The sequence below is a fragment of the Haliotis rufescens genome, unplaced genomic scaffold, assembly GCF_023055435.1.
Source record: "Haliotis rufescens isolate VD_foot unplaced genomic scaffold, xgHalRufe1.0.p SCAF_5, whole genome shotgun sequence".
NCBI lineage: Eukaryota > Metazoa > Mollusca > Gastropoda > Lepetellida > Haliotidae > Haliotis > Haliotis rufescens.
Genome location: NW_025964223.1, coordinates 20894204 through 21010696, shown reverse-complemented (window position 1 = coordinate 21010696; position 116493 = coordinate 20894204). Strand labels below are relative to the sequence as shown.

General features: G+C 38.9%; 5 protein-coding genes across 6 annotated transcripts; 1 reads left to right on the top strand and 4 right to left on the bottom strand.

Moving 5' to 3' along the window:
- Positions 1 to 2410: 2410 nt before the first annotated feature.
- On the top strand, positions 2411 to 3130 carry LOC124123001 (gibberellin-regulated protein 14-like). Its single transcript, XM_046486237.2, has one exon. It carries the CDS (start codon positions 2411 to 2413, stop codon positions 3128 to 3130), a length of 720 nt encoding a protein of 239 aa, XP_046342193.2.
- Positions 3131 to 9926: 6796 nt separating this feature from the next.
- LOC124122990 (carbohydrate sulfotransferase 15-like) lies at positions 9927 to 60304 on the bottom strand. Of its 2 annotated transcripts, XM_046486215.2 has the most exons (9): positions 60257 to 60304; positions 20803 to 20845; positions 15825 to 16052; positions 14855 to 15074; positions 11899 to 12024; positions 11417 to 11573; positions 10618 to 10768; positions 10381 to 10528; positions 9927 to 10198 (listed from the first exon to the last, which is right to left on the bottom strand). In XM_046486215.2, exons 1-9 carry the CDS (start codon positions 60268 to 60270, stop codon positions 10017 to 10019), a joined length of 1269 nt encoding a protein of 422 aa, XP_046342171.2. In that variant the 5' UTR covers positions 60271 to 60304; the 3' UTR covers positions 9927 to 10016. The 2 variants fall into 2 exon arrangements, with proteins under 2 accessions (XP_046342171.2, XP_046342170.2); XM_046486214.2 differs by lacking the exons at positions 20803 to 20845; positions 60257 to 60304 and adding an exon at positions 17660 to 18242.
- On the bottom strand, positions 30526 to 36555 carry LOC124122991. Its single transcript, XM_046486216.2, has 3 exons — positions 36298 to 36555; positions 32926 to 33142; positions 30526 to 31055 (listed from the first exon to the last, which is right to left on the bottom strand). Exons 1-3 carry the CDS (start codon positions 36499 to 36501, stop codon positions 30658 to 30660), a joined length of 819 nt encoding a protein of 272 aa, XP_046342172.2. The 5' UTR covers positions 36502 to 36555; the 3' UTR covers positions 30526 to 30657.
- A 7460-nt stretch (positions 60305 to 67764) lies between the features above and the next one.
- On the bottom strand, positions 67765 to 74228 carry LOC124122992. The gene is made up of 3 exons (XM_046486217.2): positions 73972 to 74228; positions 70445 to 70661; positions 67765 to 69005 (listed from the first exon to the last, which is right to left on the bottom strand). Exons 1-3 carry the CDS (start codon positions 74173 to 74175, stop codon positions 68608 to 68610), a joined length of 819 nt encoding a protein of 272 aa, XP_046342173.2. The 5' UTR covers positions 74176 to 74228; the 3' UTR covers positions 67765 to 68607.
- Positions 74229 to 76521: 2293 nt separating this feature from the next.
- LOC124122989 (multidrug resistance-associated protein 1-like) lies at positions 76522 to 114146 on the bottom strand. The gene is made up of 26 exons (XM_046486213.2): positions 113927 to 114146; positions 109575 to 109639; positions 108926 to 109054; positions 107779 to 107988; positions 107301 to 107478; positions 105781 to 106101; positions 104760 to 104897; positions 101199 to 101345; positions 100215 to 100299; positions 99635 to 99701; positions 99327 to 99453; positions 98625 to 98801; positions 97410 to 97577; positions 95239 to 95401; positions 94828 to 94873; positions 93647 to 93728; positions 92787 to 93018; positions 90289 to 90599; positions 88830 to 89029; positions 87427 to 87553; positions 84760 to 84861; positions 82890 to 83036; positions 81988 to 82146; positions 80657 to 80823; positions 79507 to 79701; positions 76522 to 79048 (listed from the first exon to the last, which is right to left on the bottom strand). Exons 1-26 carry the CDS (start codon positions 113942 to 113944, stop codon positions 78937 to 78939), a joined length of 3873 nt encoding a protein of 1290 aa, XP_046342169.2. The 5' UTR covers positions 113945 to 114146; the 3' UTR covers positions 76522 to 78936.
- Positions 114147 to 116493: the final 2347 nt, after the last annotated feature.

Here is a 116493-nt window from a genome sequence, read left to right as displayed (position 1 = left end):
TCCACATGTAGACTTGTAGTGTAGACTACAATTTGCCCCTGAAGCAGATCAATTAATTACTCAAAACTAAATTCTACAGACATACATACACCACATACATATATACATATATACACATGCATACACATACATACATATATACACAAACATACATGCACATATACACACGAAAACATCGCACACATATATTAAAACACGCATATATTGAAACACGCATATGTTTTTTAGAAGGAATTGATAATAAGATGTCAATAATCACCGGCTTGAGCAGTCATCATGACATGCTGATAACACTAACATGGGTTAGTAGAATTTAAGAGTAAGGAAACTGAAGTCAGACTATAATACTGCCTTGAACCTAATGTCAACACATATAATTCCATATGTTTTATACTTCAGGAGAAGGATCGAAGAACTTTATGGTTGTTTTATTGGTAACTTTTTAAATACTAGTCATTTGGCCCGTCTATACATTTGAAGATCAGGTTTATCAGAATGTAACAGTAAACTTGTTACAGTTAGATAGTTTTGCCAAGGTCATGCGAGAAAAAAATGATTTGTACAGGACAACTATTTCAGACCACTAACAAGTAAAGTCAGCAGCCCATCACGGAAACTTGTTTTTGTCAATGAGGCTTTAAGTTCAGATCCATAGTACTGAAACAGTGTAATAACAGAGGAAAAGATTAACCACATTATAAGAAGAGTGACTCAGATTCTTCCTTGCTGCTGTCAAGATCAACAGTAGATGTTTGACTGTTTTGAGTGAGTTTTAGTGTTATCTTGATCTTTAGGGATTCGACGACCTCGTCCATTTGTGATTGTCTTGTGATCGTTAGTGTCTTGCCATCACCTAAGATATAACTTATTCCATCAAGCGTCTTTAATTAATCCATTGTTCGTGGCTATGATTCCTACTGACCAACTCGCCTTTTTAATGCAATGCGATGAATTATCGACAAGCCTTGCCGCTTTAGTGAACCGGATGTTTCAGCGTAGAAAGCATTTTACAAAAAACTAGTAATATGCCATAGGTCCGGGCGCACGTCGTCTGTCTCGCATTGCTATGACTGTTGCACATGTAGTTGTATCCATCTATTTTATTTACCTATATCTATCCAATCATATACTTAATGCGGGATACATGTCGCGCACCCGTGCCTCTTACGTTTTACATTGTTTATTTTAAATGTAATTTTTTTAATTTTTAATTTTTTATTTTATTTTTTAACATCTGTGTTTTTAGCACACTATGTGCTTTTATTTGTACTCATGATCATGAGATATTTGGTGTCCCATAGGCCATATCGGCCGGATGATATACAATAATTGTGTTTCACTGTCTGACCCTATGTATGTATATCATGCGACACCTTAATAAATTATTTTCTTCTTCTTTCTTCTTCTTCATCATTAGTTTTAAGGAAGATTATCCCATCACTGGTCCAAGTGTTAAGTATGCGCTTTTCATTAACAAGCTTGCGTGCTTGTCCGGCGATTCGTGAGCGAACTTTAGTTAGGTCGTCGTTGATATAGACTCTATCTCTCAGCTTCCTTAAGTTAGATCGCTGTTTGAGGACTTCCCGTTTGTTTCGGTATGACAGAAATTTCACAAGTATAGGTCGCGGTTTACTCACTGAGTAAAACGTCGGATCACCGGATCCATGGCTCCTTTCTATATCTGATAAGTGTAGAGTTACACCGAATGTTATTACGACGACTGTACTGACGTATCTCGTCCAGTTCGATGTCTTTCGAACACAATCTTCGCTGGAGATCAGAGATTGCCTCATCATGGGATTGGAGATCAGACTTGCAGCTTTCAACTAATTTAAACACCTGGTCAAATTTGTCGTTGAGTTTGTGAATGATTGTATCAGCCAAAATGTCTTTAACTTCGGGAGACTTAAGAGCCTCAATAAGTTGACCCAACACGAGCCAAACACTTCTGATAGAGACTATGTTGAGAATCTAGAGTGAAAAGGGCTTCACTTTGAGCACTGTGTTTTCTTTAACTACCGCAATATGAGACAATAAAGTGGTATATAATTAAATATAATACTAGTCTTAGTATAGGATATAAAGAATGTTAGGAACGTTAGAAGTGCTAGGACAGTTTTTAACACGTGTCGTGTCAGCCCTATGACATTCGCGAATATCCACTTCCAGAAAACATCCTGTGTTGGTTTAACATGAATTAGTAAAGGTAAATTAGGGATGCCCAACACGTTAATTAATGAAAGAAGAGTAATCAAAACAGTGTCATTTCCTGCCCTGGACATCACACCCCTACACGCTAAGGTCGGTGAGAAACTTTCTCATAAAGTGAGAGTTACCCGCCCTTGGCCCTCGGCTTGGATACTCGCCCTGCGAGCACGTCCTCCTGAGCTCTCAAAACTACAATCCGACTATGAGAGACCTCTCAAAGTCACTACCGAGGGAGCTTGTCTCCATCCTGGAGCCCCTGCTGGCTTACCGGGTTGGGGACTACTCCCTCAGGACTTCCTATAAGTCCAAAACTTCCACGCTCTCCATCTCCTTTGACTTATGTCATAAGAAGAGGCCTCTGGTCAAAGCCCCGGCCAAGACCAAGCCCAAGGAGAAACCCACCCCGGCCCCTACCCCTGCTGCACTAAGCCCGGTACAGAGGAAAAGGCCGCCCAAGGTAAAGAAGACCCCTCCAGTCTCCATCATGGAGATTGAGGAAAGTCTTCCCACTACCCCTCCACCCCCAACAGCAGCACCGGAGCTCGCTCCCCTCGAATCCAGTGGGGAGGAGCCCTTTCGCTCGCCTGAGGGGACAGGACACGGGAGAAAGAAGAGGAAGAGGAGAAGCATATTCTCCCCAGACGCTTCACCCCTCCCAGCTCCTACAATCACCAAGTCCATAGAGTGTCAGACCGCCGACCCACCAGGCCCTGAACTCAATGACAGCCACACCCAGACCGCCACTCCACCAGTCCCTCCTCTCCGCGACAGCCACACCCAGACCAACCCGGTCAAGGTGCCAAAGGAGAAGCCAGAGGACGCGCGGCTCATGCTTACCCGGGAAGCGGCTAAAGTCATGGACCTCTTCAAGCACCTGCCTCCACCCGCCTCCGGGAAACCAACCAACAGGATCAAACTCTAGCAGCCGCCCCCAACCAGCCATGGTTATGGTCCAGACCATAGAGGGCGAACGCTTCGAACACGAGATCCACAGTTTCCAGGACCTCAAGGACTTCCTTGAAAATAGCGATGTTGTCTACTCCAACAACTTCGTCGCCGCCATGGCCGCCCGCCTCGTCGACGGACTCTTCCCAGGCATCTGCCTGGAAGAATGCAAGATCGCTTCCACTGTCCTCACCGGCGTTCTCAAGTAAACGCCTCTGGTCGCCACACAAGCTCGCCCGCCGACGCCGTGCCTTCCCACGCTTGACCCCCTCCCCTCCAACCCACGCCCAACTTTTTCCATATTATTGAGTACTTTTTAACCACCCACTCCCACCCAAAACTATACGTTTGTGGACATTTGCGGTCTGCCTAGATTTGCACGTTTCGTTTTATTATCCTGCATTCCATTTTTAGTTTTACCCGCTGGCCCGGCCCGGCTCGACTTTTCTTGGCCCGACTTTTAGGCAATCCCATTGCAGAACGGAAAGGACGGGATAAAATTTTGAGCAGACTCAAACTTCTAGAGCACCTTCCCCATCCGAGCCCGTCCATGAAGTTCGTAAAAAGACTGTCAATAGTTGCTACAACGTCCGCTACGTTCATACACAGTTGGAGCCCGTTCGACAAATTATTTACGAACGTATTGAGAACTAGTTTGGTGTGATGGGGGTATAATATGTCCAGAACGCTTCTGCTGTGTATAAGAGGATGTCTATGACCTGAAATGTTATAACGTTAGATCGCCAGGGCGAAACATTAATGTAGATACACGAGAGTTGGGACATGTACACTGACTGTGTAACACCAAGACATGCGGTTTGAAATCAGTCACTGACATTAGAGATGATGTTAATTAAACACACAATTTTGCTTTCATATGAAGCATTATTAGAACTGGGGAGCCAATATGCAAGTATTACACGCATTCACACACGGAAGAAATTTATAGTTGATATTGTATATTTTTCAATCAATCTGAACATATGTATATCAAAATAGCAAATAAACAAGTCCATGGAAAATGCTTTGTTGCACGATTTTTTTTTTTTGCTTTCACTTTGACATTATATATCATAACAGAGTAAGAGAAGGTTTGGGATTCCTCTTGAAAGTACTAAAATAACAACTGTTTACTGAACAGAGAGTTTTTATGATAAAAACATTGACTATTAATTTCTTCTCTCATTTTCCAATGTAGTTCACTTCAAATATCTTCTCTTTTTCTAAACTGTTAAGAAAAAATGTTAACATGATCACAAGGTAATGAGCCTGTTGAATGTTACCCTGTAAGGTCTGTCAAATCTATCACGGACGCTATCTACAGGTTCAGCCATTTCCAATTTCCTCCACTAGTTATTGGAATCGTACAGGAAAATATTTCCTTTCTCCCTTAATCCCATCTTCCATGCATGTAAAACATATACTTAGTGAGAGCTTTATATAATCCATACAATAAACTAATGTTCATTATGATATTGATGGGTGTAGGGAACAGTCCCTTTGAATTTTATGATTTAACACCCACACATTTATGTACAGTTTGACAGATTATAATAATTTAAATATAAAAAAGCATCACAACTTCCCAAGTTCACTACAATATCACCAGTGGGAAGTTGTCACGGATAAACACGAATTCTAACCAAGTCTGATCTTTGTTTACCATGGAATGCATGAACTGGTTGAGTGACTTCTTTCCATCAGAATTACACACAGAGAAAGAAAGGGCTAAAAATCCTAGATATAGATGGTATTAAGAATTCACTACCAATTTCCTTTAATAATAAAGTGTTCCATTTGACATCACTAAGCACCAATACTCAGCAGGATCATTTGGGCAATTGTAAAAATCACCTCTAATGTGAAACCCCCAGTGATTGTTAAGATAACAAATCCTATCTGTAGTCAGACAACATGACAGTCCATATATTCATTTCCAATATCCTCCAGTAAATAGTGGGTAATGCCAGAATAACACCCTCTGAAAAGATACCTCTAGTCCCCCACCAAACCTCCTTATTAACTTTTACAATAAACAAACAAAAAAGGGACTGTGGGCAAATGTCCAGTACTGAATATCAAGAGAACTATTTTTTCATAACCTAATACTAAATACCCTTATGGACCTTCTATTATAAGAAATACATCTTCTTGTAGACCTTTTAATTCCAACTGTCATATGCTACTTACGTTTAAATTATCTAATTTTACAATTAAAAAAGGTGTTGAAATATGTTAATGTGTCAAATGTATTCAATATATCTTTACACGCAACGGTTGTTGCATTAACATTCATTTATTATCATCATCAAGTTTTAGGTTTTACGTCGACTTCACAGTCCTGTATTTCGTCGACGGGGTAGGTGGGGTTGATTAATAAATAATATGGGGGGAGTTTAATGTATTACATTACATTACATTACATTACATTACATTACATTACATTATTGAGAATAGTAAAGATTTATAGGTATATATGTTGACTATAAATTATAAATGATGTGTATATGTAAATACGGGTATATCAAATATAATACTAGAACATATGGATTTTGTTACAGAGGGAGAAAGTTTTAAATATAGATAAAATTAAGCCCTAATTTATTAGTAATGTATAGCTTTGTTAGATATAAAGCATAGCAGGATATAGTAATATAAGCAGTTAGGCTGTTTTTCAGTATGAGGGGCTTGCTAAATAAAGGAAAACTGAAGGGAAGTCCAGCTTCAACATTTATATATATATTCATGTTAACATGTTTTATAGCGCTTGTACAAGAAACATATTCTCCAGCAAAAGTAATTAAGCATTAAGAAACCTGACAGACACTTGTGACGTTCAATCCCGTAATCTGTAGGTTTGTTCATAGGGACAGGACGTCGATCTTTCTGAAGCATTGTTTTCACAAAACAGCCGATAATCCCTAAGCTTACTCTGCTCCATTCGCCTTATTCAAAAAAGAATCCGAGAGTAGTTTCAGCTCTAGTGACAAACTGCGAGAGTAGGCTTCTTTCCCGGGAATACCTCTGCCTTCTGGCTTCAAACGACCGAAGCATTTATTTTGTAATCTAGGCTTACATACATTTATACACACATAAATACACTTACATAATTTACATACATTTAATCATACATACAGCCATACATACCATGCATATACACAGCCATGTAATCATACGTACATACTGAATAGGAAGCGTGTGTATTGATCTGTTGTCTTAATCACTGACCCATCAAGAGTGTCAGTCGGCATGTATAAAATCTTTATAACCGGTGAGATTGTGATAACTGTCGCACCCGACTTATTTGTCTGAATGACACGTCTGAAAACAAGGGGTGAACCGTTACACAGTAACTCGGGGAGACGATTTTCTGTGCTAAGGATTCATAGTACCGTTGTGCTGCATGTGTATGGAGTACATATATATCACGATGATGTGTCATTCCTTAATCAGTACGATGTATGGCATAAGTATATACACTTAAAAGTAGACACATGTTAACGATAATAATGACAGAGAGATACATAAACGCAGGTCGGGTAAGTATTATTACCCTGGTTAATTATAAGTTGCCATTTTTTAAACAGTTTTTCATAAGATGAAAGAAATTATGGTGCAGAAAAAAGACCCTTGTTTAGTCAGCAGCTTTCCTCCTGGCTATGGATGTGGAACAAAGGCTTTAGGTTTACATATGAATCTTGTTATCGTTGTATTTTAATGCGATTTGAATATTATTATTTACAATCGTACTTACTTCATGTTTTAAATGAGACGTTTTATATTTATATGTCACCACAAATTACAATTATTGCTTGTAAGCTCAACACAATTGACAAATACTCTAAAAGTTATGACTAGTAAACCATTAATGTACGTTGAAAAATATATATTGTATATATTGTAAATGCCAGACTGATGTATCTAGGATCAAGTAGAAGATGTATGGACAGCAGCGCTGGGAATTTATTCAACAAGCCCGTGAAAACAACACTGCTTTAGCTCAATGTTTACCACTCCTGGCGGCCATTATGCAACGGCCATCTTACACACAACCCCGCGCTCACGTCTACAGGTCTCTTCCTGTGGTACGGTAATTAGTAGAAACCTCTCCCTCAAGTGTATCCTCCATGATATAACCTACTCTCATTAATTACATGGTGGCCTTTCCCAGCGTCACGGCTACGGAGCTGAGACAAAGAGACCCAGCCATCATAAAGTAATTAGGGTCCAATAAAAACAATGCTCCACCAAACCTTATAAACATGATCACTGAAAGTCGTACTACAGACGTTTAATGTCAAATCACAAAAAAAGCATTTGAGTAGCAATAACATTTAACAGGGTCATATATTCTCTTAACACCATCGCAAAACATCATGTAGAAGCCACAACAGTACTCATATTTTCCAACAAAATCACATCTAAAAATGAGACATATAAAAAGATGTGTATTAACATTTTTCGTCAGGAAATCAAAAGATTATCTCCTTGTTACCACCTCCAGGTTCAGCTAAACATTGGTCCTCCTTTGGTCAAAAGTTTGTTCCCCCTCTAATGAGTGTGAAACGCGTTGCACACGGGTATCGCACACGGGTATCGCACACGGGTATCACACGCGTGTCGGACGGGTTCCACGCGAGTGACCAACGGGGTGCACACGGGTTGCGTAACGCGTTGCCCATGCGTGTAAGGGGAAAGAACTTCTAGGCAGTAGTGTACGGGTGTCTAGCCGGGAGAGCCACATTCCAGAAATTGCTATTGCCGGTAGAGCCACATTTTCAGCTGAGTGCATTTCACCTATTCTAGCGGGTAATTAATTAATCCGATTACCGATACCTTTATATGAGTGTCCCACATTTAAATTACTAAGCGTGGTGTTCTTTAGAGATCAAAGGCGGTCTTAATTGACATTGAGTTCATCCTGTTATTCATAACATATTTAAGTGACGTCGTGTTCACTCCATATCAGAACCATGGCAAACGCACAAGTTCAAATAAAGTTCATTGAAAATGTCAGAGAAGACGTACATTTGTACTATGATGGCTTTAAGTTTCGGTCTAAGAGCAGCTCACAATACCGTGACTGGTGTATTTCCTGGGACATTAGTTAGAGGGTGTTTCTTTCACTTCACCCAATGTATCTGGAGGAGGGTGCAGAAAGAAGGTCTGATGATGGACTATATGGAAGATGAGGAGGTGAAGAAGCTGGAGAGAAGAGCTGCTGCCCTCTAGTACCTCGTGACAAAGTGGATGATGTGTGGCTTGATGCCATTGCTGACTCTCCTGCTGGCCTTAAAGTGACTGTCTTCATTGACTACGTGACAACCAATTAGGTTCAAGGAGGGGCCTTCATGCCAGAGATTTGGAACCATTTCGAAAACCAAGGCCACCGCACCAACAATCACCTGGAAGGGTGGCACAACAAGATAAAGAAACTTGCCAAGAAGTGCCACCCGAACATCTACGAGGTAGTGAAGCTATTTCAGCGAGAGCAGTCACTCAAAGAGGTTGCAGTCCTGAGACTCTCTCACCAGTGGTCAGAACCTTCACGAAGAAAGAAGTACAAGGCAATCGATGCACGTATTGCGTCCCTCAAGATCCAGCTCCTGAACCAACACCTGAGTGAGATGGAATATGCTGACCACGTGGGCGACCTCCTTTTATCTGCAGTAATGACATTAAATCCACTATGATATTCATATGCTATTCATATTCATCAATGTAAAGTTTTGATGAATATGTTATCCTTGTTGAATAAAAAATGAGAAAACAAGACTTGTTTTGTTATATACGGTAACCTGTTAGAATCACAAAGCCTGTTTTGACAGCATAGCCGCGAGAGCCACATTATACAATCACATAACCATTGCCGCGAGAGCCACATCAATTTGGGCTATCTATTTTCGAAATGTGGCTTTGCCGGCCTGTAACCGGTGTACGTATGAAACATTATCATCATATAGTTCCCGGTCACTCGACTATGACACATTCGCTTACTCCCCGTGGGGACCCGGGGAGGGTAAACAAGAATGTGTCCTCAGCACCCCATTGCTAGTCGGAAAAGGCGACCGAAGCGGGCAACCCGTTTGCCGTGGGTTGCGTCCCTGTGTCGGCGGAGGACGTGAGTCTGGTGGTTGAGGGCACTGGTTCAAGGAATTTTGCCCAATACACCACTTCGACCCTTACTTCGCCTAGACGTGTGGTAGGATGGGCCCGGTCCTATCAATCTGCTGGTCATGCCGAGCCCTGTGTGTTATCTTTATCAGCACAGATTTGACCCAATTTAGTTTTCATTTGGCAAATTTTACTTCTGCTTAAATTGTATTCAAACCAAATATGTATGTTTATATGTTGATTTATTTGCAATTTTGCCTAGAGTCGTAAAGCCCAGGGCCAATCTGGTGGTAAATTATTTCTAATGTTTCTGCTTGAGTATACTCTCTTGGTATCCTTGGTGCCGCCTGTTGGAGGCCCAGAGACATTTGGCATCGTCCTTGTTGATGCTCCATGGTGGGTGGGGAGCCAGGAGGGTGAAACACAACTATACTACCATGGTTACTCAAAACCCAAAAAACAAAAACGTTATGAGGAAGATATGATAACCAGACTCTGTTACTGGAAGCGACACCTGGCCTCGATTCATCGATGTACTCTCTCTCTCTCTCTCTCTCTCTCTCTCTCTCTCTCTCTCTCTCTCTCTCTCTCTCAAGCAAGCAAGCAAGCAAGCAAGCAAGCAAGCAAGCAAGCAAGCAATTGGTTATCGTTTGGTAAAATTTTATTTTACGATATATCCAGTTACTTATAATTGCCAACTATTTGCACATTGGTTTTATCCTCCACATTTAATGTCTTTTCAGCAGGTTTTATGTCACCCACAGAAATCTCTTATCCTGGAGTATATTTGACAAATCCTGTTTGTATCTGCTGTAAAAATTGTCCAGCAGAACACGTGTCTTTTCAAGCATAGGACCCTGTCTTATCTTCTTCTGAGATACATGCTGATGAGGCACATTGGCGATGAAACTCAACCAATCTTCAGTATAATCTGAAATACAGTGTAACGTGGTATGATTTATGATGCAGGAGGAATATGTGCACAGGTAATGGTGCTAAGTCTCAAACATAAAACAGGAATGCGTTATACCTCCTTTCCTGGAGCTTACCATCACTCGCTCTGTGTTAATAGTGGGAAAGAATATTTATGGAAACGTAAAGAAAAAGACTCACTCAGTTTCAAATAGTTGTACACTTTTCTTAACTGAGATTTTGGATCTTCATCGTGGTCCTCTGTTCGCAAAATAAGGAATTGGTTTCTGGGAAAAACTTTCAGCCATTCTCGCATGTACACTGAATAGCACCCTAAGAAGATCCGAGTCTGTGAAAGAAGAATAGCCATTGTAATATGCGATAACATTTCGTCAGTTCTGTGAATGTACTTCAGACTTATGTAATAACTTTTTCTACCCGAAGTGTTCGTGCTATCTCCAGGCTGTACAGACAATGTTCCACCGTGTGGTTCTTCATGCATGTCTCCTCGGTCTGGATATCTCTTCTCACAGCTTCGTGAAAAGCCACAGCTGATCTTCCGCCCCGCATTGTGTAATCAGAATATAACCTGCAATCATATCACATGGCATAATTCACTTGGATACGATTTTCAAGCTCTGTGAACACTTTGATATATCGGGGTATTTGAACAGAGATTTTGTAAGATTGCACTTAAATAAGCAACAAAGCATTTTCATAATCATGGCATTGTTCTTTATCATTATCAAACAGAGATGAACCAGGAGGCATGAGTAATACGTTCAGTAATTGTAGACTTAAACGAAAACAAAAGTTTCTACAAACTTCCGTGTTCATAAGTGAAGGACATGTTCAAATATTTCAGTGAAGAAGTATTATTTTTTTATTTTTTTGCCCATTGTCAATATTTTTAAAGAGTAATGTAAACGTAGTGTCGTGATTTCCCTTGACTAAAATATCAAGTTTATTTGGTCATAAGATGTTCATATGCGTATTTTAAAGTGTGACCTTGACCTTCAAAATTATCAACTCAAAGACCAGAAATACCCGGGTTGATATCGATTTGAATGCTCTTATAAGTACTGTGAGCATGTGATAGACACAATTAGATATTCAAATAATTTCACTCACCCTGCCAATGCGACCATTTTCCCCAAACTCATTTATCTCTCTTCTGACTGTTACAAAAGTAACCAAGATTTTGCGCACACACAACATACATACAGTGTGTAGATACCTTTCAGTTGGATTTCTGAAGATGAGAATGAACTTCGGATCTGTATACACGTGTCTCATAAGATGGGGTGTCATAACCACTGGTTTCTCTGAACCTACATTTTGTGGTATTTTTGGCCATCCTCGGAAATCGCTAAAATCTGATGGAGTTGCGTCACCTGGACGAATAAAGATAACAATAAAGGAACATAATGCTATTATTTAACAGCAAGTTTGTCTCATTGCATTTTAATGTATTTAACATTAACAATCAAAATACAATTGTAGTACAAGTCATACGTAAAAGAAAATCGATTGAAGGTGGGAGTAGATTAAGTCAAATAATATAATTTTATTCAAATCGTTATTTCTGTAAAGGACGAGGCAGTGGGATCCTCTGCTTAGGTAAATTATTCTTCTTTTGCGTCCCCTGTGACCTATCGTGAGATGGTTGGGATTTTCAATTTGTCCAATGATTAATGAAAAATAGTCAAGTATACTTACCTGTAATCATATTGTGATAGCCTGTTTCTGTAGTTGTCTGTTCTATCTTTTGCGCAGCGTCAGCAAACATATGTTGAAAGCAGCTGAAGTTGCAGGGTGTCCTCTCTTTCATGGACCATTCATAACCTGTGGAAATGTCAGCGATTTGAAATATCAATGATTTATTCTATTTTTCACATCAAATCAATGTTGTATTTCCCATCGTGTCAACAACTACTACTGATATTCATTGGTTTATTCCTGCTTTCTGCTGTCTATACAAATCAGACTGATAACGTTATTACATTCCGAGTGACGCGATACTTTCTCTCATACCTGAGAATCATGGCCTTCATGAAAACTATTATAGCACATAATTGCGATGGACCAGACTGTTTCATGTATTATACATACGGCCCATACAGAAACTATACGAAAATCAAATTTATTAGAATTTGGATTCAAACACGAAACAATGTTCCCAGATCATGTAATTCGTAGACAAGCAACGGACATATGTGCAACTGAAAAATCTTGCTTTAAGTCACTGAAGTCGGTGTAAAATTACTGTTTACCGAAAACTGTAATGCAGGTCCAGCATTATCACACGGTGCATATGAGTACAAAAACAGCTCACAAAATTCGTCAACGCATAAGACGTCTAAAAATAGACAGCAGCATGTTATGCGGAACAGAGATGAGGGTCATTGGTCACTGGCATGCCAAGTATTATTTGCATATCGCCACCCATACTTTTCACACGTGTTTCTAATCTCCAAGCTCAACTAAGAAGGGAGCGGGCGGACTAAATAAAATGTAAAATTTAAAAAAATGTTTTTTAATGATAATAAAAAAATGTCATAATATAGTGTTAAGTTTAAAACAATTGGCTCTAGTCTATAAATTAATTAATGACTTAGACAGAGTAGCTTTGCTTCGGAAACGATTTTTTTCCACAGAGGCAGGAGAAACTGGGATACGAAAACTTCATATTATTTCACAGAATTGAGATGGGGATCTCGGATAAAACACGGACAGCCTTACATACTTCGAAACGATGTTCAGATAAGAAATTGTTCACACTAATTCTGTCATGCGCGTGAACATTGACTTCAGCAATATTTTCATCACGATTATTCAAGTTGCTCTCTACACGGATCTCTTGCAACTACTTCGGTATGTACACATTTTCTGTTCTTGGAGCTCAAGGCAAAAGTGCATTCTCAATCAATGACGAGCATCTGCCATAATGTCAGTGTCTCGACAATCTTCCTGGTCAATTGACTTCAACAATTTAATACAGAAACGGCGTCATCACAGAGAGTCCTTCTCTGGAATATATACTTTGTCAACCATGCGCAGGCAATCGTGGTTAGGGAATGTTGTCCCTCCGAGATGCAGAAATTCGTTGATTCGAAAACAGTGCCACAAATACTTCTGGACTGAGTTGAATAGACGAAGTGTTTGGAGAGATCCCAGATACTTGGAATTGAAGAAAGGGATATTAAACGTAGCAGCAGATGAAGTGTTGGTGTGGACAAAACAGGACGTGATGCCAGATTGCGTTTTTAAACTTGTGCGCGAAGGTACCCAAATCCACCAAACAAACAATACATGGGACACATGTAGACTTGGGCCCACTTGCACAAAGCGATCTTAGTGCTAAGACTATTGTAAGCCTATGTTAAAGTATGAGAGTTACGATCATCTTAGCGCTAAGATCGGTTTGTGCAAGTGGTCCCTGATGCTCAAACTGAGGTTTGTGGAATATGTTTGTTGGATTTTTCGTTGATCCTAAGCACAATAAATTTAGATAGGCCTAATGAAGGTCAAATCATCTAGTTTTATTTCGTTACTTAATTATCAGTTAGTTATGTGCATCTTGAAGCCAATTGGTTACACACGTTTTATTAACTGTGATCAATTCAGTTCCCATCCATGCAATGTGACTTTACAATGTTGGCCTCATGGGTCCTGGTTCAGGTCGCAAGTGTGTTCGTTAATTGACAAAGGGTAGTCTAACATTTTGTCTCAGAAATAATCTTCAAAAATACATATATACACAAAAGAAAACTATAATCTAAATGGAATCCAGGAAATGTTTAATTTCCTAGAGCTGAGGCAATCTAGGCATGGGTTGGGCGCCTTTGTATTCTCTAGGTTGTGGAGGACAGACTAGAAAAGGAGTTATATGTGCAATAAATGAGGGAGCAATACATTGTGAGAACATGGTCATAAATATTTGTGTATCTCCGACATATTTATGCAGGGTGATTTAAAAATGGCTTAGGGTTTGTTCTTTTGCACTTTCGTTTTGAAATTAAGTTTACACTTCAATTCATACTGAGTGTTGTGGATCACGACATGCAAAATACGAATAAAGTATGCCAGTAAAACCAGTATACCAATATGTAACTCTTCATGTGAATTACTGCTCTATCTTGTGCAACGAACATAATGGAAATATTCTTTACTGATTATTCTTCCTCTGACATTTGTCTTTGGTGTAAAACCATGTTCTCTATGGTACATTATATTTCGAAATACGCTTGGATTAAACATGTACACACATAGTATGTACCTATTATATGTCCCCTTATTGATCATTTAAGGGCACCACTTTCAACTTTGTTTTATTTACTGCTACGAAGTATCACTTCTAACAGAGTATCCACTGTGCTCGTAGACCCGGAATATTTCGGGGTAGTATTGATCTCCAGCAACCCATGCTTGCCGTAAAAGGTGACCAACGGGATCCAACCACTGTGTGCATAATTCTTGTCCCATAACTACCTGGTATAAATACAGTGTGTGCACACGACCATATCAACATTTGAGTTGAGGAGGGAGCAAATAGACTTGGAATACTGTAACTACCCATTTGTAAGTGTGCTTAAAATCTTTTTCAGTCGTTCACTCATCCATACACAATTACAGTGGTATTAACGTAATGACATCATTAGTATAGATTCATTACCATATCTTCTGCGGCACCAGTAAAAACATTCCTTCTTTCCGCGACAATCATTGCATTCGAGCACGTCTTCATGGGCCCTTATGCGGTAGGCGAGGTCGGTGGTCCCCGACTTGCACACACCCAGAAGATGGAAGTAAGGCACACACTTGAGGCGTAACTTCCCGTCTTCTTTTGCGAACCAGCAGGGGTTCTTAAAGTCTGGCAGATATTGGGGTCTTTCCTGTGATATAAGACTCAGTATTAAAAAACAGCACTTCATTTATGTTTTGTAACACAAAAGGCGGTATCCTCTTCGTTGACTCACAGCACATTACACTGTGAACATTGAAAACCCAGTAACATTGCAAATCTGAAACATACACTTCTTCGGCCTATCAACAAGATTTTCTTCTAAATCACCAACTGCTCTTTATTTCGACTATTAAATGTTATCTATCAAAAGGGCTTGGAGTGATAACATAACTTCTAATTTCTAACCACGCTACCAATGATTTGACAACCGCCATTAAATGTCCTTTATATAGCCGGTAGAGAAATACATCTCTTCAATTAACGTTCAATGTGTGTGCCAAAAGTTTCTTGATTTTGAGACATTGTCCGGAAAGAAACATTACTTAGCTCTTAAATAAGAATGCAACTGTTAATTGTGTGAGAAGACAGTATGAACTCAAGGTAATACTCTTAAGAATATTGTATGGTAAAATACATTCGTGTAAAATGTATATATCAAAGATTTTGATAATATAATTTCTATGGGTATTATATTTAACCCTTGATAGTCACGATATGGCTGAAATATTGCCGATGTGACTTAAAACTTAACTCACTCACTCACTCACGCACTAATTTCTATGGTGACATTGCCAATAATGGCGAAAGTGGACAATGTGGTGTACAAAACAACTCATAATTCTTAACATCGACACGTTTCCTCATGTGATTGCAGTAACGAAGCAAACCCTTTACATGCCATACAGAACAGATCTTCTGCCTCAATTGGTCCTGCTCCCACACACTGAATGCCAAGTTTCACTGACGTGTCGTCTACTCTGTTTGATTCTGGTACATATCCATGTGAAAACGGGTGCTTGCTGATTTCATTATATTCGCTTGGAATGCCATGCCGAGTCACAAGCCACAGTGAAACACAAAGAACCATTATGACTAACATCCATAACTTGAACTTCATCGTGACTTGCTGGAAAGAGTGAGTGAGTGAGTGAGTGAGTGAGTGAGTGAGTGAGTTGGGGTTTAACGCCACATTTAACAGTATTCCAGTTATATCACGGCGTGTCAGCTTAATGTGGGAGGAAAGCCCGAAGTGATGCAGGTCTCAGACGTTTGCCACTTCGGTGAAACCCACGAGCACGGGTATGGTGCTGACAAACCTAGAAACATAATCGGGATGAACCGGGATTCGAACCCACAATCATAGGTTTCAGGCGTGCCCAAGGATCGCGTCAATCGCGGCACCTTAGACGACTGGGCCACCCGTGCCCCGCTGGAAAGAGATACATGTACATATCCAACGGAAAACAAATACTTGCTGATTTCATTATATTCGCTGAGAATGCCATTCGAGTCACTTGCCACAGTGAAAGGCAGAGACCCAGCATCAATAACCTCCATCGTTTGAACTTCATAATTACCTGCTTGAAAGAGATACATGTTCGTATGTGATATTTGAGGTAATATGAGTAATACATTGTAATGTTCTTGCATGGAATTGGATGGAGCTGAAGATCAAGTCACTCAATATTAATTAGGCATCTAAACACCTTGTGTGCACGATAATTGTATTTGTGAAAATTGATCTAACTTTCATGAATCATCTCAAGGGCACTGCCTCGATTGCATCAACTTTTGTATAACCTCCTCCTCAAGTCAAGGTTACTATCGGACACATTATGAAACATCGCGGTTTTTCAGGAGGGAATTTTGGGTTAATTCATGAAAGATCACATCATTTCCAAACTGAGGTCAATGTCAGCACGTGTGAAACAGACATACTAAAAAGCCTAGGTGCACAAAATCTTGAGCATTTACAACTTGAATTTGACGATACATGAACCAAAAGGGATGCCATTTAACAGGGAATGCTTTAAAACTTCACTTTAGGATAGTAGATGTAGAGGCATAACATTATGGTGTACTGCATTAGACAATGGCATCTGTCACCTGTCTTGGTATAGTCCAAATTGTTCATGGTTTATGAAAATGATGGTATATGCCTCCATTTTGCTTCTAGGTTTGTCAGCACCATACCCGTGCTCGTGGGTTTCACAAAAGTGCTAAACGTCTGAGATAGGTTTCCTCCCTCATGAAGCTGCCACGTCGTGATATAATTGGAGTACTGTAACCCAGTTCAAAGCGACGTTATAATAGACAACTCACTCACTCGGGATTCTGATAGAGGAGCTTGGAGGCATTCTGAAAAAGATGGGTTGGGACCGCTCCTGTTATATTTCTATAAATGATCTTGCCCTTCCAAGACAAAACATGCATGATTTAAATGTAGGTTTCAGGAACATAACGTGTATACGGTTCAATATATTTTTTTTCATAAATGTTTGCATATTATTCAGGCATTATGGCCTCTTTCTATTCAAGAATTTAAAACTCTTAGTTTTTTGCTTTTCCCGGGAAGACTGAGTTTGTTTGATTTCAAGAGAATGCTCTTAAAACCTTTTGCATTACTGGGAGGATTTGCACAAAAATCAACCTTTGTGCTTTGAGTTAATACATCATCAAAATAAGATTCCTATCACTAACTGGGTAATTTGTACCAATTCACTTCACCCTCACCTTCACCTTCTCCTTCACCTATTGAGATGGCCCCTTACACGAAGATCGAGGTCCAAAATAGCGGCTATGCTATGGATAGCTTCATATGCTGTGCTTGCTTTTCTGTAAAGTGTTTCAGAATCTGGAAACATTGGATACAAGTCGCAACCCATGATGACACCAGTCACTGAGTGATCATGAATCATCGGATCACCACACAAACAACATTTGATCACGGTCTGATATGTTTAAAAAAAATCAAAATGGAATGTCAGGACATGTGATAGGCAAACCAGGTACGAACACCCCAAGAAGAGCTTCTGATGGTAAAGCCAGTAGTGAGGGCTTAGCGGTTTTGAGATCGATTCGATGCCTGGTCGTCTCAGGTTGTCCATACTTTAACGAGCCTATCCTGTCCAGTAAGTTGTGTATTCTGGGGTGGATTGCAGTGCCATAAGTGCAGTGTTTATGAGTATCAAACCTGGTGTTGCTTAAATCCCGTGTGGATGTCAATGTAGGTTATTAGGAGCTACGGTCCAAGGACGCATTCCTTTCAAACTTAGATAACCTATCACTGTCATCTGAGTTGCATACTAGCAATGGCAAAGGTGGCACGGAACGGCAATAGGTAGGTAGCTGCTAAATGGTATATTGGGAACCCCAAAGCCAGTTACAACAAGTTAAATAACATATTTGTACTGATTTTATTAGCTAGATAAGAATTTCCCCAAGTAAAGTATATAAATACAAAATAATGACCCCCTCAATCCCTGAATTTGGAAGTGGTTAAACTTGACCTCTTTCCAAGGAATTTGTCATTAAACAGTCAGTGGCTTCCAAAATAATTGTCACAGTCACCGTGGTTTTTAAAATATTGCAACAAAAAAGAACCAGAACACAATCCAGAACTGCTGCTCAACATTAACATGTTGATTTACTGGTAAGATACCAGCTGGTCGAACATTATTGCCATTGGAACCAGCCTGAAGACGAGTCGTCATAGTATAACATGAAGGATTGTGGCCTGCCAGTTTCATGATTTCATGGCATTCGACGCCAGCATGTGCATGAAATGTGACTGCTTTGGCTCTGACACGGTGGTTCGTGTATCTTTTGCTTTATTGTGCGTGTTCTGAAACCGATTGCATCATTTCGGGCACTATTTTTTTTTATAGGTGCATTGTGCCTTCGAATCTGAGACTATTTACACCGGTGTTGAGGGTGACGAAATGGCGACTGTCGGCACCAGAAGACGTCATTGTCTCGGTCCGGGTGACACTTCAAAAAGTTTCTTTCTAAGTTTAGTTGTGAAAAATAGAAGCTTAAAAGCTTCCAACTTCTTACTTCCGTACACCGTTTCGGAAAGATTGAATGCTCTACGCTCTACATCGCGTCTCACTTCCCACTTCGGTAACATGTTTTAGGAGATAGAAACCTTAAAATCTCGAATGTTCTGCCAATTTTCAACTCTATATTTCATAAATTGCAAAATCTAAAACTACGGAGGCGTTTGTCCTTTAAACTTGGTGCGTGGGTGAGTGAGTATGGTTTTATGCCTCTTTTATCAAAATTCCCGCACTATCACGGCGGGGGATTCCCCGAAATGAGCTTCACACAATGGATCCATGTGGGGAATTGAACCCGGGTCTTGTGTGTGACGAGCGAATGCTTTAACCACTTGACTCCCCCACCGCCCCTCTTTCTAAAATGAGAAACATGGGGGTTTACGGCCTACATTCTTGTTTACGAAGGGCAATTGCTCTCAACTGGTTCTATTGGTAGTACGCGTGGTTAGCTTACCGCTTTTTGCCAACTCATTACACTAATCTGATGATTGACACATTTCATTTATGCGTGCGCAGTGCCTGCCGGGGGTTGATCACGTGCCATTACTTGTTTTAGTGAAGGTGTACTTGAGGCAAGTATCAAATTGTTCATACTTAAAAATGATCAGGAGCGTTTCAGGTATTTTGGAAGAAGGGTGGGTTGGCTTGAGAGGGGGTTGACAAAAAAGGAAGATACGAACCCATGTTCCCAAGTGTATACTGAACATTTAAAAAAATATAATATGCCTTTTCATTAAACTTAAGCAAGATAGGTTGTATCAACAAGTTTAAGCCAAATGTACTGTTTGATCATTTGATCATAATCCATGTCAAGTAGGCTACATATATATATATATATATATATATATATATATATATATATATATATATATATATATATATATATATATATATATATGTGTGTGTGAAACTTAAATACTTTGGAAGTTATGAACCGTGAACTAAATCAGTCTGTTTATCCACTCCATTAACAAATTTAACCTTTTTTTCAAAACAAATGGAGGTAAAAACATATTTCTTGGTGAGAATCTTAATTAAAGACGACATATGTTTCAGGGGTATGCCGTTTTACATACCGTTTTAGATACACCAAATATGAGAATAATAAAAAAATTCAAATTCATAATTCTGCAAAGAAAAACTGCCATAATCCCCAGCAGAAATGTGACCAAGTGCATTTAACCAACACTGTAATCAATGCTTACATGACAGTTCTTTCTTGTTTTATTTGAGTTAATTCCTTTTTGATGCTTTCTGCAAAACCTTATTTGTCAGGACAAAAATATACCGATCAACATACTACACCATATCACTCCCTGGTCACGAAACTATAAGATTTAATCAAACTATATTGATTTTTAAATACCTTATTATCTGTGATAATTCCTTTCAGCCACACATCTGGCTATCGGCGCGTTTGTATATATTGATTGTATCTACAGGAATGAATATATATGATCGTGGGACACCAGCTGAATAACTTTTTCACTTAATCCCTGCCGCTACTTACCTTACTCGAACGATTCCCTGATCTATTGGATAGAGAGCCCGCCTTGAGACCATTAAAAGATGGCACTCGTTTTTTCCTTGCCTGGCACTCAATATTAATTGGAAAGAACAAGAACTGGTCGCCTCGGATTCATTTTCTGTGTCTTAGTGGGGTATCCATGTTAAACTGTGGCATGTGTAATAAACGTGAAATTACGAATAATCTGTATAGCACACTTATGCTAATATCTAACATGTTCATGAAAACATGAACCATGATGCACCGTTTCTTAATGTAGCAAGAACAACCACTAGAACACTATGACATACCTTTTGAGGGAGAGAAAAGCCGGGTTTAACACGGGTAGTGTACCTGAAAACCAGTGTGTATATGATCCTGTAATACAGTTTTCAATTTAACAGTTTTAGTAAAAACCTGTGCTTAATTTAAAGTATGGATTTATATTAAAACTTGCCTGTCCGCACGCATAAAATGTAACAACTGTCCTTTAACTTGATGTGCGTCTGCGTTGCTCCATAAATGTACGTTACTGCATGCTAGCTTGGTGACAGATGGTGAGAGATGGTGACAGATTGGGGCATATTAATCATCCCATAAAATTGTGTACTTGAGTTAGAAATTGGAAGCGGCGTATTGAGTTTTCAAGCTTCCATCTAAAACAAATAATTTCGAAACCGAGAAGTAGGATGCGTTTGAAAGATGAATTGTCAAGTGTTACCCGGACTGTCTCGGTAGCCAGTGTAGGCCTAGTCGCTTCTGTCAAGACAGTGTCGGGCCCTCGTGTAAGTAAATGCATTATAGGTTAAATGTACTTATTTCGAATATACGTAACAAAATGCCATGAATAAAGGGTTATGTTACATTTTTCCAATGTTTCCTTTTCACGTTTATTATCGTGTGTTGCAATGAGAGAGCATATCCGTATGAACGTTACCGCTTGTTTGCGAACACGTACCATTGTTAATAATGTATCGATTTGATCTCAAAATCGTCGTCGTCCCAAACATCCGTAAGCGCTCCGGTGGGAGATCGGCAGCCGTATATGTATGGATCGATATGAACTCTATCGGTGTATTCGTATGCAGAGGTTTTGTAGGAAAAGTCTTGATTTAATAGAGGTATCAATTATAAAATTTATACAACTTTTTTACCTATCAAATTCAATCATTAATCAATGCCGTGGTGGAAAGTCATAATATTAAAACTGCCACGAACATAAATTTCCTTCATGAGAAAGCTATTACTGAATCAGCTGGACAGTCATTTTCTCGGTTAAACATCAAAAGTTTTGATGACTATGGAGAACAATGACTTTATCAAGTGAATGTTCTTCATGGCCCAACTTCATAACATCAGACGAAAATAGACTCCAGTGAATGCGAAGTCAACGACATATACTTATTCGACTTTCAATTTCTACTTTGCGCTTGAGTGCGAAATAACACATCAGTTGGATTCCCACTACGAGAGAGGACTTTGCCATGAACAGTTCATTCACTACCTTGATCTTATTCTATCATGTCGGAATCGGAATAATTCCATGTAGTCACATCACTGTCACTGTTGACCTCTAACACTGATTGTTGCTTGGTAAGTTGGCATCTAAAGCGCCACGTTCCATGATGGGAAAAGTAAAACTATTGAGAATGAAGGGACCTGTGGTTTGGTAAAGGAGGGGCGGGTCAGAGGGAATAAGAGGAGAGTCACCAAAAATCTGACAGTCTTTAGGGGAGGGTCATAAAAACGAATACACATATATGGGGAGGGTTATGAAAAAAATGACATTGTTTAATAAAACATAAAGTGATTTTGCATTATGTCTTTTTCATGGGGGTCATGAACAAAATGTACAAGGACATGTGGAGGGTCATCGAAAAATATTACAAGCATTGGGGAGGATCATTATTTTCAGTACATTAGTGTTTAAAAACCTGTGACTGCAATCCCACCTCTTCCACCTCGTCCCCTTTCTGTAATAAATGGCAGGTGCCTAATTTCTCAAATCGCGTGTAGCAGCTTTGTAGAATTGTTTATATATGCAGTTGCCAGAGTTCGAATCAACATGACTGTGACACTACAAAATTGTAGTGTATTTGGACCCTCCTCATTTAAACCCTCCAGGATCCGCCTCTGCTAAATCACAGAGTACACCCGGGAAGATCCGGCTTAGAATAGATCTTCAGCAAACCGTGCTTGTCGTAAAAGGGGACTAGCGGGATCTTGTGGTGAGGCTCGCTGACTTGGTTGATGTCATCGTATCTCATTTGTGTAGAACGATGCTCATGATGTCAATTCCTGGATTGTCTTGTCCAGACTCGATTATTAACACACCGCCGTCATTTTGCAGAAATATTGCGTTAAACAACAAACAAAAAACAAACAAACAAACATACAATAAATCACATAGTAGTACAAACATTTTTCAGATACTGTTTGAAACATGCCAGTGGGTGTTTACTATTTTGGGGAAAATATTGTATTGTAATTTTATTCAGAAGAACAAAGAGTTTGCCGCTGTGTTTATGCAACTCATCAAAAGTTTTATTGTAAATAATAGTACCAAACTCCTTACAATATCTACTTTTCATGTACTTATAAACAACCTGCAGTCTAGCAGAGCACCATACCCGTTAACAGGGACATGTGTCACAAAGACGAATTAATATACTGATTCAATAATTCAATGTTGCCACATGGGGCTAAATCACACGATCCAAAAGCACTCAACAAATACGTGACAGATACTCTTAGAAAACCTGGACATCGCTATATAAGTGCAATAATCTTAGACGGGACGTTCAACCCAATTTCACCTCACCTCACCTTAGAGAACATAGACAATCTTGGTTTAGAGTTGTGTTCCGTAGCTTGTTAATGGTGGCGTTTTAGTTTATGAAAATTTGTATTTAATTGTTTGAAAGTTAGCACAACTATTGACAATTGTTAATTGTTGATTCCAAAATTGAAACGCGAAGGTTAACCCAGAAATCTGTATGTACAGAATTAGATTGTGAAATCAATAAATAACCACACAAAATCAATAAACAACCGACAAATTATATTGAAAAACACAGGATTAGATTTCCAATCAAAAAGCAATTACTTATACCCAGTAGTTCAGTAACGTCCATCATCCAAGTTCCATCGAAAACCTATACAAGCGACTTGATAGAGTTAAGCAATAATTGTATGAACCCGTTATTAAGGCCTTCAATATCAGCTTGATAACCGTGAACTAAATCAGTCTGTTTTCGTACACTATTCTATTTATCCACCCTTTATAACAAATTGAACTTATTTTTTCAAAAATAGTTTAGGTATATAAATTTCTTGGTGAGAATTGTAATTAAATTAATGTGTCAGGGGTATGCCGTTTTACATTTCACACAGATACTTTATAACAGATACACCAAATAAGAGAATAATAACATATTTCAAATTCATAATCAGATTCTGCAAAGAAGAACTGACATAATCCCCAGCGAAATGTGACCAAGTGCATTTAACAAACACTGTAATCAATGCTAACATGACAGTTCTTTCTTGTTTTTTACTGTAGCCAAGAAACCAAAGCAACACTAAACATCAATCTATAGAACCTCGGTATGACATACGTTTTAGGGAGAGAAAAGCCGGGTTAAATACAGGTAGTGTGCCTGCAAATATGGTCCTGAAATCAAGCAATCAATTTAACAGTTTTAATGAAAACCTGTGCTTTATTTAAAGTATTAAAACTTGCCTATCCTCACACATGAAATGTCCGTGAACAGGATGTGCGTCTGCGTTGCTCCATAAATGTACCTTACTGCATGATCGCTTGGTGAGAATTTTGGAGACGGATGATGTCATGACTTAAGAAACTTTCCGTCTCAATAAAGTTCACTTTAACTAATTGTTTAAATTTAAATTGTTTTGGTACGATTACGTCATCATGAATCTCGCATCATGGAACATGAACAAATAATACTTCAGTCTTTAAATAACAGCTTATTAATTGTATAAACCTAATCTAATGTTCATCTTTTTTGTCTTTTCCGTGACATGTTTTCATTGCCCAGTAGCAATGTGTTTTGGCAAAGTCACACAAAGTTATGCCAAAGCAACTCGATCAGTGAAACTTGGCGGGTCCCAGTGGCCCAGAATCCCTGTTGATTGGCATGCCAAGTGTCATTTGAATATGGCCATCCATATTTTTTGTATGTGTTTCTCCCCTCAAGCCTCAACTAACCAGAGAGCGGGCGGACGAAATAAAATATATTACATTTAAACAAATGTCTTTCAATAATAGTGTAAGTTATTTCATGACATTTAAAACAAAGTTTAAACAATTGGTACTAGAATCTAGCCTATGAATTAGTTTGTGATGTAGATCGATTCGCTTTGCTTCGGAAACGAATTTTTTAATAAAGAACTGAAGAAAGATAAAGTTGGCCTGCTTCTTTAATGACGGTGCAATGGTAGATCTAGTAGCATTTCTTTTATAAGTTCGGTGCGCAATTTTCCACAGCGGCAGCAAAATTGAGACACAAAAACTTTATATCATTTCAAGTCGGAATGGAGATAAAAATATTAAAATACGAACAGCCTCACATACTTCAAAAAGATCTTCAGATAAATATTTGTTCACATTAATTCTGGTATGTGCCTGAAAATGGATTTCAACATTATTTTCATCAAGCTTATTCAGGTCGCTGGTTACACAGATCATCCTCTCTTGTAAACTACTTCGGCATGAACACATGTTTTGTCTCGAAGCTCAAAACAACAATGTTTCTCTCAGATGCATTGTTTTCTCCATCCATGACGAGCAACTGTCATAATGTCAATGCCTCGACAATCTTCCTGGTCAGTTGAATTCAACAATGTAATACACACGGCCTCATTCACGGCGTCATGATAAGATTCCTTCCAAATACCCACCACGTGATCAGGGTTACGACCTTGGGATGAATTAATAAATTAATTTGCATTTTTAGAAAAGAAATGTTATCCTGAATACTATTAATAAAAAACATCCTGCACATGGTACTTTTTGATTGCACTGCGGATTTCTTTTATTACTTTCTAAAACTTTTTGTTTTCCCCCTTTCTGACCACCCGATCTTCTAGCAACCACGTCCCATGAACGCATCCGCTTACAACTGTCAGGAAATTTGCAAGTTAGCTAAACATTTTAATGTAACGCTTAATTTGAAGGAGAGTTGTTCGAGATGATCAGGGAGCCTTTGGTCATTTAGATTATGACATTGGTGACTTTATCGTGGAGGAAGTTTCAATTCAAGATGATGACATCCCGACCGTCAACTCGAATCGACAAGAAGGCGCCTCTCTTCGCACCCTTGCAAGTGCAACAGAAACTTTGACAAATTCAGTGCCGATTCTTGGGATTAGTGAATCAATGTCACAGCGAGATTTCATTGTGGAACAAGATGAAGCCGAATATGTATGTTCACACTTCTTTTGTCAACCATGCGTGACACAGCACAGGCAATTGCAGTTAGGTACTGGTGTGACTACCATGTTACATAAATTCGTCAACTCGAAAACAGTGCTTCCAATTTTTCAGGACTGATGTTTTGGGAGAGATCGTAGATACTCGGACTTGAAGAAACGGATATTAAACGTTGCAGCAGATGAAGGATCGGTGAGGACAAAACAGGAAAGGGATCCCGGATTGTATTTTAAAACTTGTGTGCAAAGTGTGTCCCAATACCCCGAACTTAAAATACATGGGACAAGTGTGGATCTAATGTTCAAACTCAGTTTTGTGTGTGAAAATTCTGTGAAAGGGAAGGAAATCCATAACTGAAGTTGTCTTGGAATATGTGTATTGGAGTTTTCGTTTATCGTAAGTACAATATTATCTGGATAGGCCTAATGTAAGTCAAAACATCAAGGATATTTCGTTACTTATTTATTAGTTGCTTATGTGCATTGTTATGTTGATACACGTAACATATTCATATATAACTGTAGAATCCAAATGACCAAAACTAAACAAATATCTGTAATTTTCGGACTGAACTGAAAGATTCTTGTCGTCAATTTCGTATTTATGTATCGTTACTGTTACATTAACCGAAACTGTTGTTCTGCTGCTGTTCTGCCGTAAAAATATACAAAACAATACACTTTGACCACAGATACATTGAATGTGTCACATGAACACATGCCCATGTGCTTTGCTATTTATAGCGCAACCGTAAATAGGCTCCGCCCACTCCGCCCATTGATGCAGACCTCAAACACGATCGATTCGATTTTTTATGACAAAACTACAGAGAATTTATTAAATTATATGTAGATATGGAGCCATTTGTGGTATCCAGGGTCTGTCATTCAAGTTTATTCGAAGTTTTACGGTCAATGGTGACCTTGATTGGGAAAAAGCTTCTCCCGACGCTCGGTTATGTTCACATTGTCAGTCATTGTTCGAAACTGAAACAGCACCACCTTTCGGGCTATCTATAGTCAGGGTGGGGCTTTTAACACTATATCTCAACTACATATCAAGACTGATGATGATAACAAATACAGTTTTGCATTCACATGTATAATATGCTAATGTTACGATACTCACGTTAGAATTCGAGCAGTTGACAGTTGGTTTGAAAAACCATTACGATACACATACTTGAATGTGTTAATATCTATGCTCATGCATGTCCCACTGTTATTTGATCAAATATTATCTTCATTGTTTTGTGCTATGCTTGAAACTGTTGGACAGAAGCAAGGTCCTGATTAGTTGCATTTAAGGCACTGGCAGTGCTGTGGAGTTTAGCCACAAGTTCATTCACCTCAATGGACGTGGACAGTTTCGTGAGTTGATACTTGACTACGCCCAGCCCTTTTTGTGCTACGTGAATCTCTGTTTCGACGGCAGTCAGCTCATCAGTAATTTTTCTAATGAAACTTCCACTACTTCCACTGGTTTACATTACAGAGGGATTTCAAATTGATAAATCATTTGTATTTTTGGCCCTGAAATTTTGTAAAAGCATCTGAAACAATTGAGATGCATCATTAGTTAATTTATTCGTAATTATTAGTTTTTATATAAGGTTTTATTTATTACCGAAATTTAAGTAATATTTATCATTTTCATCCGCATGTCTTCCATAAAACATTTTGAAAGCTTTTGCTAAAGGGCTTCAATGTTGCAACGCTGATCAACAATTTTGAGCAAGAGTCTCTTTAAAATATATCTTCAGAGAAAGATCATGCTCGATTGTACCTCATAAGTTGTGAAACGTAGACACCAAAGGCTGGATCTGCTTGTACATGGTCCACATAAGGAGAAAGCTGACTTTTGGAAGTCATCCCTTTTGGAGCCTTGTGGAGATTTATTTTGTCACTCTAAACTTTTATGCATTGATCTAAATATGAAACAGATGAGGCAGCTTCACTGGTCTCTTTTACTTTTAGCTCAGGTTGGTGAATCATAAGAAGAAAATTTAATATTGAACGATAGAAGATCATCGCTATATATCTAAAGCACTCGTAAGCTACACTTCATGACGAAGTTCTCTTTTTTTATTTTCCAAAGTTGTATGCATAAAGAAAAAGATCACCAAGGAGGGACGCACAATCTTTGCCCTTGATCGTGAGGGTGCATACTTCATGTCCAAAAGTATTATCTCCAAATCTAACAGATATGTTATCTATGAGAAGGTCTATCTTTATTTTCGAAATTGTTTTCGCAGGAAATTTCAGATGACATCCGCTGTCATTTTTTGTCAATTTGTCCTAAACCTCTGAAGATAGATATGTAACTGTACCTTAAGTCACCACATTTAGTGATAAATTCCGCATGGAAATGTTATGTGTGTGTAAAGAAAGCCCTTCTTTGATCGTATTAAGGATTATGGTTATTCTTTGAGACAGAGTTGAGTTGTATATTTGCTATTCCCAGTAATATCTCTCGCTTTGTGCGGATTTTTATTGATCTTTGTAATCCAGTACTATGATGAATTGTCATGTCCAACTAACGAATTGGACATAAAGGGGCCTACATACTGTTCTATTCCTCGGAATATGACATAAGCTTACGAACAAGGAGGACATTACGTACATAATATGTTTGTGGTTTTAGTGTGGAAGATATGTTTGACGAATATTTTAAATAACTGATTTCGGGTACATAAGCTTGGAAATGTAAGTGATTCCAAGGAACGTTCACCATAGAGGAGAGGTGAGGTGAGGTGAGGTGAGGTGAGGTGAGGTTTAACGTCGTGTTCAAGATTGTGGGACTTCGATTTAGCGACGTGCATGTACGCGCGTGCATGCGTACGTCTGTTTGTGTTTGTGTGTGTGTTTGGTACTCTGGACTAATGCCGATAATATCGTGCTTGAGATCGATGAGAAACCATGCCGCACTTTAACGCGAATACCTCTCAGATACAGTACACTGACTCCGAGCCGACCTGTTCTTGTGTTAGCCCCTTAACGCCAAGCTAACAACAAGTACCATCTCTCATGACAAATATCGCCACAATCCAGAAGTCAACTTCTTGTTAATAAGAATGTATGTGAAGAAAAGTATGAACCAGAATATCAAGCGATGTCGAGCTTCGTTGTCGAGTTTGATTGCACGCCATCAGCACCATCGCTCATGGTAACCACCAGATCTTTAATCAACTCTTGAGACAAGCATAAAAGTCCCTACAAGTTCATCATCATTGTATGTGACATCCGCAGGACAATACAAAAACCTTCATGTTGGTTTAATGTTGTACAGTCTAAAAAAGGTCACTCTCTCCATACATACATATTCTTTGCGGTGACTCATCAGTACTTGTTCTATGTACATTGAAAAAATTAACAATAATTTTTATTGTTTTAATTAATGTCCTTGCACATCACAATTAATAACAAAACACAAAACGGTGTCGAATAGCGAATTTCTGTACAATCATTTCATGTGAAGTATCCAATCCAAATCCAAGATGGCTGCTACTGACGGTTTATAGTTCATGTTAGGTCAGTAACAACCATCTTAGATTATTATTGATGGTATTCGAGCTCATATTGGGTCAGAAGTTCTCTTCTCTGATCGGTCAGTCTCGACTTGAGGCATGATAATATTACATATTGTTCGAGCTTATGTATCATCGATCCTGCTGGAGTTCACACTGAGATTGACTTTCTGGGGCGACATTTGATTTACAGAGCTTTGTTACTTTAGCTTTGAACATAGATAATACGTTCATCACTGAGTGCGGTATTATGTAACTTATCAAATCAACAGTATGGACGTTTACATGTTCGCTGCTAGTTCCATGCCTGTAGAAAGCTGCTTCCGGCGAATTTCAGAACTTTCCCGCATCTGTGTGTGGATTAATCTATTGCTTCACGAGAATATAAGGTGCCCAAATGTATGTCATTGTCGTCAGTATCAGGTATAATACGGAGCCAGATCCATATTAAAATGAATATGCTGAACATTTGTAATCTAAACAATCTCAGAAGCTATAGAGAGATTTATAGGAAATTGGAGATAATGTAGCACTAAAGTTGTATTCCACTTGAGACATGTTAGTGTGTTACACTAAGTATGTGTTGTTGTGTAAGTATCGCTGATTGGCGTGTCTCTTACTGGTAATGGGGGATCGGGTTAGTAATTGCATCACGGTGATATACTTCTCACTTTTCAGTGGGCCCACGTGCCTTCAGACCAGTGGAGATCTGGGGTAAAATAGGTCTTCAGCAACCCATGCTTGCCGAAAAAGTTGAATATGCTTGTCGAAAGAGGCGACTAACAGGATCTTGTGGTCAGGCTTGCTGACTTGTTTGATGCATGTCATTGATCCAAGTCGCGTGGATCGATGCTCATCAGGTCAATCTCTGGATTGTCTGGTCCAGATTCGATTTTTTTACAGACCTCCTTCACATAGCTTGAATATTAATGAGTGCAGCGTTAAACAACAACAAACAAACAAACATTAAGGTACCAATTCGGTAAACAATATTAATTAAACCAAACACGAGAACTGTATAAGTAAGTAGTTGTAACAAGAAATTAGAAAGACTTTTCACTGTATATCGGTTTGTATTTGAAATATCAGTGGACACATTGCAACGTTTTACAGTCTCAAAGAACTTGTTAGGCTTGTGCAGTTAACCATACAGACATTTTCCCCTTAAAAAATGATTAAGAGATTCTAGCTGTGGGCCTGTAGAAGTGCCCCGCCGTAGCTGGAGTAGTCTCCCTCGATCCGTGCCGTTCCCGCGTCTCTAATGTACCATGTCTGGTCCCCCACATCCAGATACACCACCGTCAGGATCAAGGTGTCATCTTCATTCTTCTCTGATGAGGGGTTCTCGCCCCATGCTCGGGCGATCCTTTCCACCCCCTTGTACAGCGAGATGCCCAGATAGTCGGAGAAGTCATATGCTATCATGTTGGCCCACAGTATGTATGTCCCGGCGAGGGGAGCAGTGAAGACGCCTGTCGTCGCGTTGAAGCCACCCCCGTGGTTGTACTGAACATCGTCGAACTTGATGACTGTGTTTAATGCAGGTCTAATGTGGGCAGACAGTCGAACTTCGTATGCAGCGACTGAAGAAAAGAGAGAATGCTTGATTCATATTACTTGTGAGTGACCTTGTTATGGCCACATTTTTGAGGTGACATGAGGTGAATACGAATACAGAAAACTATTTGAACAGGGCAAACAGTCGAAACTATCCTGCATCCCGTCTCGCACAGTTATTCATGGAAAGAGAAAGTAGACACTGTGGCAAAGCGGAGGTCAAACCAATTCCCTTCAGCAAATTAGAGATAACACACAAAACCGAAGCCTTCATAGCCCAAATATGACAAGCCCGATGGTACGCAATGAACACAGGCATGTGGCTATACAAATTTCAACTCAAAATCCATGAACAACCACACTCATGCTTAAGTGAAAGAAAAGTTGAAAAGTCAACTCACACCTCAGACTCTGTCACAAAAGGCATTTTCACAAGGCACAGCCATCATGGAATCACAAGGGCTACATCGCTAACTTGTTCAAATGTGGGTTCACTTAAAAATCTGTCGTAGATGTCCTGAAGCCCAAAAATGCAAAAGCGAATACCTATGTCTGAAAGATGGTCAGCAGCTCGAACTTATCTGAACACAACATCTACAGCAGCTTTAAGAAGTCTCCTCACCATGTAGAACCTCCTCAGAAAGCGCAACCAAGAGCAAGGAAACCTCGAATAAAACAACCAGCAAAATTGGTCAATATATTTATAAATTAGATGGAGTCACATCTTAATGTGGGTTCGTTCCCCTTAATATTTACAGAAACCTCTCAACCAATATTAACTTGCCACGTCACTGTTTCGGGATTGAGTCTCCATTGCTGTGGTGTTCGGCAGTGAGTTCTTACAACCCTTGGTGGATGTTAAGAAAAGTTTATTATCTTTGAAAACACCAGAATACAGACATCCCCTGCAAACCAAATAAGTATTTGGTGGTTTGGTGGTTGGAGGAGTGGGTGCATGAGTGCGCAAGTACGTGAGTGAGTTGATATAGACAATAATGTCAGACCCCTGGAACAGACACTGACAGATTTCAACTAAAAAGCAATACACCACTTTGCTGTTCCAACGGTTACATATATTGTATGTGATAATACATATAGAAGCACATACGAAACACATGTGCAGTTAACTATTCAATGGGCCCTAGAACCTTCATTGATGAAGATTCCGCTCCACTCATTTCGTTAAGTACATGATACGTAGCAATGGAGTATTGCTATTTGATGATTTCACGGTAAACCGCCTACCGACAGATCCGCCCGCATGTAGCTATAGTCCATTTAAAATGACGACCGAAAAAAAGCCACAAAGCGCTTTCTGTAATTATAGGAACCTCTGTTTATAGCAGAGGACATTGTACGATTCCGATTGATTCCATCATAAGAACGTGTTCGCAAATAGGTGAAATTTACTATTTTGTGAATAATAGAAACGAAATATACAAATGTCATCAAACAAAAAACACATGAGAGCCACATTGTTTTGTGTTATTTGATTGTCAGGTAAACGAGTGAAACTAGTAAATCCAATTCCAATATGGATTCCTCATTAGTGCTGGACTGAGGTGAAGCCTGTGTGACGCAAAGCAGACACAATATTTACGTATAGATATACAGAGACCTTTGCTTCCATAGTTGAATGAACACTAAAGTCCATGCCATCCTGACTCTATTTCCCGACACGGTTTCCGATATAAACAATACATCTTAACTAAATATAACCACTTATGATGATAACAAAGACAGTTTCACTTTTGTATGTGTAACAAAATGATGTCATGATACTCAGGTTAGAATTCGTGTTGTTGACAGTTTGTAAGAAAAATCTTTTCCAAACACACACATCAAATAATAATAATATATATGCTAATGCCCCACTAGTATTATATTTAATATTACCTTCATTGTTCTGTGCTATGCTGGAAACTGTTTGTTTGACAGAAGCAAGGTCTTGATTCGTGACATTTAAGGCACTGGCAGTGCTGTGGAGTTTAGTCACAAGGTCATTCAGCTCGATGGACGTAGGCAGTTTACTCAGTTGAAACTTGACTACGCTCAGTTCTGCTTGTGCTGCGTGGAGCTCTGTTTTGACGGCGTTCAGTTCAGCAGTTGCTCCCTGTGACGGAACATACGCACACTACCATTAGAGTGACTGTCTCACTTTACAGAGGGATTTTTCAAGTGGATTATTCATGTATCCTGACAATGGGTAAACATATCGGACAAACTACTGTAGATGTTTTAATAATATATTAATTACCTTTTGATAAAATCAATACAATGTATCATTAATAATTTTATTAATATCAATGGCATCAGACAATGATAATATGTTGGACGAACCCGTCGTCAGATTTATTGACGGCCAGCGAATATGGACCAGACCAACTGGTGTTTGATAGCACGACCACGATCCACGCCTTTTGCTTATGCTATCACACAATTTTCAAGTTTAAACACCAATTTTAGTCTATTGTATATTCCGACTATATCATAAGCAAGTGTTTATGAATCCCTATCAAACAGTGATGATACCAGGCCCATTAAGGTCAGCCCCACCTATGGCACCCGTCATACACATGATAAGGCAAAGTAAATTATTCGCCTGGAAAAAGAACACGGGAATTTTGGAAATATCAACCATAAGTGTGGAGCTGCTGAAATACTACTCGACATAAAAAAGTTGTCTTGTTGAAAAAAATGTTGAAGTCATCTTTCTTGTCATTTAGTCCCATAGATAGTTTTTTGTCATTTTGAATCTTTATGCGTACATCTAAATATGAAACAAATAAGGCTGTGTACCTGGTCTCTTCTTTTTCCAACTCAGGCTGGTGACGTATCAGCAATATCAAATCATTGATGTTTCTGAAGCTTATTGTGCTATTATTTTCTTGCTTTATTCTGTTGTTTTGATTTTGCCAATCCGAGGAGACATTAAGATTCATATGCTAAATGCTCTCAATACTACTGTCGAACCCATTCGACAGGCGCAAAGTCGAAGGACATCCCCAAATGAAACTCGCTCTAATTGTTTTAGGAGTAGGCTTTGCGTATATTTTAAGTTACGTATGGTAGGCATAAATGCTCAGCTTGCAAAGTATCAAAACTTTCAGTAGTTTATTTAGCTCAAAAAGAAAACATCGCGAGTTAAGAAAGTCTCGACCAAATTCATTGACACAAAATTACCAGAAACGGCCATTGTTGACTTTGCAATCAAATATTTTCTTTATCATTTTATCATTTTTCATATTCGATCATAATGTTTTGTTTGCTGACAAAAGGAAAACACTCAAGTTCATTAATTTCTAAAAATTAGCAGCTTTCAATGTAATTAATTATAAACAAAACCAATCTGAATCGTAACATCATCGATTGGATGGAACTTGTACGATCATGACAACGGCGGTAAACAAACAACACCACATGCATAGTGATCCTGTGAGACTATTACAATAATTTTGTTACACTTAACTTAATTTTCTAGAACTATTGACACGGATGTATAAATCTTTGTAAAAAAATATCTCATTTTTATAGAGTGTGCAAATGATTTCGTTTGATAAACTTTCAGACATATTGATTGGCCGACAAACGTCAGTGACACGTTCATGCGTGGCCTAACTCGCGATTTGTTTATTTGAAAAAAAGTCAACAAACACTGCAAATAATGATAAATATATGATGATACGCAAAATCTGAAATGATATATATTCTAGGTAAACCACTCAACAGCAAAATAATGCAGTTTACGAAAGATAGTAAAAATACATGCAATTTTAGCTACCATTTCTGAAGCTAGAAGCACGTACCGCATGACACACATCGAAGCGAAATATGCAAATGTTGGTAAGCTATCATAAAAAACATTCCGAAATAGATACAAATTCAAAAAAATACACGTGGTCTTTGAGTGAAGCCAGTCCACATTGGCACAACTCAAATTTATCGACTGTGTAGGAAAGTAATAAATTCTTGACACTGAACAAGAGGCCAGTAAATTGGTAAACCGTAAGTTAATTGTAGTTTTTTGACAGAAAAGTGATATAAATATTTACTTTTTCATACAAAAGTAATTTGCGTCTTTGAAACTACAAAACTGTTATGCCAAATTATCTTGGGTACAAAAGCACATACCGGTTTGATAAAAACTTTCAAGATATGTTACAAACAAAAAGCACATTTCAAATGGATTTCGTGGAACGATTGGATGAAAAAAATTCTTATCAGTTGAATTCCTTTTCACATTTTAAAACAAGTGTTTGTACACGTAACCAAACTCAGGTAGACGCCTCATATTTTGTCATAAAAGTAGAAAAAAACACTAAAAAGGTATGGACGCTCAGAAATGAGGACTTTTCAAGTTATAATTCTATCTAACTTGTCAAATGGTTTGATGTTGGTCTATCAAAGAAAAATCCTTATGAAATTCTTAAAAAATATTTATGACACTGAAAATTTCAAGCACTAAATCAAAGATTATTCAAGAAAAAGACAAATGTGTGTATTTTTATTGCAAATAGTTTTGTTTTTGGCAATTCTTGTTTCAGGGCAAGGGCACTTTTATACACACCAATTTAGGACCTTGTGACGCACCAGCTGATGAAGTTGGATACTGTGATTGCATACAAGGGAAAAGACAGGTTTGCAGCAGTACTGTATGCGATAATACACCACATAAGGTGCCATAAAGTCGGGGGGGGGGGGGGGGGGGGGGGGGGGGGGGGTGGCACACAGGATAAATTACATCTGACAAGGGTAATCATGTATAAAGGGACATTTCTTTTCACTCCACCCAGAAGGCTGAGACACAATGAGCATGATAAGGACCTATACTGACTGGATATTCAGAAACCCATCAAATGAAGGTTAAGGAAACAGATCAGCAAGGACAAGTACAATTTGTGCCTATCAGGATGCCTACTTCTTGCCTAAATGTCTTATCCCTAATTTCGCACAAAGGTTATCTTTGAGGATCGAATGTCCATTTTGAATCAACAGATAAACCTATATTTTATTCAATAAGGATTTCAACTAAAATGGATTGGAATCAATATAAAAAATGCAGAGGGAAGATTTCAGCAAAACATATTGACAATCAAAACTCTTTGCTGGAAGAGTATTGGTCTAGGCTGCATTTATACACCAGAATTGGGCTTCACATGGACACATTTGGGATATCGAACCCGCGCCCTCGATGTGACGAATGAACGCCTCATAACCAAAATACTCTCCCACTGTTCTTTTAACCCTCAAGACCCTTAATTGTGCTACCTTCAGTTGAGACTGTGTGGCCACCATCTGTGTTGTTGTTGATGCCTGGTCTGCCTGAAGTTTCTGTACCAACTGTTCCAGCAGGGTCACATGGCTCACTAAGTTAGCAATATCTGTCTCCCCACCGGGATTTGTCAGAGGTGCGATGAGACCAAATGCACGAGAGGACAAGAGAACCCCAAGAACAATATGTCTTAACATCATGGCATTCGGTGATAATGTGGCCAACGGTTCTGTACTGAAGACTGTAGACTATCATCAGGACAAAAATAAATGACCTGTTTGTTCCAGATGATAAGATTTAGCAGAGTGAAATCTGCACCAATCCTACATGACAATATTGCGTGAAAAGAAGATACAACAAATTAAATACCTCTTATCAATAACAGGTTATGTAACATATGCTCAAAAGTACCTGGGTTCAGTATAAAAAAAACACATCTCAACTTCGTTGGTGCTGCGATTACCGCCATTATTCAGGCCGAATCCATGTCTTTATCTAGAAGTAGGTGCGGTTAATGTACAGATTAGGCTCTTGTCCAATGAGATAACGTGCAGATGTTACAGAACACGTGTGCCTTCCCTGCAAAATGCCCTATATACATGGCCAGCTGTGTATGCCGACGTCTGTTTCAGTACTCTCTTGTCCTAATAATATACTGTCTATCTTTACAAATGAAATGGCGTAATATATAATGTCATTGTTCGCAGGTAAAATGTTTACGGGGGGGGGGGGGGGGGGGGGCACAAATGTAACAGTGAGAGGGTGAGTGAGTGAATATTGCTTTGCAACCGTCAGTATCATTCCATAGTATCTTGTACAATATGACCTACAAATTTCATGTCCATTAAGATAAAGATCCCAAACGTGTTTTTTTTATGAATCACTATCAAATAGTGATGATACCAGGTGTTCGCGAACCAGTGGTTGACATCAGGCAAACTATGGTGAAAAGCCATGTTTCGTTAGGACACGATGACACACAATCCGCCTGGTGACATTCGACACAGGTATGGGGTACTAGGGTTATTCTGCTCCGGATTCCCCGAGGACAATACTGTTGTTTACACATCATGGTTAAACAAAACCTTTATGAATATAACATCAATGTTTTGTCTGTCAGAATATGCTTTGGTTGTTGTTTGGTCGTGGTGTTAAAACAAAGTCACGCAAGTTTTCTAAACGTCTTAGCAGTGCTATTAGCATATATAATTACGAAGCGCCTCCAAGTCGTCATCAATATCCGTAAATGTCTGTGATATTATTAACCATCAAAAGCCGAATATATTTATTGTGCTTTCTTGACGACAAATGTCATAATTGGGATAACACTTTCTTAGTAAAGTACAGATTCTCGTACTTTTTTGGGTTGACTCCCGTCCGGGATTTGAGCCCACACTGTGAGTGAGGCACCCAATCGCCAGCACACAAGTCAGCGATCTAACCAATTCTCAGTAAACTACATATTCTCGTAATTTTTAGGGTTGAGATAATAGACGTTGATGGACAAATTAAAGCCAAAACTTATCTTATGAATGATTGGTAATGGGCAATGGACAATTGGGCATTTAAACATAACTTTTATAGCTGATGACATTGCTAAATCTGCAGGTATGCAGTACACGTCATAGCAAGCTGCGATCTTTATTCACACTTTAGATATTCGAAATGGAGATCTGTAAGTTTATCGTAATCTTCCGCAACTCTCACCTCCTGACCAGTTGAACTTCTTAGTGCATTCTGATGCCATTGGAAAATTCCAGGCTGCCCTTCTTTCTGTGATGTTTTGACGAATGAAATCTATTGCGTTATGATAATCTCTGTTTGCTGATATTTAATATGTACATATTGTTAAATATTTACAATATTTTAAACGTGTAATTCGATGCATACAATGCAATGTAAAAATAAGTGCGGATGCACGAAGGCGGTTATAGTCATAGTTATAGTGCGATGGATATAGGGGAATGGTAGGAGGGTGAATGTGTGTAAGCACGAATACCGATATATGAGGGCGGATATAGTTATTGTTCGATGGATGTTGGGGAATGGTGGGAGGATGGATTATTTATGAAAGCATGCGCATGGATCCATGATGGCTGACGTAGACATAATGGTGGGGAAAGAAGAATACGATGTGTGTGTGTGCGTGTGAGTGAGTGTGTGTGTGTGTGTGTGTGTGTGTGTGTGTGTGTGTGTGTGTGTGTGTGTGTGTGTGTGTGAGTGTGAGTGTGTGTGTGTGTGTGTGTGTGCGTGCGTGCATGCGTGCGTTGTGATACGAGGGTTGGCGAGCATGTTGTGAGATGATTGTGTAAGTAAGTGGGTGAGGATGTGGCAGGTATGAGTATTGATACATGCAGACTTGAGGTTGGGGGACATGGTGTGCCTGTTCTGATGTCTTTTGTTTCACTCACTTGTAGTGTTTTCTTTAACTAAAAAAAAATGTGTTACGGATTTTAATGACTGAAAATGTAGTGTCTCAAAGGTCATACTGACCGGGGATTCTACATATCTATTCGAACTACGTAGCCATTTTTATGCTGTACAATTCTTCTACTATTTCTTCTTCACACACACAAACAAAAGCACACACACACACACACACACACACACACACACACACACACACACACACACACAAACACACACAAACACACACACACACACACACACACACACACACACACACACACACATTCACATTAATTGTTTCATTAAATGTATCATCGAGTATCAGTAAGAAACTAGAAATAACTGCCTTTGTTCTGTAAATCTCACCAAGTTTCAGCTTTCTCCTCTTCCTTTGAGGAATGAGGTTTCACATTTGTAAAATGATCTCTCTTATCTGTCTGTACCATCAACTGTGCCCTCACCCACTGCAGTTTTCCCGTCCCATATTGCCAAGCAGGTCACCCACAAGGAGGAATACGGCCCTCCCTCATTCTTCCCCGCCCTTAAGGCGGGGAAGTATACGGGAAACGTTAAATTTGTGGCATGTATGTCGACATGTTGGTTTATTTGAAATTTCAAGCCACGCATTTACGGAAACAAAACATACAAATCATGTGCGTCGAATGTTGATGCTATTCTTTTCCAGCAATAAGAGATACTTCAAAATCATGTAGTTAATTGATGCATCTGACCGTTTCTGGTCATTAGGTGACATTATTAAACCATTCATGTGTAATCCGATGTCCTTTTTTCCTCAAGGACTAATTTTCTGATTTTCACGGTGTATACAAAAGAATAACTGTGCTCCGGAGATCGTAAATAACAGCATAATAAAAATTATGTTCTATATATGCTTATTTATGAACAACGACGACATCTCAATTTAAATGTAATATGGCTGAATTCCATATTCTACATACCACACTTTTGATTGTTTGGATGCTCATGTTCACTGGAAATATTTGGAATAGTTATATTCCGTATTTTGAATTAACCCAGTCCCCCGTGTGTGTTTTTTAATCAGTGCACCGCACATAACCACATGTGAAACGTTTGGTAGCAAAGTCATGATCAAAGCAAAATCGGAGTAGTGTGTCAGCGAATTTGCATCAAGGCTGTAGTATTTTTCAACCGTTTAATGGAATTCAATGTACAGCCGTAGCTCTGGTCATTCATATACTTTGTGTCCAATAGCTCAAATCTATTTGCGTCTGTACCGTGTTCCACTGACCTCGATAATCTGTTGGATGAAGGCACAGCTCTCTACAGCCACAAAGTTAACACCGAAGGCTATGAGGAGTATTTAGGTCATAATCAGTCCCCAGCAGCCACTGCCTCAAGCGATATTGTCTACATAACAGATCAGTTTTATAACTCCGTCACAGGTGCTCCAAATGTTGAAGCAGGGAAAACAAATTTCATAGAATCATTTCAAAAAGCAATATTGATATCCCCGTCACTTTTGGTAACTTTTAATGATGTCTCCATTGCAATTTTTACGGATTTCGATTCGTATGCATTATTTGACTGTCATCAGCGGAATGGTCTTGGTCAGATTGATCCGAATGGACAAGCGGTTTTACTTCTGTTTAGTAGTATGGATGAATTGTCATGTTACATCTTAACAGTATATACATATCAGGCTACTATGCTTGTCGTAAGAGGCGTCGATCCAAATTGCGTGGATCGATGCTCATGATATTAGGCACTGGATTGTCTGGTCCAGACTCGATTATTTACAGACCGACGTCATATAGCTGGGATATTGCTGAGTGCGGCGTTAAACGACAAACCAATCAATCATCATCATATGAACTCAAACCAGTCATTGTTACAAGTAAACAACATTCCACAACAGTTACTGACACTGGATAAAAAACAGTATATAGAAAAAAACCAAGTAACTCAACTCATCATGATCACAATTACTGTTCTTTGAAAGAAAGAAATACAAAAAAAAACTGACCAAAAAACGTAAAACAAGAGACGAGGAATCTCCGTTATTGATTAGTCCCGGTATTGAAATGTTCTCCAACTACGTGATAATATTTTGAGTATGTGCATCTGTGGTTGTGACAAAAAGACCTTATCTAGTATGACTTTTTTTGCCATATGGAGCCCTTAGTATTTTCATTTACATTATTATAACCAAATGCTAAGTGTAAAAAGAATGTGATCTATTTTTTGATTATGTGCATCTGCCAATGTTGTTGGCAGTTTTGATACTATTTCCACATGTTTACATTTGTGCCAGAAATTGCTTCCATTTCCTTCGATCTACTTTTTAAATAAAGACCCAGGTAAGAATAGGTCTTCAGCAACCTATGCTTGCCGTAAGAGGCGACGAACAGGATTGGGTAGTCAGGCTCACCGATTTGGTCGATGCAAAACATCATATTCCAATTGCGTAGTTCGATGCTCTTGGTGTCAATCACTGGATGATCTGGTCCAGACTGGATTATTTACAGACCTCCGTCATATGGCTGGAATAATGCTGAGTGCGGCGTTAAACAAGAAACTTGTTTTAAATAGACCTACCCTATGTCAGTAACATCATAATTATGCGTTTGTGAGGCATCACATATGGCGGGGAACTTTGATGCTCTGCATCAATGTTTTCTTGTTCCAGTTGTACCGTGCCTAGCACAATATGTTGTGGTGCCTTGCTGTGGCCAAACATTTTGTAACAATTTGGCAAACTTTGATATGTAAACAGCAAATATAATTCAGTTTTATTTCAACAAAAAACGGAATAAAATCCTACTTATTTTGTGGATACCATAACACTAAATCAAACCAATAGATCGTTTGAGCTAGCATGAATATCAAAAATATTTAGCAAGTCGATAGTCATAATTCCCACTGTTGGTCCAAAGTGTATACTGTAAATTATGAAATTAACGCAATAATAAGTCAGCACATTAATGCGAGTATAGAACCCTGGCTTAAAATGCGTCATGACATTTATGAGAGTAGCTTTCAAAAATCACCGTAGACTCACAATTCAATAATGTAGACGTTCGACCGAATAATATCATTTGCTAACTTCAACTTTTCATCTAATTTCCATTAATGTATGTTACATAGTTAATATGTTCATGGGCTTCATCACTGAATGTATAGTGTGGAGGACTACTTCAGTTGAGGATAAGTTACATAAATAATGATATTATTATGCTATTATCATTATTATTCCTTCAGATTATTAAAAAAAGTTATTATGTTTTCATATTAAACATAGAGAAAGAGGTATGGAGATTGTGGAAGATATTTTTAGCACAGGAATTGTTAACATAATTCTTAAAGATATTATGTTTTGTTTGTTTGTTGTTTAATGCCAAACGCAGCAACTTAAGGATATTACAACATACATACATTTAGGTTCAGTTGTATTTTGTATTTTTTTTTATTTTGCAAATGTTACAGAGACCTGATAAGTGATATAATAATGTATAGTCGCTATTCTTAAATGTATGAATATGTTAGATTTATCAACCAGAAATATTGCACACCAAAGGATAATCATATTTCATGACACTATTCTACGTCGAAGTCAACGATATTTGTGTATGCCATTGCTACATGATTGGTTATGACATGGATACGTCATGATAAAGCAATGAGAAATATAGATGATATAAGATAGCTATGCGATAAATCGCAAAGGACAAAGAATGAAGCGATATTTATTTCACGATAAAACATTGTTCTATCATGACGTCATTTATGGAGATTCGAACATGCACTCGCAACTTGAAAACGTCGAAAATTTGACCTTATTTTTGAGAGGTATGTGTCTAGTGTGTTGTTTCCAATAGATGTAGCCCGGGAAGGTAGATAAAGGCAGTGCCCGAACAATCGCATCCGAAAGTGAGAGCGAAATGGCAATCGGTATTGGGAGAAAAGGTACAGATAAAATCGACAAGAAAATTGTGAGAATATGACCAAAAACCAAAAGAAAGACCAAATTCAAACCCTCCTGTTCATAAAATGGATTCATTTGGCATGGCCGCTGTCGGATTCTATTCCAGGAGTCATCATTATTTAAGTACTGGTAAATATTTTAAAACGTGTACTTTTTCCTAATTTAACACCCTTAAAAGAGGCTGTAAATAATGTGGATATCTCATATAGAAATAAACGAGTCGTGGTCGTTGTTTATCGTACAATAAACAACTCCCACTCATCGTTTGTTTCTTAATTACATGACCATATACACTAACATTATATCTGTTCATGTTTATCAGTAAACAAAAGCGACATAAGCCTTTCCATTATCACAAGAAACCCTTGCCAAAAGTAGCGCCATCTGCACGATTACGACAAGACCAGGAGCATGTTTCATGATTCACCATAAAAATGATGACACTGGGTGCTCGCAAAAACGCGAGCTCATTCCGATCCACTAGTGGCACCCGCAAAGGCAAGCAAATTGTTCACCCGAAAAGGCAGAGAATTGCATCAGACATCATTTTGGTCATTGATAGGTCAAACCTGGAAATGTCGTCTACACGTCCAACACAAAGCCCAAGCAAGGACCCTTATCCTTTAAACCCGCCCAAAGTTCTGTTAATGACATAGTTTTTACATTTTCCCCTAACCTTAAGTAATATATACTAGTTCTGAAGTAAATCGTATTTACCCGTATGAATCGTCTTATGTCATTTATTGCCGATAAACAGAATATGCACACTTTCTGAAAGTAATGTGTAATAAGTCACGCACCAAACCTATACTCTCGTTATTCATGCTGCGCTTACTTAAAAAAACTATTGGGTTAACAAGATACGTATATTAAAGAGCCATGCTTTCCTGATGTGTTATCATTCTAATTTGAATTAATGACATAAATAGTTACCACTCATCTTTCAATATGTTTCAAGGTTGGGTTATCACGAACATATTTGAATATATACAACAGCTGTACTTGCTTATCTTTATACTTAAAAGCATCAGGTTTGTCTGTCATACAGACCCCGAAACAAATATGTCCAATACAGCCCAATATTTGGCAAAATGAAGAAGGTCTCTCGGCTCCTTTTTATTATATTTTATAACTATTGTTTAATAACTGTTTTTTTTCTGTCAAATATGTTCCTTTCAGAGATTAGATGTTATTCTAGCATTAGGTCTGTGGTACGTTCACTACATCAGCGTTGACATTAAAACGATATTTACATATATAAATACTTACAGAGGAAATGCTTAGCATTTACCTTTTAAGGAAGAGTGCAGGACGACTTGTTTTATACATATATATCTGGACATATATGTATGGACATTTGGATGAATATAGATATACCTCCTTATAGATAGTGTTCGTAGATGATTGTAGAACGTGCATGAAGAAAATGGAATAATTATGTGAGTAATCGGGATAATACCACGTTTAACAATATTCAGCCATATTGCGATATTGGTTTCCAACATACAAGACGGACCATGAAATAATGACTTGAATTTGGAACTGGCTTTCTGGTGTGATGTAACACCCCATAATCTCCTGTAGAAAAAGAGTTTAAAGCACGAATAAAGATCACGAGATGATACTGATGTACATACATCTGGACATATATATATATATATTTGCGCAGTATTACTACGTTAATTCATCAGTATATATATATGTATTTTGCGCAAAAGGATATTGTAGGATCGACGCTGACATGCGCATATAACCTATTCACCAGTGCTGTAATATTTAATTCATTTGTATTTTGACACATATCGATAGGAACATGGGGAGTCTGTCTGAAGATATATAGACATGCACGGGATCTTTTGGATAGTTGTACCTCACTGCTAGACTAACGCTTAGTCTCTGAAAATATATTATTTTGATTAAAACGAGAAACTATATTTAAATTTAAAAGGAGCCCAAGTGGGATGGAAATTTCAGCCTGAACCTGTTGAACATCTAGGCTTGTTTCATTTGGGGCTATAGCATTGCAGTGAGGTCTGGGCGGAAGGGAAAACCTGTTTACACCCATCAGATTCCAGTCACTACTTCTCTCTCCAAACGAAAATACAATACGAAAAATGTCGGAAGTGTTTCTTCTTAATCCTTCTAATTTTCTATTTAGATACATGTTTTAACTTTAAAGTAATTAAATGTATCTCATGTTCAAAAAATGTATTATTGGTATCTGTGGTGCTGGTACCGTTTTGTCGCCATTGTGTAGCTTTTGTGGAGTTGCTATGATTATCAATTACATGTTTTGAAACATGGACTTGTAACAGAACCCATCATTGAACCATTTGCAGTCTAACCCATCTAATTGCCGTGAATGGATATATTATCCATCTACTTATACACACTTATTATGGACATATACATAATTTCATTGTACCTTATTATTAAAAAAATACCCGTGAAGATCGGGGTTTGAATATAGGCCTTCAACAACCCAATGTACAAAGGCGACTCACATTATCGGGTGGTCAGGTTCGCTGACTTGGTTGATGCATGTCATCGTATCCGAATTGCGTAGATCGGTGCTCTTGATGATGATAACTGGATTGTCTGGTCCAGACTGGATTATTTACGAATCACTGTCATATAGCTGGTATATTGCTGAGTGCGGCGTTCAACAACAAACACTCAAACAGAAACTATTATTAAACACCTTCCAACAATGAGAAATTAAACTTATATTTTCTATATATTCTGTTATATTTAAAACATAATTTGATTCATAATTTAATTATTGCGTTGCTTTCTTGTCTGTCATTCAATGTACATGTTCAAACCCCTAAACTTTGAATAATTGATTTTTTTCACAAATGGTTACGTTAGTGAGTTGCCTAGATCTCTCGTTACCTTCTCACACGAACCAATTAAAATAATTTGTTTTTACTATCATATTTCAGTTTATTTAATTCATAATACGAAATTAATCATTCATTTATCACAGTATTGATCATATTCGTTTATATCATTATCTGATGTTAAGGTTTTATTGCCGAAATTATAATGAATTCAAAATGTAGAAAGATACACAATTTGCCATTATTTGACTTTTAAACTATACAAAGTATAATATAATGATGAGAATTCCTGTAACGGACAGTATTTAAGAAAGAAATATTAGTCTATTAGTCAGATATGCCCATCAGTAGTATTATTGTATATCTCCAGAGAGAGGTTTACATTGTAGTTCTCATTATTTGTGGATAATTCAACAAGCAACATAGAAAATATATATTCTACCATAACGAAAGAATACAGAGTATACAATAACTCGCAATTGTTCAAAAGAGATTTCAAATCACAATAACATATCTTATATAAACAGAGGTGTTTAATCTCTACATTGTGCCCATGTTCGTGAGCCCTATTCAACAAACAGCCCAAACCCGAAACTCAACAACATATCCGATTACACTGACCCAGTTCTCCAGTTCTCCATGCGATACTGTCGCTCTTGTACGTCTCCCAGTCCATAGAGAATAAATTTAAAAGGAATCCAACTCAAGTCTAGAACTATTTGTCAAGCCTAGATTGCCTCAATTCTATCCATGAAAGTAAGCGTTAATAAAAAAATATTGTTCTTGCCTGCTTCAGATTATATTTTGTAGATGGATATTTTTAACTGCGAAAATTGTACTGACACATGCACTGTCCCTACTGAAGCTATTTATAGCTCAAATAAGACTTTCGAATTGTCGTGCATTGTTCGATGTCAATACATCAATGACAAGTGAGGATGATATAGTAATCGTTGATGCCGCGCTACACTATAATAAAAATATAATCAAGTTGACTAGTATGTATATTACTACAGTGAACATGTACATGATCATGCCCTAATAATCAAATGTCGTAATATTAAATACTAATATATTATTATGTGATGCATTTGACTGGATCAGTGGTAACATGTGATATATTAATATTCCATCAATTTCTTTCCTGGTTGGTCTATCCATGTCTACAAAATGAAAAAAATGCAATTAAAAAGGAGCACAGAACAATTCTTAATTTCAGACTAGAGCTGTTGAAATCTAGACTTTCCCAATCATTATAGACTTGAGTTGGTCTCATTTTTTACATTATTCTCTTGGGTCTACGTCACAGCTCATACCACACAATAACAAGACCAGTTAGTCCCCCGCCGGAGCGCCTGGCTTTTGGTTATATCATCTAACATGGCCAACTCTGCTCCAAAGTAAACAAGAACCTAATCAGCGAGTGGTCCTTTATGATCATGCTGGGTTTTTGTCCTTTGCTTGAACAATAATGTAACTTAACTTCTTTTATTGAGTCGTTTATTTGTAGATAATTTCGTACACAGATATTTCATCTAACATGGTAATTATAATCATAACTATTTTTCAATAATAATGGTATGCACAGTTCTTTATGTTGTTCTGTACACGGATTCCCCAGTGGCTATATTGCATCATATAGAATACTCATGGATGTGTATGCCACTGTACCAAATTAATTATGATCATATTCTTTATTATTATCCCATTCAGACCCGACATTTTAACAAGAACACACATAGATCTAGTTCAGAAACACTAGACTGAAATTAATCCAATATGATTCCAAAATTATTAGTTATATTTATGATTAATTTCATTGTGTAATAAGAAAACAAATGTCAAAAAAATTGATTTTCATGTGAATAAAATCCAGAGGCCAAATATCGGAACCAATGACAGACCCTATCATTAACACGATTGTTAAGGATACTGGGCGTTCAATAATTCCGCTAAACCACCATTTCACAATGGGAAAATACGGGGCATAATCGGCGATATTTACTTGATCAAATTTACAAAATGGAGATCGTATCATGTATACGATTTCGTGATAACAGTGAGCTGACACGAAATATTAACGCACATATCGCTGTTGAAAATGTGGTGTGTGTCATTGTTTACATTTTACCGATGTGACGAACACTTTCGAGTCTCGAAACAGCTTAAATAATGTTTTCCTTCACTAAAAGTAACAACGGACGTTATTCTCGTGACATAGACATTGCAAGAGCATTCATGAAAATGCTAAGAAAAATATTTAACCACCCGTTCTAGCGTTTTTCTATAGTAAATACATGGCGTGTCCGCCATGTTTGTTCGTCTAGTGGAGGCGGCCATTGTGCAGGCATTGCCTGGGTCAGTGTATCGCCAGCGCAGCATACCCGGGGAACCAGGCTGCTTCAATTATCCAGTTGATTTGATTAGAATATACTTGCGTCAGTGTATTTTATTAACGCCCAAAACAGTAATTTAAACACATATAATAACAGATCATATACACGCAGGGTGCCTTCACTTACTACTAGCTTTAATAGGCCATCCCGGAATAAAATAGTTACCCCAAAGCGAGGAACATCCCTTTTAGTCTGTTTATAAGAAATGAATTCCAAACAATATCCTCAGTAGATGAGAAGATCTGTTAAAGAATTGCCTCAGTAAGTCAGTCACAATGAGAGAGCATCGTAATACATTTACATCAAGTTCAATACGTCAAAATGGCCGACACGATAAACGTGACGGGAGATATTTCCGAAGTTGTTAATAAACCTGTGGTTATTTCAAGCCTTTGTCATCACTGATCAATTGGCCGATCATTGAAAGGTGATTGTAAAGATGTGTCAAATAGATACTAAGGTAAACTCATAGATTGCTGTAGATTGTCACTACGATAGTTTGGATGTTTTGGATGTTTTGTTTTTTTTCGTTTTTATTTCTCTAGGATGGGTTGTAGCGAGGGTATCCTTAAACGGGCTTTGCAACCAAACTCTCTGACTTATCCCAGAGTAAGCTAAGACGCTAAGTTCAAAATTAAAGGGTCTAAATGACGAGAAACAACGCTTCTGTATGAATTCGTACATGTACCAGGAAATTCCCAGGGTTTTCCCCAGAAATGTGGAAGTGGTCAGTGTTTATGTCATTTCAAGAATACAGTCACGTGAAAAACGTCATGTGACCGACCTCTCGTCCAATGGAAAAGCCGTATATCTTGTAAACTTCACATAAATAAATAGTTACTGTTATAACCAAATGAAACACAACCCATTATCCGATAGAGGTAACTGTGCATAGCGGAGGGATATGTTATCACAATAAACTTGGTAACATGGTTTGGTTTATGACTTCTTGGCGCGTGTCTGAATTCCTTTAACATGTTACGTGTCCTAAAACTGGCTTATCAGCAAATCTCGCTGCACTACGCGCGACAGATACTAGAGCAAGGCATGCCAGAAATACGAAACCTAATGCTTCCGAAAGGAAGCCTTAGGCATCACGTGCGTCGTGGGACCAGCGCCATCTCATTGGCCGTTAACAGTTGTACAAGGCGGGGCAAAAAGCATCGTTTTTCCGTCCATTTTACGCTTGAAAAACGCGACCCTTTTCCGGACACTTTCTAGACGCTCGCCAATTAATCAATTTTAATGAATTTTTAGTCGTTTTTCCGTCCAATGACCATATACGGAAAAAAACTACGTTTTCGTGTTTGCAGTGATATGCGCTAAATGAATGGCTCTTACCTTACATAAAGTAGTTGCAATGATACCACGAGGATACCAGGAGAGGAATTTTTATGTTGAAGCACATGCACTCGACATTATAAAAATTGAGCAACACTAATGGTCTCTCCATTTTTGTCCAGACAAAAACAGGTTAGGATCATGAATCATTTTTAGGATACTTTGGAAATTGTGTGCTCAGTCTTCACAACAAAAACTTTCCCCAAAAATATTCCCGATACCTGAAGTGTTTTGTTCAGTATATATGAATCGGCTTAAGTTTGTCCATCAATACTCAATGAATATGTTTAATGTATGTATGTGACCAGAGTGTTTAGACATGTAATGTATGTTAAGTTACACATAAACATATGTAATTGAATGTGAACACGTCATTTGCAAGCGAGAAGACAGTAAATGTGTATATTTCTTACTGGTGATCAAATAAAACATGTAAAGTTAAAAGCGTACTGTCATGGCCAGTAAGTGGGCGTTGATTGGCATACAGTACAATACAACACATCTGGACCAGGCGAACTATTGTGTGATAGAATTACCAACGATCCACACTGTAAGGATACGATGTCACTTAAAAAGCCCGTTTATAAATAAAGAAACCTCTGAAAGCGGAGTCAGTGTAAGGTTCCAACTCTGTCATAAGCATGTGTTTATGAATAACTTTCAAATAATGATTATACCTCGTGTTCTCAAAAAGGTGAGCGTATCCTTCAACATCGGTCGTATCAATCACAAACACACGCGAAGACAAGTCAATTGTCCATTTGGTACAAGTCAAACTAGGAATTTGCATCCGACATAATTTTGGTCACTTATCGTCAAAATTGAAACTTTTTGAAGTACTGAACCTTCCCGATACCGTTATGGACACATCTTGACAAAACAACTGGCCATGGAGTATCTACATACTGTTTTAACCGCCTCCGTGGTTAAGTGGTAGAGTGTCCGCCTGGAGATCGGAAGGTTCGGGGTTCGATCCCCGGCCGCGTCATACCAAAAGACGTTAAAAGATGGTACTGTTTGTTACCCTGTCTGGCGCTCGCCATTAAGGGGCTAAAACAAGTATACTGTGTCTGATTGGGGTATTCATGTCAAACTGCGGCATGGTATCTCAGTGAGCTAGCACTGTAAATCGGCATCATGATCAGTCTGGATTAGTACAAGCAGCCAAACACACACTCACGTGCATGCACGTCGCCATATAAGTGCAATAATCTTGCACGCGACGTTAAACCCAGTTTCACCTCACCTCACATACTGTTTTATTTCTTGGAATCTTAAGTTTAAGTGTTTTACAAAAGCAGTGTATGCTTTATGTGTGGAAGAAAGTTATGTAAAGGTGTTTGATACCTGTTTTATGTAATTGCAGTGTTCTTGGTGGCATGAATATACATCGGCTTGAAAGTATTTCCCCAGGAATATTAACGACAAGACAAGTTCACATTTTTATTAAAAATATACATCCTTGATACTGTTTAACACTTCATTTTAGAAGACAAGTCTGTCTGGTTCATTCGACATATTCGTATATGAATCCTTTCATGTCGGAACGGTATTTCCAAGACATGTTTGTACTATCGAATGGGACTATTTCTAACTCTCATGAGTGGTCTGAAGCATCTGATCTATTATGTTGGCCTGTCGTCTCTACTCACACATCTCATCTAAAGATCTCGTTACCAAAATAAATCTAAAATCAGATGACAATTTCTCTATGTAAGGCCTTGTTCTCATCAAGCATTTTCCGTTTAGTCTCAGTAGGTATACAATTTCATTCAAATTCATCAGCAGACAGGGCGGAAAAGCTTAGTCAAGGGCAAATAACTTAAAAGTATAAGTTTGAAATTTCCAGAATAAATATTAAATGAGTTATTTACGAGACTAATCCCGTCATGAATAATGATGAACTAGGCTAAGAGGCAAAAGAAAGTAAAGGTTAATATTTTTCATTTTTTATAACCATTTAATAGTTAATGGACAGTAAACCTTTTAAATAGAATCGTCCAAGTACAGATAAAAAAACCAACAAAACACAATACGTGTTACCGTTCAGCTGGCGTCATGAAAAATGTGTAAACTATGTTTTCCGCTCGTAGCAGGAAATGCACGTGCTGAAATCGGGTTTAAATTGGCTTAAATGGAGCTTTTCACATCTAAGAAAAGCACACACAAAATATGGCCAGATTGACTTCGATGTACAGTGAGAGGGCAATTTGTATGGCACAAATGGCTGCTACGCAAGTCCATATTTTCCAAACGTTTGGATGTACCCCACTGACGGTAGAGAAATTGTTACGACACAGGCTGACAGGAGGGACCCAAGACAGACCGCAAAGTGGTGGACCACGTGTCATAACAGCTCAAGAAAACCGCTATATATTCGCACGATACATCTCCGGAAAAGTGAGTGAGTGAGTATGGATTTACGCCGCTTTTAGCAATATTCCAGCAATATCACGGCAGGGGACACCAGTATTGTAATCTCCGGAACAGATTCGTCACGTCAACGTCAATGGCTAAGATCTACAGGATTCCGAGCATATCGTCCTTTCCGAAGCATGGCTTTGACTCAACAGCGTCGACGTGCCAGACCACGCTGGGCAGGACAAGTCCATCGATGGCAAGTTCAAAACTGTCAAAGTCGGTTTTGTTTATTTCGTGACGGTAGACAGAGAGTTTACAGACGTCGGGGAGAACGTTAACGTTAAGCACGAGCATGCGTTCGAGAAGTGCATCCATACGGTGGTAGAAGCGTCATGGTATGGGGAGACATTTGGCAACGAGAAGACGCGCTAAGTGATAATTCAGGGCAATATGATTGCCAATGAGTGCAGGCATCAAGTTTTGCAACCAGTCGTACTCCCTTTCTTACAGAACCAGCCAAAGGGGATAATTCTTCAGAACGATAACGCCAGACCCCATCCTCCCAGAGCGACACAAGATTTTCAAAATCATGATCAGCACAATGTTAATGTTCTTCCCTGGACTGCATGTTCCCCGGCTTTGAATCCGATAGAACATCTGTGGGATTAACTTCGCAGACGAATTCGTTGTCGTTCTCACGTTCCAAAGAGCAGACAAAAGCTGGAACAAGTATTGAGAAATAATGGCAGCGAAGACCAAATCATGTCATCCCACGTTTGACGTCATCCATGAGACGACGTGTGATTGCGTCGATGCTTCTGCTGGTTGACTGAAGTCACAGGATTTCATCATAAACTCAGGAGCATTTATTAATTATGCTGAGTCAACAAGAAAAAGAAAGGTTTGGACCGAGACATTAAAACTGCTCCCTACTGTTGCAAAACGATCATATTGCTTAAACGGTTTTTTTCATTACTTCTAAACAGCAGAATCTCTGCACTTGTACACAGCAGACGTATTTCAAAATTAACACATCGTTTTTCGTTTTTAAAAATCGGTAACTGCGCTTCCGTGTAACTGATTTTTCTGGTCCATCACTTGGTTTTCTGGTTTGTTTACGGGTCGCCGTCGCATAACAGTACTGATGTGTGGCGTCTGGCAACAAAGAAACACTCACTTTTTATGGAAATTGCTTAAGTGGAGGGTGCTGCCATGACCTGATGGTCCTCTAGATATTTTATAAAAAAACGAAAACCTGTGAATTTGAGTTCCTTTTCTTGCGCACATGTGTCGAAATGTACACTTAGGTAAAGGTACACGAAAGGTATGCAACATAGTTCTGGGTATTCCATTTGCTGCTCTTTACACAAATGAGATTTCTGGCAGAACAATTTAGATGACATCGAACTTAGAAACTACCCTCGTTTCTAAATGTTAGCGAGCTACCCTCCATCATATCTTGACAGGTCCCATAGTTGCCTCTGTTGCACTTTGTAACCCCTGTCCACTCCTTTGGCGCATTTCAATCAAAACGGCAGTTAAAAAAGTGTATTAAATAACAATTGGTAATCGTTTAGTAAAATGTTATTTTACGATTCTGATACATCGATTTATTTATAATTCCTTACTATTTGCTCATTGGTTCTATCACCTGTCTTGTCAGTAGGTGTTATGTCAACCACAGAAATCTCTTATCCTGTAGCATATTTGCCAAATCCTGCTTGTATGTGCTGTAAAAATTGTCCAGCAGAACACGTGTCTTTTCAAGCATGGGACCCTGCTTTACCTTCTCTTGAGATACCCGCTGATGGGGCACATTGGCGATAAAACTCAACCAATCTTCAGTATAATCTGAAATACAGTGTAACGTGGTATGATTTATTATGCAGGAGGAATATGTGCTTAGGAAATGGGGGTGATATGCTTAACTTTCAAGGTGAAAAATCTCAAACATAAAACAGAAATGCGTTATACTTCCGTTCCTGGAGCTTCCCATCCCTCTATCTGGCTTTATAGTGGAAAAAATGTTTACGGAAAGGTAAAGAAAATGATAAAAACTCACTCAGTTTCAAATAGTTGTACACTTTTCTTAACTGAGATTTTGGATCTTCATCGTGGTCCTCTGTTCGCAAGATAAGGAACTGGTGTCTGGGAAAAACTTTCAGCCATTCTCGCATATACACTGAATAGCACCCTAAGAAAATTCGAGTCTGTGAAAGAAGAATAGACATTGTAATATGCGATAACATTTCGTCAGTTGTGAGAATGTGCTTCAGACTTATGTAATAACAAACTTTTCCTACCCGAAGTGTTCGTGCTATGTCCAGGCTGTACAGACATTGTTCCACCGTGTGGTTCTTCATGCAGGTCTCCACGGTCTGGATATCTCTTGTCACAGCTTCGTGGAAATTCTCAGCTGATCTTCCGCCCATCATCGTGTAGTCAGAATATAACCTGCAATCATATCAAAGGTACAGAAGTTCACCTTTTTTCAGTGATGAGTAGTGAGGATGTTATAAACCAGCTAATTTGTATTAAATAAAAGCGACATAATCATAGCACATGCCATAATACACTTGGATATGATTTTCAAGTTCCGTGAACACTTTGATATATCGGTGTATTTGAAAAGACAACAAAGCATTTCTTAATCATGGCATTGTTCTTGATCACGAGCATGTGTTTATGAATCACTGGTGATGTACCAGTAGGAATGGCATACACACACACACACACACACACACACACACACACACACACACACACACACGCGCGTTTATATCGATATGAACGCTCTTACAAGTACTGTGAGCATGTTATAGACAAAATTAGATATTCAAATAATTTCACTCACCCTGCCAATGCGACCATTTCCCCCAAACTCATTTATCTTTCTTCTGACTGTTACAAAAGTAACCAAGATTTTGCGCACACACAACATACATACAGTGTGTAGATACCTTTCAGTTGGATTTCTGAAGATGAGAATGAACTTCGGATCTGTATACACGTGTCTCATAAGATGGGGTGTCATAACCACTGGTTTCTCTGAACCTACATTTTGTGGTATTTTTGGCCATCCTCGGAAATCGCTAAAATCTGATGGAGTGGCGTCACCTGGACGAATAAAGATAACAATAAAGGAACATGATGCTATCATTTAACAGCAATTTTGTCTCATTGCAATTTAATGACTTTAACATTAACAATCAAAATACAATTGTAGCACAAGTTATACGTAAAACAAAATCGATTGAAGGTGGGAGTAGACTAAGTCAAATGATATAATTTTATTCAAATCGTTTTTTTCTGTAAGGGCCGAGGCAGTGGGATTCTCTGCTTAGGTAAATTATCCTTCTTTTGCGTCCCCTGTGACCTATCGTGAGATGGTTGGAATTTTCAATTTGTCCAATGATTAATGAAAAATAGTCTAGTATACTTACCTGTAATCATATTGTGATAACCCGTTTCTGTAGTTGTCTGTTCTATCTTTTGCGCAGCGTCAGCAAACATATGTTGAAAGCAGCTGAAGTTGCAGGGTGTCCTCTCTTTCATGGACCATTCATAACCTGTGGAAATGTCAGCGATTTGAAACATCAATGATATATTCTCTTTAAGTATATTTTTCACAGCATAATCATGTTGCATTTCCCATCGTGTCAACAACTACTACTTATATTAATTGGTTTATTCCTGCTTTCTGTTGTCTATTCAAATCAGACTGATAACGTTATTGCATTGAGTGACGCGATACTTTCTCTCATTCCTGAGAATAATGACTTACATGAAAACTATTATACATAATATATATTATTATATATTATACATTATATATATTATTTTATATACAATATTATATATTTTCTGGTCTTGGAGCTCAAAGCAAAAATGACAATTGACTTCAACAATGTAATACAGAAACGGCGTCATCACAGAGTCCTTCTCTGGAATATGCTTTGTCAACCATGCGTGAGACCCGTGAAGATTCCGGGGTAGAATAGGCCTTCAGCAACCCATGCTTGCCGTAAAAGGTGACTATGCTTGTCGTAAAAGGCGACTAACGGGATCGGGTGGTCAGGCTCGCTGACTTGGTGAAGGGTTGTCCAAAACTCGATTATTTACAGACCACCGTCATTTAGCTGGAATATTGCTGAGTGCGACGTAAAACAACCAACCAACCAAACATACACTGTGTGCGTAATTCTTGTCCCATAACTACCTGGTATAAATACATTGTTGTATCTGGGACTCTTTGTGCACACGACCATATCACCATTTGAGTTGAGGAGGAAGTAAATAGACTTGGAATACTGTAACTACCCATTTGTAAGTGTGCTTAAAATCCTTTTCAGTCGTTCACTCATCCGTACACAATTACAGTGGTATTAACGTAATGACAGCATTACCATATCTTCTACGACACCAGTAAAAACATTCCTTCTTTCCGAGACAATCATTGCATCCGAGGACGTCTTCGTGGGCCCTTATGCGATAGGCGAGGTCGGTGGTCCCCGATTTGCACACACCCAGAAGATGGAAGTAAGGTATACACTTGAGGCGTAACTTCCCGTCTTCTTTTGCGTACCAGCAGGGGTTCTTAAAGTCTGGCAGATATTGGGGTCTTTCCTGTGATATAATACTCAGTATTAAAAAAAACAGCACTTCATTTATGTTTTTTAACACAAAAGGCGGTATCCTCTTCGTTGACTCACAGCACATTACACTGTGAACATTGAAAACCCGGTAACATTGCAAACCTGAAACATACACTTCTTCGGCCTATCAACAAGATTTTCTTCTAAATCACCAACTGCTCTTTATTCCGACTATAAAATGTTATCAAAAGGGCTTGGAGTGATAACATAACTTCTAATTTCTAACCACGCTACCAACGATTTGACAATCGCCATTAAATGTCCTTTATATAGCAGGTAGAGAAATACATCTCTTCAATTAACGTTCAATGTGTGTGCCAAAAGTTTCTTGATGTTGAGACATTGTCCGGAAAGAAACATTACTTAGCTCTTAAATAAGAATGCAACTGTTAATTGTGTGAGAAGACAGTATGAACTCAAGGTCATACTCTTAAGAATATTGTATGGTAAAATACATTCGTGTAAAATGTATACATCAAAGATTTTGATAATATAATTTCTATGGGTATTATATTTAACCCTTGATAGTCACGATATGGCTGAAATATTGCCGATGTGACTTAAAACTTAACTCACTCACTCACTCACTCACCAATTTCTATGGTGACGTTGCCAATAATGGCGAAAGTGGACAATGTGGTGTACAAAACAACTCATAATTCTTAATATCGACACGTTTCCTCAGGTGATTGCAGTAACGAAGCAAACTCTTAACATACCATACAGAACAGATCTTCTGCCTCATTTGGTCCTGCTCCCACACACTGAATGCCAAGTTTCACTGACGTGTCGTCTACTCTGTTTGCTTCTGGTACATATCCATGTGAAAACGGGTGCTTGCTGATTTCCTTATATTCGCTTGGAATGCCATGCCGAGTCACAAGCCACAGCGAAACACAAAGAACCATTATGATTAACATCCATAACTTGAACTTCATCGTGACTTGCTGAAATGAGTGAGTGAGTGAGTTGGATTTAACGCCACATTTAACAGTATTCCAGTTATATCACGGCGTGTCATAAATTGCAAAATCTAAAACTACGGAGGCGTTTGTCTTTTAAACTTGGTGAGTGGGTGAGTGAGTATGGTTTTATGCATCTTTTATCAAAATTCCCGCACTATCACGGCGGGGGATTCCCCGAAATGAGCTTCACACAATGGATCCATGTGGGGAATTGAACCCGGGTATTGTGTGTGACGAGCGAACGCTTTAACCACTGGACTACCCCACCGCCCCTCTTTTTAAAATGAGAAACATGGGGGTTTACGGCCTACATTCTTGTTTACGAAGGGCAATTGCTCTCAACTGGTTCTATTGATAGTACGCGTGGTTAGCTTACCGCTTTTTGCCAACTCATTACACTAATCTAATGATTGACACATTTCATTTATGGGTGCTCAGTGCCTGCCGGGGGTTGATCACGTGCCATTACTTGTTTTAGTGAAGGTGTACTTGAAGCAAGTATCAAATTGTTCATACTTAAAAATGATCAGGGGCGTTTCAGGTATTTTGGAAGAAGGGTGGGTTGGCTTGAGAGGGGGTTGACAAAAAGGGAAGATGCGAACCCATGTTCCCAAGTGTATACTGAACATTTAAAAAAAAAATATGCCTTTTCATTAAACTTAATCAAGATAGGTTGTATCAACAAGTTTTAGCCAAATGTACTGTTAGCGGACCATTTGATCATAATCTATGTGAAGTAGGCTACATATATATATGAACGGATATTGATGTATATATATTTGAAACTGAAATACTTAGTTATGCTTGTAAGAATTTTAAACACTTCAACATATGTAAACGGGTATGTGGTTACAACATGGTTATAACACGCAAACTACAACTAATATCATTGCATATTATTAAAGGATGATAACACCACTCCAATGTCATTAATCTGGTATGTAACTCAACAGTTATAACATTTCGTAATTTGAATTGCTGCATTCAATAGAGAAATACATTCCGAGGACACGAGTCATAGTTGGTATTTGTACGATAGAACATAGCCCAGTTATTCACATATCAGTCGACAGTTGTTAGCATACATAGACGTCATGCGCATTAATTACAATAATGGTTAAGTCATTTTAAATAAACCAAGGTCTTGATGAAATGTTTTGTGTTATATCTTTATAATTCATATATTATGAAACTCATGCAGGTAGTATTCTAAACATCTCATTCACTTTAATCGAGCACCGAAGGACTTTACGTGTGTTTCCATAGTTAGGGAGGAGTCAATAAAAACACCAAGGTTTTTGACAAGGTGAGGAAAAAGGCATCAAGGATTTCCAATTGTGAGGTGGGTTTGCTGAGTTTTATATTGGAGGGTGGAGCGATTATCATTGCCTCTGTTTTATCATCATATTGTATGCTTCCTAAACATATTTACGGAAGTGGCAAGTGAGACGCGAAGTAGAGCTTCGAGCCTCCATCCTTCGAAAATGGTGTACTGAAGTAAGAAGTTGGAAGCAGTGAGGAGTTTTCGCGCTTCCATCTAAAGCACATTATTTCGAAACCGAGAAGTAGGATGCGGCGTAGGGCTTTCAAGCATTACATCTTCAAAAAAGTTCCAAAAATAAAGTTCGAAAGATGAATTGTCAAGTGTTACCATGACCGTCTCGGTAGCCAGTGTAGGCCTAGTCGCTTCTGTCAAGACAGTGTTGGGCCCTCATGGAAGTAAATGCGTTACAGGTAAAATGCACATATATCGAATAGCAAGATCAATAAACAACCAACAAATTATATTGAAATACACAGGATTAGATTTCCAATCAAAAAGCAATTACTCATACCCAGTAGTTCAGTAACGTCCATCATCCACGTTCCATCGAAAACCTATACAAGCGACTTGATAGAGTTAAGCAATAATTGCATGAACCCGTTATTAAGGCCTTCAATATCAGCTTGATAACCGTGGACTAAATCAGTCTGTTTATCCACTCCATATAACAAATTTAACCCCATTTTCTGAGAACAAATGGAGGTATAAATATATTTCTTGGTGAGAATTGTAATTAAATACGACATATGTTTCAGGGGTATGCCGTTTTACATTTCACACCGATACTTTAAAGAGATACACCAATAAATAATAATAAATATATTTCAAATTCATGATTCTGCCAAGAAAAACTGATATAATCTCCAGCAGAAAAGTGACCATGTGCATTTAACCAACACTGTAATCAATGCTTACATGACAGTTCTTTCTTGTTTCATTTGAGTTAATATAATTCCTTTTTGATGCTTTTTGCAAAAACTAATTTGTCAGGACAAAAATATACCGATCAACATACTCCACCATATCACTCCCTGATCACGAAACTATAAGATTTAATCAAACTATATTGTTTTTTAAATACCTTCTTATCTGTGATAATTCCTTTCAGCCACACATCTGGCTATCGGCGCGTTTGTATATATTGATTGTATCTATAGAAATGAATATATATGTACGTGGGACACCTGAAGAACTTTTTCACTTCATCCCTGCCGCTACTTACCTTACTCGACCGATTCCCTGATCTATTGGATAGAGAGCCCGCCTGGAGACCATTAAAAGATGGCACTCGTTTTTTCCCTGCCTGGCGCTCAATATTAATGGGATAGAACAAGAACTGGTCGCCTCGGATTCACAATACTGTGTCTTAGTGGGGTATCCATGTTAAACTGTGGCCTGTGTCATAAACGTGAAATTACGAATAAACTGTATAAAACACTTATGCTAATATCTAACATGTTCACGAAAACAAGAACCATGATGCACCGTTTCTTAATGTAGCTAAAACAACTACTAGAACACTAAACATCAATCTATAGAACCTCTGTATGACATACGTTTGAGGGAGAGAAAAGCCGGGTTAAACACAGGCAGTGTACCTGAAAACAAGTGTGGAATTGATCCTGTAAAAAAGTTTTCAATTTGACAGTTTTAGCGAAAACCTGTGTCTAATTCAATGGATTTATATCAAAACTTACCTGTCCGCACGCATAAAATGTAACAACTGTCCGTGAACTGGATGTGCGTCTGCGTTGCTCCATAAATGTACGTTACTGCATGATAGCTTGGTGACAGATGGTGACAGATAGGGGCGGATTAATCATCCCATAAAATTGGAAGCGGTGTTGAGTTTTCAAGCTTCCATCTGAAACAAATAATTTCGAAACCGAGAGGTAGGGTGCGGCGTAGGGCTTTCCAGCTTTACATCTGCCAAAAATAAAGTTTGAAATTGTCAAGTGTTGCCATGACCGTCTCGGTAGCCAGTGTAGGCCTAGTCGCTTCTGTCAAGACAGTGTCGGACCCTCATGTAAATAAATGCATTACAGGTAAAACGTACATATTTCGAATATCCGTAAGAAAATGCCATGAATAAAGCATTATGTTACATTTTTTCAATGTTTCCTTTTCGAGTTTATTATCGTTTGTGGCAATGAGAGAGCATATATCCGTATAAATAACCTCTTGTTTGCGAACACTACCATTGTTAATAATGTATCATTATCAAAACAGTCAGGATTTAGCGCTTTGATCTAAAAATTGTCGTCGCCCAAAGCATCGATAAGCGCTACCATGGGTGATCGGCATTGTATTGTAATTTTAATCAGAAGAACAAAGAGTTTGCCGCCGTGTTTATGCAACTCATCATATTATTGTAAATAATAGTACCAAACTTCCTACAATATCTTTTTTTCATGTACTTATAAACAACCTGCAGTCTAGCAGAGCACCCGTTAACAGGGACATATGTCACAAAGACGAATTAATATACTGATTCAATGATTCAATGTTGCCACATGGGGCTAAATCACACGATCCAAATGCACTAAACACATACGTGACAGATACTCTTAGAGAACCTGGACGTCGCTATAAGAGTGCAATAATCTTGGACGCAACGTTCAACCCAATTTCACCTCACTTCACCTTAGAGAACATAGACAATCTTGGTTTAGACTCTAAGTTGTGTTCCGTAGCTTGTTAATGGTGGCTTTTCAGTTTATGAACATTTGTATTTAATTGTTTCAAAGTTAGCACAACTGTTGACAATTGTTAATTGTTGATTCCAAAATTGAAACCCGGAAATCTGTATGAACAGAATTAGATTGTGAAATCAATAAATTACCACACAAAATCAATAAACAACCGACAAATTATATTAAAATACACAGGATTGGATTTCCAATCAAAAAGCAAATACTCATACCCAGGAGTTCAGTAACGTCCATCATCCACGTTCCATCGAAAACCTATACAAGCGACTTGATAGAGTTAAGCAATGATTGGATGAACCCCATATTAAGGCCTTCAATATCAGCTTGATAACCGTGAACTAAATCAGTCTGTTTTCGTACACTATTCTATTTATCCACTCTTTATAACAAATTGAAGTTGTTTTTCAAAAACAGTTGAGGTATATAAATTTCTTGGTGAGAATTGTAATTAAATTAATGTGTCAGGGTTATGCCGTTTTACATTTCACACAGATACTTTATAACAGATACACCAGATAAGAGAATAATAACATATTTCAAATTCATAATCAGATTCTGCAAAGAAGAACTGACATAATCCCCAGCGGAAATGTGACCAAGTTCATTTAACAAACACTGTAATCAATGCTAACATGACAGTATTTTCTTGTTTCATTTCAGCTCATTCCTTTTTACCCATGCCTTTTTTTTACGAAAACTAATTTGTCAGGACAAATATATGCCGATCAACGTGCTACACCATATTACTCCCTCGTCACAAAAATATATACTTGGAACACCTGAAGAAGTGTTTTCCTTCATCCCTACGGCTCCTTATCGTAATCCAATCCCTGATCTATTGGATGGAGAGCCCACCTGGATGCCATTAAAAGGTTTCCCTGCCTGGCGCACAGCATTAATGGGATAGAACAAGAACTGCTCGCCTCGGATTCAATATACTGTGTCTTAGTGCCTGGGTTATCCATGTTAAACTGTGGCATGGTGTCTCAGTGGGCTAGCACAACAAACTCCATTTCACCTCACCTCACCTTACCTTGCTGCTTCCCAAATCATAAAGGGAGGTTGGTGTGTTCATGAGAAAGAATGTCATACACGTGAAATTACCAGTTAACTGTTAAGCATAAGTGTGCTAAACAGTTAAGATGTTCACGAAAACATGAACGATGATGCAGCGTTTTTTGCTGTAGCCAAGAAACTAAAGCATCACTAAACATCATTCTATAGAACCTCGGTATGACAAACGTTTTAGGGAGAGAAAAGCCGGGTTAAATACAGGTAATGTGCCTGCAAATATGGTCCTAAAATCAAGCAATCAATTCAACAGTTTTAGTGAAAACATGTGCTTTATTTAAAGTATTAAAACTTGCCTGTCCTCACACATGAAAAGTTACAACAGTCCTTGATCTGGATGTGCGTCTGCGTTGCTCCATAAATGTACCTTACTGCATCATCGCTTGGTGAGAATTTTGGGGACGGATGACGTCATGACTTAAGAAACTTTCCGTCTCAATAAAGTTCACTTTAACTAATTGTTTCAATTTAAATTGTTTTGGTACGATTACTTCATCATGAATCTCGCATCATGGAACATGAACAAATACTACTTCAGTCCTTAAATAACAACTAATTAATTGTACTAACCTGATCCAATGTTTCAGCTTTTTTTGTCTTTTCATTGCCCAGTAGCAATGTGTTTTGGCAAGGTGACACTTGTCCGAAAGCTCCTCATTCCGAAGCAACTTGATCCGTGAAATTTGGCGGGTCCCAGTGGCCCAGATTCCCTGTTGATTGGCATGCCAAGTGTCATTTGAATATGGCCATCCATATTTTTTTGTATGTGTTTCTCCCCTCAAGCCTCAACTAACCAGAGAGCGGGCGGACGAAATAAAATATATTACATTTAAAAAAATGTCTTTCAGTAATTGTGTAAGTTATTTCATGACATTTAAAACAAAGGTTAAACAATTGGTACTAGAATCTAGTCTATGAATTAATTTATGATGTAGATCGATTCGCTTTGCTTCGGAAATGCATTTTTAATAAACAACTGAAGAAAGATAAAGTTGACCTGGTTCTTTAATGACGGTGCAATGGTAGATCTAGTAGCATTTCTGTTATAAGTTCAGTGTGCAATTTTCCACAGCGGCAGCAAAATTGAGACACAAAAACTTTTTATCATTTCAAGTCGGAATGGAGATAAAAATATTAAAATACGAACAGCCTCACATACTTCAAAAAGATCTCAGATAAATATTTGTTCACATTAATTCTGGCATGTGCGTGAAAATGGATTTCAACTGAAAATGGGTTACACAGATCATCCTCTCTTGTAAACTACTTCGGCATGAAGACGTGTTTTGTCTCGAAGCTTAAAACAACAATTAATGTTTCTCTCAGATGCATTTTCTTCTCCATCCATGACGAGCATCTGTCATAACGTCAATGCCTCGACAATCTTCCTGGTCAGTTGAATTCAACAATGTAATACACACGGCTTCATTCACGGCGTCATCACAAGATTCCTTCCAAATACCCACCACGTATTCAGGGTTACGACATTGGGATGAATTAATAAATTAATTTGCATTTTTAGGAAAAGAAATGTTATCGTGAATACTATTATTAAAAAACATCCTGTACATGGTACTTTTTTATTGCACTGCGGATTTCTTTTATTACTTTCTAAAACTTTTTGTTTTCCCCCTTTCTGACCACCCGATCTTCTAGCATCCACGCCCCATGAACGCATCCGCTTACAACTGTCAGGAACTTCGCAAGTTAACTTGTCTTCAATATGAGCAACAAAACATTTTAATGTGACACTTAATTTGAAGGGAGTTGTTCGAGATGATCAGGGAGCCATTGGTCATTTAGATTATGACATTGGTGACTTTATCGTGGAGAAAGTTTCAATTCAAGATGATGACATCTCGACCGTCAACTCGAATCGACAAGATGGCGCCCCTCTTCCCACCTTTGCAAGTGCAACAGAAACTTTGACAAATTCAGTGCCGATTCTTGGGATTAGTGAATCAATGTCACAGCGAGATTTCATTGTGGAACAAGATGAAGCCGAATATGTATGTTCACACTTCTTTTGTCAACCATGCGTGACACAGCACAGGCAATTGCAGTTAGGTACTGGTGTGACTACCATGTTACATAAATTCGTCAACTCGAAAACAGTGCTGTCAATTTTTCAGGACTGATGTTTTGGGAGAGATCGTAGATACTCGGACTTGAAGAAACGGATATTAAACGTTGCAGCAGATGAAGGATCGGTGAGGACAAAACAGGAAAGGGATCCCAGATTGTATTTTAAAACTTGTGTGCAAAGTGTGTCCCAATCCCCCGAACTAAAAATACATGGGACAAGTGAAAGGGAGGAAATCCATAACTAAGTTGTCTTGGAATATGTGTATTGGAGTTTTCGTTTATCGTAAGTACAATATTATCTGGATAGGCCTAATGAAAGTCAAAACATCAAGGATATTCATATATAACTGTAGAATCCAAATGACCAAAACTAAACAAATATCTGTAATTTTCGGACGTAAATGAAAGATTCTTGTCGTCAATTTCGTATTTATGTATCGTTACTGTTACATTAACCGAAACTGTTGTTCTGCTGCTGTTCTGCCGTAAAAATATACAAAACAATACACTTTGACCACAGATACATTGAATGTGTCACATGAACACATGACCATGTGCTTTGCTATTAAAAGCGCAACCGTAAATAAGCTCCGCCCACTCCGCCCATTGATGCAGACCTCAAACACGATCGATTCGATTTTATATGATAAAACTACAGAAAATTTATTAAATTATATCTAGATATGGAGCCATTTGTGGTATCCAGGGTCTGTCATTCAAATTTATTCGAAGTTTGACGGTCAATGGTGATCTTCTTTGGGAAACAGCTTCTCCCGACGCTCGGTTATGTTCACATTGTCAGTTATTGTTCGAAACTGAAACACCGCCACCATGCGGGCTATTTATAGTCAGGGTGGGGCTTTAACACTATATCTCAACTACATATCAAGACTGATGATGATAACAAATACAGTTTTGCATTCACGTGTATAATATGCTAATGTTACGATACTCACGTTAGAATTCGAGCAGTTGACAGTTGGTTTGAAAAACCATTATACACATACTTGAATGTGTTAATATCTATGCTCATGCATGTCCCACTGTTATTTTATCAAATATTATCTTCATTGTTTTGTGCTGTGCTTGAAGCAGTTGGACAGAAGAAAGGTCCTGATTAGTTGCATTTAAGGCATTTGCAGTGCAGTGGAGTTAAGCCACAAGTTCATTCAGCTCAATGGACGTGGACAGTTTCGTGAGTTGATACTTGACTACGCCCAGCCCTGTTTGTGCTACGTGAATCTCTGTTTCGACGGCAGTCAGCTCATCAGTAATTTTTCGTTCCCTCTGAACTAATGAAACTTACACTACTTCCACTGGTTTACATTACAGAGGGATTTCAAATTGATTAATCATTTGTATTTTTGGCCCTGAAATGTTGTAAAAGGATCTGAAAAAATTGAGATGTATCATTAGTTAATTTATTCGTAATTATTAGTTTTTATATAAGGTTTTATTTATTACCGATGTATAAGTAATATTTATCATTTTCATGATCATCCACATGTCTTCCATTAAACATTTTGAAAGCTTTTGCTAAAGGGCTTCAATGTTGTAACGCTGATCAACAATTTGGAGCAAGAGTCTCTTTAAAATATATCTTCAGAGAAAGATCATGCTCGATTGTACCTCATAAGTTGTGAAACGTAGACACCAAAGGCTGGATCTGCTTGTATATAGTCCACATAAAGAGAAAGCTGACTTTTGGAAGTCATCTCTTGTGGAGATTTGTTTTGTCACTCTAAACTTTTATGCATTGATCTAAATATGAAACAGATGAGGCAGCTTCACTGGTCTCTTTTACTTTTAGCTCAGGATGGTGAATCATAAGAAGAAAATTTAATATTGAACGATAGAAGATCATCGCTTTATATATCTAAAGCACTCGTAAGTTACACTTCATGACGAAGTTCTCCTTTTTTATTTTTCCAAGATGTATGCATAAAGAAAAAGATCACCGAGGAGGGACGCACAATCTTTGCCCTTGATCGTGAGGGTGCATACTTCATGTCCAAAATAATTATCTTCAAATCTAACAGATCTAGATATGTTATCTATGAGGTCTATCTTTATTTTCGAAACTGTTTTTCTAGGAAATTTCAGATGACATCTGCTGTCATTTTTGACAATTTGTCCTGAACCTCTGAAGATAGATATGTAACTGTACCTAAAGTCACCACATTTAGTGATCAATTCCGCTTGGAAATGCTATGTGTGTGTGCAAGTTGGAACATCAAGTATTTTGACATAATTGAACTTGGATATTTTCTGACATTACAGAAATTCAAGCAATTTCTTTGTGTTTTTGAAAATCAACTTGGTATTAATTCCATACTTTCTGTGAATATAAAGAATGCCCTTCTTTGATCGTATTAAGGATTATGGTTATTCTTTGAGACAGAGCAACAGGGGTTGTATATTTGCTGTTCCCAGTAATATCTCTCGCTTTGTGCGGATTTTCTTTTATCATTGTAATCCAGTATTAAAGATGAATTGTTATGTCCACAAAGGAAGTGGACATAAAGTGGCCTACATACTGTTCTATTCCTCGGAATGTGACATAAGCTTACGAACGAGGAGGACATTACGTACATAATATGGTTTTAGTGTGGAAGATATGTTTGACGAATATTTTAAATAACTGATTTCGGGTACATTAATCAGTTTGAAAATATAATTGATTCCAAGTAACGTTCCCCATAAAGGTGAGGTGAGGTGAGGTGCGGTGAGGTTTAACGTCGCCTCCAAGAATGTTGCACTTAGATTTAGCGAAGTGCATGTACGCACGTAGGTGTGCTTGTGTGTGTGTGTGTGTGTGTGTGTGTGTGTGTGTGTGTGTGTGTGTGTGTGTGTGTGTGTGTGTGTCCGCTTGTACTAGTCCGGACTAATGCCGATAATATCGTGCTTGTCCGATGAGAAACCATGCCACGTTTAAACGCAAATACCTCACTCTGACACAGTACACTGACTACGAGCCGACCTGTTCTTGTGTTAGTTCCTTAACGCCACGCTAACAACAAGTACCATCTCTCATGACAAATACCGCCACAACCCATAAGTTAGCCGACTTCTTGTTAATATGAATGTATATGAAGAATAGTATGTACTGGACATCAAGCACCATCGCTCGTGGTAACCACCAGATCTCTTTAATCATCTCTTGAGACAAGCATAAAAGTCCCAACAAGTACACTATCATTGTTTGTGACATCCGCAGGACAATACAAAAACCTTCATGTTGGTTTCATGTTGTATAGTATAAAAAGGGTGACTGTCTCCACACGAATATATTCTTTGCGGTGACTCATCAGTACTGGTTCTATGTACATTGAAAAAAATAACAATAATTTTTTTATTGTTTTGATTAATATCCTTGCACATCACAATTAATATCAAACCACAAAACTGTGTCGAATAGCGAATTTCTGTACAAGCATTTCATGTGAAGTATCCAATCCAAATCCAAGATGGCTGTTATTGACGGTTTACAGCTCATGTTAGGTCAGTAACAACCATCTTAGATTATTATTGAGGGTATTCGAGCTCATATTGGGTCAGTAGTTATGTTCTCCGATTGGTCAATCTCGACTTGAGGCATGATAATATTACATATTGTTCGAGCTTATGTATCATCGATCCTGCTGGAGTTCACACTGAGATTGACTTTCTGGGGCGATATTTGATTTACAGAGCTTTGTTACTTATGAACATAGATAATACGTTCATCACTGAGTGCCGTATTATGTAACTTATCAAACCATCAGCGAATCTAAGAACCATCCCGCAACTGTGTGTGGATTTATCTATTGCTTCACGAGAATATAAGGTGCCTAAATATATGTTATTGTCGTCAGTATCAGATATAATACGGAGCCAGATCTATATTAAAATGAATATGCAGAACATTTGTAATCTAAACAATCTCAAAAGCTATGAAGACATTTATAGGTACTTGGAGATAATGAAGCACTAAAGTTGAATAACTTGTATTTCACTTGAGATAGGTTAGTGTGTTACACTAAGAATATATTGCTTCGCAAGTATCGCTAATTGGCGGGTCTCTTACTGGTTATGGGGGATCGGGTTAGTAATTGCATCACGATGATATACTTCGCACTTTTCAGTTTTACAATGACAGGGGCCCACGTGCCTTCAGACAACAGTGGAAATCTGATGAGATTCTAACTGTGGGCCTGTAGAAGTGCCCCGCCGTAGCTGGAGTAGTCTCCCTCGATCCGTGCCGTTCCCGCGTCTCTAATGTACCATGTCTGGTCCCCCAAATCCAGATACACCACCGTCAGGATCAAGGTGTCATCTTCATTCTTCTCAGACGAGGGGTTCTCGCCCCATGCTCGGGCGATCCTTTCCGACCCCTTGTACAGCGAGATGCCCAGAGAGTCGGAGTAGTCATATGCTATCATGTTGGCCCACAGTATGTATGTCCCGGCGAGGGGAGCAGTGAAGACGCCTGTCGTCGCGTTGAAGCCACCCCCGTGGTTGTACTGAACATCGTCGAACTTGATGACAGTGTTTAATGCAGGTCTAATCTGGGCAGACAGTCGAACTTCGTATGCAGCGACTGAAGAAAAGAGAGAATGCTTGATTAATACTACTTGTGAGTGACCTTGTATAGGCCACATTTGTGAGGTGAGATGAGGTGAATACGAAAGCAGAAAACTATTTCCAATGCCCTTCAGCAAATTAGAGATAACACACAAAACTGAAGCCTTCATATCCCAAACATGACAAGCCCGGTGGTACGCAATGAACATAGGCGTGTGGGTATACAAAATTCAACTCAAATCCACAAACAACCACACTCATACTTAAGTTGGATGGAGTCACATCCTAATGTGGGTTCCCGTTAATGCTTACAAAAAACTCTCAACCAATATTAAGTTGCCACGTCACTGTTTCGGGATTGAGTCTCCATTGCTGTGGTGTTCGGCAGGGAGTTCTTACAACCATTGGTGGATGTTAAGAAAAGTTTATTATCTTTGGAAACACCAGAATACAGACATCCCCTGCAAACCAAATAAGTATTTGGTGGTTGGGTTTTTGGAGGAGTGGGTGCATGAGTGCGCAAGTACGTGAGTGAGTTGATATAGACAATAATATCAGACCCCTGGAATAGACACTGACAGAATTCAACTAAAAAGCAATACACCACTTTGCTGTTCCTGTGGTTAAATATATTCATGTGATAAAACATATAGAAGCACATACGAAACACATGTGCAGTAAACTATTCAATGGGCCATAGAACCTTCATTGAGGAAGTACATTCCGCTTCATTTCGTTACCTTAAAGTACATAACACGTAGCAATGGAGTATTGCTATTTGATGATTTCACGGTAAACCGCATACCGACAGATCCGCCCGCATGTAGCTATAGTCCGTGTAAAATGACGACCGAATAAAAGCCACAAAGCTCTTTCTGTAATTATAGGAACCTCTGTTTACAGCAGAGGACATTGTACGATTCCCACTCCATCATAAGAACGTGTTCGCAAATAGGTGAAATTTACTATTTTGTGGATAATAGAAACGAAATATATAAATGTCATCAAACAAAAAACACATGAGAGTCACATTGTTTTATGTTATGTGATGGTCAAGTGAAAGAGTGAAACTAGTAAACCCAATTCCAATATGGATTCCACATCAGTGCTGGACCGTGTTAAGCGAGTGTGACGCAAAGCAGACACAATATTGACGTATAGATATACAGAGACTTTTGCTTCCATAGTTGTATGAACACCAAAATCCATGCCATCCTGACTCTATTTCCCGACACAGTTTCCAATGTAAACAATACATCTTAACTAAATATAACCACTTATGATGATAACAAAGACAGTTTCACTTTCGTATGTGTAACATAATGATATTACGATACTCAGGTTAGAATTCGTGTAGTTGACAGTTGGTAAGAAAAATCATTTCCAAACACACACATCAAATAATAATAATATATATGCTAATGCAAGCTCCACTAGTATCATATTTAATATTACCTTCATTGTTTTGTGCTATGCTGGAAACTGTTTGTTTGACAGAAGCAAGGTCCTGATTCGTGACATTTAAGGCACTGGCGGTGCTGTGGAGTTTAGTCACAAGGTCATTCAGCTCGATGGACGTGGGCAGTTTACTCAGTTGAAACTTGACTACGCCCAGCTCTGCTTGTGCTGCGTGGAGCTCTGTTTTGACGGCGTTCAGGTCAGCAGTTGCTCCCTGTGACGAAACGTACGTACACTACCATTAGAGTGACTGTCTTACTTTACAGAGGGATTTTCAAGTAGATTATTCATGTATCCTGACAATGGGTAAACATATCGGACAAACTACTTTAGATTTTAATAATATATTAATTACACTCTGATAAAATCAATACAATGTATCATAAATACTTTTCATTAATATCAATGGCAAGAGACAATGATAATAAGTTGGACGGACCTCTTATTGGAACCCAACTGGTGTTTGATAGCACGACCACAATCCATGCCTTTTGCGTATGCTATCACACAATTTTCAAGTTTAAACACCAATGTTAGTCTATTGAAGATTCCGACTATATCATAAGCAAGTGTTTATGAATCCCTATCAAACAGTAGTGACACCAGGCCCATTTAGGTCAGCCCGTCCTGTGGCACCCGCCATACACATGATAAGGCAAAGTGATTATTCGCCTGGAAAAAGAACACGGGAACATTTATTCAAGTCAAAATTGGAAATTGCATCAGATATCAGTTGTCTCTGATGCGTTAATTTTGGAAATATCTACCATAAGTCTGGAGCTGCTGGAATATTGCTTGATATAAAGGGAAAGTTGTCTATTGAAATGTTGAAGTCATCTTTCTTGTCATTTAGTCCCACAGATAGTGTTTTGTCATTTTGCATCTTTATGCGTACATCTAAATATGAAACAAATAAGGCTGTGTACCTGGTCTCTTCTTTTTCCAGCTCAGGCTGGTAACGTATCAGCAATATCAAATCATTGATGTTTCTGAAGCTTATTGTGCTATTATTTTCATATGCTAAATGCTCTCAATAGTACTGTAGAACCCATTCGACAGGCGCAAAGTCGAGAAGGACATCGCCAAATGAAACTCGCTATAAATGTTTAACGAGTATGCTTTGCGTATATTTTAAGTATGGTATGCCAAAATGCTCAGCTTGCAAAATATCAAAACTTTCAGTAGTTTATTTAGCTCAAAAAGAAAACATCGCGAGTTAAGAAAGTCTCGACCAAATTTATTGGCACACAATTACCAGAAGCGGCCATTGTTGACTTTTGGCGCAGTCCAATATTTTCTTTATAATTTTATCATTTTTCATACAACATGCATAGTGATCCTCTGAGACTATTACAGTAATTTTGTTACACCCAACTAAATTTTCTAGAATTATTGACACGGATGTATAAATCTTTGTAAAATATATCTCAATTTTATAGAGTTTGCCAATGATTTCATTTGAAAAACTTTCAGACATATTGACAAGCCGACAAACGTCAGTGACACGTTTGGGCGTGGCCTAACTCGCGCTTTGTTTAGTTGAACAAAGTCAACATACACTGCAAATAATGACAAATATTGGATGATACGCAAAATCTGAAATGATATATATTCTAGGTAAACCAATCAACAGAAAAATAATGCAGTTTACGAAAAAAAATCAAAATACTTGCAATTTAAGCTACCATTTCTGATACTGGTAGCATGTACCGCATGACACATCGAAGCGAAATAAGTTGGTAAGCTATCATAAACAAAATTATTGATCTGGATAGCAGTCTTCACTCCTATTTGCTTTTATATTTATTCGTGATTGCTGCCGGTGCGTAACATCAAATTTGTAAGTCTAAATCCGAAACCGTAAAGGATTCCACGCTTGATGATTTGAAAAGTATTTTCTGAAAACGACAACAGCTTAGAGCGATATAACATATTGATATGCCATAATAATAACAACATGATATTGTTATTGGTCTACCATTGCCCCAATCTTCAGAACGGATGAAACTAGGTACACGTCGACTGGAGGAATTTAGGGCCTAAGTGATTTTGTACCCAAAACAAAATTGTACCCAAGTACTTGATGATTTTGTACCCAAGAAAACTTAACTAAGTCTGTATGATTATATAATTTTTTTCATGTTCATTGCAAACAATTAATGAGCTGAACATTTCATCAAGTTCACAATATGACTAACCTAATTGTACGTGGTCCTTGAGTGAAGTCAGTCAAATTGATTAATTGTGATATGAAAGTAATACATTCTTGTCACTGAACAAGTGGTCAGTAAATTGGTAAACCGTAAGTTAATTGTAGTTTTTGACAGAAAGTGATAATAAATTTACTTTTTCATACAAAAAGTATTGTGTGTCTTTGAAACAAAACTGTAATGCAAAAATATTTTGGGTACAAAAGCACATACCACTTTGATAAAAACAAGAAATTTTACATTCCAAAAGCACAATTCAAATGGATTTCGTGGAACGATTGGGAAAAAAACATTTCTAATCAGTGAAATTCCTTTTCACATTTTAAAACAAGTATTTACGTAAGTATATACGTTTACGTAACTCAGGTAGACGGCTCATGTTTTGTCCTAAAAGTAAAACAAAACACTTAATAGTATGGACGCATCAGAAATGAGGGTTTTTAAAGATATAATTCTATCAAACTTGTCTATCAAAGAAAAATACGTATGAAATTCTTTTAAAATAATTTATGACACTGAAAATTTCAAGCACTAAATCAGAGAATATTCAAGGAAAGACAAATGTGTTTTATTTTATTGCAAATAGTTTTGTTTTTTGCAATTCTTGTTTCAGGGCAAGGGCACTTCTAAACACACCAACTGAGGACCTTGTGATGCACCAGCTGATGAAGTTGGATACTGTGATTGCATACAAGGGAAAAAACAGGTTTGCAGGAGAACATGTATGTGAAAATAAACTTCATAAGGTGATAAAAAGTCAGGGGGTGTGGCACACAGGATAAAATACATCTGATAAGGGTAATCATGTTTACAGGGACATTTCTTTTCACTCAACCCTTAAGGCTGAGACACATATAGAACATGATAAGGACCTATACTGACTGGATATTCAGAACCCATCAAATGATCTGCAAGCTAAAGTTGAAAGAAACAGATCAGCAAGAAAAAATATTTGTGCCTATGAGGATGCCTACTAATGTCTTATCCCCAATTTCGCACAAAGGTTATCTTTGAGCATGTCCATTTTGAATCAACATATAAACCTATATTTTATTAAATAAGGATTTGAACATACATAAAATGGATTGGAATCAATATAAAAATGCAAAGGGAGGAATTCAGCAAAACATATTGATAATCAAAACTCTTTGCTGGAAGAATATTGGTCTGGGCTGCATTTATACACCAGAATTGGGCTTCACATGGACACATTTGGGATATCGAACCCGCGCCCTCGATGTGACGAGTGAACGCCTCATAACCAAAATACTCTCCCACTGTTCTTTTAACCCTCAAGACCCTTAATTGTGCTACCTTCAGTTGAGACTGTGTGGCCACCATCTGTGTTGTTGTTGATGTCTGGTCTGCTTGAAGTTTCTGTACCAACTGTTCCAGCAGGGTCACATGGCTCACTAAGTTAGCAATATCTGTCTCCCCACCGGAATTTGTCAGAGGTGCGATGAGACCAAATGCACGAGAGGACAAGAGAACCCCAAGAACAATATGTCTTAACATCATGGCATTCGGTGATAATGTGGCCAACGGTTCTGTACTGAAGACTGTAGACTATCATCAGGACAAAAATAAATGACCTGTTTGTTCCAGATGATAAGATTTAGCAGAGTGAAATCTGCACCAATCCTACATGAGATAATAGCGTGATAAGAAGATGCCAACAAATTAAATATCTCTTATCAAAAACAGGTTATCTAACATATGGTCAAAAGTACCTGTGTTCAGTATCAAGAAAACACATCTCAACTTCGTCGGTGCTGCGATTACCACCATTATTCAGGTCGAATCCATGTCTTTATCTAGAAGTACATGTACATGTAAGTGCAGTTAGAGAACAGATTAGGCTCTTGTCCATCGTGCAGATGTTACAGAACACGTGTGTCTTTCCTAAAAATTGCCCTATATACATGGCCAGCTGTGTATGCCAGCGTTTGTGTCAGCACTCTCATGTCCTAATTATGTACTGTCTATCTTTAGATATCTTTGGCGTAATATATTATGTCATCGTTCGCAGGTAAAATGTTAACGGGGGGGGGGGGGAGGGAAGCGTGAGTGAATATTGCTTTGCATTCGTCACTATCATTCCATAGTATCTTGTACAATATGAGCTTCCCAAACGTGTTTTTTTATGAATCACTATCAAATAGTGATGATACCAGGTGTTCGCGAACCAGTGGTTGACATCAGGCAAACTATGGTGAACAGCCATGTTTCGTTAGGACACGATGACACACGATCAGCCTGATGACATTCGACACAGGTATGGGGTACTGGGGTTATTCTGCTCCAGATTCCCCGAGGACAATACTGTTGTCACGTCATGGTTAAACAAAACTTTTATGAATGTAACATCAATGTTTTGTCTGTCAGAATATGCTTTGGTTGTTGCTGTCATTTGGTCGCGGTGTTAAAACAAAGTCACGTGAGTTTTCTAAATCAGCAGTGTTATTAGCATATGCGCTAAATGAATGGTTCTTACCTTACAGAAATTAATTGCAAATTAACCACGAAAGGATACCATGAGAGGAATTCTTTTGTTAAGGCACATGCGCTCGATATTACGAAAACTTGGGCAACACTAATGGTCTCTTCATCTTTTTTCCAGATAAAAACAGGTGAGGACCACGGATCTTTTTTAGGATAGTTTTGAAATTTTGTGCTCAGTCTTCACTACAAAAAATGTCCCCAAAAATATTCCCGAAACCTAACGTGTTTTGTTCAGTATATATGAATCGGCTTGAGTTTATCCATCAATACTCAATGACTATGTTTAAATGTATGTATGTGACCAGAATGTTCAGACAAGTAATGTATGTTAAGTTATACATAACCATATGTGATACGTGATTTACAAGCAAAGAGACGACAGTTAATGTGTATATTAAACATGTAAAATTAAAAGCGTACTGTCATGGCCAGTATGTGGGCGTTGATTAAAATCTCAATGATACTGTTTGGCGTACAATACAACACATCTGGACCAGGCGAACTATTGTGTGATAGAATTACCAACGAACCACACCGTAGGGATACGATGTCACTTGATAAGCCCGTTTATTAATAAAGCAATCTCTGAAAGCGGCTCATTGTATGATTCCCACTCTTCTCATAAGCATGTGTTTATGAAACAGAAGAACATTGCCTCCTACTTGTATATATACTTGCCAACCACACTCTGTAAATCACTTGCTTGATAACGGTGTTAGAACCAACACCGAAACGTCGCTCTTAATTGTAATAAAGAAGTTGTTCATCCATAAATTCTGATCCTTAGTACTCCAACTTCTAAATGCCTATCAAAGAAGTTGGCCATGGAGTATTTACATACCCGCCTCCGTGGTTTAGTGGTAGAGTGTCCGCCCGGAGAGCGGAAGGTCCGGGGTTCGATCCCCGGTCGCGTCATACCAAAAGACGTTAAGAGATGGTACTTGTTGTTACCCTGTCTGGCGCTCGGCATTAAAGGGCTAGTCGGCTCAGTATACTGTGTCTGAGTGGGGTATTCATGTTAAACTGCGGCATGGTATCTCAGTGAGCTAGCACTATAAATCGGCATCAGTCCGGATTAGTACAAGCAGCCACACACACACTCACGTGCATGCACGTCGCCATATAAGTGCAATAATCTTGCACGCGACGTTAAACCTAATTTCACCTCACCTCACATACTATTTTATTTCTTGGAATGCGGAAGAAGCTGAAGTTGAAGTGTATTACAAGAGCAATGTATGTTTTTTGAGTGGAAGAAAGTTATGTATATGTGTTTGATACCTGTTGTATGTAATTGCAATGTTCTTGGTCTCATGAATGTACATCGGCTTGAAAGTATTACCCAAAGAATATTAAAGAAAAGACAAATTCACATTTTTATTAAAAATATACATCCTTGATACTGTTTAACACTTCATTCTAGAAGACAAGTCTGTCTGGTTCATTCGACATATTCGTATCTGACAAACATCGCAGCTCCATTCATAAGATGGCGTGTGTGTATCGAAGTGCTACTTTAGAAAGTTCTAGTAATTTACCTATTGTTATCTACGAACAAACAAATCAAGTAATAATCATTACAAAATACATTTTAATCTATGGATGCAACTGTGTTACTAGGAAGTTCAAAGCATTAAACTTTTGTATATTTTCTCTTCAGTCTCATCTTCAACATTATCTGAAATGCAATTTTACATGTTCATGAGAATGGTTTGTTTTACGTACATTGTAACAGTGGTGAGCAACACATGAATCCTTTCATGTCGGAACGGTATTTCCAAGACATGTTATTATATCGAATGGGACTATTTCTAACTCTCATGAGTGGTCTGAAGCATCTGATCTATTATGTTGGCCTGTCATCTCTACTCACAAATCTTATCTAAAGATCTCGTTACCAAAATAAATCTAAAATAAGATGGCAATTTCTCTATGTAAGGCCTTGTTCTCACCAAGCATTTTCCGTTTAGTCTCAGTAGGCATACAATTTAATTCAAATTCATCAGCAGACATGGCGGAAAAGCTTAGTCAAGGGCAAATAACTTAAAAGTATAAGTTTGAAATTTCGAGAATAAATATTAAATGAGTTATTTACGAGACAAATCCCGTCATGAATAATGATGAACTAAGCTAAGAGGCAAAAGAAAGTAAAGGCTAATATTTTTCATTTGTTATAACCATTTAATAGTTAATGGACAGTAAACTGGTTTACTAGAATCGTCCAAGTACCGATAAAAAAACAACAAAACACAAAACGCGTTACCGTACAGCTGACGTTATGAAAACTGTGTAAACTATGTTTTCCGCTCGTAGCAGGACATGCACGTGCTGAAATCGGGTATAAATTGGCTTAAATGAAGCTTTAGTATCACATCTAAGAAAAGCACACTCAAAATATGGCCAGATTGACTTCGATGTACAGTGAGAGGGCAATTGGTATGGCACAAATGGCTGCAAGTCCATATTTTCCAAAACGTTTGGATGTACCCCACTGACGGTGGAGAAATTGTTACGACAGGCAGACGGGAGGGACCCAAGACAGACCGCAAAGTGGTAGACCACGTGTCATAACAGCTCAAGAAGACCGCTATATTCGCACGATATATCTCCGGAAAAGTGAGTGTGTGAGTGTGGTTTTAGCAATAATCCAGCAACATCACGGCGGGGGACACCAGAAATGTCATCTCCGAAACAGATTCGTCACGTCAACGTCAATAGCCAAGATCTACAGGATTCCGAGCATATCGTCCTTTCCGAAGCATGGCTGTGACTCAACAGCGTCGACATGACAGACTACGCTGGGCAGGACAAGTCCATCGATGGCAAGTTAAAAACTGTCAAAGTCGGCTTTGTTTATTTCGTGACGGTAGACAGAGAGTTTACAGACGTCGGGGAGAACGTTAACGTTTGGCACGGGAGTGCGTTCGAGAAGTGCATCCATACGGCGGTAGAAGCGTCATTTTATGGGGAGACATTTGGCAACGAGAAGACGCGCTAAGTGATAATTCAGGGCAATCTGAATGCCTGTCAGTGCAGGCATCAAGTTTTGCAACCAGTCGCACTCCCTTTCTTACAGAACCAGCCAAAGGGGATAATTCTTCAGAACGATAACGCCAGACCCCATCCTCGCAGAGTGACACAAGATGTTCAAAATCATGATCAGTACAATGTCAGTGTTCTTCCCTGGACTGCATGTTCCCCGGCTATGAATCCGAAAGAACATCTGTGGGATCAACTTCGCAGACGAATTCGTCGTCGTTCTCAAGTTCCAAAGAGCAGACAAGAGATGGAACAAGCACTGAGAGAAGAATGGCTGCGAAGACCAAATCACGTCATCCTACGCTTGACGTCATCCATGAGAAGACGTGTTGATGCGTGTACTAATGCAGCGGGAGCTCACACACGTTATTAGATGCGTCCAGTTCACATGTTGGAGAAATGTCAATTTCCTTACCCTACGTGTGTTTAAGTTCTTATTTTATCTTGAATGTTGGGAATACCACCATGCCTGTCTAAATGACGAACATCCAGGAATAATATGCTAAAATTTCTTAGACACAAAAATGTTTTGTTTTCGATATTTTATCCATATTTGAAACCCGACCTATACTTTCTTTTGACCCCGAGTTTATATTACATCTGAACTTTTAATGATCAACAAGGTTGAATTACACATTTCAGTTTAGAATTATTACAACTGTATGATACTATGTGAAATATTGTTGTTTCTTGGAAATCGAAGTTGCTGAATATTGTTATTCCTTCTTTCACTCTTCGTCAAACGATGCCAGCATGTCTGGCGAGGGCATAAAAAATTCCCTTCGTGTCCTGCAGTAGTCTCTCTGGAGTGTCATACGCCTCGACAATCCCTTTGTTCAGCACCAATATTCTGTAAAAAATAAGAATATTCTAATTATCCGTCCAAAATAGTTGGTCAACTTAAATGAGACAGTTCCTTATATATCCTTCAGATAAATTAAAAGGGCTTCAGCCTAAGGCTTATACCCTACCCTAACCCTTTCATATCCAAACCATCCATCAAAGTCATGTTTGACTGAGCATTCATAGGGAACAGTATATGCAATCGTATATAATTTGTCAGATGAAAACAATACTTATATAGTTAGTTATTATTTACTGACAACATTCCAGATGGTATAATATGCTCCCAATCTGTTAACCTGCGACTACACACAACTGCCCATGTCTCTGGACAAGATGGTAATTTGGCATGTAATATTACTTTGTTGTTGAACAAAACATTACACATGACACACTATCAGGATTATTCTCGCAAACTGTATCAGATTGATTCAGTGGAGGGTCATTGTTTGCAATATTACTGACCTGTCGTAATCCATGACTGTGTTGAGTCTGTGGGCGATGGTCAGCACCGTGCAGTCCTTGAACTCCGACCTGATGGTCTGCTGGATAAGGTCATCTGTTTCCATGTCAACGGCTGCTGTTGCCTCGTCCAGTACCAAAATTTTGGATTTTCGTAGAAGAGTCCTTGCAAGGCAAAGAAGCTGCCTCTGTCCAATACTAGAACGATAGATACAAAATAGAAGACAAGCTCAGTTGTCTCGCCTCCAAACTTATCATGCAACTATTTTGCATCTCAGTCGAGTCCACGGAAGAAATATGACTTAGGGCACCTTGTGTTTCGCGAGACTTGGCGAAAACATATTGAGTGGTCGCTGACTCGACTAATATCCCTCATGGCGTTGATCTTTCCCTTTTCTCACTGGATTACCAGGTCTAAACTCGCTTATTTTCAGTTCGTCGTTGGAACTAGTTTGAAACTTCTTGAATGCGGTGTTGAATTTGGTTGTTGTTTGAAGCTGCACTCAACACTATTCCAGGTATATTACTGTGGCCATATAAACAACCTTGACCAGATAAACCAGCAATTGCAACCATAAGCAACGCCCAACGACTCTCGGCACAGGAACTCGATGATAGCGTGTCTGGCATAATAACAAAAAGGGGTGGCCAGAATTATGGCACTACATGGGCTTGACCTCAGTAAACGTTTCTGATTAGTCTACATTTACTGATCATGAGTTCAAGCCTGTGTAGCGCAGAAATTCCTGGCCACATTTTTATTGTTTACCTCGGCGGCGAAGCTTAGGGTTGAGATTTGATGGTTGTTTTATAATATATACGAGGTAAGGTGACCATAGATGAACACGATTGTTTAAGCTATAGTTTGTCTAGCAAGTGCCAATAGGTTGAAATAAGTGACATTCATATTTAAGCAATATCGAGCTGTGATTCGAACCGAGTGTGAAATCTTGAATAAGGACCAAGATGGCGGGTGTAACTCCTTGTCTATATGTATGAGGGTGTGATTTTTTTTCTATACAAATATATTATGCCAGACACGCTATCACAGAGTCCCTATGGCTCTCGGGGAAGCAAAGGTTTGTTTATTTAACTTATTCTGGCTGAAAATCCTCACCGGTTTCACATTCACTCACTCATTATTGTATCGTACCTGAAGTTCTTGCCCCCCTCCTGACATTTGTAGAGAAGTTGACCAGGAAGAGACTTGACCAGTGTGTGAAGGTGGGCGTGTCTCAGAGCAGTCCAGATCTCCTGGTCATCGTAAGCCTCGATTGGATCAAGGTTCACACGAAGTGTTTCCGAAAATAGCATCGGATCCTACAGTAATAGGAAACGGAATTGTGATCTAAATTTCAATCTTTTGAAAAACAAGTGTCCATGTGAAACCAATTACTAAACTGCCGGGCAAAAGAAGCTATACACACATTTACAAGAAATGAATTCTCTTGCTGATTTTTAAGAAATGACATGGTGAGTTCCAACCAGTGCACTGCAGGTTGCGATGAAATTAAATCATCTATATTTGGACAACGTTTGGAGGGTTATTTGTCAACTTCTTTTTGAAAATCTATGTGTTTTGAACACCTATTTTGAACTACTCAAGACTATGGGTATTATAATGTTGAACTTTAGTAATATTTGTTACACTTATTACTACCTGTGACCACTTTTCATAATGTTCTAAGATTGCGGAGCTTTGTACCCTGTATTGTTACGCGTTGCAAGAGAACACCGTTTTCAAAGCGTTGCTTATTCGCTCGGTTCTAAATCAAAATAATATCTAATCTATAGATGGACTACATCAAATTTCAAAACAGAATAGGGGCGGTCGGGTAGCCTAGTGGTTAAAGCGTTCGCTCGTCACGCCGAAGACCCGGGTTCGATTCCCGACATGGGTACAATGTCTGAAGCCCATTTCTGGTGTCCCCCGCCGTGATATTGCTCGAATATTGCTAAAAGAGGCGTAAAACATACTCACTCACTCACTCAAAACAGAACAGGTTTATCTCCCAAATGAGTGAGTGAGTGAGTGTGGTTTTACGCCGCTTTTAGCAATATTCCAGCAATATCACGGCGGGGGACACCAGAAATGGGCTTCACACATTGTACCCATGTCGGGAATCGAACCCGGGTCTTCGGCGTGACGAGCGAACGCTTTAACCACTAGGCTACCCGACCGCCCCTCTCCCAAATGACAAGAAATGATTATTCCATTCATTTGAAACGGGTTTCGCAGTTGTTTTTTAACCTTAAGTGTGAGGTGTTTCGGCGAATGTCTTCAGCTATATCAACGTTTTCACAACGTTTCTTCTTTTTGGTGAAGTCCAATTGTGAAGTGTGTAATTTCCTTTGTCCAGCGTGTGTTGTTGTTTTTTTGCGGTACCAGATAGACACTTTGTTTGAAAGTAAATTATTAGAAACATTATTAATACGGAATTGTAGTTAGAGGTATATACATTTGCTAAGCATTGCAATGGTCACCTGTGGGATTATCGTCAACCTTGACCTGACCTCGGAGAGCTGGACATCGGCGATGTTTATGTCGTCAATGACGATAGCGCCCTCTACAGGATCGATGAGACGGAAAAGGGAGAGCATCATGGACGATTTACCTGCCCCTGTCCTTCCCACGACTCCCACCTGCAAAATAATCCACAAAGTAGAATGTCTCAATCAGCATAGATATCAATCTTCCAGGAACAATAAACTTGTGACTGGTGATGTGTGTACTAGTGGAAACGTTGCTTCTGTAACCGAATGAAGAGTTAGACACCCTAATTATAATGGTTACATTGCTCGCTCATCACACATTCTCCACATAGATACACCGTGTAAAAGTAAAAATTATAATTAGTGTTCCCCATTGAGATAAGGCTGGAATAAAACATCGTAAAACCATTCTCATTCTTCCTCTTTTACGAACCGATTGATTTAAGGACTGACTGTCTCAATCAACACCATTATTTTAATTGAAGTTGCAAACAATGTTCTTGTCCCACCGACCGCCTCCGTGGCCTAGTGGCGAAAACTTCTGCACAGAGAGCGGAAGGTCGGCGTTTCGATTCCCGAATACGACATACCAAAATATCTTAAAAGATGGTACGTGTCAGTATACAGGGTCTGAATGGAGTATTCGTGTTATAACTGCGGTCTCAGTGGGCTAGGGCTATACACCGAAATTAGTCCGGACTACAAACACACACACTGACACACACGTTAATTAATCGCCTCGCCTCGCCTCGCCTCGCCTCGCCTCGCCTCGCCTCACCTCACCTCACCTCACCTCACCTCACCTCACCTCTTCTCACCTCACCTCACCTCACCTCACCTCACCTCACCTCTTCTCACCTCACCTAACCTCACCTCACCTCGGTTCCACTAACCTTCTCTCCTGGTTTGACTGATAGATTGATGTCATGCAGCGCCAGCTGTAAACCAGACCGGTACCTTAGAGAAAAGTTCCGATATCGTATGTCTCCCTGGTTCGGCCATGTCGGAGGGACGCTCTGACCCCCGTTAAAGCAGTCTACCTGACAACAGAACAAAGAATGAAGAAAGCGGCATTGCTCCTTCGTACAGCAAACACCCGTTAATCCGGAAATCAATACTTTAGGGCAACTTTGATAACTACGTCTTTGAACACTGAACCAAACAAATCGGGATCGTGAATATTTTCAGGTATATTTTTGTAGTGAAGACGGAAAACACAATCTCATAAATATATCTCCTAAATATATATGACCCCTAATTCCTTTTGGTCGGTATAAGTAGAAAGCCACACCACCCCAAAGTAATAAGTCCATTAACAATGCGCTAGATTCTATTCACCAAGTGGATGCTCATTGTCCAGATAAGTATTACACCTGGAGTACACAACCATACTAGAAGGATTAAAGGGGAAGTGTACACGCAAAAATCACTTTCTTTCTTTTTCTAAACAAAACGCAATTTCAGAATTAGTTAGTATCTGTGTTTGAAAATATACGCTCATTTTTTTTCACAGTGAAAGTAGGAAGCTCACAATAGTGTTAAAATGATATGTCGTTATGAGGCCTTCGTTTTACGAGCGAAATAGGCCTGAGTTATCCCCCTTAGATTATGACGTAATTGGTGCCAATTCAACTGGGTCCCTGTCTATTCTCAACGCAAAAGATATCAAGGACCAGTTTGCGGTAAAACAACATGGTCTACGACACACTCCGGCGCAATGGTGACTCAGCATAACACAATTCTGGCTGGCATCTGAGACGCTAGAATCACAAAACTGTACCTACACCACGTGAAGCGGCTCTAACAAAGCATGATGACGTCATAATGTTTATCAATTGGCACCAATGACGTCATATTGCAAGGGGCATAAGCCATGGTGTTTTTGTTATGGAAATAGAACACTTGGTAAATGTGAAAAATATAAATCGTTTTAATGCAAAAAATATGTTAATTAAATATGATGTTTTTATATTTTTGTCTATGACACTTCTATGTTAACACTTTTAATGTGGAAAAAGTACAAGAAAAATTGGTTCATTTCCGTGTAAACTTGCCCTTTAAGGTAGCATTACAATCTCATCCAGACAGGTACCCATTCAATTCTGTGTGAACTTGTGCATACTTCGAACAAAGTTTATGGCGACACCACATGTACCTTTTGGTTCAGTGTCACGCCGAAGACCCGGATTCGATTCCCGACATGGGTAATGTGTGAGGCCCATTTCTGGTGTCCCCCGCCGTCACATTGCTGGAATATTGCTAAAAGTGGCGTAAAACCATACTCACTCACTCACTATGGTTCAGTGTGATCCTCTTATGGATGTTGCTCGTATCAAATCGTATGCCTGATTTCTTTTGACCATGATACAAGTTATTGGACGGGTTACATGTCTCTCATTGTGCTGATTGCAATTTACAACAATACTATTACATTGTGATCTAAGAATCATTTACGTAACGGAGTATGACGAGCGGACCCTACTGATTTACAAGATTGCTTTCAATCTCAAATATCTTACAACATCCTGATAAAGGAACGTCTTACATTTTGAAGTATTGTAACTAAAAGCAGATAGAAAATTTTACCAAATACTAGCGTTTCTCTTGTCATGTACAACCAGTTAAATGTCTGAGGGAGTATAGGTTACCACTACTTTAACACTATTATAGTTATATCACAGTGTGGCAGCCAGGTAAATGATGACATGCCTGTAATTGGATAGTTTATACCGTAACACAGGGATCTTAGCTTGACTAACGTACCTCTGTTTCCATGGAAGCATACTCCATTATCTTTTCAACGGAAACACTCATGAGATCAAGTTTTGTGCTTCTAATGATAAACATCCGGAGATCATTGCTTGTCTGGAACAATATCAAAAAGTATTTATATCTTTAGCATGTAGGTGTGAAAATTTACAATCACTGGGTCAACATGAAATATCAGATGATAATATTGACAACTTGAACGTTGAGAAAATCCACATATTATCAATATCACTAAAACTCCTGGAACAAATGCCACGAAGGAAAGGTTTAGGCAGCTCCATGTTCATCTTATTTATCTTTTGATATTGACCAGAGAGCAAGCTGTTACCTCACATTTAAAACCTCTGTCCATCAAAGCTCTATAACATCTTACTATTCTCGCTCTAATACATCGCTCCATCTCTCCCTAGTTTCACCATATCCGCACTCTTTCTACACATTTTCATCATTTTCACCTCATCTCCCTAGTTTCACCATATCCGCACTCTTTCTAGACAGTTTCATCATTTTCACCTCATCTCCCTAGTTTCACCATATCCGCACTATTTCTACACAGTTTCATCACATACACCTCATCTCCCTAGTTTCACCATATCCACACTCTTTCTACACAGTTTCATCACATACACCTCATCTCCTTAGTTTCACCATATCCGCACTCTTTCTACACAGTTTCAACACATTCACCTCATCTCCCTAGTTTCACCATATCCGCACTCTTTCTACACAGTTTCAACACATTCACCTCATCTCCCTAGTTTCACCATATCCGCACTATTTCTACACAGTTTCAACACATTCACCTCATCTCCCTAGTTTCACCATATCCGCACTCTTTCTACACAGTTTCAACACATTCACCTCATCTCCCTAGTTTCACCATATCCGCACTCTTTCTACACATTTTCATTATTTTCACCTCATCTCCCTAGTTTCACCATATCCACACTCTTTCTAGACAGTTTCATCATTTTCACCTCATCTCCTTAGTTTCACCATATCCGCACTATTTCTACACAGTTTCATCATATACACCTCATCTCCCTAGTTTCACCATATCCACACTCTTTCTACACAGTTTCATCACATACACCTCATCTCCCTAGTTTCACCATATGCGCACTCTTTCTACACAGTTTCAACACATTCACCTCATCTCCCTAGTTTCACCATATCCGCACTCTTTCTACACATTTTCATCATTTTCACCTCATCTCCCTAGTTTCACCATATCCACACTCTTTCTAGACAGTTTCATCATTTTCACCTCATCTCCCTAGTTTCACCATATCCGCACTATTTCTACACAGTTTCATCACATTCACCTCATCTCCCTAGTTTCACCATATCCACACTCTTTCTACACAGTTTCATCACATACACCTCATCTCCCTAGTTTCACCATATGCGCACTCTTTCTACACAGTTTCAACACATTCACCTCATCTCCCTAGTTTCACCATATCTGCACTCTTTCTACACAGTTTCAACACATTCACCTCATCTCCCTAGTTTCACCACATCCGCACTATTTCTACACAGTTTCATCACATTCACCTCATCTCCCTAGTTTCACCATATCTGCACTCTTTCTACACAGTTTCAACACATTCACCTCATCTCCCTAGTTTCACCATATCCGCACTATTTCTACACAGTTTCAACACATTCACCTCATCTCCCTAGTTTCACCATATCTGCACTATTTCTACACAGTTTCATCACATTCACCTCATCTCCCTAGTTTCACCATATCTGCACTCTTTCTACACAGTTTCAACACATTCACCTCATCTCCCTAGTTTCACCACATCCGCACTATTTCTACACAGTTTCATCACATTCACTACATCTCCATAGTTTCACCGTATCTACACTATTTCTTCACAGTTTCACATTCACCATATCCACACTATTTTTACACAGTTTCATTACATCGCTTCATATCTCAATAGTTTCACTACATCTGCACTATTTCTACACGGGGGTGGTCGGGTAGCCTAGTGGTTAAAGCGTTCGCTCGTCACGCCGAAGACCCGGGTTCGATTCCCGACATGGGTACTGTGTGTGAAGCCCATTTCTGGTGTCCCCCGCCGTGATATTGCTGGAATATTGCTAAAAGCGGCGTAAAACCATACTCACTCACTCACTATTCTACACAGTTTCATCACAATCACCTCTTCTCCCTAGTTTCACCACAACCGCACAATTTGTTCAAAGTTTCATCACATTCACAATATCCACACTATTTCTACAGTTTCATCATTTTCACCATATCTCCATAGTTTCACCACATCCGCACTATTTCTCCACAGTTTCATCATATTCACCATATCTCCACAGTTTCACTTCATCGATCCATCGTTTCTTCATATCGCATCATCGTTCCTTCGCTTCGCTCCACCGCCCAAAGTGGTAAAAAGTGGCCATTCTCAGATCGTATGAATTACATTGTATCTTATGAATCGTGTATCGTATCTTTGAGTTTTAGATGGCGCTGCCTCTTTGAAGAAACCGAAATGCCAAACTCTTCGCAGCTTACGCTACACAAGTGAAACTCGTGATAGGAATATCATAGAAAACGTTCATTTGGCCGTAGAGGTCGAAAAGAATCATAGAATGCCGTAATGACTAGATAAAGGTGAACTTTATTCTCCAAACCTCATATGCAAAGGACAAGGCAAGCCCCATCACGCCGCTGCTGACAGCATCCCCTTCCAGAAAGATCAGCAACGCCGTGGAAGCAAGGATCACGTGGCACACGAAGCTTAGACGCATGCTCAGCCATCTACAACGAACACCACAGTGATCAAAACGTAGGTTTACACACTCACACCTCTTTCACTTATTCTATACTTCAGAGATAAAATTTGAGTTTTCTGAAGTTGAGAAAAGTGATATTTTCATTGCAGTGAACGTAACACGTACAAACTGTCTGCAACTTGTCTCACTTGATCGTGTTGACTTCCTTTTTACGTTAGTTCCACATTGACAAGGCAAAATGTGGCAGTTGGTTGTAGATGGGGTTAATGTCGCTTTTTCCCATTTGTTATTCTCTTGAAGATGTTTCGTTATAAACTGTAAATGTTTCATTTAATTCGTCAATCGAGGCTGCTCGTTTCCCAAAGCGCGATTTTTGTTACTTGACCAGCGTGTATTCTTTCGCTTCCAACATCGTTCTCGTAGCTTTTAAGAATATATTTTAAGTTGACTTGTATGTCATCATATCCAAAAGTATGATAAATAATTTTAGTGACCTCAAATATGTTTTATTACTTTTATTTACATTTTTTAGATTTTGCAAACTCAGAACTACTTATTTATAAGTCGCAACTACACAAAAAGTATATTATAAACAGGATACTCCATGTGTCTCGTGAAATATCATGTTTCTCTCATCTCGTGCCGGTGGATAGAAGATATATTCACTCGTGGGTACGCCACTCATGAAAATGTTTTCTTTCCCCCTATCACTCGATAACAGGAACATGATATTTCACTCGACACATGAAATATCCTCTATATCCTCTATATCATATCATGCCCTTAGCATAAATTGTGCGTTAAAGTCAGACAACACTTTTCACATTTTTCGGTTGACGGGTTCGAAACTCTCTTATCCAAAAAATGAAGATAAATCTTTAATGGAATAAAACAATAACTCAAACAAACATAACTGTTAGCTTTTCATATAACGGTTTATCAAATTCATAATTTTGTATATATGGTCTGGGACCGTGAGAACGCCACATAATGAGATAAAAGACGTCTCTGAAGGACGGTTATAGGTTATAGTCAATGGCTATGTTTAGGAAATATGCATAACCCTGGAATGTCCAGGAAAATATTAAAGTCTGAATAGATAATTTTCGAAATTTATTAATATTCCCTGATTTAACAACCACGTTTCATACATGTTCCCCAAACCATTTTTTGTGGAGCATGTAACAGTAAACCGTTAACACAAATACAGAATTAGAATTTATTTTTCAGACTAAACCGACAGACTCAACGATGGTATTACAACTAGAAGATATTTTTATAGAATACATGAATGTTTATACCTGTTTGATATAAAGTTGTAGTAGTTGAACTTCTGGTGCGTCTCAGCGAGGTGAACGAAGCGTGTGGCAAATCTCTCATGCTCCTTGAATGCCCGGATTAGCTCAACTCCCTGGGAAGTCTCACTGAAGAAACTCAACACGTCGGATAGCGACTTGACATAGGCCCGCTTCAGCTGACGTGATGTACTGATGAAATATCTCTAACAGACAAGATATTCCCAAATATGTTAATTCTGAAAGAGGGAAAATCTAACCTTACAGTTCATAATGTTTATAAATATGTGTAACCTCGAACAAGTTATAACAGATAATATATAACCATTTCAGTTAAAGGTGTCATTCGGTGTCATTTGGGAGATAACCCTTATTCGATAACTCAACAAACCCGCAAATCTGAAAATACATACGTTTGTCGACAATGTCAAATACAAACGTTATCAGATATGTTCTGAAACAAATCCTTTTTATGTGAACCTTTAAACATGTGAGACAGATATGACGTCATTCTGGAATGATATGACTTCGTGTAACAATGGACCACATCACATGCTTCCTCGATAACCTCCACCCTGGTTATCAGAATTTGGAAAAAGGAACAACTACAGCGAAGTTATTTTAATAAATATTGATCACACTTAATATTCATTATTTGTATATTTTATTAGTTGTATCTATTCGCAAAGACGAATTTGGGATTTTGGGATTGAGAAGAAAATTCATTCGTAGTGAAAAGTCCGAAAGTATCATCTACGTAAATGAAAGTATCATCTACGTAGATTTAAGTATCATCTAAGTAGATGAAAGTATCATCTACGTAGATTTAAGTATCATCTAAGTAGATGTAAGTATCATCTACGTAGATTTAAGTATCATCTAAGTAGATGTAAGTATCATCTAAGTAGATGTAAGTATCATCTACGTAGATTTAAGTATCATCTAAGTAGATGTAAGTATCATCTACGTAGATTTAAGTATCATCTAAGTAGATGTAAGTATCATCTACGTAGATTTAAGTATCATCTAAGTAGATATAAGTATGATCTACGTAGATTTAAGTATCATCTACGAAGATTTAGGTATCATCTACGTAGATTTAAGTATCATCTAAGTAGATGTAAGTATCATCTACGTAGATTTAGTATCATCTACGTAGATTTAAGTATCATCTACGAAGATTTAGGTATCATTTACGTAGATGAAAGTATCATCTACGTAGATGAAAGTACCATCTACGTAGATGAAAGTACCATCTACGTAGTTTTGAATATCATCTACGTAGATTTAAATATCATCTTAATAGATGTAAGTATAATCCACGTAGATGATACAAACATTTTAGCCTGTGGCACTGATACGCTTCCATACAATTCTGCACAGCGACTTGCGGCGCCTTAGACGACCGGGATGTAAGTACAGACATTATTATTATTCTAGGACAAAAAGACCCTGCTATACACACCTGTATAACAATACAGCAATATATCAGTGGAATGAGCAGAATCACAACGCCAGGAGCACTATAAAACACTATACACATAGAGCACAAAGTCTGAAAGCATGAATCCATCCAAATCTCAAAGGTAAAGGGTAGTTCTTTATCGATGGTGTTTATGTCTTGTGAAAACCGATTGGTTATTCTTCCTAAAGGAGTTGTGTCAAAGAATTTCATTGGTGACTTCAACACCGTTTCCAGCATATTTGAATGTAGCTTTCTTGAAGCCACTACTGTAAAGTCCTTGAGAACAACACTGTAACCAAGGACAAGCGCAGCTGCAAATACAAAATAATTATGAAAAGTAAGGTAAATTAAGGATATTTACGACATATTCGACAGAAATAATGTATGTTAGAATACATTATGCAAAGAAAATCACACATATATGCATATGTGTATGCTTTTAAAACGTTAAGTGGTAAACATGGTGCGGATGTTTCCAAATTTGACGCATCTGTTATAAACATTATGTCTGGTGCAACTCCCAAATTTGGATTGTTCCATATGTTTTTCAGGTACAGTTGTCTTGCCTTTGCATGTATTTGTAACATGTGCCATCTGTATGGAGAGTATACGCTTACCTTTGAGCGAACACTTGGTATCATCGCTATTTGATAGCAATTCATAAACACATGCTTATGATAAACTCGGAATTGTAATAATGGACTCTGCGTTCAGAAAAGATTTCTTGCGATCATATGTCTCTTTCAAGATGATAGTAAGTGCTAATTTGACATTATTGTCAGAGGGCTCGAGCACACGTTTGACCTGCTCGTTTATCAACGCAGTGTTCATCGACTTCCCGTACTTTGGCCATAAAATACAGCTGTTGACCTCATGATAACAAGCAAATGAGACCATGCGGCCTCTGTGTCTGTTACGTGACCTGCTCGTTTATCAACGCAGTGTTCATCGACTTCCCGTACTTTGGCCATAAAATACAGCTGTTGACCTCATGATAACAAGCAAATGAGACCATGCGGCCTCTGTGTCTGTTACGTGACCTGCTCGTTTATCAACGCAGTGTTCATCGACTTCCCGTACTTTGGCCATAAAATACAGTTGTTGACCTCATGATAACAAGCAAATGAAACCATAACGCCTGTGTCTGTTACGTGACCTGCTCGTTTATCAACGAAGTGTTCATCGACTTCCCGTACTTTGGCCATAAAATACAGCTGTTGACCTCGTGATAACAAGCAAATGAAACCATAAGGCCTTTGTGTCTGTTACGTGTATTAATTAAAAGGGAAGACTGATTGGCTTCAAATTAGGGAAGGGCGTAGGAATTCATGTATCCCCAGTAAATACAGGGAATAGAGGGTCTGTTTGTTGGTTGTTTATCGCCGCACTCAGCAGTATTCCTGCTATAGGACGGCGGTCTGTGAATAATCGAGTCTGGACCAGACAATCCAGTGATTGACATTATGAGTATCGATCTACGGGATACGATGATATGCATCAACCATGTCAGCGTGCCTTACCATCCGATCTCGTTAGTCGCCTCTTACGGAAAGGCAAATCGCCCCCCGCGGCTAGCATGGTTACCGAAGAAGACGGGGACTGAATCAATTCACTTCACTTCAATTCAACTGTAGACTGACATATGTGTTTTACTGGACAAATCAAAATTGATCATTCACCTTTAATTTCGTCATTAAATTTGAAATAAATAAAAGTGACAAAAGCCTTTCCATATAAATAAGAATTGTTGAAAGAGAATGTGAAATTAAAAATCATTGCACCAACAAAGCTAACAAAGCTAACAAAGCTAATGATAAGTATAGAACGCCACACTCAGCAGTATTCAAGCTATATAACGACAGCCTGTAAACAATCGACGCTGGGCCAGGCATGGATATTGTGATCCATCCCGTTGTTCTACGAGGACACTAGCAACCAAGTTGACCAAACCCGACCACCCTATCCATTCGCCTCTTACGACCAGCATATTAGGTTGCAATTGGTCATTTCTTACCCGGAATCCACAAAGCGTGCCAAGTATTAATCATATGTTCATATATGAACACGTACTAAAATTGATTGTCCAGAAAGCAGGGTTTTAAAAAGCTCCGGGGATTTCACTTCACATAAATATATATATATATATATATATATATATATATATATATATATATATATATATATATATATATATGTAAAGGCGTCACAAACCATTTCCAAAATCATAAAAAAATCTTGGTTAAAAAAGGTCCATTGTACGATCCCGACGATATCATAAGCATGTCTTTATGAATCGCTATCTACTCGTGATGATACGACGTGTTTGTCACAAACACATGCAAAGGTAAGTCAACTGTTGACCAGAAAAAAAAATGCGAATATTAGGTACAAGCCAAAATGGAGAACTGGGAGAGCGAGTATGTTTTATGTCACTGATGCGTCTCATTTTGAAATGTATATAATTTATAGACAAGTGAATAGCATGAACATTTGCTGACCTTGCAGTATTCCCAGGGCAAAGTAGATGCCTATGTACCAGGTGTTTGACGGCTTCTGTCCCTGTGTTAGGTGTATGGTGGAGTTATGGTGCACCGTGCCCTCGGCCCACACACTCAGCCAGATGTTGGCCAAAGACACTGTGACGTAATACAAGAAGTAGCTCCCTCCTATCAGCAACCAATGGCTGGAACCAAAGGCGTTCAGGAACTTGGAGAAGACGTTCATCCTCATCTACAAGTGTGACTTTCCAATAGTATCCATTTCACGACAACTTCTATTCACATTTAATAATATCGTGTTCGATTATGCAGTTCAGGTTTGAAGGGGGGGGGGGGGGGGGGGGGGGGGGCTTTTTGGACCTCTAGATATATACATTTAATTCAAGAAATGAGAAAGGTTTATGATTACGAAATAATCAGATGATAGAGAATTTAGACATTGATCTATTCAACACATGCATGTTGTAGACTTTCTGGAACACCAAATGTGAGACTTCAATGTGTGTGTGAGTGTGTACGTGTGTGTACTTGTGTGTGCGTGCGTGCGTGCGTGTGTGCGTGCGTACGTGTGTATGTTTATTTTGATTTTCTTGAGTGATATATGTAAAGGCAGTTCATATGGTGAATGTTATCATCGGTCATGGAAACGCTCGCATAACAACATAGTTTCGAAAAACCTTGTATTGTTCAATCTGCAATGCCATACAATTAATATTGTCATATGATATCATTATCATATGAAGTTAGTAATATATGTATATGACTCGAAGGAATGGAAGATGGAACAGGAAGGTAGTCAATGCGTTGTATTTGACAGGGAAGGAAGAATGAAGGATGATAAACATACATGAACTACTCACTCCTCCCAACCCTACGCTCTCCTCCTCGATCAGCTTCCCCAGCCCTTTCTGTTTAGAGTCGTTTTGCTTGTAAGCAGGAACACTGAAAACAATCATTTTAGACCGTTTTAGGGTTGGCTGTTACTTTTGACATGCATGGCAGGAGTGCTGTGCAGTGTCAGGCAAACACATATTTTTACAATGCAAATTTTGTGAGTTACCGAACGTGGTTACCGAAGAAGAGAGGGGCTGAATCAATTCACTTCACTTCAATTCAACTGTAGATTGACATATGTGTTTTACTGGTCAATTCAAAATTGGTCATTCTCCTTTAATTTCGTCATTAATTTTGGAATTAATAAAAGTGACAAAATCCTTTCCATATAAATAAGAATTGTTGAAAGAGAATGTGAAATTAAAAATCATTGCTCCAACAAAGCTAACAAAGGTAATGATAAGTATAGAACGCACACTCAGCAGTATTCAAGGTATATGACGACAGCCTGTAATGCAATGCAAATTTACACTGCAAATTATGTGAGTGGCGGGTGCTACACGTAGGCAGGACATATCTACCCTATTCCCGAACACCCGCTGCCATCACTAATTTTCAGATTTCCATTCATTTAAACTTCACGGCTATTTTGTCTTTCACACACAATGGAATCTGTTTCGTTGAATAATCGAGGCTGGTTACTCTCTGGCATTGACGTTTTATATTTGATTGCTCTCGGTGGAATCTGGATCGGAGGATTGCTTTGTTTGTTTGTTGTTTAACGCCGCACTCAGCAATATTCCAGCTATATGACGGCGATCTGTAATAATCGAGTCTGGACCAGACAATCTAGTGATTAATATCATGAGCATCGATCCACGCAATTGGGATCGATGACATGCATCAACCAAGTCAGCGAGCCTGACCACCCGATCCCGTAAGTCGCCTTTAACGACAAGCATAGTCACCTTTTACGGCAAGCATGGGTTGCTGAAGACCAATTCTACCCCGGAATCTTCACGGGTCTGAATCGGAGGAAGGTTCGGGCTAAGTGTTCTCTTGTGTTGGCGTTTTGTTTGTATTTGATTAAATGCAGTGTGATAAGTTGAGGTTACAACATGCAGGACTGAATAAATAACTGAAGTTCAATATTTCTCAAATACATTCTAAAGTGCGCGTCTAACCAAATGCCATGTATTGTATTTACCGCTGGTCAACTGTCGGTTTATTTTCTGTGTCCCACGATTTTTGATCTGAAATCATACATTTACAAAATGACATCAAAAAGCAATGAAATGAACATTGACATAGCAATTATAATAATCACGGATGGCCCAGTTGTATAAGGCGCCGCAACTCGCTATGCAGAATTGCGTCCGTTGCACGTCAGAAAGCTATGTTCATGGGTTCGCATCCAGTTCGCCCAAATTATGTGTCTAGGTTTGTCAATATCAAAACCGTCCTCAGGGGTTTTACCAAAGTGGTATTCGTCTGAGACCTGCATCACTTCTGGTTCCCCACATTAAGCTGGCACGCATTGATATAACTGAAATACTGTTAAAAGCTGCGTTAAGCCCACCTCACTCATTCACTATGGTCAACAGAACAGGCCTCTTACCTATATCTGCTACAGGCGAGGAGGACACCACCTGCTTCAGGACACTGTTTCTTGACATGAGTTCCTCATAGGACCCACGCTCCTTGACACACTTGTTGCTGATGACCAGGATCGTGTCCACTCGGGACAGCACGGACACGTTGTGGGTTACCAGGACACGAGTCTGAAGAATGGAATTGCGTCACCATGTTGATTGATGTGTACATGTGGATTAATTGATACCTTTCATACATTTTTGTAAGATAGATTCGCGAAAAAATGCAAAGAACAATGAAGAACGAAATGTGGTTTATTTTACGATAAAACATTGTTCTATCATGACGTCATTTCTGGAGATTCGAATATGATGACGTAACTTTGTTTTAGACGACCTTATATTCGAGAGGGAAGTGTCTGCTAAGTTGTTCCCCATGGATGAAGCTAGGCTAAGCAGATGAACGCAGCGGCCGAACGATCGCATCCAAAAGTGGGAGGGATATTATAATAGGCATGAGGAGAAAAGGTAGGGAGTCATTATTAAAATTTGGGTAAATATTTTTAAAGCTTGTACATTTTATCAACATCCTTAAAGAGGCTGTACTTAATGTTTATATGTCATTTACCTCATTGTTTATTCTCCCTGCAGTGTTTTATTGTACCATGAACAACGCCCACTCGTCGTTTGTTTCTTAATTATACAACCTAAGCTGCCAAGGGGCGCTAGAAGGTTTTACATCCACCTCACACATCGTGCACCCATTCTCTGGTACATGTAGGTGAACAGAGGTATATTTGAACTAAGTCAAGTCATCTGCCTAGGGTGACATCACAAGTTTTGACACTTATGTTTCGGGTGTACGAACGCATTCGTGTTTCCGCAATCTTGTCATCTACCATCGGACAAGTGGGTTCTTTTGAGCGCACAGGGTGTATGTACTGTACACTAGGGGTAGTGACAACACTGTAAGGACCTGTCAACATTGATGGTCCCAAGGCTGAACAGCAACCCGGTGACTAGCGGGATACGATCTCAGCACCTGCCACAGCTTGCCCACTCCGCCCCCAAACACACACTCAAAAGACGCTTGTCTAAAGCGGGTTAACACCATAATACTCGTTTGATATGTTTGGTGGTGATCAAAAGAACTGATGTCTTACACATTCACAAGAACACCCATTGAGGAATGATTTGGGGTTAACCTTATCATATGTATTGATGTTGAAACGAAGATGAGATTTTGAGATTTGCTATCAGTTACACGTGTCCGAGACAGGACATTGAGCTGATAATAACTGATGCTGATCAGAAGAACGTATTATTAATATGTTCACAAGGACGTATGTGATAACATTATGATGACGATATATACTGATCCGATTGAAAGGTATGTCATATGTGTATGTTCACAAGTACATCTGCGTATGATAACATATATTTGTTAATATATACTTTTTGTGTTGTTGTCTACAGTAGTTTCGTGTTTGCAAAATCATAAAAAAATATAAACAAAAGTAACAAAAAAATATTTAGGGTCGCGAAAATTCTGCATCATACATATTTATATGATTATGTACAAAATCAACTTTGACAAAAATATTCTTGAAAACCGCTTGAGACCGCTGTTGGAAGCGAAAGAATACACGCTGGTCAAGTAACAAAAATGATGCTTTGCGAAACGAACGGTCTCGATTGACGAGTTAAGTGAGAAATTTACAATTTGTAACGGAACATTTTCAAGAGAATAACAAACGCCATGAAGCGATAATAACTCCATAAATTACAATCTGTCATCATTTTGCCTTGTCAATGTGGAACTAACATTAAAAGGAAGTTAACAGTTTGTGTTCGGGCCAGACACTTATGATAGAGGTAGACAATTCGAGGGGAGTTGACTCTTGTATGAGAAGGTGATATGTTCACTGCAGTGAAATATCAAGTGTTATGTTCACTGCAGTGAAATATCAATTGTTATGTTCACTGCAATGAAAATATCAAATTTTTTTAACTTCGGAAACTCAGTCTTTCACACTGAAGTAAATAATAAATACTCATCCGATGGAAGGTTTGTTATATATTCACAAGCACATCTGACAGAAAAAAACATTTTGATTTTAATGTGAACTAAACATCTGCAATTTTGAATGAAAGCAGTCTTATCTTGGGAAAACAAATCTGTGCCTTACATACTCACTTTGTCACTTAGTCGCCCTTTGTTACTTATAACTTTGTCAAAGATATGCTTTCCAACATGACTGTCAACGGCACTTAGGGGGTCATCAAAGAGATAGATGTCAGCATCGTTGTAGACAGCTCTAGCTAGAGACACTCTCTGCTTCTGTCCTCCACTCAAGTTGATGCCCTGATGGCAAGATCGGAAACAAATATAATACAACAGACTTTGTAGGAACATGTAGGTTTGGCTAGAGTTTGTACGTACATGTATATTTGGATTGAGTTTGTACGTACATGTAGCTTTGGATAGAGTTTGTACGTACATGTAGCTTTGGATAGAGTTTGTACGTACATGTAGCTTTGGATTGAGTTTGTACATACATGTAGCTTTGGATAGAGTTTGTGAGTACATGTAGCTTTGGATAGAGTTTGTACGTACATGTAGCTTTGGATAGAGTTTGTACGTACATGTAGCTTTGGATAGAATTTGTACGCACATGTAGCTTTGGCTACAAACACAATCTACTTCTATCCTCCTCTAAAGTCGATGTCGTGTTCCAATGGGATTGACAAGCAACAAGATTTGGTCGCAACCAAACTGTTTTCACTCTCAATCAAAGAATGATGTTACTTAAAAGTTACTTATTTCGAAAAAAACCTCCAAAAACGCGTAGCAAGGTGAGCTGAAGTGACGTTTTAACGTGTGTGTGTGTGTGTGTGTGTGTGTGTGTGTGTGTGTGTGTGTGTGTGTGTGTGTGTGTGTGTGTGTGTGTGTGTGTGTGTGTGTGTGTGTGTGTGTGTGTGTGTGTGTGTGTGTGCTAGTCCGGACTAGTCCGGATTTCATAGTGCTAACACGCTGAGTTGAACATGAATACCCCACTCAGACACAGGATACTGACTCCGAGCAAATCAGTTCTTGTTTCAGCCCCTTAATACGGAGCGCCAGACAGGGTAACAGCCAGTACCATCTTTTAACGTCTTTTCAAACATGAGAGGGTATTGATGATGCTATTTGTTTTGCACTTCTGGGAATGGGACCTAAAATGCACAGGTTCGATTCTTCAAATGGGAACAATATATGGAGCAAGTTCTCGGCGTCTCTTCCGTGTTAGCTTCTTGTATAGTGCAAAATTGGCTTAAACTATAAACAGAAATTAAATCAGTCTGTCAAACTGTCACTTAGAGATGTGTAAAATCCTAATGGTTGTACATGAAAATTCCTTATTCCGATTACCTTCTCCCCGATTTCTGTTTGATCTCCGCCAGGGAGTAATTCAAGATCCGGCCCCAGTGCGCAAGCCTCCAGGACTGCGTCATATCGTTCTCTGTCGAAGTGGGCTCCGAAAAGGATGTTCTGCTCCAAGGTGTCGTTCTGAACCCAGGCTTGTTGGGGGACATACGCGATGCTGCCCTAAGTAATAACATGTACTAACGTTATTTAACACTGGGTGGGCAAAAGGCAATCTTCACAATTGCGACAAGAGGCCAAATGGTCATAAAGGTAAACCAAGCATATCACATTATTCAGATTAGTTCATGCATGACCTTAATGCACCAATTTAGTAATAGAATGTCTTGTTATTTTCAAATCCTTAAGAAATGAATCTCTTAAATGAGTTAAAATGCCATATTAACGGTAAGTATGAGAGAATAACACTGTATTCGGCAGAATTGAGTACAATTTGTTTTTTATACCGAAATTTCAATTTCAGAATGACGCGATTCCTTCACAGTGTAACCTTGTCAATCGAACTCCTGTAGAACAGGCATAGATAAGAAACATTAGTGCTCATAATTATTATACCATACCATCACATCCTCTTAAATGGATGGGGTTCGAGTAAAAACGATTCAACCCTATTTAGAGTCATTAGAGTGCTGTAAAGTATGAACACTTTACAGTTGGTGAACTGAACCGGGGACAGTGAAGTGGTACCTGCACGTCTGTAGTGCCTGTGATGACGACCATCTCCCTGAGAATGGCATTAATCAGTGACGACTTCCCCTCCCCAACCTGTCCCACGACCGCCACCAAGCCTCCTCTTGACACACTCACTGAAATACTGACGTCAGCAGAACATTATCAAAGACATGAAACATTTTTGACAAGAAGCAATCCCTACCTAAATTACTCCGTTTTTTACTGTTATTCAAAAACTCATAAATGATGACACTCGTCGTAAATAAACATGTACAGACATATATACATTTCTATCATAATTTTATACTAAGACATGTACATACTCCTTTAAAACTGGCGGTATTGTTCTGTCCCAGGAAAAGGTCCCTCCTTTTATTTGTATGGCAAAATCTGTAAAGAAAACGAGATTCGTTAATACGATATCGTCGTTGAAAATCAGAAACGCCTTACAATGGGTAGATGAATAAGAGAGTTGACGTTTAGTTGGACAAGACGTTGATTTACATTTGTTTTGGCCATCCCACGATAACACGATTCCGCCCCGCTTCAAAGACGCAAATTTCTACAGCCAATACACAGCCTCAGATGACTGGGCAATTGGTGACCCCTGGGCCCACCATCAAGCAAGAGTTATAATTATATCACCCCAGCGCTAAAATCATAATTCAAATGTTCTGAACCGTAAAATAATACACAGTTCCGCAATTCTCAAATATGGTTTGAGCTCTCCCATATTTAATGAAAACATGAAACCTTTTGGGGATAACGTCTCATTAGATGAAGCTTTGAATATGTCGTTGCAATCAATACAGAAGTTGTAATCCATAAAGAAAGAGTATTGTCCTTATGCCTCTTCAGCGTCTAAATGCCAATCAAAGACTACATACAGTCGTCCCCATTCACCTGTATATGTCTTGTGTTCAAGGGGATGCTGTGGTTGTTCATCCTGAAGAAGAAACTGTTGTATCCTACCCACGTGCGTGTGAAGCTGTGGATAAACATGGATAAGTCAATTGTCACGATGTGTGGAGTAGTGAGTGAGTGGGTTGGGTTAAACGCCGCTTTTAACATAATTCCAGGTATATCACGGCGTGTCAGCTTAATGTGGGAGGAAAGCCCGAAAGTGATGCAGGTCTCAGACGTTTACCACTTCGGTGAAACCAACGGGCACGGGTATGGTGCTGACAAACCTAGAAACATAATCGGGGCCAACCGGGATTCGAACCCACAAACATAGGTTTCTGGCGTGCCCAAGGGACGCAACCCTGAACAGCGAATCGCGACGCCTTAGACGACTGGGCCACCCGTGCCCCCGTGTGGAGTAGTCGTTAATACATAATACATATATGACCAATAGTAATCAGTGAATCTGTCAGTGTTATTTGATCCCATATATAGGTATGGTATAAGCTTTATCATTATTATTATGTATTACTAATAATCAGCTGATATATACATGAAATATAGCTTCAACCTGAGGTAGTTCAATATATCACAATAAACATTTCTTATTTTTTCATGAATTCTCATGCATGCCCAGCATCACCAACTTTATCCATTGGTGGTAAGAAAAAAACGTATCTTATAAAGGGATGTTGAATTCAAGCTTTACAATTGTCGACTGAAATACGAACTTATGCTCGGTATCTGCATATGCATCAACATGTGCCAACTATAGGTCAGGGGCGGTCGGGTAGCCTAGTGGTTAAAGCGTTAGCTCGTCACGCCGAAGACCCGGGTTCGATTCCCGACATGGGTACAATGTGTGAAGCCCATTTCTGGTGTCCCCCGCTGTGATATTGCTGGAATATTGCTAAAAGCGGCGTAAAACCATACTCACTCACTCACTCAATTATAGGTCATGTGTTGGTTCAGTTCTACACATACCCTAGCAAGGTCATGAAAGAAGTCTGGCGTCATGTTCAGCCCCCGACGGAGTATCTTGAGTAGTGAGACAGTGGAGAATATGATTGCGGCATCGAGATGAACGTCATCGTACCAGAAGACATACATGGCCAGGGTTAGAGCCGATACCTGCAACGTGAGAACCATTCCAAGCTATATTTAACAAATATTCAAATTGACAAATACAATTTTACTTTATGCTTACCTAGATTTTAAAAAATAACATTATCAGCTTCTTTGGTATTTGAACATGATCAAAATGTTTGTGTGTCAAAGATAAGCAATCGTTATCTTTATGCGTGTAGAGAGTAAGGGTGAGGATTGGGTGGGATGGGGATGGTGGATGAGTGACACACGTCGTAGACATTCCCTACGTTGGTAATGTGTTTTTTTTTGTTTTATACATTTTATTTCACCTTTTCCCTGTTACATCAGGAGGATGGCCATCCAGGGCAATGGTCACCCTCACATTCTGAAGACAATGTATGTATACATTTGGGAAAAATTAAATACAAGTATTAGAAATGGTGCCAAGGTGATTTTTACGAAATATAACAAAACATACACACAGTCAAGCATTCAAAATATTATTCAAACACTGATCCTTGCAAGAAACAAATATGAGAAAGAGATACATATGTTATTGCAACAATATGTGATAAAAGATCCTACGTTGGTAATGTTGGTTTAAGTAAAGTGCTCGCTGGCTGACCAAGGATCATAATCGTGACGAATGTGTGATTCGAACTCACAGCCAGGGGATTCTGGCTGTTGGCTGCGCGGTATAACAGATTCTCAGTTAAAATGCACAATTGCTCTCGCTCATATTTGACTCACTATAGCGAAATCACTTTATATGGTAGTACTGAGAAAATTCTTTCAAATGTGAGCTTTATGAAGATATGTCTGCCAACCAGAACCTATCCACACAGCCTATTCACACAGCCTATCCACTCAATTTCAAACATATTGAACAATAATCTGTGTCGTCGTTCAAAATGTGTCTAAACTATACGTGAAATTTACGTCGAATTGGTGATAATATTCTGCCAATACAACATTTACCGTCACAATAGAAGCTTTGTAGCAAGCATCACAGTATAAATATCAGTGTCAATGCATGAGAATCAGCCGTCTCGGCGTGAACGTCAAAATAGCTGCGAAAAATATATGAATGGACCACTGAAAATCAGTGGTGTAATCATACGAGACGCTCTCAATTACCAGCGGCACAACCCAACTATTGCACATACAAACTGTACTAGAGCATCTGGTACAAACCAGTTTTGCTCGCTTCGTTCTCTTTTATCATGAAATTTCAGAAAAAGACCAATATAATTTTCATTTTGTAATTTACGTTTATGTCATATTTGACAATCTGTAAGTATACCACAGAGATGCTACAAGACCACATGCTTGAACAGACGTCTTCACCGCAAGTCAGCAGTGACATGTTTGTTATAGACCACATGCTTGAACAGACGTCTTCACCGCAAGTCAGCAGTGTCATGTTGGTTATAGACCACATGCTTGAACAGACGTCTTCACCGCAAGTCAGCAGTGCGTGTTGGTTGTTGACCACATGCTTGAATAGACGCCTTCACCGCAAGTCAGCAGTGACATGTTTGTTATAGACCACATGCTTGAACAGACGTTTTCACCGCAAGTCAGCAGTGACACGTTTGTTATAGACCACATGCTTGAACAGACGTCTTCACCGCAAGTCAGCAGTGCGTGTTGGTTGTTGACCACATGCTTGAATAGACGCCTTCAACGTAAGTCAGCAGTGACATGTTTGTTATAGACCACATGCTTGAACAGACGTCTTCACTGCAAGTCAGCAGTGACACGTTTGTTATAGACCACATGCTTGAACAGACGTCTTCACCGCAAGTCAGCAGTGCGTGTTGGTTGTTGACCACATGCTTGAACAGACGTGTTCACCGCAAGTCAGCAGTGACATGTTTGTTATAGACCACATGCTTGAACAGACGTCTTCACCGCAAGTCAGCAGTGACACGTTTGTTATAGACCACATGCTTGAACAGACGTCTTCACCGCAAGTCAGCAGTGTCATGTTTGTTATAGACCACATGCTTGAACAGACGTGTTCACCGCAAGTCAGCAGTGACACGTTAGTTATAGAGCACATGCTTGAACAGACGTCTTCACCGCAAGTCAGCAGTGACACGCTGGTTATAGACGCCATGCTTGAACAGAAGTCTTCACCGCAAGTCAGCAATGACATGTTGGTTATAGACCACATGCTTGAACAGACGTCTTCACCGCAAGTCAGCAGTGTCATGTTGGTTATAGACCACATGCTTGAACAGACGTCTTCACCGCAAGTCAGCAATGCGTGTTGGTTGTTGACCACATGCTTGAACAGACGCCTTCACCGTAAGTCAGCAGTGACATGTTGGTTATAGACCCCATGCTTAAACAGACGTCTTCACCGCAAGTCAGCAGTTTGTTAGGATGGTCATTATGGAAAATTCGATTTTTCGATTTTCAGTTGTCAATAATGTGTGAGTACTTTCATTTATGGTCATTATTTCGGTTGTAATGTATGTGTGTTTTTCGGAATACGTCGATATAATAATCGCAAACATTGAAGAATTATCAGAAATATCTACGGAATGGATAGGATATAGATTAATTTCCATGAAACTGTCACTGAACGTAAAATACAAAACATGTCACGAAATATGTTTCATGAATTGTATAGTTAATTAAACTTTCATTTTTGCTTAAATTGTCTTTTTTAAAGTGATATGAATAAAAGCTTTAGAAAAATCATGATTTGAAATCACAATAGGTTAATAAATATACTTGTATTCTCTGTATTCCTTGATCAAAGCTTTCAACTTCAATCATTGAGGAATAGTAAATTTATTTAACCCTTCCAACAAGCTTTGCCACCAAACATTATCCTTACTTCCTATTATCCTGATATCAATTCAGATCAATTTCCGTCATGTTATGATGGTTTAGAAACGATCAGTGAGAAATCAAACAGAAATTAAGATCATCACTCCCCAAGCCAGAAGTAAAAGAATCAAAATGTTTTTGAAAGAGTTATGTACGCGACGACCAATTTGGTGAACGATATGTGGGGAAAAGAATGAGCGGTAGAGTAAATACTGTTGGGTCCACAATTGTGTTAGTTCATGGAAAGTAAATAACTAGACTACATTGATATTGGTGGTTCAATATTCTATAGATCATAATATGAACGGCTTTGTGCGAAAATGCAATTTAAATCCAGGCAATAATTATAACGCGAAAAATGCATATGTTCACTATATACCACAAAGGATTTGAACATTTTGTTGTTTTGTATTGTATGTAAGGTATATATAAATATTGTTGATTAGATATTTTGAATAATATAATAAAAATATTTATTTTCGAAAATAGCCAATTGTACACTGGAACTGAAAATGACTGAACAGATCGCAGTGTCCCAGTGCCACTTCTCTGCTATACATATAAGGCGTATACAACAGACTGATGAACACCTGCTACAACAACTGTACTAACCATGAACGGAGCTACAGTAGTGGAGAGCAATAAGGGAATCTTCCACAGAAACACGTCCGACAAAACTTGCAGTTCCTTGTCCCTCCTGTCTGTTACACGGCCACCGAAACACACCTCCCAGGCATGCAGCTTTATAGCCTGAAGGAAACAATTCAAAAGTATACAATAAAAGTAAACGTCCTCATTGTATTCCAAAGAAGTTACCATAGTGAAACAACGACAGCAAATAATCAAGATGTGAAACCGTCATTATCTTTATCAACGATTGAAATTGCTGATTCCAAACCACGCGATACCTTAAAACAACTGGTTTGACAATAAAAGGTAAGAGGACAGAGTCCAAAGAAAATAGGGAAAGGTCAAACACCTATATCAACACTACAATGTGGTTCTTCGCCCTGTTCATCAATTGACAGCTAAAGGGTTACACATTGTGTCATGTCAGACGAGTATTGACAATAAAAGGTAAGAGGACAGAGTCCAAAGAAAATAGGGAAAAGTCAAACACCTATAGCAACACAACAATGTGGTTCTTCGCCCTGTTCATCAATTGACAGCTAAAGGTTTACACATTGTGTCATGTCAGACGAGTATTTACATGAATATTAGTGGTTTTACCACAATTTCGTTACATCAATTATGCCATAAGTTCATTATTTCCCACATTTTATAAAGACAGTAAACTACGTTTATAGCGAACTTGCCGATACAACGAACTGTTTTTTAATCCCGTCCATATGCTGTACATGTGCTTATGACGAACTATTGTTATAACGAACTAAAATCTAGTAGTTATAACCGTAGTTTACTGTAGGTGCAGGGAAACGTCTTTTGTATTTAACCCATGTCCAGATTTAACCATTTGAACGTGGCGTCACCAAGGAAAACTTGTAGCACCATTCTTTGTGTGAGGTCACTGAATGGTCAACAATAAAATCATTATTACTTTTGCATTGGCAGGAATTTTTGTTATTGTTTAATAATTTTACTTTAACCATTTGGAGAAGGGCCTCTATCCCACCTTTATCCCCGTCAGCACCTCTGTCAGCAGCTTCATACGGCTATCCTGTTTCTCCATGCGACTCTTTAGAAGTTTCTGCATGGCCCCTGCTATCTGGATGTGGGTGATGACTAGAACAAGACTCCCCAACAGGGACAGGGCGGACGCGGGGCCTAACAGGAGGAACAGCTGCACAAACACCACGACGATGTTGAGCGGACTGAGGAAGGAGAAGGAGACGTAGTTGAAGGCGAGGCCAGCCTCAGCAGCGTCCGTGGAAACCAGAGTCAACATCTTTCCTATTGGGTAATTCTTCCTTCCCGCAGAAGACAGACGGAGGGACTGAAAGATGCAACAAAAATATTCAGTTCATCACCACTGAAGAGGATCAAAGTATACAAATGGAGTTTTCCTCAGATATTGCGAGGTCACATGTTGTCACCAGGATCAGTATTATTTAAAACTACCGAACCAATTATATTTCATGACCCTTTCAATACCCAAGAACCACACGTATGTCCCGATTTGAGAGGTGATTTACCGTATTCGACGTAATAAGCGCCCCGCTCTAATAAGCGCCCATGGGGATAATAACATATTGGCTAGTGAACAATCCCAATTAGCACCCCTTCCGATTGATCAATGTACACAAGACTCATTTATTCGTGTATAATACGCACTAGTGTGTTATATGCACCCTTAATTATGGGCAATTAGATTCTAGAGAAATATATCTGTCGTATATAAACATTTCAGGCTGTCAGCATAAACCACGAAATTTATCTTTCAACTCTGTTTTGTCCACCAAAATAATATTCTAATAAGAGCCCCCTATTTCTAAATTTGAGAGCGCTCTGGGTGCTTATTACGTCGAATACGGTATCTAATGCTCAAAATTTAATATTCTTACATAGTATAGATTGGTGTAGTGTGTTTGTTGAAGCATTCATTAAAAATGCATTTAACGCTTTGGCAATCAGCACATCTTGTCCGATCAGTAAATTTAAAGTGAGTGAATCTGGTGTAACGCCGCTATATACACCATTCCAGTTATATCACGAAATGCGGGAGATATGTAGGTCTCAGATGTTTATACCGATGATGAAACCCATGAGCAAGGTTGTTCTGTAGTTTTAGCGATAGTTTCAGGAGGGTAGCAATTATATTTTGTGGTACTCCCTGGGAGTGTTTGGGAGTTAGCTCCCTTGGTAAGAAAACGCATGGCTCGGGTTACGAGCGACTGTAAGTTGTTCACTAAGAAAAACAGAATAATAACAGAACGCAAACACACGGTGAAGGATTTAAAGCACAGGAGAGTGACATATCTGTGTTTGATGTGAATACAACTGTCAATTTGTGAAATTTAAATCTTCTATATTCTCTCACGAATAAAAGTGATGATACTGACAAACCAAGGATTAATCAAGGAGATTCTGGGATTCACACCCATGATCAAAGAACCTCGGCACGGTTAAAAGATCATGGCGTCTTAGAAGACTAGGCCCTCCGGTTATTTTAAATACAACTAAATTGATATATACCTTTTTAAATATGGCTGCCATTAGTATATTCTGCGTTGATATTTCCAGCTTGTTCCTCATATAGATAAACTGTTGGTAGAAGATGCTGTCCAAAACCTGAATGAGGAACAGAGAGGCCACCAGAACTCCGCCCTGCCACGCCCCACCCCAGGGCTTTTCAACGTAGGAGATTAATGTCCTGAAGAAAGGCATTTACCATGATGATGAACATATGAACATAGGCGTCATGTTTGACATTAAAGGCCCAATTATTCAACCGAAATATATGTATGAACTTAACATTATTATTATTAAATTGATAGAAGACATATAGGTACTGAGGATTCGGAAATGTGTGTTTGTTGAGACAAGGTTTCATACAGCATAATTACACTAGTGTATAATCTGTGGGGATGACAAATAAAGAATGTTCAGAAGTAAGTCAAAACAGTTACACACCACCAATTGCTGGTGTAAAATAGCCAGACAGACACGGTACCTGAGATGTATCGGGGCTATCCATAGTAAGGAAAAACAGAGCAAGTGAAGGAACTGGATGGCGGTGAATCGCCACCTAAAGGTTCTCAGTAAAGCCCATACTAGCGACGCGGTGTGGTTAGAAGAGGATCGAGGTCCGTTGTCGGGCGGGGATTTTTCGTGGTAGACGTGGCCGTTTGAGACTTGTGTGGTGTTCACAGCGTCATAATACCTGGATATCGGAGTTTCATCATAATACCATACATTGCGTTAACAAAATAACAATAGAGATATAATGAATGATTTTTAAACACTTCCTCAATTGAAAGGGTATCGTGGTATGCATTCAGCTGGTAAATTTCCATAATTTTATATCCCGATATTGGCACGGGTAACGGATTTTATGATTGCGGGGTCTTATTTACAAATCTTTTCTGGTTAAACCTTTGTCACCGCCTGTGGACTCTTATTAAAGCAACTTAAAGTGAGAACAGGGTAAATTGTGATGTGACGATGGCAAGTAATCGTCGTTGTATCAAACGCATGTATTCGTTCAGGCCGATCAGCCGACTTTTACAAGTTACAAAGCGGCGTCTGGACTATTAAAATAGATTTAAGATTAGAAAGATTTTATGAAGTGTAAGACGGAAATGTGTCACCTCTGCACTTCAGAGGTGTTCGTAATTATCCTTTCAGTAAGGGGCCATGATTAGCTAGATTTTATGAAGTGTATGACGGGAATGTGTCACCTCAGCAATTCAGAGGTGTTCGTTTGCTTTCAGTAAGGGACCATGATTAGCTAGATTTTATGAAGTGTATGACGGGAATGTGTCACCTCAGCACTTCAGAGGTGTTCGTATGCTTTCAGTAAGGGACCATGTATCGCTGTGCAGAGATGGGGGAAATCAGTATTCATATTAAAACATTAAGTAATCAGATTTTTTGTAGCATGATATGGAAAGATATATACACGTACATACAATGTATATACGTCATTAAAAGAAGCAAATGGGATGATATTTTTTATACTTATTGGCACGGCAATGACATCAACCTGACAACATTGGGGTATTTTAACAAGACATTTGGGAAACTAGGTCTTATGAAGTCCCACAATAAAACAGAGATATTCTGCACCTTTCGGGTGGGAGTATACAGATGGCCCTTACCTTGACGCATGAAGTTCTTTCTCCCATTCCTTCTCAAACCGGGGGTAGGTGGTCTTGCACGTGCAGGGGGGACACAGGTCGGGGATATCCTCATTGCTCAGAATCTTCTTACTGCCAAGTTCTAGCAGACTGACAGAACAAAGGAATTACATAGTAGACAAAGGGAGACAACTGAAACATGGCGCGGTCCATTCTTTGCTGTTTGAAGCAGTGCACGTTGTATGCAATTGAACTGTATTCTCTGAGGTACCGATCATTTAATATTCCTGGTAAGGATGAGCATGGAAGAGAGAGAGAGAGAGAGAGGGGGGGGGGGGGGGGGGGGCTGAGACGGACAGACTGGTTCAGACAGTTAGACAGTCAGACAGACACAGACAGACACTCATATAAAGAGAGAGACATACAGACAGAATGAGAGAGACAGACAGAGGAACAAAGGGTGTTTGTGTTGGGGGGGTGCACTGCTATTTCTTTCTGTAAAACGTTGTTTTTTTAAATCAGCATATCCTTTAAAGACGTGTGTGCAGTGATCACTTTTGTCTGCTTCAATTACAATAATTTTTTATTAATATATAGGCCATCTAAACTTTATATTCAGGACAAATGGAACCTTGAAATTCTATAGCTGAGTTTTGGTTCTATACATTACCTGCTTGGCCAGGTAAAGAAGATTCTTGAAAGCCATGACGCGTTGTTTTCTGGACAGGTGTTGGTCTGAAAAAGGTAAATTATGTACGGCAGAATACTTATACCTATTGGCTAGGAAGTGAATATCTTGTAAACATTTTGTGTGTTATATCATCAACATATGTAATGAATGATATACAATGCATCTTCTGACTATTTTGAATATGTTTAATTGATTGAGTTGGAATATGATAACTTGAATAAATTAAATTTGTAAGGCTGTTTTTTTTTATTTACAATGTGTTCACGAACTGAAACACAGACAGACCATTAAACAACAAAATTGTGTTCTGCGAGAGTAGATTTAGTTGGCTCTTGATATTCTTGATGTTATGACATATATATTGAAGTGGGCGGTGGCGTAGCCAAGTTGATAAAGCGTTCGCTCGTCACGCCAAAGACTCAGGTTCGCTTCCCCACATGGGTACAATGTGTGAATCAGATTTACTGTGTCCCTCGCCGTGATAGTGAAGAAATACTGCTAAAACCGCGTAAAACCAAACACACTCACTCTATTGAAAGGTTTGGCATCATATATAATAGAAGCGTGATATAAAGGGGATAGAGAGTATTTTTAGATATGTGAAGGGATAAGGAGTTGTGAAACCTATTGGTTATCTATATATTACAGAGTATTTGGAGATAGCTGTAGCGTTATGCAAGCTATGGGTTATCTTAATCTTTGAGAGTATTTCGATGTGAACCGGTGAAGAGGTGTAGCGTGGTGCAACCTATGCGCAGGTTGGTTTTGGGGTTCGAGAGTGTACTATATATGGAGTGCAAAGTAGAGAGTATTTCTGTAGCTCTGGAGTCATGATAACGATAGTAAAGTATTACTGTAGCTGCTCCGCTACCTGTACCATATCAAACACCTTCTCCTTGGCCTAGTGGATAGAGCGCCCGGAGAATGGAAAGTCGGTGGTCCATGTGGAAATGATATATAGTATATCCAGCTCAGTGGGCTAGCACTATAAAACCCACATAAGCCAGACCAGTGCAAGCAGCCACACACACATAAATACACGTCGCTACATAGGTGCAATAATTTTGAAGGCGACGTTTTATTTCATTTCATGTCATCTCATCTCAATAATTGGCTTCGCTAATAATAGTATTACAATAATGTTTAATACAATAATAAATGTAATGGCAATGAACAAACCCTGCAGGTTCGGTTCCAAATTCAATATAGTACCGTTAAATTCGCAAGTAACATACCTCTACATTGAGGTGGGGGGAGGTGCAATGGGGTTTAACGTCGCGTCCAAGATTATTGCACTTATATAGCGACGTGCATGCACGTGTGCGTGCGTGCGTGCGTGCGTGCGTGCGTGCGTGCGTGGGTATGTGTGGCTACTTGCACTAGTCCGGATTAATGCCGATTTATAGTGCTAGCCCACTGAGATACCATGCAGCAGTTTAACATGAATACCCCACTCAGACACTGTATACTGTTCCGAGCCGACCAGTCCTTGTTTTATCCCCTAATGCCGAGCGCCAGGAAGGGTAACAACAAATACTATCTTTTAACGTCTGTTGGTCAGACGTGGCCGGGGAATGAACCCAGGACCTTCCGCTCTCCGGGCGGACACACTACCACTAGACCACGGAGGCGGTCTATTTACAGACACTCTACCACTAGACCATAGAGGTGGTCTATTTACAGACCGCTGCCACATAGCTGGAATATTGCTGAGTGCGGCGTTAAACGCCAAACGAACTCGTGGCTACCTGAAAAAAGTTCGAGCTATCCGGGGTTCGAGACATCAGGAAAATGTTATGCTTAATTTGGATTCTTGGGAATCCCAAATGAGTTCGAGACAACTGGGCATTCGACACATCCATGTTTGACACAACGGGGTTCGACCGTACCAATCATAGGTTTGTGTGGTCTGAGGTTTTTTTCAGGTTACAGAGATTTAGCTGGGGTATTACTGACTGTGGAGTTAAATAACATTAATTCCCTCGCTCCTTCACAAATGTATTTTCGAGACTATATTTTGATTGGAACTTCATAGGAATTGAGCTACATCGAGTATGATCACAAGCCAATTTCAGCAGTACCACTGTAGGGGACAAGACTTGACATACTTCCGGTTTGGGAAAGTTATGATAACCAATCAGAGTGACAGGCACTTGCTCACCTTCAAAGGCAGAACACAGACGTCGAGTCCGAAGAAATAATTACTTATTCGTTATTGGGAATGTTTGCTTGTTTGTTCGTTTGTTTGTTGTTTAACGCCGCACTCAGCAATATTCCAGCTATACGAATAAACGGTCTGTAAATAATCGAGTCAGGACCAGACAATCCAGTGATTGACATCGTGACCATCGATCCACGCAATTGGGATACGATGACATGCATCAACCAAGTCAGCGAGCCTGACCTAGTATGGCGGCATGGTATCTCGGTTGGCTAGCACCACACACACACACACACACACACACACACACACACACACACACCAAACTGAAGATGCCAGTAGCTAGATAGTCCAGCTTAACGTGTTTCCGATAATTATAACAACTGATAACAGCTATCAATATCAGGTTCGCAACGTACATTGTTCATATCTTCTCAACGCTAAGCCTGTCAGAGATAACAGGACTACTTTATGACATACACTTGTGAATATATATATAAATAACACTGTGAGTGTGTGTGCTGCGCATTGATAGCGAGTGTTTGTTTACATCAAACAGGATGATATGTCAGGTGTATATATATATTGTAGAGTGGGGGAGAGGCTGGAGTGGTCTGGTATAGAAATGTGTAACATGACGTTTGGTGTACTTCATGTTTCCATAGCAATAAACATACTTCCTGCAAGATCGGCACAACATGTAACATTTGAAACTTTCAACAGCGCGTTAGTTTTAGCACTTTTCAACACAAACCACGGTATGTTTATCCTCTTTTGATGTTGTTTGTTTGTTTGTTTGTTGTTTAACGCCGCACTCCAGATTCTAGAGCAAGATTCCAGCTACAGGGCGGCGGTCTGTAAATAATCGAGTCTGGACAATCCAGCATCGATCCTCGCAATTGGGATACGATGACATGCATCAACCAAGTCAGCGAGCCTGACCACACGATCCCGTTAGTTGCCTCTTACGAGAAGCAAAGTCGCTTCTATTGTTAATAGCATGGTTTTAATGGTTGTGGCGTATTGCCATGACACTGTCAGCACTATGTCGGTGCTTACGTGTTTTAACAAAAGTGGTAAACGTCTAAGGCCTTCCATCTTCGAGAGGCAAGATTGTCCACTAGCCTTTTCCAAAGCCTAGTTTGAATCAGACTTTGATATTGGCTAGTGGACACGTTTGCCTCGGGAAGATAAAGGTCTTCTTCACTCGGGCCTTCCCCCAAAATCCACACGATTATAAATGAAATATTTTTAAAGTCACCCTTTCATCAGAGACCATATAATTATATGGTCTCTGCTTTCATCTCCTTGTAGAATCACACCGGTAAACATCCCACGCGTTCGCACACATGGCCAACTCATGCATCATTGTCGACATCCTGCTGCGGTTAGACTGTGGGCAGGCTATCAGGCATGCTGTTCTACAGTCGTACAACCATGGCCGTACAACCACTGTAATAACCTTGCAGGCGGAATGTTCGCCACTGCCAAAGCTATGATATGGAGACTTAAAGGAAACAATATCTTGCATTGCAGCAGCAACACTTTCAAATATTGCTTTCAACATTGAATGCGTTTGTTCGGTGTATTTTGAAACAAAACTTCCTATTTTTGTGTAATTGTACACCCACTGTGGCCAGGTGAAAGAATATATTGGTGGTATTGAATATATCTCATATTTACATTGTCTTAGTGGTATGAAATATTATAGTGACATATACAACAAGAATTAATATATGAATATTACTATTATATTTTTTCATTGTAAAACCAGGGCGGCAACAGATCACTCAATGATTTAACTGCGTAATATTTTTCAGGGCATTTAAAAGATGCAATTAACAAATACTTAGGACATATACTCGTAGAAAGTAATTTTCATATCATGTGTACATTAATCATACACATATCTAGCAGGTGTTATCAACGCCTGTGATAACAATGGAAGCTGATCATTTAATCTATTATGAGACCACGCTTCATTTAAATCAGATTTAAAATAGTGTAAGAAAACTATTAAAGGATAATATGTTTACAGTTATGACTTTTATTGGTAAATAACGACTAAAGCAACGGTATCTGCTTTTAGCATAAAAATGGCAAGTTGGCACTAAAGTACCCAATCGTTTCTCCTTGAACCCGATAATGATACAATTATTGCATGCCTTACCCTCGTATCGTGGTCCATATCCCCACGCCGCACCCCCGGGCGAATTATCACATGGGACACACCGTCACCTTCACCGATGTGAATGTCCTCTCAGAAGCTTGTGTGTCAAATATTGTGCTCCCAGATCCTCGTTGTACCCGCGGCTAAGAATACCCCCTCCCCGTTATTACGTAAATGGTTAACGTGCAGAACAAGCTTAGTATATATAGCACAAGATGCTAGTGCCATAGTACATCAGACTTGCATCTGCTGTGTTGGATATTGGCCCGTATTCAAAACCTCACCTTTGTGAAAGGTCGACTGTTCTGTTGTAGATTCCCATCTGGCGCGTATTTAACGTGTCAACAGGTATCTCCCGTGTGCTTTAGCTTATCTCCTGAGTAAACGTATCAGTCGTGTGGTTAAGCAATGTATTACCTTTATCTTAAATGATTTTCACATTAGAAACAAATCATGCATGTGAGTGAGTGAGTATGATTTTACGCCGCTTTTAGCAATATGCCAGCAATATCACGGCGGGGGACACCAGAAATGGGCTTCACACATTGTACCCATATCGGGAATCGAACCCGGGTCTTAGGCGTGACGAGCGAACGCTTTAACCACTAGGCTACCCGACCGCCCCAAATCATGCATGTTGAAGAGAAGGGTAATAGATTAATCGGTTTAATCTACATTTGCTGTGTAACATTGAACTCGGCAATATTCCACCTAAATGACGGCGGCATGCAAATAATCGAGTCTGGACCAGATAACAGATGATTGATGTTATGAGCAAAGCACCACGCCACTAGGGTAAGATCAAACCCAATCAACCAGGTCCCCAAACCTAACCTCCTCCCAGCAATGATATTGGATCAATGTTGCCCCAATGTCACGCTTAACGTTGTCCAATGTTGGCAGATGATACTGTGATGACAGATGATACTGATCCAATGAGACCCGTGAAGATCCGGGGTAGAATAGGTCTTCAGCAACCCATGCTGGCCGTAAAAGGCGACTATGCTTGGCGTAAAGGGCGACTAACGGGATCGGGTGGTCAGGCTTGCTGACTTGGTTGATGCATGTCATCGATCCCAATTGCGTGGATCGATGCTCATGAAATTAATCACTGGATTGTCTAGTCCAGACTCGATTATTTACAGACCGCCGTCATATAGCTGGAATATTGCTAGAGTGTGGCGTTTAACATCAAACAAACAAACAAAACAAAAAACTGATCCAATATAATCTGTCCACAGTGCTTAATCGTTGGTTCAATGTTGGCAACATGACATCAGTCCAACTTTGTACCAACTTTGGGCCAATGTTTTCCAGTTGATTAATTAGGGTGGTATTCGTGGTATTTTGTCCTGGGTATACTGTGTTGACACACTGGTTGATGCTGTTCATCATGCTATTGTTGATGTTGTTGTTGACTTTTTTTTTGTTTCTTTGTTGTTTAACGCGGCGCTCAACAATATTCCAGCAATGTGACGGCGGTCTGAAAATAATCGAGTCTCGACCAGAACACCAAGTGATTGACATCATGAGCATCGATCTACGCAACTGCGATACGATGCCATGCATCAACCAAGTCAACGAGCCTGACCACCCGATCCCGTTTGTCGCCTCTTACAACAAGCAAAGGTTGCTGAAGACATATTCTCTACCAGGATCTTCACGCATCTTATTGCATTTTAGCGTGATATTTTATTTCTACAAAGGCATCATAAAATCCACGAGAGAGTTGTTTTCAATCATCATTTTTCCATCTCAACTCAAAAACAATCATGCAAAGACATACCGACACAAACAGATTCACTAAACTGAGCATTTTATTAACAAAATATGACATACATGTATGTACATCAATTACACCACGGCTGGTAGTCTCTGTCAATATTGGGGGCACGGATGGCCCAGTCGTATAAGGCACAGCGATTCGCTGTGCAGAGTTGCGTCCCTTGGGCACGCCAGAAACCTATGATCGTGGGTTCGATCGTGGGTTGTCAGCACCATACCCGTGCTCGTGGGTTTCACTGAAGTGGTAAACGTCTGAGACCTGCATCACTTCAGGTTTTCCTCCCACATTAAGCTGACACGCCGCGATATAACTGGAATACTGTTAAAAGCGGCGTTAAACCCAACTCTCTCACTCACCCTGTCAATATTGAAGCCTATTCAGTTTTGAATGTTCAAGTACTACTGCACGAATTTTCCAGGGCTTTGTCAACCCACATATTTTTCACAATTCCCTTTAACTAGATGAAACTAGGTTCTATGATATTAATGTACTCTATGTCGATTGATATTTTTCGTTTTAATTCCTGACGATGTGAATAATCATAAAATATTGTGGAACATTCTGACATTAATAAACAATTCAAATAAATTAAACTTTGGATTATTTTACGAATATCTTTTTGATGAACTATTTGATTGCACAAATTACACAAATACACTAAATTACGCTTATATCGAACACGCTTTTAACGAACTTACTTTTTTATCCCGTCTGTTTGCTGTTTGCTGTATAAATGTATATGCTTTTAACGAACTGCGGTTATAACGAAATAAAGTTAGTG

What these genes read in the sequence shown, in the direction of transcription:
- LOC124122990 (XM_046486215.2), bottom strand. An exon ending in TTCAGAAATCCAACTGAAAG is followed by an intron (nt 10,769 to 11,416) that starts GTATCTACACAC and finishes ATATGATTGCAG; the next exon opens with GTTATATTCTGATTACACAA. An exon ending in GTACAACTATTTGAAACTGA is followed by an intron (nt 10,199 to 10,380) that starts GTGAGTCTTTTT and finishes ACTGTATTTCAG; the next exon opens with ATTATACTGAAGATTGGTTG.
- LOC124122989 (XM_046486213.2), bottom strand. An exon ending in TTCTTTACCTGGCCAAGCAG is followed by an intron (nt 109,055 to 109,574) that starts GTAATGTATAGA and finishes TTGTTCTGTCAG; the next exon opens with TCTGCTAGAACTTGGCAGTA. An exon ending in AAAGAACTTCATGCGTCAAG is followed by an intron (nt 107,989 to 108,925) that starts GTAAGGGCCATC and finishes TCCGATATCCAG; the next exon opens with GTATTATGACGCTGTGAACA.
- LOC124123001 (XM_046486237.2), top strand. Translation starts at nt 2,411, where the DNA reads ATGAGAGACCTCTCAAAGTCACTACCGAGGGAGCTTGTCTCCATCCTG.
- LOC124122992 (XM_046486217.2), bottom strand. Translation starts at nt 74,175, where the DNA reads ATGATGTTAAGACATATTGTTCTTGGGGTTCTCTTGTCCTCTCGTGCA. An exon ending in CCACACAGTCTCAACTGAAG is followed by an intron (nt 70,662 to 73,971) that starts GTAGCACAATTA and finishes GTTTCGTCACAG; the next exon opens with GGAGCAACTGCTGACCTGAA. An exon ending in CATAGCACAAAACAATGAAG is followed by an intron (nt 69,006 to 70,444) that starts GTAATATTAAAT and finishes TCTTTTCTTCAG; the next exon opens with TCGCTGCATACGAAGTTCGA.
- LOC124122991 (XM_046486216.2), bottom strand. Translation starts at nt 36,501, where the DNA reads ATGATGTTAAGACATATTGTTCTTGGGGTTCTCTTGTCCTCTCGTGCA. An exon ending in CCACACAGTCTCAACTGAAG is followed by an intron (nt 33,143 to 36,297) that starts GTAGCACAATTA and finishes GTTCCGTCACAG; the next exon opens with GGAGCAACTGCTGAACTGAA. An exon ending in CATAGCACAGAACAATGAAG is followed by an intron (nt 31,056 to 32,925) that starts GTAATATTAAAT and finishes TCTTTTCTTCAG; the next exon opens with TCGCTGCATACGAAGTTCGA.